We start from the raw sequence: 108,392 nt of genomic DNA, 5'->3' as shown, positions 1-108,392 counted from the left end.
GGAGAAAGAACGTATATAGATAAAATATTTGGCGACATTAAGACCCTCCAGATAAGAGCCAACCCCATCACTTACTTCATGTGTTCAACCTTCATTATACTGATTTTAACATAGATCTGACTTACATACAGTACAGACCAAAGGTTAGGACACACCTTCTCATTCAAAGAGTTTTCTTTATTTTCATGACTATGAATATTGTAGCTTCACACTGAAGGCATCAATACTATAAATTAACACATGTGGAATTATATACTGAACAAAAAAGTGTGAAACAACTGAAAATATGTCTTATATTCTAGGTTCTTCAAAGTAGCCACCTTTTGCTTTGATTACTGCTCCACACACTCTTGGCATTCTGTTGATGAGCTTCAAGAGGTAGTCACCTGAAATGGTTTTCACTTCACAGGTGTGCCCTGTCAGGTTTAATAAGTGGGATTTCAAGCCTTATAAATGGGGTTGGGACCATCAGTTGTGTTGTGCAGGAGGTGGATACAGTACACAGCTGATAGTCCTACTGAATAGACTGTTAGAATTTGTATTATGGCAAGAAAAAAGCAGCTAATGAAAAACGAGTGGCCATCATTACTTTAAGAAATGAAGTAAAGTCAGTCCGAACAATTGGGAAAACTTTGAAAGTGTCCCCAAATGCAGTCGCAAAAACCATCAAGCGCTACAAAGAAACCAGCAAACATGAGGACCACCCCAGGAAAGGAAGACCAAGAGTCACCTCTGCTGCGGACGATAAGTTCATCCGAGTCACCAGCCTCAGAAATCGCAGGTTAACAGCAGCTCAGATTAGAGAACAGGTCAATGCCACACAGAGTTCTAGCAGCAGACACATCTCTAGAACAACTGTTAAGAGGAGACTGTGTGAATCAGGCCTTCATGGTAAAATAGCTGCTAGGAAACCACTGCTGAGGACAGGCAACAAGCAGAAGAGACTTTTTTGGGCTAAAGAACACAAGGAATGGACATTAGACCAGTGGAAATCTGTGCTTTGGTCTGATGAGTCCAAGTTTGAGATTTTTGGTTCCAACCACCGTGTCTTTGTGCAGCGCAGAAGAGGTGAACGGATGGACTCTACATGCCTGGTTCCCACTGTGAAGCATGGAGGAGGAGGTGTGATGGTGTGGGGGTGCTCTGCTGGTGACACTGTTGGGGATTTATTCAAAATTGAAGGCATACTTAACCAGCATGGCTACCACAGCATCTTGCAGCGGCATGCTATTCCATCCGGTTTGTGTTTAGTTAGACCATCATTTCTTTTTCAACAGGACAATGACCCCAAACACACCTCCAGGCTGTGTAAGGGCTATTTGATCAAGAAGGAGAGTGATGGGGTGCTGCCCCAGATGACCTGGCCTCCACAGTCACCGGACCTGAACCCAATCAAGATGGTTTGGGGTGAGCTGGACCGCAGAGTGAAGGCAAAAGGTCCAACAAGTGCTAAGCATCTCTGGGAACTCCTTCAAGACTGTTGGAAAACCATTTCAGGTGACGTCAAAACCAAAAGAGCGAGAGTCGTAACCACAGATTTTTGACATGCGCAAATAAAAGTTTATATTTTGCAAATAACTTTTTTCTCATGGGAAAAAATTAGTCATTTTAATCAAAACGTTTTTTCAAACTGTTTTTTTTTTCTCCCCTAAATAAAATTTTCCATTAAAAAAAAAATATTGTTACAACTCTGAAAGTTTTGATCACAACTTAATATTTTTTGATTGAGATTAGTTTTTTTTATTGAATATTGCAAAAGTTTTGACCACAATTAATTGTTTTGAGATTAGTTGTTTTTTTTTTATTGAGATTAGTTTTGTTTGATTGAATAATATTGAGACAAATTTACCTCCATATAAATAAAGCATAATAGGCAACTGATGTGAAGTGGATTTACAACTTCGAAACAACGACCAAAAGAAAGATTAGACGACAAAACTGTTGCTAGCAAAGAAGTGGTGGCTAAAACTAATACTAGCTGAGGAGAGACAGACATTGCTGCTCTCAATGTGAACTCAAATCAGGGTGAATCAGAAAATATTCAGTCCATGGGAGTACTTTCAAGTGTAATCAGGGAAATTCACGAGTTAAACAAGACTCTTTCAAAGAAAATTGACTAGAATTCAGCACTGCTCCAAACTTCCATCAGTTGAGTGAAGGCTACTTTGGATACTGTGTTGATGAGGATGAGAGAGGCCAAGAATCGATTCAGTGACACAGAGGATAAGTGATAAATGAGCTCAAACATCTGACTAAGCAGCTAAAAAGTGAAAACGAGTTCCTTAAAAGAAAAGTCATCCAGCTCAAAAATCATAGCAGAAGGAATAATATTTGAGTGGTGGGACTAAAAGAAGGCTCTGAGGGAACGGACCCTGTGAAGTTCTTCACAAACTGGATACTGGAGGTGCTGGGAGCCGAAGGCTCAGGTGAAGCAGCTCAGTGGCTGGAGCTGGAAATTGAACGAGCACACAGGACTGTGTCTTTGGAGCCCAGACAAGGTGAACCTCCTCGTATCTCCCCCAGACCTGTTTTGATCCGTCTACTTCGTTCTCAAGATTGGGAGAAAATTTTGGCTTTGGCCAAAAAGAGAGGAACCATCTGCTTCAATAATATGAAAATCAACCAGAATTAGCCAAACGCTTCAAACAGCTTGTCCCCGTGCTGCAAGCGATCAAAGCAAGAAACATGCTGTGCTACCTCATCTATCCTGCACGCCTGAAGGTCCATCTAGTCGCTGGAGGAACTCGCTTTTACAACTCTGCAGAGGAGGCATTTCCTTTCCTTAACAGCCTGACACAGGAGAAGCAGCAGACATCCACGGCCAATAATCACTGACTATTAACACCGAGTCCGGATAAACGAGGGTCTGTTCAGAATGCTTGTGGGATCAATATACCAGCAACTTTTGATGGCGCATACTGGAGAAGAATTGACGATTAAGGTGACAGACAGGATTGTGGTTGCTATTTGCTCAGGACTACGCCTCCAGAGACAGGTGAATTGGATTATCGCTGCTTCCTGGACACCTGGCGTTACCTGATCCATCCCTATATTTCTCCAGTTTCTTCTATTTTATTTTAGTGATGTACTACAGGGTCGGTGAGTACTATTGTTATGTATAAGGGTAAGTCACTGGTTAATAGTTGAACATGTTATTAGTTGAAAATGTTATTGCTTACAGTTTATTGGTTTGCCTATTTTTCACTGCAGTTTATAATCGCCCATACACTGAGCGGCCAAAGAGGATATCACTGGCTAAAATGCCTTTCCCTATGGGGTTTAGAAAGAGTTGGTTTTTACATTTACAAATGTTGTGAGAGCTCGCAGATTCAGTTGATAATTTAGGAATACAGCAGGGCGAGCACCTTTGAGTCAACACTTTCGGTTCATGTTTGGTTGTCAGGATGCTATGCTGGCAACTGAGTAAAGTGGTGTATGTTAAACATTACTGTTTACATTACATTTTTTTAGAGAGACATAAACAAGGAACAAATTTTGTTCATTAGAGCTTTGGTGGGTTACCTAGATAAAAGGGAGAATTGCTTGTTGACTTTTTATTATAGCCAAGGTTAATGATGAGTCCATTGAAATTTGTAATATTTAATGTCAAAGGATTGAATAGTCCTATAAAAAGAAAGTGTCTATACTTACCTAAAAAAATTAATCCCTGATATTGTTTACTTACAAGAAACACATTTATCTGACAGGGAGCATAAAAAATTTAAGAGACTGGGAAGGACAGGTTTTCAACTCATCATTTGGTTCAAAGTCAAAAGGAACAGCAATTTTGCTGCATAAAAACATCCCATTTATTGCTATGAAATCTATATCTAACTCTTCAAGTAGATACATTATGGTACTCTCAGAGAATGGGGTTGTCCTGTTGCTGTTTCCTGTTTGTCACCAGTTCCGCTACCATCCACCAGAGGGCTCCCTGTAGCTGGTTGCTGGGCTCCTCATGCTGTCTCCTGCTGCACCTCTCCACAGGTGCAGCTCATCATGGGCAATCAGCCTTCTCCTTCAGGCAGCATAAAAGAGCTGGAAGCCAGTCACTCAGTACCTGAGTGTTAACAGTCACCGGTAACTCCAAGCCTCCTCCTGCGCCTTGTCTTTTGTGAACCTTTGAACCTACCTGAGTTTATCTGAGCATTTTGATCTCTGTTTCCAACAGTAATCCCTGTGTTTCTGTTCCTTTTTAAAGGTGCCAGTTCCAGTGCTCATTTGTTTCCCTCTCTGTGGAGGATCTCTGTGAAATACCAAGACTTAGTTCATTTCTGGATCAGTTCCCCACGACTGGCTTCCACTCTGAGCCAGGAATGAGCCAGCCTTACAGCAGAGATCTGCACGACCTGTTTGCCCAGCACCACTTTGCTCTCAAAGCCTTCTGGATTCAAACAGTGTGAGACAAACTAATCAAGCCACACGTTAACTGGAAACCACTGTTGGCAACCCCATCAATGACTCACATCTCCTCCCTGGTGGACAACACCAACTCCTCCCTCAAGCATTGATCATCTCATTCATGTCACTCTTTGGAAACCTATCACTTACCAACATCTTTCTTCCAGAGTTCCTGGTTCCCCTTGTTGCTGTACCACCCAGATCAGATTCTCTACTGCACTATTTCATTGTAATCAATAAACATCATTTAACTGACTCATTTTTCTTCTGAGAGTTTATCATGCATGTGGGTCAGAAACCTTAAACCCGCCATGACAGGTACAGGGCAAATGTATTCAGAATCCTGGACATTTATGAACATTTATGCACCTAACTATGACGATACTTTATTTATGGAAATCTTTCTTCAGGTTTCCCAAGGTGGCCGGGGATTTTAATTTCTGTTAAGAAACTGTGTTGATAAATCTTCTGCTAGACTCTGTCTTCTCTCTAAATCTGCCAAAATTACAATTTAATTTTTGAAAGACTTAAATTCAACAGATGGTTGGAGGCAAATGCATCCACTGAATAGAGATTATTCATTTTATTCACATCCCCACAACTCCCATACCCGAATAGATCATTTGTTATTTCTAGCCAGATACTTTGAGTGAAAGACAGTAAATGACTCCCAAGACTACTTAGTAATCACTCTCTATTGGTCCTGTCGGTGTCCATTCCCGACAAGGTGACTTAAGGTACAATTGGACGCTCAGCCTTACACTTTTAAAGCAACCTGAATTCTCTACCTTCATCAGGGAACAGATTAACCTCTTCATTTTAACAAATAGATTGTCTACTCCTAATAATTTTATTTGTTGGGACACATTAAAAGCTTTTCTGTGGGGCCAAATTATATCCTATACTAAGGGATTAAAGAAGAAACACATTGCGGAGCTCAATACTCTGGAAAGACAAATTTATGATCTTGAGAAATCATACCAAAACACCCCAACTAAGGACATTTACAGAGAATTGGTTAATCTGAAATTGAAATATAATACTATGAATACATATCAAACAGGGAGGGCAATAACTAGGTATGAACAATTGTATGAAATTGGGGGAAAGGCACATAAAGTACTAGCATAGCAACTTAAAACTATTTCCTGGGCTTCACCAATTTTTATTGACGCTTTATCAAAGATTTCAGCCGAATTGCAGCATTCCCTCACTAGTTTAACATCTACCAAGGTCGCCTTCGTCTGGATACCGGAGGCCAATGCAGCTTTGTTGCCCATTAAACTCGCACTGGAGGGATGGCGTCACTGGCTGGAGGGTGCGGAGGATCCGGTGCTGGTCTGGACGGATCACAAGAACCTGTCCTACCTCCAGTCGGCCAGGTGGCTTCACTCACATCAGTCCCGCTGGTCAGTGTTCTTCTCCCTCTTCAACCTCAACATCTCTTATCGCCCTGGATCTAAAAATAGTAAACCCGATGCATTGTCCCGCCTGTTTTCTCCAGATGAGACACACACCGAGGCAGCTCCCGTCCTACCACCCAGCTGCAAGGTCGGCTCAATCACTTGGGAGATCGAAGATGTAGTCCACCAGGCGCTACGTTCAGACCCCAGTCTGGGAGGTGGCCCTCCTAATCGGACCTATGTTCCTGTGGCAGTACGTCCCCGCTTGATTCATTGGTTCCACTCGTCAAAGTTCTCAGCCCATCCTGGCTCCTCTTGAACCATTACCCTGATCTCCCGCCAGTTCTGGTGGCCTACCCTCCATAGAGACGTCAAGCAGTATACGGGGGCATGCACGGTCTGTGCACGCAACAAAGCTTTCCATCGCCCGCCAGCAGGGTTACTGCAACCTTTAGCCATACCTAACCGAACCTGGTCGCATGTGGCCCTAGATTTCGTCACTGGACTACCATCCTCCTGGGGCATGACTACAATCCTCAATATAGTGTACAGATTTTCCAAGTCGCCCTTAAGAAGTTGACCTCTGCCTTACAGACTGCACAACTCATGATTAAACACGTCTTCTGTCTCCATAGAATACCACTAGAGATTCTGTCCGATCGGGGCCCTCAATTCACCTCACAGGTATGGAAGCAATTTTACCTAGCACTTAACGCAAAGGTTTCTCTCACTTCAGGATACCACCCCTAGTCCAACGGCCAGACAGAAAGGATGAACCAGAAGTTAGAAGCTATGATTCGGTGCCTCACATCTACCAACCCCTCCGCATGGAGTGAGTACATACCCTGGATAGAATATGCTCATGTTTCTGCTGCCACAGGGTTGTCCTCTTTTGAGGTGTCCCTTGAGTACCAGCCTCTGCTCTTCCCTCTGGACGAAAAGTAGATTTCTGTAACCTCAGTCTGGCATCATATCCACCGTTGGTGGAGGGTCTGGTCCAACACTGTGGCAGCTTTGCAACGGACCGTGGAGCAAAATCGCCTCTATGCAGATCGGCAAAGGATCCCTGCTCCCCAGTACACTCCTGGTCAGAAGGTGTGGCTTTCCTCTCGAGACATCCCTCAGTTTCCAGAAAACTAGCCCCAAGATTTATTGGTCCTTATGTTATTGATGCTGTCATCAGCCCCACCGCTGTTCATCTTCGCCTCCCTCCAGCTATGCGCATGCATCCCACATTTCATGTGTCCCAGATCAAACCCGTCCAGGCCAGCGACTTTTTTTTTTTCAAAGATTTCCCCCTGTTGTCTATTCCATTTGCACAACATGTGAAATTAATTGTCAATCAGTGTTGCTTCCTAAGTGGATAGTTTGATTTACTTGGAGTTATATTGTGTTGTTTAAGTGTTCCCTTTATTTTTTTGAGCAGTGTATACAGGTCCGTCTCAAAATATTAGCATATTGTGATAAAGTTCATTATTTTCCATAATGTCATGATGAAAATTTAACATTCATATATTTTAGATTCATTGCACACTAACTGAAATATTTCAGGTCTTTTATTGTCTTAATACGGATGATTTTGGCATACAGCTCATGAAAACCCAACATTCCTATCTCATAAAATTAGCATATTTCATCCGACCAATAAAAGAAAAGTGTTTTTAATACAAAAAACATCAACCTTCAAATAATCATGTACAGTTATGCACTCAATACTTGGTCGGGAATCCTTTTGCAGAAATGACTGCTTCAATGCGGCATAGCATGGAGGCAATCAGCCTGTGGCACTGCTGAGGTCTTATGGAGGCCCAGGATGCTTCGATAGCGGCCTTTAGCTCATCCAGAGTGTTGGGTCTTGAGTCTCTCAACGTTCTCTTCACAATATCCCACAGATTCTCTATGGGGTTCAGGTCAGGAGAGTTGGCAGGCCAATTGAGCACAGTGATACCATGGTCAGTAAACCATTTACCAGTGGTTTTGGCACTGTGAGCAGGTGCCAGGTCGTGCTGAAAAATGAAATCTTCATCTCCATAAAGCTTTTCAGCAGATGGAAGCATGAAGTGCTCCAAAATCTCCTGATAGCTAGCTGCATTGACCCTGCCCTTGATAAAACACAGTGGACCAACACCAGCAGCTGACACGGCACCCCAGACCATCACTGACTGTGGGTACTTGACACTGGACTTCTGGCATTTTGGCATTTCCTTCTCCCCAGTCTTCCTCCAGAGTCTGGCACCTTGATTTCTGAATGACATGCAGAATTTGCTTTCATCCAAAAAAAGTACTTTGGACCACTGAGCAACAGTCCAGTGCTGCTTCTCTGTAGCCCAGGTCAGGCGCTTCTGCCACTGTTTCTGGTTCAAAAGTGGCTTGACCTGGGGAATGCGGCACCTGTAGCCCATTTCCTCCGCACGCCTGTGCACGGTGGCTCTGGATGTTTCTACTCCAGACTCAGTCCACTGCTTCCGCAGGTCCCCCAAGGTCTGGAATCGGCCCTTCTCCACAATCGTCCTCAGGGTCCGGTCACCTCTTCTCGTTGTGCAGCGTTTTCTGCCACACTTTTTCCTTCCCACAGACTTCTCACAGAGGTGCCTTGATACAGCACTCTGGGAACAGCCTATTCGTTCAGAAATTTCTTTCTGTGTCTTACCCTCTTGCTTGAGGATGTCAATAGTGGCCTTCTGGACAGCAGTCAGTTCGGCAGTCTTACCCATGATTGGGGTTTTGAGTGATGAACCAGGCTGGGAGTTTTAAAGGCCTCAGGAATCTTTTGCAGGTGTTTAGAGTTAACTCGTTGATTCAGATGATTAGGTTCATAGCTCGTTTAGAGACCCTTTTAATGATATGCTAATTTCGTGAGATAGGAATTTTGGGTTTTCATGAGCTGTATGCCAAAATCATCCGTATTAAGACAATAAAAGACCTGAAATATTTCAGTTAGCGTGCAATGAATCTAAAATATATGAATGTTAAATTTTCATCATGACATTATGGAAAATAATGAACTTTATCACAATATGCTAATATTTTGAGAAGGACCTGTATGTTTCACACCAGACCAGCCTGGAGTTTTTATTTCCAAAAATCTTAGTCTCAGCTTTGTAGAGCCTGATCTTCAACAGGTTTGTGTGTAAAAATACACACGGAAACTGGGCTGCGTGGGCAAAGCTGATCAACAAACCAGGTGCAAATGGCATTGTGTGAGTGAAATCAGCAGAACAGAGGTCACAGACGTTTTAGCGTGTTTGCCATCATGAATATGCAAAACATAAGATAATGATCCAAACGTACAAATAAATGGGAGAAGGACATGCACATGGAATCCCTTACTACCTGCAATGTGATTAATCAAACCTGAAACAGATTGTGGGTGCTGTTTTAGCATCTAAATTTAGCACGTATGAAATGCAATTGTTAACTGGCATGTAAAAATGTCTGCTGTTACTGTGGCCAGAAAAAGGAATAGATAGAATGACAAACAATGGAGAGAGAGAATCTTCCACTTTAGACACAGCTCTGCACTCCTGCACAAAGGCCATCATTCTGATTAAAGGAGAAGCCTAGTCTTTGCCTCACTGGGTCCGCCCAGAACACAAACATAAAGTAACTGCTGGCAGAAAGAATCAGAAACTGGATCATTCATAATGATGCAGCGCAACAACCCCTGCATGCTTCAAGCACCACAGCAGAGAGGATCTGTCTGCTGGAGGAGAAACCCTGAGGCTCCAGGATCAGCCCATCCAGAGGCCGCAGGATCAGCGGAACTGAAGAAGGTTTTGCAGGTTTTATGAGTGATATTTTATCTTTTAACTGTATTGTTTTCTTTTTCATAGTCTTATTATTATTATTAAGTTTTTTTATTATTACCTCCAACTTCGAACGTCATCTTTCTTTGACAGTTGCTCTAATCTCCAACACTTTCCATGATGAAACTCCACCCTGCCAAAAGATTGCCAAAAGTTGCATAATTTTAAAGCAAAACAAAAACTCACTCTCAGGAGGAGGCAGGAACAAAACCAACAGGCTAAACAGGACCAGATGACAGAGATAAATGATGTTTCTGCAATGAATAAACAGAGTGGTGGTGTATATATGGAGTGTGGTACAGGTGAAACGAAAAGGACTGATTGCATGATGCAGGTGGACCGAATGAAGTTGATTACTGGTTGACAGATGCAGGGAGTAAAAACGGAACATGACTGGGCCAAAACAGAAATCCAATGATACAAACTAATAAAGAGAAACATAACTTGCAAGACATAAACTAGAAAACAATAAAAAGAAACTAAAGCACAACTAGGAAAATAATAAACAGAAGCAGAGTCCAAAAACACAAACTGGAATAAAGATTAAAGAAAACCCAAACAAAAACCTAAACACCCTCAAATCATGACATGGTTTTGGAGAAGGTGTTTTCCACTTTATTCTGTGCTAAAAATGAAATGTTTTTGCATATCAGTTTCCAGATCCTCATCCAGCAGCTTCTCTCTCAGTGAGTCCTGACAGAGTTCAACACTTCAGCTCTGATTCAATGTCTCTGAGCTGTGAGGGAAAATCTGCTGAATGGAGGGAGATGAGCTTTACAAGAACATATTCACTGTCAGACTGTTCCACCTGGGGGAACATGAGTCAGTCCTCATGTACTGTTTACCCACACCAGTATCATAGTGGAGTGTACTGGTGTGAGTCTGCATCAGGAGAGTCCAGCAATGCCATCAAAAACACTGTAAGGGGTAAGTTATGATTTATGAAGTTTTTCTTTTACATGTGCTTATCTATTGCATGTCATTCATAAACATTACAGACTTTTGATATGTTCCTTATAATTATCCCACATTGAATGTACTTAATGTACTTATGAACTCATGTATTCTAGGTCATTTTTCACTCCAATACCATTTAACTTTTAGTCAAATAAGATTCACAACATAAAATCAAATTAGGATTTTGATGGTTGCACATTAGCTATGTTTCCATTAAATCTGGAGCAAAAAGTAAACATGTACTTCCATCATTGGGGTTCTTTATAAAACTTTACAGGGTGTCCTACTTGGTACTAAATGGTGGTAAAATTCAGTTTTTAAATGCATAAGGACTAATATCAAATGTAAATGTGAGAAAGAAACTTTTTACATGCATGATTATATCATTTTTGAATGTCTGTTTAAATATAATATTCTCTGATTCTTTTTTTACAGATAATTATGATGGTATTATCCTGGTGAGCCCCGTCCATCCTGTGACTGAAGGAAATCCTGTTACTCAGAGCTGCAGAGATAAAGAACAATGTGTTTTTCTATCACAATAACAAACTCCTCCACAATGAAGAGCAGAGAGGAGCTGAACATCTCTGCAGTGTCAAAGTCAGATGAAGGTTTCTACAAGTGTAAACATTCAGGAAAGGAGTCACCACTGAGCTGGATGTCAGTTAGAGGTGAGGAGGATGAAAACATTTGATGCTTTTTATGCAGTAAAACCATTTAGCTGTTAGAGAGGAACAAGGTGAACACTGAGGATGTTTATGTGCTGCAGCTAAATAACATTTGTTCCATTTTAATGTTTCTTATTTCCAGTAACTGTGTCCAGTCCTGTCAGCTCTTCATTTCCTGTCCTGTTGATCTTTGGACCTGTTATTGGAAACGTTCTCATTATTCTCCTGGCACTACAGACGATCTAAAGGGGAGACCTTCTTCTGCTTCCAATCGATAATATTCAGATAAATACTTTATTTGTTCAAATGGTTCAAATTTATGCTGATATTTTAACATGAATTAAAAGTCAAAAAATGTGCACTACAATTGCATTAAATGGTTTCAGAGAGCAGAAATCAAACCTCAGCCACAAACCATGGAGTGACCCAGATTGACAGTCCTGTTTACAGCTCTCTGCTTTATGGTTGGTCTCAGATTAATCATCCTTATGAATAATTGGATATTTGATCACTTCTACATTTCTTTCTTTCTTAATTCGAGTTCATTTTGTAAACAGATTTAAAAAAAATTAACACAAAACAACAGAATAAGTCACATAGCTACATAATACTATTCATATTTGATTTTTGTCTTTCTGACTAAATTGATCCATAATTATAATTTTTCACCAATCTGACATAAATACATTCATAACATTGTTTTGAAATAAACAAAATTCACAATTTTATCTGTGTTTCTATTGCTTTTACAAACTGTCCAAATGCACAAAAAAAAACTAAATTAGCCATTTTTGGATATACCATACCATACCATACCAACTTTATTTATAAAGCACTTTAAACACCCACAGGACCAAAGTGCTATACACAATCATAAAATACAATACAATCATAAAGTAGAGAAGGTGAAATAAAATAATTAAAATATAAACACAATAAAACAAGTCAAACATCTCAGATTGTGCCAAAAGCCACAGAAAAGAGATGGGTCTTAAGAAATGATTTAAAAACAGGAAGTGAAGAGGCCTGTCTTATGGCCAAAGGTGTCATATCCACGGTGGTTGGGTGCAGTCTGTGTTTTGTGCTGTGTTTCTCTCCTCCTACTCGGTGTGACTGACAGGTGCTTCTGCGCAGCTGTTGCTCATCAGGGAGCAATCAACCTGGGCTTTAAGAGGAGTGGAGAACCAGAGGGAGGTGTCAGACAATAAGAGTAGGATTAACTTTAAATAATAAGAATATAAATGTCAATAAAAAACTAAATTTTAATAAGGCAGAATGGACTAAATTTAGATACTTGAGTCAAATAAACTTAGAGAAAGTAGATATGAGAATGGATATAAATGATGTAAATTTAAAAATTTGTAAGGTAATCATGGAAGCAGCAGATAATTCTATAAAGAAAGCAGGGTGTAAAAGTAATAAGAAAATGGTACCATGGTGGACAAATGAATGTAAAGAAGCTATAAAGTTAAGAAATAAAGCATTTAAGGTACTAAAAGGAAATCCAATTTATAAGAATTTAATTGATTATAAAAGAAAGCAAGCAATAGTAAGGAGAACTATTAAGAAGGTAAAAAGAGAATATTGGAGAAATTTCTGTAGCACAATAGGGAAAGAAACAAAAATAAAAAAAAGTTGGAAAATAATTAAAAGAATGAATGGCATAAAGAGAGAGTTTGAATATCCTATATTAAAAAATAAATATAAATATAATAAAGGATGAAGATAAAGTTGAAATATTGGCAAGAATATTTAGTAAAATTAACAGTTCAAATAATATCAGTGAAGAGGGAAGAAAAGGAAGAGAAAATACAAAAATTATATATAAAGATGTATTACAAAATGTTGAAGAAACAAATAATCTGTTAAATGTTGAATTTACAAAAGCTGAATTAAATTATGCACTTAGGAAGACAAAAAATACAGCACCAGGTAAAGATCAAATTTGGTACAGAATGATAAGGCAACTTGGTGGAAAATTGAAAGATATAATATTACAATTATATAATAAAATATGGGAGGAGGGAAAATTACCACTGAGCTGGAAGGAATCAATTATAGTACCAATAGCTAAACCAGGAAAAGATAAATCAAATCCAGGAAATTATAGACCAATAGCTTTAACATCAAATCTATGTAAAATAATGGAAAAAATTATTAATAGTAGACAAGTATATTATTTAAATAATAAAGGATATATGTCAAAGTATCAAAGTGGTTTTAGAAAAGGGAGTAGTACTAATGATCCAATGCTATGCTTAGAGCATGAAATTAGAAGAGCACAGGTAAATAAAGAAAGTGTAGTGGCAGTATTTTTTGATATAGAAAAAGCATATGATAGGATGTGGGTGGAAGAATTATTAATTAAATTACAAATACTGGGCATTAAAGGGAAAATATTTAAATTGATTAAATACTTTTTAACAAATAACAACAAATTTTAAATATTATGAGATGCTTGGCTGGCAGTGACTGGGGAGCAGATAGGAAATCACTAAAACAGATTTATACAGGAATGATAAGATCTAACATAGACTTTGGTTGTATAGTTTACAGTTCAGCAGCTAAAACACATCTGGTTAAATTAGATATTATCCAACATCAGGCATTAAGATTATGTACTGGAGCATTTAAAACTACACCAACAGCAGCAATAGAAATAGAAATGGGAGAAATGCCGTTAGAGTTAAGAAGAATAAAACTAGAAATAAATTATTGGTTAAATTTACAAGGTAATAACTTGGATCATCCAATTTGGGAAATTTTAAATCCATGTTGGGAAAAAGAAAAGAAAGAAATGAAGAGTTTTGGATGGACAATTGAAAATAAAGTAAAAGAATTTAAAATGATTGATTTAGAAATTAGTCAAACATCACCAATATCAATTATACCACCATGGATTCTACCAGAAGCAACAGTAGATATGTCAATAATGGAAAAGAAGCAAGATAAATCTTCCATAGTAGATAGCTATTCAGTACAGATACATTTAAATAATTATTATAGATATATTCAAATATATACAGATGCATCAAAAATAAATGGAAAAGTAGGAATAGCTTTTGTAGTACCAGAATTCAATATAAAAATAGGAAAACGAATTACAGACGGCTTATCAGTATACACAGGAGAAATATTGGCTATATTATTAGCTTTACAATGGGTAGAAGACATAAAACCATTAAAAACAGTCATTTGCTCAGATTCAAGCTCTGCATTATTAAGTTTAAAATATAATCAATCAGATAGTAGGATGGACATTTTATTAGAAATATTTCATACATTATACAGAATACAAAAAATGGGCTTGATAGTTATATTTGTGTGGGTTCCAGCACATATTGGAGTAGAAGGAAACAAGAGGGCAGATAAAATAGCAAAGAGGGTAATTCAAAATCCTATTAATTTTATAGTTAAAACAAGTAAATCTGAGGGAAAGAGTATTGTTCAAGGAAAGCTGATGGAAAAATGGCAAAAAAGGTGGGATGAAGGAAAAACAGGAAGATGGTTTTATAAAATTCAGAAGATAGTAGGAGAAAGAAGAAATGGAAGACAAAATAGAAAGGAGGAAAGAGTGATAACAAGGTTGAGATTTGGGCATACAGGACTTAATTATACACTTTTTAAAATTCAAAAGCATGATACTGGTAAATGTGATTACTGTGGAAAATATGAAACAATAGAACATGTTATATTAGAATATCATAAATATGAAAGAGAAAGAAGATATATGAGAAGAGAGTTTGAAGGTATTAAGGAAAATGTTAATTTATTTCATATTTTGAGGAAGAATTTAGGGAGTAAACATATACAAATAGTGATTCGTTTTTTAAAGAAAACAAAATTATTTCATAGAATTTGATTATAGTAGATACAATTGTGAAAGTATGGAGGATATAGAAGGGTAGAATACAATGTAATGTGTAAGTATGTCTATTTGTATATATACATATAGGTAAGATATATTTATTTATTTAATTTGTAGAATTAAATATATATATATAAATAGATAGACCGACACGAACCACACTCCATACCAGTAAGTGGCGATAATGCTACTAAACGTTTGTTGCCAACCGCCAATAACACCAACAAGAAGAAGAAGAAGAAGGGAGGTGTCAGAATGCACATCATAACGTTATTTGCCAACTGCCAAAAAATAACACAGAAGAAGAAGAAGGGAGGTGTCAGCTCGTTGTCTCACATAGCGTGGTAAACAGCTAGACCTCTGCTGCACTGCAGTTATTTCAACTGATCACTGACTTTTTGTGTTTTCTCCTCTGCCTCTTAGGAAGATGTTTTTTGCCAGAGATTCTGTGGATCCTTTGTGCCTCTGGTTTATTCTTGCCATGTTCTGAGGATCAAGGTAATTCAAGCCTCGATGTCTCAGCTGTGAGCCTCCACTCTGCCTCCTTCCCGGACTCAGGTTTCTAGAGCTTTTGATTCACCTGCTTCTGAGAACCTTCCACCTGCCTGTCCCCCCTCCCATGGGAGGAAAGGATCAAAGAAACACTGAGTCTGAAGAACCTGGAAACCCTTTCCCTTCAGCTGCACCTATCTGCCAATCTCAACCATTGTGGAACAGACTTATTCCTCCCAGGTTTAGCTGAGAGTTCTGCCTTCGTAAGTCAAAATCAAATAAACTGTTTAGTATTTTTGCCATCTAATGCAGGACTTCTCTAAGCCTCTTTTCTCTCTGTGAGACCCCAATCCTGCCGCTGATCCAGACCTGATTCCAGATCACATTTACTCCTGTAAAACCTAATAAATTGTTAAAACGTTGCCTTGGTTCACTCGTGGTTGTTATTCATAGTCTGGTAAAACCCATTATGACAAAAGGAAGGTCATTCCATAGCTTTGGAGCTGCTACAGGAAAAAGCACGGTCCCCTCTGAGCTGGCGCTTTGTCTTTGGCACCCTCAGAGACAACTGGTCAGCTGACCTGAAGGAATGGCATATCTGCCGGAAAATCATTTATAAAGTTTTTGTTGTACTTTGGTGGCCGATAGACCACTGCACACAGCACAGTGTCAGGGCTGCCAAGTTCAAAGAGGCTAAGCTCAAAGCTACTAAACGAGGCTGGAGGCAACTGTTTACAGATAAAACAACCTTCAAAAACAGTCACTATTCCTTCTCAACCCGACATGAAGAAGACACCTTGAAGAATTAAAGTAGAAGTTCATTAAAAATGCTGGACTCACCTAAACCACTTGTCCATGATTCTGTTATGAATAAGAAATCTAAGCCTTGAGAGGAAAAATCCTTAAAGACGAAGGTTTTATTTACCAGAGACCTAGCATTTATCAAACCGATCATGGCAGAGACCGGCGGGTCTACACCATCAGCTGCCATTCAGGACTCCTGGCAAAGAGGCCGCAGGTTGCGAAGATTCACCCTGCGTCTACAGGGACCATGGGGCTGTAGTTTAAACACGACACAGGTAAGCTGGAATGCCCAACAACAGGGTCGAGGTTTTGTTTCTAGTATAATTCCTCGATAGCACATTTGCGGTAGAGGCTCCAATATCTAGCAAGGTTTGGCGATTGTACACAATCAGAGAGTTGACACTTGTAAAAGCAGACAAATACAAAACAGGAGAGTCAGACGGCAAGCCTCAAACACTGGTGCCTTCTTGTATAAATTAATGTTTTATTTTATTCTAGGAAACGTGCTTTACATTGGCTACCCTTAAAGGCAGATGTTCTGTTGTTGGCTGCAAAGACCCATATGTGTCCGTGCACATTCTCCCGCTGTTGGACAACAGAGATTTGTGGATTAATTTTATTTTTGAGGGCAATGTTCCAGTCACTTGGCCAAAGACAGTACTAGTTTGTGCAAATCACTTCACCACGGACTGTTTTGAGAACTTCAGTATACGTCAGGATTTGCAGAAAGACTTAGACCAGGGGTGTCAAACTCCAGTCCTCGAGGGCCAGTGTCCTGCAACTTTAAGATGTGTCTCTGGTCCAACACACCTCAAAAAAGTGGCTGCATTTCTTCCTGAGTATGCAGTCAAGTTCTCCAGAGTCCTGCTAATGACCTAATTATTTGATTCAGTTGTGTTGAAGCAGAGGAACATCTAAAAGCTGCAGGTTACTGGCCCTTGAGCACTAGAGTTTGATACCTGTGACTTAGAATGAAGAAAAAATCAGTCCCTACTGTTTGTGGCAAATCTGCGTATGACAGAAATGTGAGTACTTATTGTCTTATATGTTTTGTACTGCCGTTTGACTTGAAAGCGAAAGCTGAATAAACAGAAAAAACAAAAACAGTCAAGAGTGAGAGCCAAGCGGATGTGTGATGTCTGTCTCTAGGCAACCGTGACAGCATCACACGCGGAGCTGAGGAGGTTCTGCTCAGATTCGTCAACTACACTTTTGCTGGCCTCGATATCTCATGTATTTTTTTGTTTGACATAATCTTAATGTGTGTGACAGAAATGTATATTGGGTATTTTGTATGTTACGGGAAGGGTGGCAGAGATGGTAATAAATAATAACATTTTGAAGTTACCATTCAGAAACTGCTTGCTGCATCATTGATGGTTGTTCAGGAGGCAGAAAGACCCGCAGCCGAGAGTTGAACCTACAACCTTCTTGCTGTAAGGCAACAGTGCTACAAGCTGTGCCACCATGCATCCTTGCCCTGAAACAGCTCATTCTGATAGGAGCTCAAAATAGGGGGAACTGAGGAGGTGAACTCTCGTTGTCTGAGAATGATTTTGTGTCAAAAACAGTACTAACATGTTTTGTAAAGCACATGCCCACAAAAACCCAAATGCTTAAAAGGATGTATAATAAGCCCCTTTTCCACTGGCTCGATTTAGCCCTAGTCAACTCCACCCGGCTCACTATGCGAGCGATTCCATTGTTTTTACCGTACCGTCTCTGCTCCTGAGCAAGTATGACCGGGGCTGAGTCGGGACTACATGTGATGTGAACAGACTGCTGTTCACTGATTGACCGTTGGAGGAGGAGAAATTAGAAGGTTTCTGTTGAGACAGTGCAAGGAATAGTTAATAAAACTCAAGAGCAACTACAATAATTTTAAGGACCACAGTGGCCAGAGCAGGTCAAACAAGTCATTTTAACATTTACGGGTCATAAACCATGCCTGAAGGCTGACAGAAAAGAAAAGGGACAAATCAGCTTTCTGAATTAAATGCAGGCAGAGAGCTGTATTTAATAACATCCTAGATCCTCTGATCACACATAAAATCAGCTGTTCAGAGAAACAAACGTTTCCCACAAAAAACACACAAAACAAAACCACCATGAAACCACTAGTTTGGTTCGGACATTTATTGAAGGTCCTTAAGTGAACCAGCGTCTGTAGGAGGAGGCAGCAGGCAGAGAGCAGCTGCCCGTAATCAGACTGTCTGCATTGGACCAAACAGGAGGATGAGCCCGCTGAATCTGCGGAGCATGAATATGCAATATCCAACCTAATACTAACTTCAAAAGTCAAAAGTCTGCGGTTTTGCACTTTTAAGTCCTTGTCCTCGTTATTGCCATGGATAAGACAAAAACTTCTTCATAAAGCCCAAAATTGTAACTTTATACAAACTTTAGAGCTTCACCATCCAGACAGCAGCGTATCTCCACTCTGCTTCTTTTGTCACACCCCCTCACCTCAGAACCCCTGAGCCTTATTTGATAAGTTCTGGCTGGGCTGTGGTCCAGATAATTATCCTAGTGGATCATTTTAGACATAAAAAGATAAACAAGACATTCTTGCATATGCATTAATACAAACGTTATTTATGTTTTTATTTTCGATTTATTTTTTACCATTTCATGTAGATTACTTTAATGTGACAATGTAACACAGTAACGTTACTTACAGCACAGCTCTACACTCATGGCTGGAGGCGGGGCTTCAGTTGACATAGCTTCAGCCATCGGGGGTCAGTGGAAACACAACAGTTACCGTGCCGAGTAGAGCTAAAGCGAGTGGAGCAGAGCCACGTCAGCTAAAACGAGCCAGTGGAAAAGGGGCAAGGTCACCTTTAAGAGCAGCAGCAAGAAGGCTCCCATGTCCTTTTTCTCTGTAGAGAACCTAAGAAGGTTTTACATAAATATTATCTCCTGAGCACCCAGTTGTGGCCTTTTTGTACAAATCTTAAACAGTGGGTTTACAAAGTCTCTAATTGTTTAATTTGGTTGTTTTAGTAATGCACGTGTTCAGGAAAATCTATCACATGTAACTTCTAAACAGTTCTTTTGCATAAAGCTCCATCAATGTTCAGCTTAGGGAGAGCCCAAAGCATGATGAACCAAAACCAGATACCTGCCAGTTCCTCTATGGAAGACCCTGAAGTGAGTAAAAGAAAAAAAGTAGTCTTTCAGCTTCTGTCAAGATACGTTATTAGTAGTTTTAATGTAGATTAATTTAAATATTAGGTTTTAAACACCAGAGAAGCCCTAAACTCTTACTGACACACGTTTCTAAGAGAGAACAGTCTTTGGTTACGTCAGTTTGGTTGGTAAACTCAGTGAAGAAACAAGTATGTTTCATCATCATCCTCCTGGTTGTGTAACTTTTTTTTTGTAGATTTGTACAATCAGTCCTGCTGCCAAAATAACTTAACAGCCCATCACTGTAATTAATATTAAATATATTCTTTATTCAACCACAACTACCTTCCAAGTTTTCAAGGCTCTTAACATGTTTAGTATTCTTGCTAATACTTTTTTTCTTTTTATTTACCACAGGAGCAGCCTGATCTGAAAACACACTCTTCTTCAACAACTCTTCTCTATGAGCTGAATGGGACTTTTCCTTGAGTCATTCCCCCATTTGTTCAATATTAAGGATACGTACACTGTAAAAAGCCTTTCTAAGGGATGGTTCAGGTGAACAATTTTTGGCAATTATTCCAATTGATTAAGTTATGTATTAGTTATTTTTTCTGAGTTTTCCCTAACTAAAAACTCACAATATTTGTTTAGTGGTGTATTTTCTGTAATAAATTTGAGCTTGTTGCACTTCATAAGAAATCAATTTTAGAAAACGTATTTTACCAGCTTAAATGTGAAACAAACAAGCGGGGCATGCCCAGTTTTACCGATGGCAACAAAATTAGGTTTCACCATTTTCTTCAGCAACCACAGCAGAAAGGACCGTGCATTTATTCCAGATGTTTGTCAGGATAACCTTTTGCTCCAGACTTGTGATAGTGGAAACATTGAAATAGTCCATCCTGTTTGGTATCTGTTTTCCTATATGTGTCCTAAATTAGCTTCTTGTCCATGAAATGTCCAGTTCAGACCAGACCAGATCTACTCTTGCCAGCTCAGGATGCCACACTTGGAGCCACCTGGAATGCAGGGCCTTCCCAATTTAGAGGTTTGCTTACCCAAGAGAAGATCCCTCTCTTCTCTCCAGGATTAGATATCTGATGCTCAAGGACAGTTTTATCTCCATGTCTCCTCTGTATTGTGAATTGCATTCTCATCCTGTGAAGGAACTATAAAAGGCTTTAAGTTCCTGTCTACAGCAGAGCGGGCAGACATCATACTGGTTTCATTGTATTCTCTGTCCGTTCTCAATTCTTGCAAGAATTAATTAAAGTGCCACTTTGATTTTCACCGATCATCTTGTTAACTGAATTTATTGAGGTCAATTTGTATTTTTCCATTTACACTTGCAAGTAACCCTTGTTTTTTATAATAGTGTTATTGTTAACACAGAATCCTCTCATCATTTCTGCTGTATTTTCTATAGCCCCAGCAGGGATGGTCAGACTTGTACAAACAATGAGATCAAAAATATATTATTTGTTAAAATGTAACAAATAATAGTTTGGTTGTTGTTAATGCTTGATCAAAACAGAAACGCATTTTATCCTTTCGTCTCCTGCAACCACTTATTCCCATTTTGTGGTTTCAGTTACATTGTAGAAATGTGGAACAACAAAAACATTGCTCTAAAAATCACACAGAAATGTAATTAAAAAGTCCACACTGCTTATACTACAAAACAATACAATTATATTTATTTTTTATTTCCAAAAGACATAAATGTTAATGCCTTTAGAGCATCATTTGTATTTAATACAGCAAAATGTGCTTTAAATGTATAATATTAGATAGAAAAGGTCCCACATATCAAACTTATTTTTGCTGCATGTTGGATCAGGTACATATAATAATTCATGATACCCATAAGTGTCAAAAGAGATCTTCAAAACGCCTGAACGGTGGAGCAGTTGGTAGCACTGTTGCCTTGCAGCAAGAAGGTCCTGGGTTTGACTCCCCGTTTGCATGTTCTCCCCGTGCATGCGTGGGTTCTCACCAGGTACTCCGGCTTCCTCCCATTGTCCAAAAACATGAATGTTGGGTAAACTGGTCTCTCTAAATTGCCTTTAGATGTGAATGAGTGTTTGCATGGTTGTTTGTCCTGTGTGTTGCCCTACGATGATCAATCGATGACCTGTCCAGGGTCTACCCTGCCTCTCCTCCATAGACTGCTGGAGATAGGCACCAGTTCCCCCGTGACCCACTATGGAAACATGGAAAGCTTATGCCTTGTGCTTAAAGACTATGTTTATCCTACATGAAGCATATAAATTGGATAATTATGTTTTTTATCCAATTAGGATAACAAACACAATAGCTCACTAAATGGTTTCACGATGTAACTCATGTACAATAATATAGACTAAACCTACAAGGCAGATTGGTTATCCAGAGCTGTTCCTGGTTTCATTTCAGAATAAACTGATTCATCTGTCGCTGCAGGGCTCGACTTCACTGTGAATGGAGAGAAGGTTTGTGTGAGACACTTCTATGTTACGTAACCATTATAAATGATAACAAAATCAACAAGCAGGACTTTAATTCATAACACTGTCCACATACGCAGCTTACACCATATATATTATAATAAAGTTTTTAAAAAAAGACTAAATCTACTTATTCAGACATACAACATGCCAAATAGAGGATTAGCGTAGGGGATTATGTTGAAAATGTTTAATAAATGCGAAAAATAATTTAAAATGGATATCGAACATAAGAAATAAAGCTGAATGAAGACTTTGTCTTTACCTTTGTTTTTTTTTCTTGACTTTATTCTCATGTTTGATTTCAGCATACAATGGAGTGAGTTCTGAAACAGAAAACTTATTTAATCATAAACAGACATGGGATTAAAAGGACATAGCACCAGGTGATACTGTTATACAAAATGATGTGTAGTGATGTGATGTTTAGTCCAGACTTATTGAGAATACAGCACATTGCTGTCATATGTAGAATACAACTAGTAAAAACCAAAACTTCCTTAAGCTGCTTTATGCCTGGTTCACACAGCAAGATTTTGAAATTGTCGTTTGATTTTCTAAACCTGAGAGACCCCACACAAGACAATATAAAATAGTCCATATAACAGGTTTGGTCCTACAGTGTGTGGTGTACAGCCACATGGGAAGTACAACACACCGCACAAGAACATTTTTTCACTCACGAACATTCAGATCTCAGACGGTAAATCTCGCAAACCCTCTCGATATCGAACGTGAGTTCAAAGTAATTCTCTTCCATGTTTCCGTCACCTCGCTTTCTGATTGGCTATCCATCGCATTCAACAGGCTGCGTGCTCGTTTTTCCTCGGGGAACATCCCACTCAGTAGGTTATCGGGCCAAGACAATCCAACATGTTGAATATCTCCGATTTGAGGTCTGAGTGGTCCCGACATCCTTCCGAGCAGACTAAATCACTCTTAACACAACCAAAACAGCAGGAATATCTCAAGATTATCTTAAGAGCCATCATGATAATTGGGGGAAGTCAGAAGGGGAAGATCAGGTCATAAATCGGCATACTGCCATGTGAACAAGGCATTAAGGTTGTTGTCTCCATTTTGGGAGCCTCTCTGACTTGTCTCAGTTGTCTCTTTTCATTCACTTTAGAGAATTATGCAGTTTTTGTACTCTCATATATTCTCCAGGTTTTAATGAAAATCTTTACCTTGCCATAGTGTATAAATGGTTTTTTGGATGTTTTTACCCTTCTTCTGACAAGTACCTTTGTTCTTACATAATTTTCTTTTATAATTTTGAACCCTGTTATCTTACTGCAAACTATGGCTTTATCTAACAAATATAATGGTGAGGAATCTGTTACTAGGAGAGCTGAGCCCTTTTCAGGTACAAAAGATGACTGAATGTTGAAATTTAATCAAATGGTGCTTCAATGATAATTTAGTAAACATTGTTCCACATTTAAATCTGTTAAATTTGTTTATCTGGTAAGTCATACAAGATATATCTCACATAAAGCGTGGAAAAAGTTAGGAAGTTCGCAGTGTTTCAATTTTAACATCACACAACATGTTATTTTACCATGGTTCGGACTGACTCCACCTGCAGCTCTTGGTTTCACTTCAGAGTAAATAACCTGCTCTGGTTCACAAGGTCTCCCTGTTGAGATGATTAAATAATCAATAAAACATTGAAATCATTCAGTAATTTTCTTGTGTTGAAGAATGTTTGTGTTCAGAACTCACTATTTTTTCTGAGCTTTTTGATATTTATGATGGAATATGTTATTTCTGTGGGTTCAGCTGCAGTAGAAATATTTTATAATTTTAGGTCAGTTATTTTTTAAATGCTCTAGTTGTTGTGTCTGTAATTATGTTAAATAGATATACTTCACCCGTTCCAGTGGCTGTAGAATGCTCGACTGATGCATAGAGAGCATCACCTACAGTAAAAAAAAAACAAACATTACAGGGTTAATTGTTCATTTTTCCTTTATATTATTTGAACAAGTCTCTAATAATTCATCAGCATCAATGTCATAAGGTTATAAGGTGAAATCATTTAAAACAAAACTATCTTAATGTCGCTGTCTAGGGTTTCAGAGAAAATGGTTTTTGGTATTTAAACTAGATTTCAGATTTTATTCTTAGTAAGTATAATGTGTTCTATTCTAGCTGCTTTTTGTGGTTTTAATTTTATCTTATTCATAAAAATGCAAACATAAAGCATACAGAATAAATGTATAAGTTGATATAAAGATAAAATGATAAAATTTTAATGCATTCTGACAAGACTTTGTTTAAATTCTAACCCTGGAGAGGAGAGCTAGATTCATTAATTTCAGTCTCTGCTTCATGTTTTGTGATGGACCTCTGATTGGTTCTTTCTGATCTAAAACATAAGAAATGCAGAAAAGTTACAGAAAACAGCCACCGAGATCTGTTAGATATAAATGAAAGGAAAGTGATTTACTGACCTGAGAAAGCACAAATCTGTGGAAAAGACATTTACGTTACTTATTCTCTGGTTCAAGCTCTCCTGCTGTTACTTCATAACATAGAACAGATCAGAATAAATGTGTGCATTTAATTAAATAGTTTTATAGGAACAATCTGGACCAGTGGGATCTTACCTTCGGACTGTCTGTAGCGCCACAACAAGAGCAGGAGAATAATGAGAATTATTCCACTAACTGGTCCAATGATCCAGAGCACAGAAAATGAAGAGCTGACAGGACTGGACACAGTTACTTGAAAACATTCAAATGGAAAGAAAAAAATGTGTTTAACTGCAGATGATATGACAGCACATCCACATAAACATCCTCACAGAGGAACAAGGCAAACTCTAAGAACTAAATGGTTTTACTGAATAAAAAGGATCAAATGTTTTCATCCTCCTCACCTCTAACTGACATCCAGCTCTGTAGTGACTCCTTTCCTGAATGTTTACACTTGTAGAAACCTTCATCTGACTTTGACACTGCAGAGATGTTCAGCTCCTCTCTTCTGTCATTGTGGAGGAGTTTGTTATTGTGATAGAAAAACACATTGGAGAGTAGTTTTAGTTTTTTATCTCTGCAGCTCAGAGTAACAGGATCTCCCTCAGTCACAGGATGGACGGGGCTCACCAGGATAGGAGCAGAATAATCATCTGTAAAACAATCAGAATATCAGGTTTTGGTCAGCAATCTGCTGCTGTCAACCTTTAGAAAAAGCTGGTTTATGAAGACATATTAGCAAAGTTGCTTTTTATCACTGCATGTTAAACTAGGTTTATGTATGGATCCCATTTTACTAAAAATACAAAAATCTCTACATTCTCAGAAATTAGATAGTTATTCTGAAATTAGATAGTTATTCTGAAATTAGATAGTTATTCTGAAATTAGATAGTTATTCTGAAATTAGACAGTTATTCTGAAATTAGATAGCTATTCTGAATTGGTATTAAGGAAAAAAGCAGTCTCATAAAAATAAAAATTGCACTTAGTTGTTTATGATAGAAATACATTTATGATTGATTTCTAGAAGTTTTCAGTAATAAAGTTGAGAACTTCTTATCTTTTGACGCAAAAATTTACAGTTTATTAGTCAATCATTTTTAATGTTTAAGAGATTATAAGGGAGGGTCTAATCTTATCTATTTTTATTTTATTGAATTTATTTCTTCCAGACAACATTGATCTTTGCATAACATCGTATCTGATTTTCTTTACTTCCTACTTTGAGACCAAAACCCAAACCATGTTTCAAATCAGCTTTCTTTCAAGTTCCTCGACAAATTACAGTTCAAATATCTCTTACAGCTTTTTCAATTCTGTACCTTGTTTTTTATTTCCAGTGTTTAACTCAGAGCTCTCCATCACTGAAGCTTTTCTGCTCTCATTTACATATTTTACATTACAATTACCTCATACTAATCTGTATTACTATTGTTTCCCTGTGATAGACTGGCGACCTGTCCAGGGTGTACCCTGCCTCTCGCCCGTAGACTGCTGGAGATAGGCACCAGCTTCCTTGCAACTCACTATGGAAGAAGTGGTAGAAAATGACTGACTGCCTCATACTGAGTTCAGGTGCAACTAATAAAAATTTCTTCATAAAACTTGTTGTATTCTCTTCCAGGTTTGCTGTTGAAATAAAATGTGCATTCGCCTGCAAGTTTGGTTCATCATCATTTTTTAAAACAAAACTGAAGGAATTTTATGAAGAAAAGTATAGAAACATAGTAAATGAAATAGAAACGCACATGAGACTCAACCCATGAGGAGATGGGACATGAGAGATGAATGTTAAATGACCTGCACTTGTATAGCGCTTTAACAAGTCCCCAGAGACCCCAAAGCGCTTTTACACTACGATCATTCATCCACCCATTCACAGTGGTAACCTATAACTGGGGAAGACTGACAGAAGATCTTTTTATCTGACTACATTTTATATTTGAAGTTCTCTGTTCTAAAAGCTAACAAGTTATGCGTTTCTTTTATTATATGGAGGACACCGTTTGTAAACACAAGGTAAGCAGAAAAAAAGCCACAGATTAGCGAAAGAACGAAGCGAGACGTGAAACATTTTATATTTACCAATTCATTTTCAAGTTTCTCTTAAGAGCATACAATTTACAGCAAATGGTTATGTTTACAGTAATTGCAATCGCTGAATTATAAATAATGTTTAAAACACAGGAAAAAGTTAAAGAAAACATCATAAATCACAACCTACCCTGTACAGTGATGTTGACAGCGTTGCTGAAATCTCCTGATCCAGACTCACACCAGTACACTCCACTGTGATACCCGAGTTGGTTTATGGTACATGAGGATCCAGACAATGTTCCCCAGTTGGAGCACTGAATGTATGATGGGCTGGCTGTTTCTGTAAACCTCCTCACTCTCCACATGGTATTGTTCCCGCTACAGCTCAGTGTGACAGACTGATCAATAAAATGTTGAACTCTGTCGGGATTCACTGAGAGAGAAGCTGCTGGATGAGAGTCTGACAAACAACAAATAAGAAGAAGAAGAAGAAAAAAGAGGAGAAGAAAATATTTTTGTGCAGCACCTTAAATGAGTAGCATTGAAAAAAAGCATAGCAGAGAAAATAAAAGAGGAAAATAAAATTCAACTATAGTAAATTACAATAAATATCTCAAGATTCCAGGGATTTGGGGCAATAAAAATTAAAAGCTACATCCTTGGGTATCAACACTAGATTACCACTGAATGACCTTAATGATCTGGGTAGAATATACCAGGTAATCACCAAGATGTGAGAGACATGAAGACTTTTAATAAGAAGTAATATCTTAAAAACCATTTCTACAGGAAGCCGGTGGATTGATTTGAGTACCAGAGTACTGGGCTGTCCCCTTGCTGTTTGTTACAATTCTGGCAAAATTCATTGAGCTCTGCCTTAAATTGTTTCCAATAGTATTTAAACAATGTGATTTAAATATCTAAGGTACAATAATTTCATTTGTTTATATGTATTTTTTAAGGTTTTCTCTCAGCTATTTTTTTATATAAATTATTAAAGTCAACACATTCAAATTTCCAAGAGTTTGGAGAAAGATGAGCATGTCAAAAACATTTTTTTAATAGCATTGTTTAACAGAAGTTGAAATTGCACAACTCTACTACATATGGAAATTGTCAACGTTGGTGGGCAGCAAAGTGAGGTTTGTGATTTTTTTTTTGACATCCACAAATAAAACTGTTTCACTTGATTGTTGTGTTGGAAATACGCCAAAATGCTGTCCTGTTGAGTTTTGTCAGAACATTAAAGACTTTGCATACTTGCAATAGTAAATGATAAGTCCTGTTTATTTTGCAAAACCGCAATGGAAACACTGTTTTCGCATCACACGAGAAACGTGATCAACAACTAGATGGTACTACTGGCGAAAAAGAAAAAGAAGAGGACAGGAAGTAGTAGGAAGATGGTGTTTCAGATTCACCAGGAGACAAAGTATTTCTTAAATTTAGTTTCCTAAAGATGCATTACCAGCAAGGGTATTATTTCTGTCCAGGCCTGTTTCATGAGTTTATTTTTTTTAATAATTTTGTTGAATCATGTTTGAAAAGCAATGTCTGACTTTCATTTGTTCATTTTCATAACATTTTTATTCATTATTACCTTTGTCAGATTCAAATAATTTCTGTGACCATTGTGGGTTTTACTTTAACCGAGGGGTATCAACAATTTTGTCCACGTGTGTATTTTTTTTACTCAGTAAACTGTGTGTTGCGGTGTGTTTACCATCATTAATTTAAGAGGAAGGATACAACATATTTTCCAGTTAATGGGGGAATATAGATCTGCTCTTAAAATAAAAATATGGGTTGTAAACACAATGAACAGCATTATAACATTTTCATTTATTATTTTAAATAAAAATCCAAAATGAATGCCCCACTATCCCAGAAAAAAAAGAAAACAAACTGACCTTGAGACCAGACAAACTTTGCTTCACTGTATTCAGTGTAAAACGCTGGTTCTCCTCTTCCTGCTCTGCAAACATATCCAGCTGTGTGAGTCGGTCCATGAACGATGTAGGAGTTCTGTTCAGTCCCGTTGGAGCTACCAGACAGCAGCTCAAAGCTGTAGGAGCTGCTGGATATTTTAGCAATCATTTTATACCAGAAGAACCTCCATCCTGCAGACGGATGCTCCAACCCTCCACAGCTCAGAGTCACTGAGGCTCCAGGACTCAGCCATGATGGAGACACAGAGAGGACAGGCTGAGGTTTATCTGCTGGAGAGAGAACGATGGTCTGAGTAAAAAAACTAGTTGGGACTACCTTATCCCCTAACACAAAATACTACTTTCTTCAAGTACATTTTACATCAAAAATTTAAATAAGTATTTTCATGAATATTAAAAACATAACTTTATATTTTAAACTTGAACATAATATTTAGACTGTCAGTATGAATTCATCTTTCATGTTGTTTTATTATTTTATTAACTTTTATTTTATCCCAGAGGTTTTTTTTTTCTTTTCTTGTCCTAATTTGATTAACACACAGACCATTACCCTCATGTTTAGGACAGGTGAGAAACATGTTGGCTGATCTATCCTAAGAAACAGTTTTCAGTCCGTTTTGGGTCTGACCAATCTTAAAGTATTTTATCAAAACATTGTACAAGACAGTTTTATCAGTACTTGTTTAACTTTTAATATTCATTGATCTTCATTATTTAATTCTAGATAATCAATGTGTCTTCTCTAATTAACATTCTTTACATCAAACAGAAAATCTTTATTGTTACCTATGTTCTGATGTTTTAGTTTCTGTAGATTAAAACAGGATCGAGATATTAAACCACAAATAGGAATCTGAAGGGAATAAAAGTTTTTCTAGAAACACAACAGCAGCGTTACTAATAACAGATCAGTTATCAAAACGTATTTTGAACATTCAGAAATGTCATTGAAAGTCTTACAGTAGGATTCAGCGCGTGATACCCATGAGAAAGTGTTTTTTTTATAGTAATGAGTTTAGAGGCAGATTCTGCTGTTGGAGTAACATTTGATTAAAACTGTGATGAACGACATGTGTCATAATGTTTTCCTGTATGAGGAGAAACTACTCATGTGGAGCTGCTTGTGGTAAAAACAACTAAATATTCAGCTATGGTTTAATTAAAATTAAGTTTCCCAATAATCAGTCATTTGTCTTTCTTCAACATGGAGTTAAAGCAGTTAAGATAAACGTTAGATTTTCACAGAGTTCATGTAAATCTACAGCACAGTCTGTTGTTTCCTGCATATTTATCTGTGACTGGTTGTAATCTGCAGTAAAAGTTAATTCTCAGTTTTTGATATCAGGTTAAATAGCAATTATATTTAGAACTATAAAGGAAAATGTCATAAAAATTGTCTTTGTTATAGTGAAACTGGTGAAAACCCAGTAAAGATTATTTATGCCTGGGTAGAAGACAAGAGACTCACTGGATACAGTTAACCTGAGGACTCCCCACTCTGTTGAAGTAAATATGTCTCCTCTTCCTCTGCAGCGATAGACTCTACTGTCAGCTGTTGTGATCTTGTTTTCATTGGATGTTAGAAGGTTTCTGTTGGTTGGTTTCCATTCATACGTCCACTGAGCTCCTCCACCTCCCTGGATCTCACATCTCAGAGTGACTCTCTCTCCTCTGAATATCTGAGACCAGCTGGGTTGTTGGATCACACTGGGTTTAATAGGAACTGTTAACATAAATAACATCCAAATAAGTTTCTGATAGCTTTCATTATGACTGATAAAACTAGGGAAAATGATCACTGGCAGAGGAAGATAGGAGAAAACATAACAGTAATAAATATTTCACTAAAGCTTCTGCTTCTTAAATAACTGACATGTTGGTATAATGTTGTATTACAAGTATTATTTGTTCACGCATGACAAGACAAATCAAAACATTCTATCAAACAGACAAATGTTGCTGCTGTAAACCCCTTCTAATATTAACATAAAATGTGGAAACGACATGAAAAAATGTTCTGCTTTAAGGCATCATCATAAAATGATGTTACAGATCTATAATCACTGTTAAACTGATGATCTTTGTTCTCATAGGGGCCATAATATGTATTTTTACACCACTGATAAATGGAAGAAATAATTAAAGAGAGTCTGTTGGTTTATTCCACGATAAAGATCTAAACTCACCAGTTTTCTGAATGGAGACTTTATTGCTGGTTTCAGTGTAGAAAACTGGATCTCCTCTTCCTCCTCTGCAGCTGTAAACACCTCCCTCTGAGATGAAGAGGACTCCACCTGGTTCATTGGTTCTTATTGGCTGAGCTGTAGAAGACTCTGACTCCTGTCTGAACCAATCAAACTTCCAGTCAGTAGATCTGAACACAGAGCAGCTCAGAGCTACACTGCCCCCTGCTGGTATGATTGTTTCCTCTGCTGTCATTGAGGCTCTGGGTTTATCTGCTGGTGGGAACAAACAGAAAACAAGACAATCATTGAAATGTTTTGTTTCAGAAAAATATTTGTTGAAATGAGTCAAACTTTAACCTCTGAACGAGTCATTTAGCTTCTGTCACAAAACTGAAAATATTGTAAAAACATACAGTTTCAAAAACAGATTCTTTCTGATTTATCATTAATTAACATGATGAAAAATGTAGATATGAGAAGAATTATTGAAATCTTTGGCACCTAACAGTATATTTACACTCCTGTAAAGTCTTGTGTTGTTTTATTTAGGATGGTGTGAATGAAAACAATAAAAACTAAATATTTTCAGTCTGAATAGAAGACAATCTGACTCACATCTCACTGTCAAGATGAAGACATCACTCCAGTATGTTTTCAGATAATTTCCTCTAGGGATACACCAGTAGTTTCCACTATCAGACTCAGAGACTCTGATGATCCTGAATTCACTGGATGTTGGAGGGTTTCTGTGGGGTGAGCTCCATTCATACATCCACTGAGCTCCTCCACCTCCCTGGATCTCACATCTCAGAGTGATGTTTTCTCCTCTGTATACAACAGGCCCGTTGGGTTGCAGGGTCACAGTCGGCTTGAACACTAGAATGAATAATATTCAGTCAGATGACTGACAGGAACTTATATTAAACAAAAACGGGAATAATTTTAGTTGTTGTGGATTACAGTTAACAGTTTCTCATAAGGATGTGATATGTTAATAAAACCTATTATTTGATTTGTTTTTGATAAAGTAAAATAATAAACATGTATTAAAATACAACAGCAGAAATATCTTACAAAGCTAGAAAACATAAGAAACCAGACAAACAGGCAGTCACATTTAGTACTAAGATTATTAACTATTTTCTAACAGCAAGTCAGCAAATAAACTAACAGCATAATTTAACCACTTCAATATCTGACTGTAAACTGTATGAAGGTTTGAGGTATCATGACCCACAGATTACTTGGACCAGTTATTATGTCTGTCAGGATCTCAGTGCTGTCTAACTTAACATCTGTAATTGTTTGTTTTTCAAAATAAGTTGGAAATGTTGGAATTTAAGTGAAAAACAAAGAGGACTGACACAGGAGCAAGTAGCGTTTTTCTTCCTCCCCAAAATAATTTTTATCAATAAAAAAGATATTCACTACAAACAAACTCCTCATTTAAAATCAGACAAACAGCATCAACTCTGAACTAAAAACAAATCAAAAACATTTTAGTCAATCAGGCAATTGGAAGGTCTAAACCTGAATCTGTCCACAAGACAACTAGAAACAAATATGGTTTAAGGCATAATTAAATGGAGCTACAGCTTATAGTCATGGTTTCACTGATGTTCTTGGTTCTCAGTGGGACTAAAATATTTATTTATGTCACCACTGATAAACAGATTAAGCATTTAAAGATCAGCTGATTTTCCTATTCTAGAATAAAGATCTGAACTCACCAGTCTTATAAACGATGAAGTTCTTGCTGGTTTCGGTGGAGAAAACTGGATCTCCTCTTCTTCCTCTGCAGCTGTAAACACCTTCCTCTGAGATGAAGAGGACTCCACCTGGTTCATTGGTTCTTATTGGCTGAGCTGTAGAAGACTCTGACTCCTGTCTGAACCAATCAAACTTCCAGCCAGTAGATCTGTCCACAGAGCAGGTCAGAGCTACACTGCTCCCTGCTGGTATGGTTGTTCTCTCTGCTGTCAGTGAGGCTCTAGGTTTATCTGCTGTTGAGTTTAAAACAAAAAAAAAGTGAAACAACTAAATCAATAAAATTTGAATTGGTTCAGGTTGTCTTTCTTTTAAAACTTTATCCGTTTTAATGAGTTCTGTGTCATCCAGTAAAAAGTTAAATCTGCTGCTAATGCAGAGGTGTTACTGGGGAAGATTTATCTGCTGTGGGCCAGTAAAATGGGCATATCTCTGTTTACATGTGCGTAAAATCATAATCCTGTGATATATTTATTTTTTTTACTCTGAAAGAATTTCATGACCTCAGCTGAAATCAATAAACTGTCTTCTTCCTGCATGTGTGGGTTGAACCCTGAGGAGGCCTGAAGTGGACAGAAATTGTGTTTAGGGGGAACCATGAGGCATCGCATAGAATGGGCGGCAATAAAAATAATTTCAGCAACTCTAACAATCTGTAGCTGCCCACTTAAAAAAAAAATTACGTTTCTTTCTGAGTTAGAAATACAATACTGTACAAAGATTATACCCTTTACAGTCAGACACATGAAAATAAATGAAACAAACCAATAGCAAAGGACCTGAGTGAGGGATCATCCTTCAGTTGATCATTTACTGTATTCCAGGGTTTGGTTTAGACTTTGGGAATCACTTTGTTGGATTAAGAATCATAATTTTCTCTGTCTCTGTCATTTTGGGTATTGTTTATAGATTTAAATATCTGTAAATGAAAATGAAATCCTGAATTAAGATCTAAATTTCCATCACAACTTCATATGTTGGAGGAGAAGAAACAATTTCCTGCTCACTGCTACATCTACAAAGTCAGGTATAAAGGAAGGGCTTTATCCAGCTTTTCTGGTTATTAAGTGGTTCTAAGATATTTCTTTTATAATTATTTATCCAGAAACCTGCTGCTCCTTGCAGGGTTGCAACCATGCATGCAAGCAATCACACATAGAAGTCTAGTTACCAAGTAATCCAACAGTCATGTTACTGGACTGTTGGATGAAGCCAAAGAACCCAGAGATCCACATGCATGTACAGGGACAAGCACCATAGACCTTCTTGATGCAAGGCACCAGTGCTGCAAGCTGCACTAATCTGCAGCTTGTTTCGTTCTTATAAAGAAAATGAATGAACTACAATAAACTGTGGAAACATCTTGTGTTAAAGAAAATTGTTACAAACGAGCACAAACAAATATAAATAGCTAAGATATCAAACTTATAATATAAATATTACTGCAGAAACTTCATTTTTAAATAATTTCTTTTTTCCTGATCTTCTACCCAGGCATGGCTTTCTGTGTGGCAACATCTCCGTTATACAGGGGGGAGAATAAGTATTTGATACACCGCCAATTTTGCAGATATTTCCACTTGCAAAGCATGTAGAAATCTTTTAATTTTTAGCATAGATACTCTTCAACTGAGTGACAGAATCTAAAACAAAAATTCAGAACATAAATTGTGTGATTTTTAAGTAATTAATTAGCATTTTATTGCATGACATGTATTTGATACATCAGAAAAACAAAACGTAATATTTGGTACAGAAACCTTTGTTTGCAGTTACAGATATCAGACGTTTCCTGTAGTTCTTCATGAGGTTTGCAGACACTGCAGCAGGGGTTTTGGACCAATCCTCCACACAGATCTCCAGATCTTTCAAGTTTCAGGGCTATTGCTGGGCAACACGGACTTTCAGCTCCCTCCAAAGATTCTGGATTGGTTTCAGGTCTGGAGACTGGCTAGGCCACTTCAGGACCTTGAGCTGATTCTTACGGAGCCACTCCTTAGTGGCCCTGGCTGCGTGCTTCGGGTCGTTGTCATGCTGGAAGACCCAGCCACGACCCATCTTCAGTGACCTTACTGAAGGAAAAGGAGGTTGTTGGCTAAGATCTCCTGATAAATGGTCTCATCCATCCTCCCCTCAATACGGTGCAGTCATCCTGTCTCCTTTGCAGAAAAGCATCCTCAAAGAATGATGTTTCCACCTCCAAGCTTCACAGTAGGGATGGTGTTCTTGGGGTAGTTCTCATCCTCCTTCTTCCTCCAAACACAGCAAGTGGAGTTTAGACCTAAAAGATCTATTTTTGTCTGATCAAACCACATGACCTTCTCTCATTCCTCCTCTGGTTCGCCCAGATAGTCATTGGTAAACTTCAGACGGGCCTGGACATGGCTGGCTTGAGCAGGGGGACCTTGATGCGCAGCAGGATATTAATCCATGGCGGCGTAGCGTGTTAATAATGGTCTTCTTTGAGACTGTGGTCCCAGCTCTCTTCAGATCATTGACTAGGTCCGGCCATGTAGTCCTGGGCTGATCCCTCACCTTCCTCATGATCATTGATGCCCCATGAGCTTAGATCTCGTGGAGGCCCAGACCAAGGGAGATTGACCATCATCTTGAACTTCTTCCATTTTCTTATAATTGCTCCAACAGTTGTTGTCTTCTCACCAGGCTGCTTGGTTATTTTCCTGTTGCCCATCCCAGCCTTGTGCAGGTCTACTATTTTATCCCTGATGTCCTTCCACAGCTCTCTAGTCTTGGTCATTGTGGAGAGGTTGGAGTTTGTTTGGTGTGGACAAGTGTCTTTTATACAGATAACGAGTTCAAACAGGTGCAGTTAATACAGGTAATGAGTGGAGAACAGGAGGGCTTCTTGAAGAAGAACTAACAGGTCTGTGAGAGCCGAGATTCTTACTGGTTGTTAGGTGATCAAATACTTATGTCATTCAATAAAATGCAAATTAATTACTTAAAAATCACACAAAGGATTTTCTTGATTTTTGTTTTAGATTCTGTCACTCACAGTTGAAGAGGACCCATTAAAAAAATTGAAGACTTCTACATGCTTTCCAAGTTGGAAAACCTATAAAATCAGCAGTGTCTCAAATACTTCTTCTCCAAACTGTATTATTAAACATTAGATTGCCTGAGGAAAAAACTATTATTCACTAAAAAGACATTTTTTACAGACTTTCTGAGTCTAACAGAATATTTATTGTTCTTTGTGTGGTGTTTCCTCAGTCTGTGGTCATAGATACAAAAAAGTTCTCCTGTTGCTTTTAGATGTTTTATAAGAAAACCTGAGCTTCATAGTCTGAGAACAGTCTGACTCACTTATTACTGTCAGTCTGTAGGCATCACTCCATTCTGTTAGCTGATGGTCTCCTGCTGCCCTACATCTGTATTTTCCACGGTCAGATCCAGAGACATTGTAGATGTAGTATTCACTGGATGATGAAGAGTTCCAGTTGGCTGATTTCATGTCCTCAGTCCATTCATATGTCCACTGAGTTCCTCCACCTTCTTGGACCAGACAGCTGAGACTGATTTTCTCTCCCTTGTACACAACAGGCCCGTAGGGTTGAAAGGTCACAGTCGGTTTAGAAACTGTTGGAAATTTTTAATCAGCAGTCTGTTAGAAGATTTATTTTACACAAAAATAATTGATTTGATTGCATTGATAAAACTAATGTTGCCATGGGATACGCAGGTAAAATATTGTTTCCTTCCAATGAAACCAGAAAGACTAAACTGTCAGAGTAAAGAGACCTCAAGAGAGGACAATAAATACTGAAAAATAAGCTTCATCAAAATGAATTATTGTAACAAACTTTTGTTTTCACTGAACAGCAACATAAGCCCAAGAAAAATGAATTTCAATCACCAACAAAAAGAGACTCCAAGAAGAGAAGAAAAACTATTTAAAAATTTCAAATAAATAAGTTTCATCAAACAAATTAGTAACTAAACTTTTCCAACTAATTACCAGTAAAAACCAATCACACTGCAATGTAAACCAGTTCACTCTCTGAGCTTTTCAACTGGATTAACAACTTTTACTGTATGATTTCTGTAAATCTGTAAATGCCTCTAAATCCTAAGTATGTAAATGTCTTTCTAACCAGCTGACTGAATAAATTGTGTTTTAAACCATCCTTTAACTTTAAATAGAATTAGAATAAAAACTAATAGCTTCACAGTGGTATTTTCCATGTCTTTCTCTAAATAATTCATCTCTAATCAAGATTCTCAAATTTTATTTAAAAGTCAGGTAATAACTCAAGCAAAGACATTGACTCGTCATGCTTTAAATATTTACAGAAACAGTTAAAGGTTTCTAGTTGAACAACCTCTCAATAGGCCACATGCAATATTTTATTTTAAAAATATAACTATTTAAAGAATAAACATTTTTTGAACCTAAATGATTTTTGTACATGATATATTGAAAGTGAGCTCAGCTCTGCTTTAACAGAGTTTCTCACCCTGACATTATTATACGTGGTTCTATTCAGTAGTAAATGAAAGCTGTGCACAAAGAAACTGTGGTCATTAAGCAGAAGTAAGTTGTGTTCTCCTTCAAAGATCTTGGTTACTGATGTGTGTGTGCAGAAGGGGTTCAGTCTATTGCATATCTGTCTCTTGTTGCCAGATATTGATAAAACCTGCAGAATCTACAAAGTCTGAACTCCCAAGGCTGCACCCAATTTCTGTGGCAGCTAGCTGAAACCTGGCTCCCACAAAGGAAGTCAGACAAACGCAAGCTTTCAGTAGAGACGAGCAACAGAATTAAACTTAATATATTCTGTCATATGTAACCTTTCTCCCAGACCACAGTACTGGTAAATATAACAAACAAATCTGCAGAGATGTTAGCAATGATTGTGATCAGTTTTTGACCTGTGTGACCAAATAGATAATAGATTATAAATATGCAAGCAAGATCAGTTGAGAAACCCAAAAAAAACAAAGGATAAAATTTGTCTCTTACCTTCAGCATAGCTACAGCGGAGGATGCAGAACACTGAAAAAAATATTGAAAGTTAATTACAACAAACCAATGTGTTTAAAAAAGGTCAAATGAAAAAACTGCCTACAAACAATAAAGTGTGTTGAATAATTAAATAAGTCACATTAAAAAAATTAAATACTGAAGCCAGGTTCCCACTGACCGATCAGTGGCTCCACCGGGCCCTCTGACCACCATCAACAGGCAAGTGGGGTGAAGTGTCTTGTGCAAGGACACAACAACTGAGACCGACAGAGCGAACCAGGTTCGAACCATCGGTTACAGGACAAACTCCTACCATCTGAACCACAGCCGCCCCAATCTATGGTTGTTCTGTGGGCCAGACTCACCAGGAGAAGATTTTATTTTCCCACGACCAAAACAAATATTAAGCAGGGTCAGAAATTTAAAGAGGAAAGCGTGCAGAGACTGCTAATGTGACCAATGTCTCCATCATGAGTCCATCCACACCTTCCTCAGCCTCCTCTTCGTCTTTTAAAAGTCCAACTCTAATAATAACAAGATTGAAACCAGCAACCAGCTTTCCATTCATTGTTCGACTGTTGTCCATAATAGATCTTTTTGAAGTGATTTTGTTGCTGCAATGAATCATATAGGCTATCAACTGTGAAATGACACCAGTAATAAGATTTGGTCATGTGTTTTTTTCCTATGAAATGTCACAATTTGTGCTAGGATTACTTCATGTTTTCAGGGAAGACATTGAAAACTAACAAAGGTCATAATCTGCTCCATGTAAGATTTTCTCTCATATAAAATCAGAAAGCCAGAATTTTACTTACAGAAGAAGACCAGCCTGCAGAGCAAAGTGTGTCCCATCCTCATCTCCAGACGTGTTCACGGCTAATCAGAAAGGCAGCAATTTGCTGTAGCTACAACGATAAAAAAGGAGAAGTTACATTACACAGCATATAAAACCTTACTATTTCAGACTTCTTCTTCAGAGTGTATTCTGTCTGTTCTGCCAGTTGTTCCTTCCTTCTTTCAAACAACTACTTTTAATTGCAGTTTTCCTTTTTAGTGAACATTTGGTGCTGTGAGCACATATAAGGATGTGTGTTGTATACTCCTGTGCTGCTCTGCAAACAATGTATCAGAGCAATCAGTTATACCTCCATCCTTTCAAGCAAAAGATGATAGATAGATAGATAGATAGATAGATAGATAGATAGATAGATAGATAGATAGATAGATAGATAGATAGATAGATAGATAGATAGATAGATAGATAGATAGATAGATAGATAGATAGATAGATAGATAGATAGATAGATAGATAGATAGATAGATAGATAGATAGATAGATAGATAGATAGATAGATAGATAGATAGATAGATAGATAGATAGATAGATAGATAGATAGATAGATAGATAGATAGATAGATAGATAGATAGATAGATAGATAGATAGATAGATAGATAGATAGATAGATAGATAGATAGATAGATAGATAGATAGATAGATAGATAGATAGATAGATAGATAGATAGATAGATAGATAGATAGATAGATAGATAGATAGATAGATAGATAGATAGATAGATAGATAGATAGATACCCCTCATACCCCCAATCACCGCAGCACACCGACCATGGACAGCCCCCCAACATCCCCCACCCAGAACCCTCAATGTCTACAAGCGACTTAACATTTAGAGGTGATCATAGGCACCAGAGGTGAGCATCAATACAATAAAATAAAATTGGGGTCAAGGCTGCCATGGGACTCTGGTGATGGAAAACCCTCACCACACCCCAATGACGCACCCGTGGCCAAAAGCCCTATATGAGTGGCAGTGTCATGGAGAGGGCAGAGGGACGTGTCCGGGGATGAGGAGGGAATGACTGGAGGGAAAAATGCTCTCCCAGGGTGCCAATAGGCACCACCATTTACCAAGATCCATGAAGGGACATGCACCAGCACAGACCAGCCAGCCCAGCACAACACCTACAAGAATACGGCGAACAAAAGAGGGCGCACAACCAACATGCCCAAGTACCCCGGACCCACGGTGCAGAACCAACAGAGTACGCATTCTTCTTAACTCCCACCCCCCAGCCTGGTAAAGGACCTCAGCCAGAACCAAGCCAGCAAAACAACAAAACACGCCCCACCACCACACCGTGGCCTCACCCAACCCAAAACAGCAGGCCGACACAAATGCAAACCCAGCCAGCACAACTTAGGTGCATGCACCTCTCCATAGTCAAACAAAAATCCCAGCGCCAGCCAGGCCGCCGAGTAGACTCTGCAGCATGCCACCCCGCAAGCCCAGCAAACAGTAGAGCATCACAGAAAGGCCACAGCCTGCACTGCGAAAAGGCCGCCTGCTGTCCCAGATGTGGAACCGCCAACATCCAGGCCAGCCAGGCAGCAACGACAGAGCAAAGCCAAGCAACAGCTCCCCTCAAGTAAAGGCCACATCAATACCACACATCCTTCCATAAATCTGTATGGGCCTGGCTAAAATCACCAGCACCAAGCACACATCACCCACCATGAACCACCAATGAGAAAAGCAAACCCCACAACAGTACAAGGCTGAGAACCCCGATGCCACCACAGAGCCCAGTGACGCCCGCCCTGCTGCATCCACATGCAATGACAAGAGCAGCACCACACGCCAGCGGAGGACAGAATTGTTAGGATTTGCGAAATAGGACCCTAGAATGCAGACGAGCAGGCAGCGTGATGGTAAGTGAAAAGATATTTAATAACAAAAAACTCACTCACAGGAGGTGACGGCAAAAACAGACATGGGCAGGTTGGCAAGACAGGCTTGGCATGATGAACAGGTGACATGAACTGAACAACAAGACATGATCTGAGAAATGTTTCTGCGATGAATGACAGAACAGGTGTGTATTTATGGAGTGTGAACCAGGTGAAGAAAGACATATTAACTAGGTGCAGGTGAACCGAATAAAGTTGATTAACAGAGAACACACCGTGACAGGAGCAAAACATGGCTTGAACAGAACGCAAATCCAAGGAAACAAACTAATAGAACTATAACTAGAAAAACATGTAACAAAAACATAAACAGGAAAATAATAAACAGAAGCATGATTCAAAACTTGAGGTGTGAAGAACATATAAAGAAAAAACCCAAAACCAAAAACCAAACAACCCCAAATCATAACAAGTACCTAAAACAAAAGCTGAGCACAAGGTCGGCACCACGCACATGCGCCCCCACTAGCCTACCAAAAAATACACCCCCCCCCCCCCCCCTCCATGAAAGTGCACCCCCACAAAAAGAAGTCCACAGCATCAACATCCGAGATCACAGGCCCCACATCCATACACCAGCCAGAAGTACCCCGCAAGAAAACCTACACTGAAGCACACAAAAGGCAAAAACTCCACAGAGATAAAAACCCACAAGAAGCCGAAACCACTCCACCCCAAAAACAACTCAGGTCAACCTGCTCGCCCAGACCACACAGACCCCTCTGACCAGAAACGGAATCGAGAATCGTCAGGAACCGGAACAGAAACAAGGAACTGGAATTCGCACCGGAACCACTTAAACCCAAACGATGCCCAGACCCACTTGTTGCCACCACCCCAGCAGAAGAGCTACACCTACCCTAATATTCGGACAACTTTCAGTACACGTAAGACATTAGACACCCAGGCTGACCCCACCCTCCCCCCTAGGCCCACCAATGCATTGTAGTCCCCCGGGCCCGAAACCTCAGCAACATACCCAAGTCCCCCATGCACAGCCAGGACCCCAGCCCAGGGGCTACACAACCCCGGGAACTTACTACTTTCATTATAAAATATAATAGTGGAGTGAAGCTTTTCTAAAAAATTTCACCGGAAAGCTAAATACCCCTAGCATTTTCTACTGTAGTACAATACTGTATTTTAGAAAGTATAACTTAATTTAAAAATGTATCTATGTTAGAATTAAAAGGATCAATATTATTTAAATTCAAAAATTGAGATAAACAACAATTGGGTGCAGAAATGAAAATATATTATGCATTTTCTCTTACTGACATTGTCAAAATTATAGCACATTAAAAGCCCAAATACATAAATACACCTCAACTAGAGTTTGTGTAAATGTCTCTTGCCAAGTTGCAGAGAAACCACACACTTTCTGTGGTCATCAACAAGTCTGTCATAATTCTGGATTGACATTTGACCACAGTTTATGCTGCCAAAACCCAACATTAAACATAATCTACAAATTTTGGTTTTAGGTCAGGGTTCTGGGGAGGTCATTTAGAATGTTTAAGGTGAGATTTCTAAAAGCATTTTTGATGTGTGATTGGTATTATCCATTTTGAATAATTCACTAATTAATTTCCCTTTGTTTTCATCACAACTTGCTCCTAAAACAGCAGCAAAAATAAACCTACTCAGATAGAATAAATAAAGTCTTCAATCAAAGCCTTTAAGACCCTGGAGAAGAGTTAATGTCCCAACTTACTTTCCTATTTATGCATGAAGATACATTTTAGTAAGAACTGAAACCTTCACCACATGCACAGTGTAGCTAAACGTTCAGGAAGTTGATAAGAGTAGATATGAGTTGTCAAACATGGTGAAATATTCAAAGAGACCTTTGTTCAGTTCAACACTTCTTGAAAGATATATTTCTTTAAATGCACCAAGTGTGGCATAACATATCTTTCAATGCTACTTTTTTTATATCTTCAACTTAAATGACTACTTTTGCCATGTTTGCTGCTGGTAAAGTGATAAATCCATAACCAGAAAAGCGGCACATATTTAGCTTCAAGTGTTTCATTTCCTCAGTTTCATGCTGAAAGAAAGCGGAAAAGCTGAGTGATCAAAAATAAACACTGTCATTTATGGTAAAGAGATACTTATTTCTTTAATAATAAGTGATGTGGCTTTACGAGAACCAAGGATGGTAATTAGAACTTACATTTGTGAAACTCCAAACTTTATTTAAATAGTAAATATTAAACAGCTTTCCAAGTACTTTGCAAAAAAGTATAAAATACATAAATAAAGCCAAGCAAATCTGAGAGAATTATTACTATGCACAAAAGGTAGAATTGGTAGATTCATAAAGCAGAAGAACGATGACTTTCACATAACACTTCAAACTGGGCCTGAGTTCAATCCTCTTTGCATCATTTCTAAAAGACCAAGACAGAATAGAGAGTTGAAGTCAACCCACCAGTGTTATAAGCCATCAAGCAAAGTAGTAATGACTACTAAGTTAACTTTGTAGCTTAATGGTGTGATGAATGGATTGCATGGAAAGATGGCTGGAATTTTCAAAGAAATAAGTTAAAAGTAACTATTTGGATAGATCATTCAGGGGGCAACTAAACTGATTTTATCTGCCTTTATTGTTTTAAAAGAAAGGTTTCAGACTGGCAACCTGATCAGGATGCACCTGCCTCTCCTTCAATGACCGCCGGAGATATGATGCAAGGGATAAGCAGCTACAATGACGGATGTATGGATGGATGGATGGATGGATGGATGGATGTAGGGATGGATGGACGGATGGATGGATGGATGTATGGATGGATGGATGTAGGGATGGATGGACGGATAGATGGATGGATGGATGAATGGATGGATGGATGGATAGATGGATGGATGAATGGATGGATGGATGGATGGATGTAGGGATGGATGGACGGATGGATGGATGTAGGGATAGATGGACGGATGGATGGATGGATGGATGGATGGATGGATGGATGAATGGATGGATGGATGGATGGATGGATGGATGGATGGATGGATGGATGTAGGGATGGATGGACGGATGGATGGATGGATGGATGGATGTAGGGATGGATGGACGGATGGATGGATGGATGTATGGATGGACGGATGGATGGATGGATGGATGGATGGATGGATGGATGGATGGATGTAGGGATGGATGGACGGATGGATGGATGGATGGATGGATGTAGGGATGGATGGATGGATGGATGGATGGATGGATGGATGGATGGATGGATGGATGTATGGATGGATGGATGGATGGATGGATGGATGGACTTATTTTATGAAAACTCACATCTGCTTGTTATGTGGTCAACTTAGTTGGTGATCTTTTCAACTAAAGGCAGCTTAAAGAAGGAAACATCTTTGCCGCTTTATGAATAAACTATGCTTAAGAGGACGCTTCAAAGATCATATCTGCTAGGAGACTTGGGACCACTCCAATTTGTCATTGTTATCTCTACTACTAGAGTGGTAAAAAAAAAGTTGTTAAACAAAATCTTCAAAATATAAAAATGATCACCCATACCCAGAAACTAAAATCAGTATCTGTTTCTAAACAATCATTCCCCCTTCAGGAACCTTCTCCAGGTACCAGGTTGACTTTCATGAGCTGCTATTCAACCTCTTGTAACCTGTGACCTCAGTAGTACAGGGTACCAGAAAACATTTGTACATGTGAAGGAAGAGCAGAAAGTACAAGCCGTATGCAATGTTTATGTGATTAAGGAGCAGCAGAGATACACTAACATGCGCTTGCATTAAATCTGGCTGTTTATGTCAAAATTATGTTCAAATAATAATTTTCTCCAAAACTATTTTAAATCAGTGTCGATGGCCAAGCTTTAGTATTTTAAATTTGCACCTAAATTCTTCGTAACTCCCCCAAATTCCTGTTAATTTCCATTAAAAGTCCCCAACTATTGGTGTTGTGGAGCCATCAAGATGTTGTGAACATTTGTTTGAGATTTTGATCCATGTTGACATAATTGTTACATAATCAGTAAAAGTCAGTAAAATCAATGTTTGAACAGCACATTACAATAACCAGGTTTGTGGTCTTCAACTTAAACTGACTCCATAGAAGACAACAAAAAAACTATTGTTGTTAAAAGAGGTTTGGTACATTATCATGCTTCACTCTTTAGTCAAAATAACTTACACAAGCTCATCAGATACAAATGAAACATTTTAACCATGATTGTTTGGTACTATCTCCTAAAGACTGCAAATTTATGTATCACTGCAAAACCACAAACACAAAGCTGACCTGCTGACACTAGGCAAATGTTTGCCCAGAAATAATCCTTCTTTTAATAAAACTTACCTCATTTGTGTTGGAGCATTCCTTGAAATTAACACTTGATTACTAATAGGAGCAATGTGGAGTTGACCAGTAGAGGCAGGCACCTCAACATAGAGAGTACACAGGGTAGTACACGTTTTCTAACAAGGAAGCCATTGGGTTACATGTGAGGGGTCCTACAAAGCAAGAATACACCTTGTAATAAACTGCCCTGTTACTACAATCCATTGTTTCATTATCCTTCTGTTTCAGGCTGTGTAGTATATTCCTGATACTCACATTATTTTATTTACCGTGTCAATCAACACACATACTGCACTGTGCATTGATAATGGACTCTTTAATTTAATATTTTCATGCAGTTTATTTGTCATTTTGCCTACTCACCTATTTTTACTGGAGTTGTTTGTTTTTTGTCAACCTCACAATAAAAAAAAGAATATCGAGGCCTCAAATTATAAGGAATTTGATGACATGCTAAGACTTTAAGCAAGCATATAAAATAACGTGTTGGTTTGTTTCTTTTTACTCACACAATTGACCGTTGTAATGAGGAATCAAGATGGTGCAGTTAGACCCGAGGTATCAGAAGAATCAATCCCATAATGTTTAGAGACGGTTGCAAAAGGCTCAGCGATTAAGCTGAAGGAGAAACATGTGTTAAACCCGTAGGTCAAAGAGTGCTGCTTAGTCAAATCATGCATGAATTTAAACTCTGCATTGACAAAAGTTCCTCTTTTCACTTAACACTTCTGCAAACTGACCTACTTTAACTTTGCTCCATCCTGTCCCTTCCCTTCTGATTGGACAGAAAATATTGCAGCATGCATCCACTGCAGCTGGGTGTATAAATACAGGTCCTTCTCAAAATATTAGCATATTGTGATAAAGTTCATTATTTTCCATAATGTCATGATGAAAATTTTACATTCATATATTTTAGATTCATTGCACACTAACTGAAATATTTCAGGTCTTTTATTGTCTTAATACGGATGATTTTGGCATACAGATCATGAAAACCCAAAATTTCTATCTCACAAAATTAGCATATTTCATCCGACCAATAAAAGAAAAGTATTTTTAATACAAAAAACGTCAACCTTCAAATAATCATGTACAGTTATGCACTCAATACTTGATCGGGAATCCTTTGGCAGAAATGACTGCTTCAATGCGGCGTGGCATGGAGGCAATCAGCCTGTGGCACTGCTGAGGTCTTATGGAGGCCCAGGATGCTTCGATAGCGGCCTTTAGCTCATCCAGAGTGTTGGGTCTTGAGTCTCTCAACGTTCTCTTCACAATATCCCACAGATTCTCTATGGGGTTCAGGTCAGGAGAGTTGGCAGGCCAATTGAGCACAGTGATACCATGGTCAGTAAACCATTTACCAGTGGTTTTGGCACTGTGAGCAGGTGCCAGGTCGTGCTGAAAAATGAAATCTTCATCTCCATAAAGCTTTTCAGCAGATGGAAGCATGAAGTGCTCCAAAATCTCCTGATAGCTAGCTGCATTGACCCTGCCCTTGATAAAACACAGTGGACCAACACCAGCAGCTGACACGGCACCCCAGACCATCACTGACTGTGGGTACTTGACACTGGACTTCTGGCATTTTGGCATTTCCTTCTCCCCAGTCTTCCTCCAGACTCTGGCACCTTGATTTCCGAATGACATGCAGAATTTGCTTTCATCCGAAAAAAGTACTTTGGACCACTGAGCAACAGTCCAGTGCTGCTTCTCTGTAGCCCAGGTCAGGCGCTTCTGCCTCTGTTTCTGGTTCAAAAGTGGCTTGACCTGGGGAATGTGGCACCTGTAGCCCATTTCCTGCACACGCCTGTGCACGGTGGCTCTGGATGTTTCTACTCCGGACTCAGTCCACTGCTTCCGCAGGTCCCCCAAGGTCTGGAATCAGCCCTTCTCCACAATCTTCCTCAGGGTCCGGTCACCTCTTCTCGTTGTGCAGCGTTTTCTGCCACACTTTTTCCTTCCCACAGACTTCCCACTGAGGTGCCTTGATACAGCACTCTGGGAACAGCCTATTCGTTCAGAAATTTCTTTCTGTGTCTTACCCTCTTGCTTGAGGGTGTCAATAGTGGCCTTCTGGACAGCAGTCAGGTCGGCAGTCTTACCCATGATTGGGGTTTTGAGTGATGAACCAGGCTGGGAGTTTTAAAGGCCTCAGGAATCTTTTGCAGGTGTTTAGAGTTAACTCGTTGATTCAGATGATTAGGTTCATAGCTCGTTTAGAGACCCTTTTAATGATATGCTAATTTTGTGAGATAGGAATTTTGGGTTTTCATGAGCTGTATGCCAAAATCATCTGTATTAAGACAATAAAAGACCTGAAATATTTCAGTTAGTGTGCAATGAATCTAAAATATATGAATGTTAAATTTTCATCATTACATTATGGAAAATAATGAACTTTATCACAATATGCTAATATTTTGAGAAGGACCTGTATAGAAATAATAACCAAAACACCACCTAGTGGTTAGCTGTTAGGAGACAGCTGTCCACCAATAACCTGTTTTAATTTCATTGAACACACAAACTTCTAACCAATATGATTGCTTTTAACAACCAAGATGAATCATTTTATCATCACATGTTAGTTCAGTGGTTTTCAATCCTGGTCCTCAGGAAGGGAAACGCTCTATGTCCTGCATGATTTTAGGCGTTTCCCTTCCTGAGGACCAGGATTGAAAACCACTGTGTTACATGTTGTATTTATTTGTGCCTTTGTAAGTTTTACTCCTTAGTACATTCAACATGTTGTCTACTTCTACAGATTGCGTCGTGTTTCTTTGACCTGATGGTGTTTTACAAATGTCCTTATCAGACCTTGATATACCGTCTTTGTGGAACTGGGACTTCAGTTTTTCTGGCCACTCTAGCATGCTGTACACCATGGGACTGGTCCTTCAAACATGTTTTTTTCTGATGCAGAAAAATTGGATAAATCCTTTCAAAATGTTTTCTAACTTTAATGTGTTGTATATCCTCCACAATTCAACAGAAAAACACATAAATCTGTTAGGAGGAAAGCTGAGAAAAATTAATGTTGTTGCAAATACTTTGTTGAGACATCTTTTGTTTAAAGTTTGGTATTCAGCCTTGACTTGGGAGGAGTCTGACGTCCTGTCTCAGCATGGCTTAGCAAAAGTCCATGTCTTAACAAAGTTCTCCAAATCAATTAGCTTGTGAGAACTTCTCTTTTCTACAGATCTCTTTAGGTGACCCCATTAATTTTCTGTTTCTGTTCTGGACTCTGGCAAAGCCATTCGAAAACCTCAATTTCCCTCCTCAAAGTTGTATTTGGTGGATGTGGATGCATGCTTGGATTCACAGTTTGGCGGAAAATTAAATCTCTCTTAATATTCAGCTTTCTAACAGACAGTTTGGTTTCATCAGATCATAGCATATTTTCTTAGGCCAGCCAGGCCTGAATGTTTTCTTTGGAATAAAATGTTTCTGTATAACAACCCTGCTCCTTTGTCACCATGTAGAGAATACAGGAGATTGTTGTCACATGTAGAACACAATAACCAGTACTTGCCAGAAATTCCTGCAGCTCCTTGTCGGGTTTTGGGCATGGCCAGACATAAATTAACCTCTTATCTGTTTATCAAGTTTACTCCAGTTTTACTAATGTCACTGTTATCTAATATTTTCCCTCTTCATTGATGGCTGCTTGCAGCTTTCCATGTGGGTGACTGTGGCTCAGCAGGAAGATCGCAGGTCCTTCTACTGTTGGTTTGACTCCAGCTTCCCAACCACCACATCTCAATGCACCCTTGAGCAATGTGCTTTTAATCATAGGTTGTGTACTGATCTGTATGTGTGTCTAAGTTAAATCATAATTACTATAACTAACAGCAGTGGACACGCTAGGAAGACTTAATGAGAAAATTAAACCAAAAAGGGGTTAAACAAATGTTTTATTTTATGGATGTGCAAATTTATGCAATCAGGTTATTAAACTTTTTATATTTGCATTTTTCAAATGCAGATTTGTTTGTTTTACTTGAATTGTACAGAAGGATGTATATGGTATAGTAAAGATTGGACTTTTATTTATTTATTATTGTCTCATTTTATTACATAGCAAAAACATGGCATATTAACAGGAGCATCCCCTTGTGATCCACTTCTGAAGTTCTCTTTGGAGTCTTTATTGGTTCTCAGTAAATCTGAAGTCACAGAACAAATTTTGTGTGGCCAGATTTTCTCTTCTGCACAAATACAAGGCAGCAGTTGCACATTCTTAAATTGGTTGTTTAAAAATGCACTAATTCTGTTTTAGAAATCATAAGATATTCTATATTTATTAGGAGGAGAAATAGTGACTGTTAGGTTGGCCGCCCTTCAGCAGATGGAGTAAAAGAGTTTTCACTAACTGGCTAAAACCACTGAAACTCTCCCAGGGATGTACCTGTTAATATAAGTACATAAAACTAACTAAAACACTCCATAAACCGTATAAAAATCTAAGCTATATACATAAACCCTAAAACCAACACCAGAGATAAATACTAACCCAATATGATTAAATTGTTTATTTGAATTGACCTAACTTACCTTTTACAGTTCTTGAAATATAAAATGTCTTTCATGAAGTGAAAAATGGCATATTTTATATGTTGGTTGCTGGTCAAACCAAAGGTTTCAACCAGCGAGTCACCAGTTACAAGATGAACCCTTACCACCATCGCCGTCACCAGTATGCTATTACAGTGTTGTTTTCCGACTAAAAGCATATACTTTTATTTTAAAATAAAAACAGTGCCGCGTACTTTGAGCCTTCACAAAACATGAAATTATATGTGTTCCAACTTTTGTGCCAGTCTGGTATCTTTATTCCCGAGCTGCTTACAGCAGTTTCATAAAACATTTGTTAATGCAGCTTCCTGCACAGAAAGATCTCAGAAACACATAAGAATGTGGAATTTTTTATGTAGTAATCATTTCCACCCTAAACCACCAGGCGGCCTACATGCAGCATTGTCATCCAGAGCCATTGTTGATGTGATCTCAGAATAAACTGCTCCATCCGTTTCTGCAGGACTCCACTTTTCTAAAGAAAGAGAAACGTGCGAGAACATCAAAAGTCTTCCTGTTTTGTAATCATTGGTAATAACATAGTTACCCATGAAGATTTTACTGTTGTGCACATTTCCAAAGATTGACACTACTTTAAATAATTTACTGCTCATTACTACGTAGCTGCAAACGTTTACTGTGAATGTGCAAGTCAAATACAAAGAAAAAACACAAATATATACAGGTCCTTCTCAAAATATTAGCATATTGTGATAAAGTTTATTATTTTCCATAATGTCATGATGAAAATTTAACATTCATATATTTTAGATTCATTGCACACTAACTGAAATATTTCAGGTCTTTTATTGTCTTAATATGGATGATTTTGGCATACAGCTCATGAAAACCCAAAATTCCTATCTCACAAAATTAGCATATCATGAAAAGGGTCTCTAAACGAGCTATGAACCTAATCATCTGAATCAACGAGTTAACTCTAAACACCTGCAAAAGATTCCTGAGGCCTTTAAAACTCCCAGCCTGGTTCATCACTCAAAACCCCAATCATGGGTAAGACTGCTGGCCTGACTGCTGTCCAGAAGGCCACTATTGACACCCTCAAGCAAGAGGGTAAGACACAGAAATAAATTTCTGAATGAATAGGCTGTTCCCAGAGTGCTGTATCAAGGCACCTCAGTGGGAAGTCTGTGGGAAGGAAAAAGTGTGGCAGAAAACGCTGCACAACGAGAAGAGGTGACCGGACCCTGAGGAAGATTGTGGAGAAGGGCCGATTCCAGACCTTGGGGGACCTGCGGAACCAGTGGACTGAGTCTGGAGTAGAAACATCCAGAGCCACCGTGCACAGGCGTGTGCAGGAAATGGGCTACAGGTGCCGCATTCCCCAGACCTGGGCTACAGAGAAGCAGCACTGGACTGTTGCTCAGTGGTCCAAAGTACTTTTTTCGGATGAAAGCAAATTCTGCATGTCATTCGGAAATCAAGGTGCCAGAGTCTGGAGGAAGACTGGGGAGAAGGAAATGCCAAAATGCCAGAAGTCCAGTATCAAGTACCCACAGTCAGTGATGGTCTGGGGTGCCGTGTCAGCTGCTGGTGTTGGTCCACTGTGTTTTATCAAGGGCAGGGTCAATGCAGCTAGCTATCAGGAGATTTTGGAGCACTTCATGCTTCCATCTGCTGAAAAGCTTTATGGAGATGAAGATTTCATTTTTCAGCACGACCTGGCACCTGCTCACAGTGCCAAAACCACTGGTAAATGGTTTACTGACCATGGTATCACTGTGCTCAATTGGCCTGCCAACTCTCCTGACCTGAACCCCATAGAGAATCTGTGGGATATTGTGAAGAGAACGTTGAGAGACTCAAGACCCAACACTCTGGATGAGCTAAAGGCCGCTATCGAAGCATCCTGGGCCTCCATAAGACCTCAGCAGTGCCACAGGCTGATTACCTCCATGCCACGCCGCATTGAAGGAGTCATTTCTGCAAAAGGATTCCCGACCAAGTATTGAGTGAATAACTGTACATGATTATTTGAAGGTTGACGTTTTTTGTATTAAAAACACTTTTCTTTTATTGGTCGGATGAAATATGCTAATTTTGTGAGATAGGAATTTTGGGTTTTCATGAGCTGTATGCCAAAATCATCCGTATTAAGACAATAAAAGACCTGAAATATTTCAGTTAGTGTGCAATGAATCTAAAATATATGAATGTTAAATTTTCATCATGACATTATGGAAAATAATGAACTTTATCACAATATGCTAATATTTTGAGAAGGACCTGTACATTTAACAAATTTAATACTTGAAATTATATGAAAGGACATTGAATATTTGCAAAGTACAGAGTTTATAAATTTTTCTGATGGTTTTCTCTTCATTGTGGTGGATTGTTTTAGCATTCAATGGATTCTAAAATAAAAAGCAGGCCTCACTATTTTTTAGAAGACAGCAATCATTTGTAGTAGAAGTAATTTGGGTTTGATGCTGTGATAAAGTGAGATCAGCTGATGATTTCTAAGTTAAAATATTCAGAACAATCACTATGTCTTTTTTGTGCAAACATCACTACACAACATTTCTCTACAAATAAAACAAAATATTAATGCCAATGAAAGTCAAACAGTTAACCAGAACTCTAAAAGTCCTCAGCTGGTTGTCTGATCTGACAGTTTCTGCTGCTGTTTAGTGGAAGCATTTAGATGCTAAAAGGCGCCGATGATGGTCTGAACTTCATGGTGAGTTTTAATTACCTGCAGAGTCTTAGCATGTGGACACATGTCATTGAACACATTGGCAGTTGGAGCTGAATGCACCTACCAGCTGTTTCTGTTTTATATGTTCGTGTAAACAGCATCCTTCTCTGGATCATCAGGGTTTCCTGTTGATATCATAAATCATCAACAATAACAACAGCGTATGTTTAGGGTGAAAAACTCTTAAAACTTATTTTTCTTCATTCTAGCTGTTGGTCTACCACTATGCTGATCCTGGTTTTCACAAGCAAACAAATATTTGTACTACAGGACTACTTTAGGAACACTACAGGAGAAGTATTAATGTCTGAATATATTCATTTATTTGTGTTGTGTATGTGTCATTATGCTGGTGTGTGAGTTGTGTGTCGGTTTGAGGTTGTGAGGTCTCTTCCTTAAGAAGATCTCTGATGGTGGGTGTGGCCAGTGCTGCACACCTGTCTGTGATTTCTCCAAGCTGTCTGCTGGGATATAAGGAGCTGTTGGAACAACCATTCTTCCCCTGATGAACAACCTCTATGGTAGTCAAGAGAAAACTCTATCCTAGAACTCTTGCTAGTTTGATAGTCACTTTGCTTCTAAGATAATCTTTGATGTCTTTTCCCTTACCCAGTCTTCAGCTTACTCCTCGTATTTTTCTGTGCCTTCAGGTTAAAGCTCAGTTTGGTTTTCTCGCCACTCCTGGATTCATTTGACAAATGTCGTCCTTTCCAGACTTTCCTGGGAACCATTACCCACGGTTGTCCACGGCAGCTCCCGGTCTCCAGCCATCACCTGTCTGCCCTCTCTTCAACACTAACCGCCTGGATCCCGAATCACTGTTCACCTTCTCAGGATCGCTAGACCTCACTACAACAGCTCACACTCGGGACTCGACATGATCTTCTTCCTCTCAACTTGATCTTCAGAATCAGAACCAGTAAGCCTCTCCTTATTTGCCCACACACTTTGATTAAATCTAGTTGGATCTACCGCTTCTTCTAGCTGCTTCCCTCTCCCTCCAGAAGCCGCTGAATCTGTACAGAAGCCTCCCTAGTTGTACCGTTAACTCCCTGGTCCTCGTAAATCCTTTATATTGACATTCTCTGGTCTCTGAGTATGATTCTGTGGGTCAGGAAACGTTCTAGGAACATGACACTATGTGTTAAACTCATTAAGTATATGAAATTAATCTGTTAGTGAAAAAAAAATGTTAATTGAATTTTAAAATCTACTGTCTATCTACAGAAATTATCTCTAACAGCTCCAGGAAACATAGTTTACCATTATTAGTGGCTGGTTGAATCGACTCATACTCAGAGGTATCACCTGCAAAACAATAAAAAGGTCAAGATTAGAATTATATAAGAATATGAAACACAGAATATAAAATATTAATTTATGCCCTGTTTTGGGCTAATTTAAGAATTTGTCATTTTTTAGTACCAGGTTATCTGCCACAAATACGACCCAATATTATTTTTACCCTACAAACTTAAATCTTACAATACTACAATGCAGTTCTTTACTATAGTTACTGTGTAAAAGTGAAATACCCCATAAGTAGCAGGACAGCATACTTTATGTAGAGCTGTATTGTTTCCATGTATTGCTGTGTTGGACAGTAGAAGAATCATAATGTTTATTTTTTTTAATTGCCATACATTCTGACTTCACAGTAGAATCAGATGTACATCAAGTTTAACAGTTTTTTTCTGTTTCTTGAAATAACCTCCAATGTGTCTGTTTTAAGCCTTTTGATAAATGCTGCATAAAAATTAAATCACCTCCAAACAAATCCTTTTTGGGGAGCTAATCTAAAGTGTACATGAACAACTTTGTTACTAACCGTGTAGCAGAGAGCTGTAAACTTGACTGTCTCTCTGGTTGACTCCATGATCTCTGGTGGAGCTCTGACTGCTGCTCTCTGAACTAAATTATGTAAAAGTTATATTTTAATAAATTCAAAAGGAGGGTTGATGAATGTTTAGGATCAGACAAAAGTAAAAACCAGTGCACAAACCTGATGCGCCTGATGCATAAATCTGTGGACAGGGAAAAAGGGAAATTTGTTGCAATGTGGTGAAAATTTTCTTGCTCCTCATTTTTGTCAAAACGCTAAATATATTTAAAAAGTATTAAACTTACTCTATAGTCCACTACAGTATGAGAACAAAAAGGTCTCACCCTTAAAGCGTCTGTAGCGCCACAACAAGAGCAGGAGAATAATGAGAATGATTCCACTAACTGGTCCAACAATCAGAGGCACAGGAAATGAAGAGCTGACAGGACTAGACATTGTTACTGGGAATGAGAAACATTAAAATGGAATAAATATCCTCAGTGTTCATCTCAAACAACTGCATAAATGGTTTTACTGAATAAAAAGCATCAAATGTTTTCATCCTCCTCACCTCTAACTGACATCCAGCTCTGTAGTGACTCATTTCCTGAATGTTTACACTTGTAGAAACCTTCATCTGACTTTGACACTGCAGAGATCTTCAGCTCCTCTCTGCTGTCATTGTGGAGGAGTTTGTTATTGTGATAGAAAAACATGTTGGAGAGTAGTTTTAGTTCTTTATCTCTGCAGCTCAGAGTAACAGGATCTCCCTCAGTCACAGGATGGACGGGGCTCACCAGGATAGGAGCAGAATAATCATCTGTAAAACAATCAGAATATCAGGTTTTGGTCAGCAAAACAAAATACTGGTTCATACAGAAATATTTGCAAAGTTGCCACATGTTAAACAGAGTTAATACAAGGACCACCTTTTACTAAAAATCACACAATCCCTTCCCAGAAATTAGATGGTAGTTATTCTGAATTATTAATGACAAAATTAGTTTCATATAAACATAAAATGCACTTAGATGTTTATGGTAGAAATGAATTTGTTATTAGCGGCTGTACCCTGTGAGACCTGTTCTGTTATGCTGACCCAAATAAACAGTGTTGATCGCAAAACTCCTGTCTGGTGCTTGGGTAACTCAGCGGAACGTCACAATATGGAACTCAACAGAATATCTTCTTTCATGAGATTCGGGTTTGTTCTGAAAACATCTGGAGCTTCAGCCCCAGAGGTCCAGGTGACAGGTCTAACAAAGCACCTCGGTACCACTGTATTTAGGAGCTAGTCTACATGGGTGAGCAGCAAATCATCAGCTAAATTAACATTGATTGTTGCTCCTTTTCAAGGGGTTGTTGTTGACCAACAGTAAATAAATTGTTGTCTGTCCGTTTTTTTCAGAGTACAACCACTTTCACCAGCGACTGAATCAAAAGTACAGTGAACAGTGCAGCTTGGTGGAAAAATCTGGTTGGTTGACACCAAGTTTTTGGGAGGAGGGGGTTTATATTACCAGGTGTTTTGTTGGCAAATGAAAATAAAAGAAAATCAACAAGTTATTTATGCAGGATATATTTGGAAATCGGAATGATGTTATTTTATTGGGGGGTAATATTGACTGGATCAGATTTTTTGGGGGGGTCAAAACCCCTCTACAAATTATGCCCTTGATCTTATTGTACTCACCTCATCTGGCTAAATTTAAACTATATTTCAATTTCTCTGTCCTATACTAGGTTTTCCCAGTCACATTACATGTTTACAAAACTGCATCCTTCAACTAAGAAAGGAAAACTGATTTTACAATATTCAAAGAAGGAAGCTGAGCTGCACTGTTTTGAAGGAAGAAAAGACTTGATCATTTCTGCTAGACATGTGAAACGCTTTATTTTTATTGATTCATTTTTCAAGTTTACCTAAAGAGCGTACAATGTACAGGTCCTTCTCAAAATATTAGCATATTGTGATAAAGTTTATTATTTTCCATAATGTCATGATGAAAATTTAACATTCATATATTTTAGATTCATTGCACACTAACTGAAATATTTCAGGTCTTTTATTGTCTTAATACGGATGATTTTGGCATACAGCTCATGAAAACCCAAAATTCCTATCTCACAAAATTAGCATATCATTAAAAGGGTCTCTAAACGAGCTATGAACCTAATCATCTGAATCAACGAGTTAACTCTAAACACCTGCAAAAGATTCCTGAGGCCTTTAAAACTCCCAGCCTGGTTCATCACTCAAAACCCCAATCATGGGTAAGACTGCCGACCTGACTGCTGTCCAGAAGGCCACTATTGACACCCTCAAGCAAGAGGGTAAGACACAGAAAGAAATTTCTGAACGAATAGGCTGTTCCCAGACTGCTGTATCAAGGCACCTCAGTGGGAAGTCTGTGGGAAGGAAAAAGTGTGGCAGAAAACGCTGCACAACGAGAAGAGGTGACCGGACCCTGAGGAAGATTGTGGAGAAGGGCCGATTCCAGACCTTGGGGGACCTGCGGAAGCAGTGGACTGAGTCTGGAGTAGAAACATCCAGAGCCACCGTGCACAGGCGTGTGCAGGAAATGGGCTACAGGTGCCGCATTCCCCAGGTCAAGCCACTTTTGAACCAGAAACAGCGGCAGAAGCGCCTGACCTGGGCTACAGAAAAGCAGCACTGGACTGTTGCTCAGTGGTCCAAAGTACTTTTTTTGGATGAAAGCAAATTCTGCATGTCATTCGGAAATCAAGGTGCCAGAGTCTGGAGGAAGACTGGGGAGAAGGAAATGCCAAAATGCCAGAAGTCCAGTGTCAAGTACCCACAGTCAGTGATGGTCTGGGGTGCCGTGTCAGCTGCTGGTGTTGGTCCACTGTGTTTTATCAAGGGCAGGGTCAATGCAGCTAGCTATCAGGAGATTTTGGAGCACTTCATGCTTCCATCTGCTGAAAAGCTTTATGGAGATGAAGATTTCATTTTTCAGCACGACCTGGCACCTGCTCACAGTGCCAAAACCACTGGTAAATGGTTTACTGACCATGGTATCACTGTGCTCAATTGGCCTGCCAACTCTCCTGACCTGAACCCCATAGAGAATCTGTGGGATATTGTGAAGAGAACGTTGAGAAACTCAAGACCCAACACTCTGGATGAGCTAAAGGCCGCTATCGAAGCATCCTGGGCCTCCATAAGACCTCAGCAGTGCCACAGGCTGATTGCCTCCATGCCACGCCGCATTGAAGCAGTCATTTCTGCCAAAGGATTCCCGACCAAGTATTGAGTGCATAACTGTACATGATTATTTGAAGGTTGACGTTTTTTGTATTAAAAACACTTTTCTTTTATTGGTCGGATGAAATATGCTAATTTTGTGAGATAGGAATTTTGGGTTTTCATGAGCTGTATGCCAAAATCATCCGTATTAAGACAATAAAAGACCTGAAATATTTCAGTTAGTGTGCAATGAATCTAAAATATATGAATGTTAAATTTTCATCATGACATTATGGAAAATAATGAACTTTATCACAATATGCTAATATTTTGAGAAGGACCTGTAGGTGTCACAGAACAACAAAAGGTTATATTTACAGTATCTGCAGATACTCTGAATTATTAATAATGTTTAAAACACAGGAAAAAGTAAAAGAAAACATCATAAATCACAACCTACCCTGTACAGTGATGTTGACAGCGTTGCTGAAATCTCCTGATCCAGACTCACACCAGGACACTCCACTGTGATTCCAGAGTTGGTTTATGGTACATGAGGATCCAGACAATGTTCCCCAGTTGGAGCACTGAATGTATGATGGGCTGGCTGTTTCTGTAAACCTCCTCACTCTCCACATGGTATTGTTCCCGCTACAGCTCAGTGTGACAGACTGATCAATAAAATGTTGAACTCTGTCGGGATTCACTGAGAGAGAAGCTGCTGGATGAGAGTCTGACAAATAATAAGAACACATTTTTGTATAGCACCTTCAAACAATAGTATTGAAAAAACTGAATAAATACTAAAATTGAGCTGTAATATACTGTGACTTTTAAAAGTCAGTCAGTCATTTTTCTATACAGCTTCTTCCATAGTGGGTCACAGGGAAGCTGGTGCCCATCTCCAGCAGTCTATAGGGGGGAGGAGGGGTACAGCCTGGACAGGTCGCCATTCCATCACAGGGCAACACTCAAACAACCACACACACACTCATTCATACACCTAAGGGCAATTTAGAGAGACCAATTAACCTAACAGGCATGTCTTTGGACTGTGGGAGGAAGCCAGAGTACCCAGTGAGAACCCACGCATGCACGGAGAGAACATACAAACTCCATGCAGAAAGACCCCTGGCTGGGAATGGAACCCAAGACCTTCTTGCTGCAAGGCAACAGTGCTACCAACTGTGCCACCATGCAGCCCACCTTTTTAAAAGATAAGTGATTAGAAACAAAAAACACATGGCAGAAATGATAAAAGTGAAAATATAAAAGACCAAAAAAATTCCACTACAGTCAATAATATAATTAAAGTTTCATGGTTCCAGAGCTCTGGACCAATAATTAATAATAAATAGGATAGCAATAATAAACAGGAAGCTGGTGGATTGATCAGCTGACCCAAAATGCTGCAGGAAGAGTTCTGATGAAAATTAAAAAGAGAGATCATATTTCTCCTATTTTAGCTTCCCTTCATTGGCTCCCTGTTAAATCCAGAATATAACTTAAAATTCTCCTCTTCACATATAAAGCCCTTAATGATCTAGCTCCATCATACATCAGAGATCTGATTGTTCCATATGTTCCTAACAGAGCACTTCGTTCTCAGACTGCAGGTTTACTGGTGGTTCCTAGAGTCTCTAGAAGTAGAATGGGAGGCAGATCCTTTAGTTATCAGGCTCCTCTCCTGTGGAACCAGCTCCCAGTTTTAGTCCGTGAGGCAGACACCCTGTCTACTTTTAAGGCTAGGCTTAAAACTGTCCTTTTTGATAAAGCTTATAGTTGGAGTGGCTTAGGTTATCCTGAGCTATCTCTGTAGTTATGCTGCTGATGGGAATTTATATGTACTTTATGTTTGTCTTAGAGTGTTTTGGGTGTGAACAGAACGGTTTCAGTGCTGGCTGTGGAGATGCTTATGCAACAGAGGTGTATAGTTTGCATATGAACACAATTACAATGAAGCTGCCTTGTGGTATAAGTTCCTGGTTCTCTACCTCTGAGTATCAGGGTGGGATGTCTCTGATAAGGATGTGGTAATGATGACCTATGTTATGCAGGCGTTTCTGAAAGAAACAAAGCAGCTGTAGCTGTGGAGGGACATCGAAGCCCAATCCTTCAATGTGCTAGAAACGTCATGTTTGTGGGTGGGCTCAACTGTGTGCATCGTTAACACTGCTATAGGCTTAGACTGCTGGAGGACATAATGACCACTTTCATTTACTCTGCTACAGTCTCTTACTACTCTCCATTTTTGCGTAATTGGCTGTTATTTCAGTTTTTAACTCTGTTCTCTCTCTGTTTTTTATCTTTCTAAAGGTGAAACCACTAAAGAATCTACATCCATTAACATTTACTTTTCCTTCCCATAGAAAGTACTCCTGGATCAGTGCTTCTGTGTTCTTTTTGTGTCTCTGCTCTGTTCTCTCAAACCCCCAGTCGGTCGTGGCAGATGGCCACTCACACTGAGCCTGGTTCTGCTGGAGGTTTCTTCGTGTTAAAAGGGAGTTTTTCCTCTCCACTGTCGCTACATGCATGCTCAGTATGAGGGATTGCTGCAAAGTCAACGGCAGTGACTGTCCACTGTCTCTACATGCTCATCCAGGAGGAGGGAATGCTACAAGTCACTGACTAGATGCAATCTGCTGGGTTTCCTTAGATAGAAAAACCTTTTAACAAATTTGAATAAAAAACAGAATCTGATTGCACTGTTTGATTGTTAGGATCAATTGGAATGTATGAACCTGACCTGAAATCTGTATGATTCGATTCAATTGACTTTGTAAAGTGCCTTGAGACGACGTGTTGTAAATTGGCGCTATATAAATAAAATTTAATTAAATTGATTTGAGTATCAGAGTGCTGTGCTGTCTCCTTACACACAGACATTTTTTTAAATCGCATTGTTTCAGAAGGTGAAAATGCACAACCCTACTTTACAGGTACTTCTCAAAATATTAGCATATTGTGCTAAAGTTCATTATTTTCCATAATGTCATGATGAAAATTTAACATTCATATATTTTAGATTCATTGCACACTAACTGAAATATTTCAGGTCTTTTATTGTCTTAATACGGATGATTTTGGCATACAGCTCATGAAAACCCAAAATTCCTATCTCACAAAATTAGCATATCATTAAAAGGGTCTCTAAACGAGCTATGAACCTAATCATCTGAATCAACGAGTTAACTCTAAACACCTGCAAAAGATTCCTGAGGCCTTTAAAACTCCCAGCTTGGTTCATCACTCAAAACCACAATCATGGGTAAGACTGCCGACCTGACTGCTGTCCAGAAGGCCACTATTGACACCCTCAAGCAAGAGGGTAAGACACAGAAAGAAATTTCTGAACGAATAGGCTGTTCCCAGAGTGCTGTATCAAGGCACCTCAGTGGGAAGTCTGTGGGAAGGAAAAAGTGTGGCAGAGAACGCTGCACAACGAGAAGAGGAGACCGGACCCTGAGGAAGATTGTGGAGAAGAGCCGATTCCAGACCTTGGGGGACCTGCGGAAGCAGTGGACTGAGTCTGGAGTAGAAACATCCAGAGCCACCGTGCACAGGCGTGTGCAGGAAATGGGCTACAGGTGCCGCATTCCCCAGGTCCAGCCACTTTTGAACCAGAAACTGCGGCAGAAGCGCCTGACCTGGGCTACAGAGAAGCAGCACTGGACTGTTGCTCAGTGGTCCAAAGTACTTTTTTCGGATGAAAGCAAATTCTGCATGTCATTCGGAAATCAAGGTGCCAGAGTCTGGAGGAAGACTGGGGAGAAGGAAATGCCAAAATGCCAGAAGTCCAGTGTCAAGTACCCACAGTCAGTGATGGTCTGGGGTGCCGTGTCAGCTGCTGGTGTTGGTCCACTGTGTTTTATCAAGGGCAGGGTCAATGCAGCTAGCTATCAGGAGATTTTGGAGCACTTCATGCTTCTATCTGCTGAAAAGCTTTATGGAGAGGAAGATTTCATTTTTCAGCACGACCTGGCACCTGCTCACAGTGCCAAAACCACTGGTAAATGGTTTACTGACCATGGTATCACTGTGCTCAATTGGCCTGCCAACTCTCCTGACCTGAACCCCATAGAGAATCTGTGGGATATTGTGAAGAGAACGTTTAGAGACTCAAGACCCAACACTCTGGATGAGCTAAAGGCCGCTATCGAAGCATCCTGGGCCTCCATAAGACCTCAGCAGTGCCACAGGCTGATTGCCTCCATGCCACGCCGCATTGAAGCTGTCATTTCTGCAAAAGGATTCCCGACCAAGTATTGAGTGCATAACTGTACATGATTATTTGAAGGTTGATGTTTTTTGTATTAAAAACACTTTTCTTTTATTGGTCGGATGAAATATGCTAATTTTGTGAGATAGGAATTTTGGGTTTTCATGAGCTGTATGCCAAAATCATCCGTATTAAGACAATAAAAGACCTGAAATATTTCAGTTAGTGTGCAATGAATCTAAAATATATGAATGTTAAATTTTCATCATGACATTATGGAAAATAATGAACTTTATCACAATATGCTAATATTTTGAGAAGGACCTGTATATAGAAATTGCCGACATCGATGGGCAGCACAGTGAGATGCAGAGAGGGTTTGTGATTTTTTTTAGAATCCACAAATAAAACTATTTTGCTTGATTGTTTTGAAAATATGCCAAAATTCTGTCCTGCTGAGTTTTGTCGTAACATTGAAGAATAGTGTGATTATAAACAACTCTTATCAGTCTCTGTCACACCTCCTGATGCTGAAGCTGCGCCTCTCTGCTTCCATAGTTGGTTTCAGTTTTAAATCCATGTTGCACAAACATGCTGCAAGCATACTTACAATAGTAAACGATCTGTCTTGTTATCCTCTGAAAGCACATCACCCAGGAAGGGACCAAGGAGCGGGTTGACCTGACAGGGAAAACTGTGCTCATAACTGCCCCGGCTAACGGCTATAGTTATCCCGTAAAGTTGCTTACAATAGCTCTATTCAGTCTTATAATAAACACTGAATAACAACAATCATCCTCAACCAATTCATGTCAGATTTGTGGCTTCAGGAGACCACATTCTGCTCGTTTACATCAGCCGATGTCAGAAAAAATCAAAATAATACTGAAGTCTCAAAAGGATTACCTGACCTACTAACCAAAATTACTTTAAATGACACATGTCAATATGGGTTGCCTGGGTGGTTAGCTGCTCAGTCAGCTCAATCTTCCTGTTATTGTAACAAATACATTCACTGCTGCACCTGATTATGTGCCCAGAGAACTGCATTAACGTCGTCTCTTAATGGCTCCTGGTGTCTCAGAAAGAATCCTTGTGGATTCTTTGCTGTAGTTCTTCTTATCTCTTTAGCAGAAAGCAAGCTGTGTTTACAGCTAGGCGGTATTCCTCTCACCATGCCGCCCCCCATTAGTGACATTAGGCAAGTGCTTGGCTACTTCTAATTCCACGACTTTTCCTTAAAACCAGCACTCGAGGTGACTGTGGCTCAGTAGGAAGAGTAGTCGTCTTGCAATCAGAAGGTTGTGGGTTCAATTCCAGCTTCATCCTGCCATATGTCAATGTGCATCCGGGCAAGGAATATAGTTCTGTTCTTAAGATAATCTCAAGTTGCCTACCTATCGGTGTGTGATTGGGTGAATGTGGATCTAGTGTAAAGTGCTTTGAGTGGTCTGTATGACTGGAAAAGTGTTATATAGGTTCAGTGTGTTTATATAGTGTCAAAATCATATTCTTTGGATAAAAATATACACAACTTTATAAAGTGGTCAGATAAGTCATTTTAGGCTTATGATTGAGAATTTATTCGTCAGTATTTCGTAGCCTAACTCACATTTTATTATTGTTTAGAGTTGTCTCAGCTTTATAGCCATTTCTTAATATTTTTTTACTCAGTAAACTGTGTGTTGCGGTGTGTTTATCATCATTAATTTAAGAGGAAGGATACAACATATTTTCCAGTTAATGGGGGAATATAGATCTGTTCTTAAGATAAAAATATGGGTTGTAAACACAATGGACAGCATTATAACATTTTCATTTATTATTTTAAATAAAAATCCAAAATGAATGCCCCACTATCCCAGAAAAAAAAGAAAACAAACTGACCTTGAGACCAGACAAACTTTGCTTCACTGTATTCAGTGTAAAACGCTGGTTCTCCTCTTCCTGCTCTGCAAACATATCCAGCTGTGTGAGTCGGTCCATGAACAATGTAGGAGTTCTGTTCGGTCCCATTGGAGCTACCAGACAGCAGCTCAAAGCTGTAGGAGCTGCTGGATATTTTAGGAACCATTTTATACCAGAAGAACCTCCATCCTGCAGACGGATGCTCCAACCCTCCACAGCTCAGAGTCACTGAGGCTCCAGGACTCAGCCATGATGGAGACACAGAGAGGACAGGCTGAGGTTTATCTGCTGGAGAGAGAACGATGGTCTGAGTAAAAAAACTAGTTGGGACTACCTTATCCCCTAACACAAAATACTACTTTCTTCAAGTACATTTTACATCAAAAATTTAAATAAGTATTTTCATGAATATTAAAAACATAACTTTATATTTTAAACTTGAACATAATATTTAGACTGTCAGTATGAATTCATCTTTCATGTTGTTTTATTATTTTATTAACTTTTATTTTATCCCAGAGGTTTTTTTTTCTTTTCTTGTCCTAATTTGATTAACACACAGACCATTACCCTCATGTTCAGGACAGGTGAGAAACATGTTGGCTGATCTATCCTAAGAAACAGTTTTCAGTCCGTTTTGGGTCTGACCAATCTTAAAGTATTTTATCAAAACATTGTACAAGACAGTTTTATCAGTACTTGTTTAACTTTTAATATTCATTGATCTTCATTATTTAATTCTAAATAATCAATGTGTCTTCTCTAATTAACATTCTTTACATCAAACAGAAAATCTTTATTATTACCTATGTTCTGTTTTCTTGTACATCATTTTGTTACTGATGTTTTAGTTTCTGTAGATTAAAACAGGATCGAGATATTAAACCACAAATAGGAATCTGAAGGGAATAAAAGTTTTTCTAGAAACACAACAGCAGCGTTACTAATAACAGATCAGTTATCAAAACGTATTTTGAACATTCAGAAATGTCATTGAAAGTCTTACAGTAGGATTCAGCGCGTGATACCCATGAGAAAGTGTTTTTTTTATAGTAATGAGTTTAGAGGCAGATTCTGCTGTTGGAGTAACATTTGATTAAAACTGTGATGAACGACATGTGTCATAATGTTTTCCTGTATGAGGAGAAACTACTCATGTGGAGCTGCTTGTGGTAAAAACAACTAAATATTCAGCTATGGTTTAATTAAAATTAAGTTTCCCAATAATCAGTCATTTGTCTTTCTTCAACATGGAGTTAAAGCAGTTGAGATAAATGTTAGATTTTCACAGAGTTCATGTAAATCTACAGCACAGTCTGTTGTTTCCTGCATATTTATCTGTGACTGGTTGTAATCTGCAGTAAAAGTTAATTCTCAGTTTTTGATATCAGGTTAAATAGCAATTATATTTAGAACTATAAAGGAAAATGTCATAAAAATTGTCTTTGTTATAGTGAAACTGGTGAAAACCCAGTAAACATTATTTATGCCTGGGTAAAAGACAAGAAACTCACTGGATACAGTTAACCTGAGGACTCCCCACTCTGTTGAAGTAAATATGTCTCCTCTTCCTCTGCAGCGATAGACTCTACTGTCAGCTGTTGTGATCTTGTTTTCATTGGATGTTAGAAGGTTTCTGTTGGTTGGTCTCCATTCATACGTCCACTGAACTCCTCCACCTCCCTGGATCTCACATCTCAGAGTGACTCTCTCTCCTCTGAATATCTGAGACCAGCTGGGTTGTTGGATCACACTGGGTTTAATAGGAACTGTTAACATAAATAACATCCAAATAAGTTTCTAATAGCTTTCATTATGACTGATAAAACTAGGGAAAATGATCACTGGCAGAGGAAGATAGGAGAAAACATAACAGTAATAAATATTTCACTAAAGCTTCTGCTTCTTAAATAACTGACATGTTGGTATAATGTTGTATTACAAGTATTATTTGTTCACGCATGACAAGACAAATCAAAACATTCTATCAAACAGACAAATGTTGCTGCTGTAAACCCCTTCTAATATTAACATAAAATGTGGAAACGACATGAAAAAATATTCTGCTTTAAGGCATCATCATAAAATGATGTTACAGATCTATAATCACTGTTAAACTGATGATCTTTGTTCTCATAGGGGCCATAATATGTATTTTTACACCACTGATAAATGGAAGAAATAATTAAAGAGAGTCTGTTGGTTTATTCCACGATAAAGATCTAAACTCACCAGTTTTCTGAATGGAGACTTTATTGCTGGTTTCAGTGTAGAAAACTGGATCTCCTCTTCCTCCTCTGCAGCTGTAAACACCTCCCTCTGAGATGAAGAGGACTCCACCTGGTTCATTGGTTCTTATTGGCTGAGCTGTAGAAGACTCTGACTCCTGTCTGAACCAATCAAACTTCCAGTCAGTAGATCTGTCCACAGAGCAGCTCAGAGCTACACTGCCCCCTGCTGGTATGGTTGTTCTCTCTGCTGTCAGTGAGGCTGTGGCTCCATCAGCTGGTGGGAACAAACAGAAAACAAGACAATCATTGAAATGTTTTGTTTCAGAAAAATATTTGTTGAAATGAGTCAAACTTTAACCTCTGAACGAGTCATTTAGCTTCTGTCACAAAACTGAAAATATTGTAAAAACATACAGTTTCAAAAACAGATTCTTTCTGATTTATCATTAATTAACATGATGAAAAATGTAGATATGAGAAGAATTATTGAAATCTTTGGCACCTAACAGTATATTTACACTCCTGTAAAGTCTTGTGTTGTTTTATTTAGGATGGTGTGAATGAAAACAATAAAAACTAAATATTTTCAGTCTGAATAGAAGACAATCTGACTCACATCTCACTATCAAGATGAAGACATCACTCCAGTATGTTTTCAGATAATTTCCTCTAGGGATACACCAGTAGTTTCCACTATCAGACTCAGAGACTCTGATGATCCTGAATTCACTGGATGTTGGAGGGTTTCTGTGGGTTGAGCTCCATTCATACATCCACTGAGCTCCTCCACCTCCCTGGATCTCACATCTCAGAGTGATGTTTTCTCCTCTGTATACAACAGGCCCGTTGGGTTGCAGGGTCACAGTCGGCTTGAACACTAGAATGAATAATATTCAGTCAGATGACTGACAGGAACTTATATTAAACAAAAACGGGAATAATTTTAGTTGTTGTGGATTACAGTTAACAGTTTCTCATAAGGATGTGATATGTTAATAAAACCTATTATTTGATTTGTTTTTGATAAAGTAAAATAATAAACATGTATTAAAATACAACAGCAGAAATATGTTACAAAGCTAGAAAACATAAGAAACCAGACAAACAGGCAGTCACATTTAGTACTAAGATTATTAACTATTTTCTAACAGCAAGTCAGCAAATAAACTAACAGCATAATTTAACCACTTCAATATCTGACTGTAAACTGTATGAAGGTTTGAGGTATCATGACCCACAGATTACTTGGACCAGTTATTATGTCTGTCAGGATCTCAGTGCTGTCTAACTTAACATCTGTAAATGTTTGTTTTTCAAAATAAGTTGGAAATGTTGGAATTTAAGTGAAAAACAAAGAGGACTGACACAGGAGCAAGTAGCGTTTTTCTTCCTCCCCAAAATAATTTTTATCAATAAAAAAGATATTCACTACAAACAAACTCCTCATTTAAAATCAGACAAACAGCATCAACTCTGAACTAAAAACAAATCAAAAACATTTTAGTCAATCAGGGAACTGGAAGGTCTAAACCTGAATCTGTCCACAAGACAACTAGAAACAAATATGGTTTAAGGCATAATTAAATGGAGCTACAGCTTATAGTCATGGTTTCACTGATGTTCTTGGTTCTCAGTGGGACTAAAATATTTATTTATGTCACCACTGATAAACAGATTAAGCATTTAAAGATCAGCTGATTTTCCTATTCTAGAATAAAGATCTGAACTCACCAGTCTTATAAACGATGAAGTTCTTGCTGGTTTCGGTGGAGAAAACTGGATCTCCTCTTCCTCCTCTGCAGCTGTAAACACCTCCCTCTGAGATGAAGAGGACTCCACCTGGTTCATTGGTTCTTATTAGCTGAGCTGTAGAAGACTCTGACTCCTGTCTGAACCAATCAAACTTCCAGCCAGTAGATCTGTCCACAGAGCAGCTCAGAGCTACACTGCCCCCTGCTGGTATGGTTGTTCTCTCTGCTGTCAGTGAGGCTCTAGGTTTATCTGCTGTTGAGTTTAAAACAAAAAAAAAGTGAAACAACTAAATCAATAAAATTTGAATTGGTTCAGGTTGTCTTTCTTTTAAAACTTTATCCGTTTTAATGAGTTCTGTGTCATCCAGTAAAAAGTTAAATCTGCTGCTAATGCAGAGGTGTTACTGGGGAAGATTTATCTGCTGTGGGCCAGTAAAATGGGCATATCTCTGTTTACATGTGCGTAAAATCATAATCCTGTGATATATTTATTTTTTTTACTCTGAAAGAATTTCATGACCTCAGCTGAAATCAATAAACTGTCTTCTTCCTGCATGTGTGGGTTGAACCCTGAGGAGGCCTGAAGTGGACAGAAATTGTGTTTAGGGGGAACCATGAGGCATCGCATAGAATGGGCGGCAATAAAAATAATTTCAGCAACTCTAACAATCTGTAGCTGCCCACTTAAAAAAAAAATTACGTTTCTTTCTGAGTTAGAAATACAATACTGTACAAAGATTATACCCTTTACAGTCAGACACATGAAAATAAATGAAACAAACCAATAGCAAAGGACCTGAGTGAGGGATCATCCTTCAGTTGATCATTTACTGTATTCCAGGGTTTGGTTTAGACTTTGGGAATCACTTTGTTGGATTAAGAATCATAATTTTCTCTGTCTCTGTCATTTTGGGTATTGTTTATAGATTTAAATATCTGTAAATGAAAATGAAATCCTGAATTAAGATCTAAATTTCCATCACAACTTCATATGTTGGAGGAGAAGAAACAATTTCCTGCTCACTGCTACATCTACAAAGTCAGGTATAAAGGAAGGGCTTTATCCAGCTTTTCTGGTTATTAAGTGGTTCTAAGATATTTCTTTTATAATTATTTATCCAGAAACCTGCTGCTCCTTGCAGGGTTGCAACCATGCATGCAAGCAATCACACATAGAAGTCTAGTTACCAAGTAATCCAACAGTCATGTTACTGGACTGTTGGATGAAGCCAAAGAACCCAGAGATCCACATGCATGTACAGGGACAAGCACCATAGACCTTCTTGATGCAAGGCACCAGTGCTGCAAGCTGCACTAATCTGCAGCTTGTTTCGTTCTTATAAAGAAAATGAATGAACTACAATAAACTGTGGAAACATCTTGTGTTAAAGAAAATTGTTACAAACGAGCACAAACAAATATAAATAGCTAAGATATCAAACTTATAATATAAATATTACTGCAGAAACTTCATTTTTAAATAATTTCTTTTTTCCTGATCTTCTACCCAGGCATGGCTTTCTGTGTGGCAACATCTCCGTTATACAGGGGGGAGAATAAGTATTTGATACACCGCCAATTTTGCAGATATTTCCACTTGCAAAGCGTGTAGAAATCTTTTTAATTTTTAGCATAGATACTCTTCAACTGAGTGACAGAATCTAAAACAAAAATTCAGAACATAAATTGTGTGATTTTTAAGTAATTAATTAGCATTTTATTGCATGACATGTATTTGATACATCAGAAAAACAAAACGTAATATTTGGTACAGAAACCTTTGTTTGCAGTTACAGATATCAGACGTTTCCTGTAGTTCTTCATGAGGTTTGCAGACACTGCAGCAGGGGTTTTGGACCAATCCTCCACACAGATCTCCAGATCTTTCAAGTTTCAGGGCTGTTGCTGGGCAACACGGACTTTCAGCTCCCTCCAAAGATTCTGGATTGGTTTCAGGTCTGGAGACTGGCTAGGCCACTTCAGGACCTTGAGCTGATTCTTACGGAGCCACTCCTTAGTGGCCCTGGCTGCGTGCTTCGGGTCGTTGTCATGCTGGAAGACCCAGCCACGACCCATCTTCAGTGACCTTACTGAAGGAAAAGGAGGTTGTTGGCTAAGATCTCCTGATAAATGGTCTCATCCATCCTCCCCTCAATACGGTGCAGTCATCCTGTCTCCTTTGCAGAAAAGCATCCTCAAAGAATGATGTTTCCACCTCCAAGCTTCACAGTAGGGATGGTGTTCTTGGGGTAGTTCTCATCCTCCTTCTTCCTCCAAACACAGCAAGTGGAGTTTAGACCTAAAAGATCTATTTTTGTCTGATCAAACCACATGACCTTCTCTCATTCCTCCTCTGGTTCGCCCAGATAGTCATTGGTAAACTTCAGACGGGCCTGGACATGGCTGGCTTGAGCAGGGGGACCTTGATGCGCAGCAGGATATTAATCCATGGCGGCGTAGCGTGTTAATAATGGTCTTCTTTGAGACTGTGGTCCCAGCTCTCTTCAGATCATTGACTAGGTCCGGCCATGTAGTCCTGGGCTGATCCCTCACCTTCCTCATGATCATTGATGCCCCATGAGCTTAGATCTCGTGGAGGCCCAGACCAAGGGAGATTGACCATCATCTTGAACTTCTTCCATTTTCTTATAATTGCTCCAACAGTTGTTGTCTTCTCACCAGGCTGCTTGGTTATTTTCCTGTTGCCCATCCCAGCCTTGTGCAGGTCTACTATTTTATCCCTGATGTCCTTCCACAGCTCTCTAGTCTTGGTCATTGTGGAGAGGTTGGAGTTTGTTTGGTGTGGACAAGTGTCTTTTATACAGATAACGAGTTCAAACAGGTGCAGTTAATACAGGTAATGAGTGGAGAACAGGAGGGCTTCTTGAAGAAGAACTAACAGGCCTGTGAGAGCCGAGATTCTTACTGGTTGTTAGGTGATCAAATACTTATGTCATTCAATAAAATGCAAATTAATTACTTAAAAATCACACAAAGGATTTTCTTGATTTTTGTTTTAGATTCTGTCACTCACAGTTGAAGAGGACCCATTAAAAAAAATTGAAGACTTCTACATGCTTTCCAAGTTGGAAAACCTATAAAATCAGCAGTGTCTCAAATACTTCTTCTCCAAACTGTATTATTAAACATTAGATTGCCTGAGGAAAAAACTATTATTCACTAAAAAGACATTTTTTACAGACTTTCTGAGTCTAACAGAATATTTATTGTTCTTTGTGTGGTGTTTCCTCAGTCTGTGGTCATAGATACAAAAAAGTTCTCCTGTTGCTTTTAGATGTTTTATAAGAAAACCTGAGCTTCATAGTCTGAGAACAGTCTGACTCACTTATTACTGTCAGTCTGTAGGCATCACTCCATTCTGTTAGCTGATGGTCTCCTGCTGCCCTACATCTGTATTTTCCACGGTCAGATCCAGAGACATTGTAGATGTAGTATTCACTGGATGATGAAGAGTTCCAGTTGGCTGATTTCATGTCCTCTGTCCATTCATATGTCCACTGAGTTCCTCCACCTTCTTGGACCAGACAGCTGAGACTGATTTTCTCTCCCTTGTACACAACAGGCCCGTAGGGTTGAAAGGTCACAGTCGGTTTAGAAACTGTTGGAAATTTTTAATCAGCAGTCTGTTAGAAGATTTATTTTACACAAAAATAATTGATTTGATTGCATTGATAAAACTAATGTTGCCATGGGATACGCAGGTAAAATATTGTTTCCTTCCAATGAAACCAGAAAGACTAAACTGTCAGAGTAAAGAGACCTCAAGAGAGGACAATAAATACTGAAAAATAAGCTTCATCAAAATGAATTATTGTAACAAACTTTTGTTTTCACTGAACAGCAACATAAGCCCAAGAAAAATGAATTTCAATCACCAACAAAAAGAGACTCCAAGAAGAGAAGAAAAACTATTTAAAAATTTCAAATAAATAAGTTTCATCAAACAAATTAGTAACTAAACTTTTCCAACTAATTACCAGTAAAAACCAATCACACTGCAATGTAAACCAGTTCACTCTCTGAGCTTTTCAACTGGATTAACAACTTTTACTGTATGATTTCTGTAAATCTGTAAATGCCTCTAAATCCTAAGTATGTAAATGTCTTTCTAACCAGCTGACTGAATAAATTGTGTTTTAAACCATCCTTTAACTTTAAATAGAATTAGAATAAAAACTAATAGCTTCACAGTGGTATTTTCCATGTCTTTCTCTAAATAATTCATCTCTAATCAAGATTCTCAAATTTTATTTAAAAGTCAGGTAATAACTCAAGCAAATACATTGACTCGTCATGCTTTAAATATTTACAGAAACAGTTAAAAGTTTCTAGTTGAACAACCTCTCAATAGGCCACATGCAATATTTTATTTTAAAAATATAACTATTTAAAGAATAAACATTTTTTGAACCTAAATGATTTTTGTACATGATATATTGAAAGTGAGCTCAGCTCTGCTTTAACAGAGTTTCTCACCCTGACATTATTATACGTGGTTCTATTCAGTAGTAAATGAAAGCTGTGCACAAAGAAACTGTGGTCATTAAGCAGAAGTAAGTTGTGTTCTCCTTCAAAGATCTTGGTTACTGATGTGTGTGTGCAGAAGGGGTTCAGTCTATTGCATATCTGTCTCTTGTTGCCAGATATTGATAAAACCTGCAGAATCTACAAAGTCTGAACTCCCAAGGCTGCACCCAATTTCTGTGGCAGCTAGCTGAAACCTGGCTCCCACAAAGGAAGTCAGACAAACGCAAGCTTTCAGTAGAGACGAGCAACAGAATTAAACTTAATATATTCTGTCATATGTAACCTTTCTCCCAGACCACAGTACTGGTAAATATAACAAACAAATCTGCAGAGATGTTAGCAATGATTGTGATCAGTTTTTGACCTGTGTGACCAAATAGATAATAGATTATAAATATGCAAGCAAGATCAGTTGAGAAACCCAAAAAAAACAAAGGATAAAATTTGTCTCTTACCTTCAGCATAGCTACAGCGGAGGATGCAGAACACTGAAAAAAATATTGAAAGTTAATTACAACAAACCAATGTGTTTAAAAAAGGTCAAATGAAAAAACTGCCTACAAACAATAAAGTGTGTTGAATAATTAAATAAGTCACATTAAAAAAATTAAATACTGAAGCCAGGTTCCCACTGACCGATCAGTGGCTCCACCGGGCCCTCTGACCACCATCAACAGGCAAGTGGGGTGAAGTGTCTTGTGCAAGGACACAACAACTGAGACCGACAGAGCGAACCAGGTTCGAACCATCGGTTACAGGACAAACTCCTACCATCTGAACCACAGCCGCCCCAATCTATGGTTGTTCTGTGGGCCAGACTCACCAGGAGAAGATTTTATTTTCCCACGACCAAAACAAATATTAAGCAGGGTCAGAAATTTAAAGAGGAAAGCGTGCAGAGACTGCTAATGTGACCAATGTCTCCATCATGAGTCCATCCACACCTTCCTCAGCCTCCTCTTCGTCTTTTAAAAGTCCAACTCTAATAATAACAAGATTGAAACCAGCAACCAGCTTTCCATTCATTGTTCGACTGTTGTCCATAATAGATCTTTTTGAAGTGATTTTGTTGCTGCAATGAATCATATAGGCTATCAACTGTGAAATGACACCAGTAATAAGATTTGGTCATGTGTTTTTTTCCTATGAAATGTCACAATTTGTGCTAGGATTACTTCATGTTTTCAGGGAAGACATTGAAAACTAACAAAGGTCATAATCTGCTCCATGTAAGATTTTCTCTCATATAAAATCAGAAAGCCAGAATTTTACTTACAGAAGAAGACCAGCCTGCAGAGCAAAGTGTGTCCCATCCTCATCTCCAGACGTGTTCACGGCTAATCAGAAAGGCAGCAATTTGCTGTAGCTACAACGATAAAAAAGGAGAAGTTACATTACACAGCATATAAAACCTTACTATTTCAGACTTCTTCTTCAGAGTGTATTCTGTCTGTTCTGCCAGTTGTTCCTTCCTTCTTTCAAACAACTACTTTTAATTGCAGTTTTCCTTTTTAGTGAACATTTGGTGCTGTGAGCACATATAAGGATGTGTGTTGTATACTCCTGTGCTGCTCTGCAAACAATGTATCAGAGCAATCAGTTATACCTCCATCCTTTCAAGCAAAAGATGATAGATAGATAGATAGATAGATAGATAGATAGATAGATAGATAGATAGATAGATAGATAGATAGATAGATAGATAGATAGATAGATAGATAGATAGATAGATAGATAGATAGATAGATAGATAGATAGATAGATAGATAGATAGATAGATAGATAGATAGATAGATAGATAGATAGATAGATAGATAGATAGATAGATAGATAGATAGATAGATAGATAGATAGATAGATAGATAGATAGATAGATAGATAGATAGATAGATAGATAGATAGATAGATAGATAGATAGATAGATAGATAGATAGATAGATAGATAGATAGATAGATAGATAGATAGATAGATAGATAGATAGATAGATAGATAGATAGATAGATAGATAGATAGATAGATAGATAGATAGATAGATAGATAGATAGATAGATAGATAGATAGATAGATAGATAGATAGATAGATAGATAGATAGATAGATAGATAGATAGATAGATAGATAGATAGATAGATAGATAGATAGATAGATAGATAGATAGATAGATAGATAGATAGATAGATAGATAGATAGATAGATAGATAGATAGATAGATAGATAGATAGATAGATAGATAGATAGATAGATAGATAGATAGATAGATAGATAGATAGATAGATAGATAGATAGATAGATAGATAGATAGATAGATAGATAGATAGATAGATAGATAGATAGATAGATAGATAGATAGATAGATAGATAGATAGATAGATAGATAGATAGATAGATAGATAGATAGATAGATAGATAGATAGATAGATAGATAGATAGATAGATAGATAGATAGATAGATAGATAGATAGATAGATAGATACCCCTCATACCCCCAATCACCACAGCACACCGACCATGGACAGCCCCCCAACATCCCCCACCCAGAACCCTCAATGTCTACAAGCGACTTAACATTTAGAGGTGATCATAGGCACCAGAGGTGAGCATCAATACAATAAAATAAAATTGGGGTCAAGGCTGCCATGGGACTCTGGTGATGGAAAACCCTCACCACACCCCAATGACGCACCCGTGGCCAAAAGCCCTATATGAGTGGCAGTGTCATGGAGAGGGCAGAGGGACGTGTCCGGGGATGAGGAGGGAATGACTGGAGGGAAAAATGCTCTCCCAGGGTGCCAATAGGCACCACCATTTACCAAGATCCATGAAGGGACATGCACCAGCACAGACCAGCCAGCCCAGCACAACACCTACAAGAATACGGCGAACAAAAGAGGGCGCACAACCAACATGCCCAAGTACCCCGGACCCACGGTGCAGAACCAACAGAGTACGCATTCTTCTTAACTCCCACCCCCCAGCCTGGTAAAGGACCTCAGCCAGAACCAAGCCAGCAAAACAACAAAACACGCCCCACCACCACACCGTGGCCTCACCCAACCCAAAACAGCAGGCCGACACAAATGCAAACCCAGCCAGCACAACTTAGGTGCATGCACCTCTCCATAGTCAAACAAAAATCCCAGCGCCAGCCAGGCAGCCGAGTAGACTCTGCAGCATGCCACCCCGCAAGCCCAGCAAACAGTAGAGCATCACAGAAAGGCCACAGCCTGCACTGCGAAAAGGCCGCCTGCTGTCCCAGATGTGGAACCGCCAACATCCAGGCCAGCCAGGCAGCAACGACAGAGCAAAGCCAAGCAACAGCTCCCCTCAAGTAAAGGCCACATCAATACCACACATCCTTCCATAAATCTGTATGGGCCTGGCTAAAATCACCAGCACCAAGCACACATCACCCACCATGAACCACCAATGAGAAAAGCAAACCCTACAACAGTACAAGGCTGAGAACCCCGATGCCACCACAAAGCCCAGTGACGCCCGCCCTGCTGCATCCACATGCAATGACCAGAGCAGCACCACACGCCAGCGGAGGACAGAATTGTTAGGATTTGCGAAATAGGACCCTAGAATGCAGACGAGCAGGCAGCGTGATGGTAAGTGAAAAGATATTTAATAACAAAAAACTCACTCACAGGAGGTGACGGCAAAAACAGACATGGGCAGGTTGGCAAGACAGGCTTGGCATGATGAACAGGTGACATGAACTGAACAACAAGACATGATCTGAGAAATGTTTCTGCGATGAATGACAGAACAGGTGTGTATTTATGGAGTGTGAACCAGGTGAAGAAAGACATATTAACTAGGTGCAGGTGAACCGAATAAAGTTGATTAACAGAGAACACACCGTGACAGGAGCAAAACATGGCTTGAACAGAACGCAAATCCAAGAAAACAAACTAATAGAACTATAACTAGAAAAACATGTAACAAAAACATAAACAGGAAAATAATAAACAGAAGCATGATTCAAAACTTGAGGTGTGAAGAACATATAAAGAAAAAACCCAAAACCAAAAACCAAACAACCCCAAATCATAACAAGAATACAACAAAAAGTACCTAAAACAAAAGCTGAGCACAAGGTCGGCACCACGCACATGCGCCCCCACTAGCCTACCAAAAAATAACCCCCCTCCATGAAAGTGCACCCACACAAAAAGAAGTCCACAGCATCAACATCCGAGATCACAGGCCCCACATCCATACACCAGCCAGAAGTACCCCGCAAGAAAACCTACACTGAAGCACACAAAAGGCAAAAACTCCACAGAGATAAAAACCCACAAGAAGCCGAGACCACTCCACCCCAAAAACAACTCAGGTCAACCTGCTCGCCCAGACCACACAGACCCCTCTGACCAGAAACGGAATCGAGAATCGTCAGGAACCGGAACAGAAACAAGGAACTGGAATTCGCACCGGAACCACTTAAACCCAAACGATGCCCAGACCCACTTGTTGCCACCACCCCAGCAGAAGAGCTACACCTACCCTAATATTCGGACAACTTTCAGTACACGTAAGACATTAGACACCCAGGCTGACCCCAGCCTCCCCCCTAGGCCCACCAATGCATTGTAGTCCCCCGGGCCCGAAACCTCAGCAACATACCCAAGTCCCCCATGCACAGCAAGGACCCCAGCCCAGGGGCTACACACCCCCGGGAACTTACTACTTTCATTATAAATATTATAGTGGAGTGAAGCTTTTCTAAAAAATTTCACCGGAAAGCTAAATACCCCTAGCATTTTCTACTGTGGTACAATACTGTATTTTAGAAAGTATAACTTAATTTAAAAATTTATCTATGTTAGAATTAAAAGGATCAATATTATTTAAATTCAAAAATTGAGATAAACAACAATTGGGTGCAGAAATGAAAATATATTATGCATTTTCTCTTACTGACACTGTCAAAATTATAGCACATTAAAAGCCCAAATACATAAATACACCTCAACTAGAGTTTGTGTAAATGTCTCTTGCCAAGTTGCAGAGAAACCACACACTTTCTGTGGTCATCAACAAGTCTGTCATAATTCTGGATTGACATTTGACCACAGTTTATGCTGCCAAAACCCAACATTAAACATAATCTACAAATTTTGGTTTTAGGTCAGGGCTCTGGGGAGGTCATTTAGAATGTTTAAGGTGAGATTTCTAAAAGCATTTTTGACGTGTGATTGGTATTATCCATTTTGAATAATTCACTAATTAATTTCCCTTTGTTTTCATCACAACTTGCTCCTAAAACTGCAGCAAAAATAAACCTACTCAGATAGAATAAATAAAGTCTTCAATCAAAGCCTTTAAGACCCTGGAGAAGAGTTAATGTCCCAACTTACTTTCCTATTTATGCATGAAGATGCATTTTAGTAAGAACTGAAACCTTCACCACATGCACAGTGTAGCTAAACTTTTAGGAAGTTGATAAGAGTAGATATGAGTTGTCAAACATGGTGAAATATTCAAAGAGACCTTTGTTCAGTTCAACACTTCTTGAAAGATATATTTCTTTAAATGCACCAAGTGTGGCATAACATATCTTTCAATGCTACTTTTTTTATATCTTCAACTTAAATGACTACTTTTGCCATGTTTGCTGCTGGTAAAGTGATAAATCCATAACTAGAAAAGCGGCACATATTTAGCTTCAAGTGTTTCATTTCCTCAGTTTCATGCTGAAAGAAAGCGGAAAAGCTGAGTGATCAAAAATAAACACTGTCATTTATGGTAAAGAGATACTTATTTCTTTAATAATAAGTGATGTGGCTTTACGAGAACCAAGGATGGTAATTAGAACTTACATTTGTGAAACTCCAAACTTTATTTAAATAGTAAATATTAAACAGCTTTCCAAGTACTTTGCAAAAAAGTATAAAATACATAAATAAAGCCAAGCAAATCTGAGAGAATTATTACTATGCACAAAAGGTAGAATTGGTAGATTCATAAAGCAGAAGAACGATGACTTTCACATAACACTTCAAACTGGGCCTGAGTTCAATCCTCTTTGCATCATTTCTAAAAGACCAAGACAGAATAGAGAGTTGAAGTCAACCCACCAGTGTTATAAGCCATCAAGCAAAGTAGTAATGACTACTAAGTTAACTTTGTAGCTTAATGGTGTGATGAATGGATTGCATGGAAAGATGGCTGGAATTTTCAAAGAAATAAGTTAAAAGTAACTATTTGGATAGATTATTCAGGGGGCAACTAAACTGATTTTATCTGCCTTTATTGTTTTAAAAGAAAGGTTTCAGACTGGCAACCTGATCAGGATGCACCTGCCTCTCCTTCAATGACCGCCGGAGATATGATGCAAGGGATAAGCAGCTACAATGACGGATGGATGGATGGATGGATGGATGGATGGATGGACGGATGGATGGATAGATGGATGGATGGATGGATGGATGGATGGACGGATGGACGGACGGATGGATGGATGGATGGATGGATGGATGGACGGATGGATGGATAGATGGATGGATGGATGGATGGATGGATGGACGGATGGACGGACGGATGGACTTATTTTATGAAAACTCACATCTGCTCGTTATGTGGTCAACTTAGTTGGTGATCTTTTCAACTAAAGGCAGCTTAAAGAAGGAAACATCTTTGCCGCTTTATGAATAAACTATGCTTAAGAGGACGCTTCAAAGATCATATCTGCTAGGAGACTTGGGACCACTCCAATTTGTCATTGTTATCTCTACTACTAGAGTGGTAAAAAAAAATCTTCAAAATATAAAAATGATCACCCATCCCTAGAAACTAAAATCAGTATCTCTTTCTAAAAAATCATTCCCCCTTCAGGAACCTTCTCCAGGTACCAGGTTGACTTTCATGAGCTGTTATTCAACCTCTTGTAACCTGTGACCTCAGTAGTACAGGGTACCAGAAAACATTTGTACATGTGAAGGAAGAGCAGAAAGTACAAGCCGTATGCAATGTTTATGTGATTAAGGAGTAGCAGAGATACACTAACATGTTGTTAAAACAGGTTTGGTACATTATCATGCTTCACTCTTTAGTCAAAATAACTTACACAAGCTCATCAGATACAAATAAAACATTTAACCCATTATTGTTTGGTACTGTCTCCTGAAGTCTGCAAAAGAAAAATTGTGTATCACTGCAAAACCACAAACACAAAGTTGACCTGCTGACACCAGGCAAATGTTTGGCCAGAAATAATCCTTCTTTTATTAAAATGTAACCCGGGTGTAAATTTTAACTTCCATTTCCTCATTCTCCGATTTTTCACTCTTTATGCCCTTTATCTCTCAAATCTCGCGATACGTTTAATAAAATGTCAGCAATGCTCGCGAGATTACTACACTGCCAATCGCTGTTGAGTATCGGGGTCACATGTACCACCGCAGCCTATCTGCTAGGTATATTAGCTGGAGCGGGGAAGTATGAAAGATTAGGACGCGTTGGGAGGAGCAGAGCCGTAGGAGCCAACTACTGTGAGCCGAGAGGAGAGGAGAGGAGAGGAGAGGAGAGGAGAGGAGAGGAGAGGAGAGGAGAGGAGAGGAGAGGAGAGGAGAGGAGAGGAGAGGAGAAAAACCCGGTTGTGTGAGATATAAACTGAGGAATTGGTGAGTGTTTCTGTGTGTGACTTAGCGTTAGCTCATTGATGTCACTGTTTGTTGATGTAGCTGCTAAACTACTGACTATACTAGATTGAATAACCCATTTGGTGGACAATAAAGTCCTTTAAATAGTTATTGAGCACTTGTTTAGTTGTTTTTTTACATTTCATGTCAACTAATTTATATGGTGCATATTTATTGGATTTGTCTTCATGAATGTAATTTATATTGAACTTTATATTTATTGAATATGCATATTGACTGAAAATGATTGAAATTATTTATAGTGCAAAGAGTGCCATTTATTGAATTTGTGTGTACACTGGAATATTTTGGTTTTCTATATATAATATATATATATATTGGAAAAATTGTCTTATTTTATTATTTAGGCCAGGTTTTGATGGCGAGCTGAAGATCCAGGCCTTGAGCCTAAGAACGATTGCACTTTTGGTGCATGAAGACTTCTGATTCTCCTGCCAGGCTGATAGGAGGCTCCTTGCAGCCAGCGAACAATTTGTCCCCACTCTGATATGACTTATGTAAGTCCATAACCTGCACAGCACCAAGACCTCTATAATCAACTTGTGTGGGACCTCTAACCAACCCCAGCTTGGGTTGGATGAACTGAAGAGTGTGGGTCTATCAATTAAGGAACTGTGGGATTGATTGATTAATTTTGTTTTTCTTTTGCGTATTTTATATGGCCATTTGGATGTTTCATTGATGTTGTAAATATGTAAATAATTTTTCTCACTTTAAATACAAGGCACTTGCAACTGCGAACTTCTAGTTTGTCTGCTCCTTCATGATTCGTATCTATCTTCTGAGGAAAAACTAGCCCATTGACCTTATTGGTCACCATCCATTTACATTGATTTAAAATACAGTATACTGTTATCTTTACAGATATGCTACAAAACCTTACCTCATTTGTGTTGGAGCATTCCTTGAAATTAACACTTGATTACTAATAGGAGCAATGTGGAGTTGACCAGTAGAGGCAGGCACCTCAACATAGAGAGTACACAGGGTAGTACACGTTTTCTAACAAGGAAGCCATTGGGTTACATGTGAGGGGTCCTACAAAGCAAGAATACACCTTGTAATAAACTGCCCAGTTACTACAATCCATTGTTTCATTATCCTTCTTTTTCAGGCAGTGTAGTATATTCCTGATACTCACATTATTTTATTTACCATGTCAATCAACACACATACTGCACTGTGCATTGATAATGGACTCTTTAATTTAATATTTTCATGCAGTTTATTTGTCATTTTGCCTACTCACCTATTTTTACTGGCCTTGTTTGTTTTTTGTCAACCTCACAATAAAAAAAAGAATATCGAGGCCTCAAATTATAAGGAATTTGATGACATGCTAAGACTTTAAGCAAGCATATAAAATAACGTGTTGGTTTGTTTCTTTGTACTCACACAATTGACCGTTGTAATGAGGAATCAAGATGGTGCAGTTAGACCCGAGGTATCAGAAGAATCAATCCCATAATGTTTAGAGACGGTTGCAAAAGGCTCAGCGATTAAGCTGAAGGAGAAACATGTGTTAAACCCGTAGGTCAAAGAGTGCTGCTTAGTCAAATCATGCATGAATTTAAACTCTGCATTGACAAAAGTTCCTCTTTTCACTTAACACTTCTGCAAACTGACCTACTTTAACTTTGCTCCATCCTGTCCCTTCCCTTCTGATTGGACAGAAAATATTGCAGCATGCATCCACTGCAGCTGGGTGTATAAATACAGGTCCTTCTCAAAATATTAGCATATTGTGATAAAGTTCATTATTTTCCATAATGTCATGATGAAAATTTAACATTCATATATTTTAGATTCATTGCACACTAACTGAAATATTTCAGGTCTTTTATTGTCTTAATACGGATGATTTTGGCATACAGCTCATGAAAACCCAAAATTCCTATCTCACAAAATTAGCATATTTCATCCGACCAATGAAAGAAAAGTGTTTTTAATACAAAAAACGTCAACCTTCAAATAATCATGTACAGTTATGCACTCAATACTTGGTCGGGAATCCTTTGGCAGAAATGACTGCTTCAATGCGGCGTGGCATGGAGGCAATCAGCCTGTGGCACTGCTGAGGTCTTATGGAGGCCCAGGATGCTTCGATAGCGGTCTTTAGCTCATCCAGAGTGCTGGGTCTTGAGTCTCTCAACGTTCTCTTCACAATATCCCACAGATTCTCTATGGGGTTCAGGTCAGGAGAGTTGGCAGGCCAATTGAGCACAGTGATACCATGGTCAGTAAACCATTTACCAGTGGTTTTGGCACTGTGAGCAGGTGCCAGATCGTGCTGAAAAATGAAATCTTCATCTCCATAAAGCTTTTCAGCAGATGGAAGCATGAAGTGCTCCAAAATCTCCTGATAGCTAGCTGCATTGACCCTGCCCTTGATAAAACACAGTGGACCAACACCAGCAGCTGACACGGCACCCCAGACCATCACTGACTGTGGGTACTTGACACTGGACCTCTGGCATTTTGGCATTTCCTTCTCCTCAGTCTTCCTCCAGACTCTGGCACCTTGATTTCCGAATGACATGCAGAATTTGCTTTCATCCGAAAAAAGTACTTTGGACCACTGAGCAACAGTCCAGTGCTGCTTCTCTGTAGCCCAGGTCAGGCGCTTCTGCCGCTGTTTCTGGTTCAAAAGTGGCTTGACCTGGGGAATGCGGCACCTGTAGCCCATTTCCTGCACACGCCTGTGCACGGTGGCTCTGGATGTTTCTACTCCAGACTCAGTCCACTGCTTCCGCAGGTCCCCCAAGGTCTGGAATCAGCCCTTCTCCACAATCTTCCTCAGGGTCCGGTCACCTCTTCTTGTTGTGCAGCGTTTTCTGCCACACTTTTTCCTTCCCACAGACTTCCCACTGAGGTGCCTTGATACAGCACTCTGGGAACAGCCTATTCATTCAGAAATTTCTTTCTGTGTCTTACCCTCTTGCTTGAGGGTGTCAATAGTGGCCTTCTGGACAGCAGTCAGGTCGGCAGTCTTACCCATGATTGGGGTTTTGAGTGATGAACCAGGCTGGGAGTTTTAAAGGCCTCAGGAATCTTTTGCAGGTGTTTAGAGTTAACTCGTTGATTCAGATGATTAGGTTCATAGCTCGTTTAGAGACCCTTTTAATGATATGCTAATTTTGTGAGATAGGAATTTTGGGTTTTCATGAGCTGTATGCCACAATCATCCGTATTAAGACAATAAAAGACCTGAAATATTTCAGTTAGTGTGCAATGAATCTAAAATATATGAATGTTAAATTTTCATCATGACATTATGGAAAATAATGAACTTTATCACAATATGCTAATATTTTGAGAAGGACCTGTACATGTTTTAAAACAAACTTTTTTTTTTTTTTTTTTACCAATCACTTAAAAATAACCTGAATAAATACAAACAACAAATTTCAAATGATCACTTAATATTTTTTTATCCAAACCACCCTGGCTGTATGTAAAAAAGTAAATGTTACCCTTGGTCAAATCGTGAACTAACAGGGATTAAATATGTTTGAATCTAAATATGTTTGAATTTAATGAATCTAAAATATATGAATGTTAAATTTTCATCATGACATTATGGAAAATAATGAACTTTATCACAATATGCTAATATTTTGAGAAGGATCTGTATAGAAATAATAACCAAAACACCACCTAGTGGTTAGCTGTTAGGAGACAGCTGTCCACCAATAACCTGTTTTAATTTCATTGAACACACAAACTTCTAACCAATATGATTGCTTTTAACAACCAATATGAATCATTTTATCATCACATGTTAGTTCAGTGGTTTTCAATCCTGGTCCTCAGGACTCTATGTCCTGCATGATTTTAGGCGTTTCCCTTCCTGAGGACCAGGATTGAAAACCACTGTGTTACATGTTGTATTTATTTGTGCCTTTGTAAGTTTTACTCCTTAGTACATTCAACATGTTGTCTACTTCTACAGATTGCGTCGTGTTTCTTTGACCTGATGGTGTTTTACAAATGTCCTCATCAGACCTTGATATACCGTCTTTGTGGGACTGGGACTTCAGTTTTTCTGGCCACTCTAGCAGGCTGTACACCAGGGGTATTCAACTAAAACTTGAAAAGGTCCAGTTAGAGAAAATTTGTTTAAGAAAGGGACCGGAAGATTATATAATTTAACTATTCAATATAATATATATTTAAGTATCCTTGTAGCTGTCTCATCATCTGTATATGATCAATACCTTACACTCAATGCACTTCAACTCATAGAATGTTTTCAGTATTTATTGTTATATTGTGACATATCATGGAACTGAACATATGTATAACTGCCCATATGTGCAATTTTCTTTCATTAGCTAAATAAATTTGAGCTACATTTGCAAATAAGACAATATTAATGACATGATAACTTCATTTTAAGTGTTAAATTCAGAATATGAAAAAAACTAAAACAAAGAGCTGGCATTTTCTCTTTTTGTGTTACATCAACAATCTCAACAGATTTACAGATAAGAAATTTCAACATCTTTAGAAGCTTATTTTCTTCATCTTTTGTGTTGAGTTTCCCACTTTTTTGATCAGTGAGAAAACTGAGCATGAGCTTCCCCTGCTAGAACTTTAAACCTAGGCTTGAATGGAGTCAAAGCCAATCTCATGCACATATGGAGGTGTTCATTAGTGAGTCTTGAACGGCATTTAGTTTTGATAATGTTCATTGCAGAAAAAGCTGCTTCACAGTTGTGTGCGGAGCCAAACATGGTCAGGATGTATATGGCTACTTTCTTTAGACCTGAGAAGGTTGTTTCAGGGACCATTTGAAGCCAGAAAGAGGGAGGGTCAGTTCTTTCAAACTGCTCTTTCAGGGCCACATCTGCTTGGAGATCAATCAACTGCATCTGGAGAGGCCCATGATCTACCCATTTAAGGATCTGTGCCACTTCCTCTGAGAACTTCTTGACATCTGCGATGAGAAATGGGTTCTGAATGAACAAGTTGAGCTGTGGTCCAAAGCTGTGGTCCAAAGCTGTCAAAACGGTTTCTGAAGTTTATAATCAGCTTATCAATAAAATCAACAAAGAAAGACACTTCTCGCTCCCCCTGAACCTGTTCTTGTAGTGCTGGGAAGTGGGCACACTCTCCCTGCAGGTCTTCCTGAAACACCTCAAGCTTAGGTGTGCCACCCTTCAGCGGGTGGAGTAAAAGAGGTGCAAAAGTAGAAAGACATAGACAGGAAGTGGTGCAACAGTCTTGTAGATTGGTGAATCGTCTTGTATTATTTATACGAGCGGTTATTTGTTCTAGCTGTGTGGCCAAGGTCTTGCTGAGGATTTTAAAACCTTCATTTATAAGTGATATTGGCCAGTAGCTATAGTAGGGGGAGAAAGTATTTTATACACTGCAGATTTTGCAGGTTTTCCCACTTGCAAACCATGTAGAAGTCTTCAATTTTTATCATAGGTACTCTTCAACTGTGAGTGACAGAATCTAAAACAAAAATCCAGAAAATCATATTGTGTGATTTTTAAGTAATTTATTTGCATTTTATTCATGATATTAGTATTTGATCACCTAACAATCAGTAAGAATCCCGGCTCTCACAGGCCTGTTGGTTCTTCTTTAAGAAGCCCTCCTGTTCTCCACTCATTACCTGTGTAAGTGCACCTGTTTGAACTCGTTATCTGTCTAAAAGACACCTGTCCACACACTTAATCGATCAAATTCCAACCTCTCCACAATGACCATAGTAAAAACATTTAAAAGAAAAAAAAAAAGAGAGAAGTAAAACATTAAGGGTAGTATATCCTTTAGTGCCTTCATTTAGGAGAGAAAGAAGGCTAAGCATGAACTCTGAGCCATTTTTAAAGTCTATATTATGGAAGAGATCATTTACAATTAGTCACAATAAAAGCTCAGCCAGTAGCTGTATCTAGGAGAGAGACCATGTTAAACACTGAAAGATAGAGGTGCTGGTCATAAAATTAGAATATCATGAAAAAATATATTTCAGTAATTCCATTCAAAAAGTGAAACTTGTATATTATATGCATTCTTTACACACAGACTGATATATTTCAAATGTTAATTCTTTAAATTTTGATGATTATAACTGACAACTAAAACCCCAAATTCAGTATCTCAAAAAATTAGAATATTACTTAAGACAAAACAAAAATAAGATTTTTAGAAATGTCAACTGAAAGTATGAACATGAAAAGTATGAGCATGTACAGCACTCAATACTTAGTTGGGGCTCCTTGCCTGGATTACTGCAGCAATGCAGCGTGGCATGGAGTCAATCAGTCTGTGGCACTGCTCAGGTGTTATGAGAGCCCAGGTTGCTCTGATAGTGGCCTTCAGCTCTTCCGAATTGTTGGATCTGGCGTATTGCATCTTCCTCTTCACAATGCCCATAGATTTTCTATGGGGTTAAGGTCAGGCGAGTTTGCTGGCCAATTAAGAACAGAGATACCATGGTCCTTTAACCTGGTTCTGGTAGCTTTGGCACTGTGTGCAGGTGCCAAGTCCTGTTGGAAAACGAAATCTGCATCTCCATAAAGTTAGTTGAAAGTAGGACGCATGAAGTGCTCTAAAACTTTACGCTGCGTTGACCTTGGACCTCAAAAACTCACAGTGGACCAACACCAGCAGATGACTTGGCACCCCAAACCATCACTGAATGTGGAAACTTTACACTGGACCTCGAGCAATGGGGATTCTGTGCCTCTCTTCTCTTCCTCCAGACTCTGGGACCTTGATTTCCAAAGGAAATGAAACATTTACTTTCATCAAAGGACATAAGTTTGGACCACTCAACAGCAGCCCAGTCTTTTTTGTCTTTGGCCCAGGCAAGACGCTTCTGACGCTGTCTCTTATTCAAGAGTGGCTTGACACAAGTAATGTGACACCTGAAACCCATGTCTTGCATACGTCTGTGTGTGGTGGATCTGGAAACACTGACTCTAGCTGCAGACCACTATTTGTAAATCTCCCCCACATTTTTGAACGGGTTTTGTTTCACAATCCTCTCCAGGGTGCGGTTATCTGTATTTCTTGTACACTTTTTTTCTTCCACATCTTTTCCTTCCCTTCGCCTCTCTATTAATGTGCTTGTAGCTCTGTGAACAGCCAGCCTCCTTAGCAATGACCTTTTGTATCCTGCCCTCCTTGTGCAAGGTGTCGATGGTCGTCTTTTGGACAACTGTCAAGTCAGCAGTCTTCCCCATGATTGTGTCCCCTACAGAACTAGACTGAGAGACCATTTAAAGTTCTTTGCAGGTGTTTTGAGTTAATTAGCTGAGTGTGGCACCAGGTGACTTCAATATTGAATCTTTTCACAATATTCAAATTTTCTGAGATACTGAATTTGGGATTTTCATTAGTTGTCAGTTATAATCATCGAAATTAAAAGAAATAAACATTTAAATATAGTCTGTGTGTAATGAATGAATATAATATACAAGTTTCACTTTTTGAATGGAATTACTCAAATAAATCAATTTTTTCTTGATATTCTAATTTAATGACCAGCACCTGTAGGGCCAAGTTTATCATCTGTTGAAGGAGAACATTGTTGAACAGAACAGAAGTTGTTGGCAGCAGCATCTTGGCCGATGCCCCCCTACAGCAAGGTGTCACGGCTAAACACAGAGCCGGGCCAGATGTAGCTTCTAGGAAGAGTGAAAACAGAGACAGAACATCAAGTTTAAAGCTGAAATAACAACAAACTAGAAACCTGCAAGCAGCTTTGAAGGCCCTCGCACCCCTCAGCGCAACTCGGGCTGTTGAGCGACCGCGGGAGCCTGGCATCTTCTCATACATGCCACCGACGATGACACTGCTTTACTTCAACACGTCGTCACTAAGTGGTACTGTGAGCAACATGTCCTATGATCTTCGGTCATGCAGAGTTTTGGTCTGGCAAAAACCATTCAAAATTTCGAGTAAATCGGACCTTCCAGAAGGACGCTGCAGTGGCTTGTTTGTTTGTGGGAGGGGCTAAAACAACATCATCAATCGACTGTGTCAAAATGTCCATCATTAACTCATGATCATGTATACTACATTTCAAGTGGATCCGATGATGAATGAGGGAGATATAGCCCTTGAAGTGTCCTAGGGGGCGCTGTTGATCCAGATTTAAATGTAGTCCAATAGAGCTGTTTGGGGGCTGACAAAGATCAAGCATATTCAGTTTGGAGTGATTCGGACCATGCATGTGTAATTTAGAGCCAAACGTATGGCCGTGGAGTGACATCATAATACGCCACGCCATCATAGCCCCACTCTCCAGCTAAAGCAGTAAGTACTGTCGACTGTCTAAGAGCATCATGTTATCTGTTACTTGGGACAGCTTCACATTGATTAGGTGAAGAACATCAAACATTGACTCTGTAAAGGAAAACGTGCTACTTCCTGTTCTCAGGGGGCGGGGCTTCGATGATGTCAGCATCTGATCAGTGAATATTTTTGAGGCCTAGAGGCAGATCAATCCCAGAAGGTTTCATTTGTCTGTGACTTTCCTTGTAGGAGCTATATCAATTTAGTGTTTTATGGCTAGAAGTCATATTTTGAAGCGTGACCACGCCCACACGCTTTCATGTATCAAAAAGCTTTTGATAACTTTTAATCCCCAATCCCTTAAGAGTATACTGAGTGATTTTGAAGTCTGTAAGTCAAAAGCTGTAGGAGGAGTTCGCTCAGATATGTGGGTTAGAAGTGGCCAAAACAGGGTCAAAATGGCAACTTCAATCCAAAATGGCCGACTTCCTGTGGTGTTTGGACCAATGCTCCAATAGAGTTTTTTGTAGGTCCTGCGAAGTTACATATGTGTACCAAATTTCAGAATCCTCGGTCAAAGCATGGCTTGGGGCTGATTTTTTTGGCTAAGTTGTTTGGCCACGCCCACTGATGACGATATTAAGGATCAAGAATTTTCGTTAGGCGACAATTTTGGGTGAAGTTTGGTGACTTTTGGGGTATGGCAAAGTCCCCGTATTGCCCCGCAATGACCAAACGGAATAAAGAAAGAATAAGAATTCGAGCGATTACAATAGGCCCTTGCAGTTTTCCTGCTTGGGCCTAATAATGCAAAATTGGGAGTAGTATGAGAATGTAGCTGCGTGAGGGAAAGTGGTCATTATGTTCTCAAGCAGCCTAAGCCTATAGCCGCATATCCGTAGAGATAGTTCAGGATAATCTAGGGCACTCTCATTTTAAGCTTTATCAAAAAGGAAAGTTTTAAGCCTAGCCTTAAAAGTAGACATGGTGTCTGCCTCACGGACTAAAACAGGGACTAAAACTGGAAGATCATCCTCCAATTCTACTTTTAGAGACTCTAGGAATAACCAGTAAACCTGCAGTCTGAGAACGAAGTGCTCTGTTAGGAATATATGGAACAATTAGATCTCTGATGTATGATGGAGCTAGATCATTAAGGGCTTTATATGTGAAGAGGATAATTTTAAATTCTATTCTGGATTTAACAGGGAGCCAATGAAGGGAAGCTAAAATAGGAGAATATGATCTCTCTTTTTAATTTTCATCAGAACTCTTGCTGCAGCATTTTGAATCAGCTGAAGGCTTTTAACTGCATTTTGTGGACATCCTGATAGTAAAGAATTACAATAGTCCAGCCTTGCAGTAACAAATGCACGGATTAGTTTTTCAGCGTCACTCCTGGGTAAATGACATGTCCTGGTCAAAAATAACACCAAGGTTTTTTACTTTATTCCCGGAGGTCAATTTAATGCCGTCCACATTAATTTATTGACTGAGCAGTTTCTTTTTCAAAAACTCCGGTCCAAAGACTACAACTTCTGTCTTGTCTGAATTAAGAAGCAAAACATGTAATGTAAGGTAAGGTTAGTTTATTTATATAGCACTATTCAGTAACAAGACATTCAGGTTTTTATGTGTTCAAGACATGCCTGCAGTCTGTCTAACTGGTTGGACTCATCAGGATTTATGGATAAATAAAGTTGAGTATCATCAGCATAATAGTGGAAATGTATCCCATGCTAATGATAAAATGATTTATCATTTTCATGAACAAACTGGCATCTGTCAAACAGGATTTAAACTAGTCTAGTGCTGTTCCCCTAATCCCTACAGCATGTTCCAGCTGTTCTAAGAGAAAATTGTGATCAGCTGAGTTAAATGCAGCACTGAGTTCTAAGAGGACAAGTACACACACAAGTCCGCTATCTAAGGCTAGGAGAATATCATTAGTGACTTTCAGCAGTGCTGTTTCAGTGCTATGAAACCTAACTGAAACTCTTCAAACAGGTCATTGCTGTGTAAATGCTCACACACTTGATTAGCAACTATTTTCTCAACAATTTTAGATAAAAACGGAAGATTGGATATAGTTCTATAATGTCATAAGTCATCTTGATCAAGCAAAGGTTTCTTAAGTAAAGGTTTAATAAAGCTACCTTAAAAGCCTGTGGTACGTATCTGTTTACTAATGGATATGTGCCAGAGATTTCATTAGATTAGATACCTAATTGTATCTGTGGTACATTTTAGATATGATTAGATTAATCATATCTAAAATGGGCAAAATAATCAAAGGGAACACTTTCTTAAATAATTTGGTTGGGACTGAGTCTAACATAAAAGTTAAAGGATTAGATGAAGCTAATATTTTTGATAACTCAGGAAGCTCCACTGGATCTAAACAGTCCAAACACAGATCAGCTTCTACAGTTATTTCCAATGTTGTCTCACTTGCTGAGGATGAGGTAATCATGTTTGGGAGTATGTCAATAATTTTATTTTTAACATAATCATTTTTATTTAAAAATAATCCCATAAAGTCATTACTGGTGAGGACTAAGAGGATGGATGGCTCAACAGAGCTATGACTCTGTGTAAGTTTAGCAACTGTACTAAAAAGAAATCTATAATTATTCATAATTCTCTTCTCATAAAGATGTGAAATAAGCTGTTCTAGCTTGGCTAAGTGTCTTTTTATACAACAGTAGGCTATTTTGCCAGATGAAGCAGGAATCCTCTAGGTGTGTAGAGCGCCATTTTCTCTCCAATTTTCTAACATTGTGTTTTAAAGTACGCATATCTAAAATAAACCAAGGTGCCCGCCTCCTATGAATTATTACCTTCTTTTTCAAGGGGGGCTGCATTTTCTAATGCATCACGCAATGATGAAGTATCACTATGAACAAGAGAATCAATTTGTGAAGGGGAAGAAACAAAATTATTGCCCTCCACTGTTTTTCTGTAATAATGAGGAAATAAAAAATGGAACAGATTTTTTTAAAGGTTGTAACAGCATTGTCTGATAATGATCCATTATAGTGAAATTTTCAGGTGTGGAGTACTCAGTTAAATTGAACTCAAAGGTCATTAAAATGGTCAGACATAATACTGTTTTTTTTTTTTTTTTACAATCAATGCCATGTCAGCATAAGGTAAAGAGAATGAAGACAAAAGTGGGTAGGTTTGCTAATGTTTTGAGCAAAGCCAAATGAGTCTAAGATAGCATTAAAAGTTATATTTAGGCTATCACTTTTAGTGTCAATGTAAATGTTAAGATCCCCCATTATAATGACCTTATCTGTATTTAACACTAAATCAGATAAAAAGTCTGAAAACTCATGTACAAATTGAGAATGGGGGCCTGGTAGACATTATAATACAACAAGCAGAAGTGGTTTTAGTGCTTTGCAATTTGTATGAGGAAAACTAAGGATTAAATATTTAAATAAGTTGTAGCTATTAATTGGTCTGGGACTGATCAATAAATCAGACTGAAAGATTTTTGTTATTCCTCCTCCTCGCCCAGTATTTCAAGGTATGTGAAAATTTAAATAATTAGTAGGAGTTGACTCATTTATAGTAACATAATCCTCTTGCTCCAGCCAGGTTTCTGTGACACAAAATAAATTAAATCAATCTGATTGTCACAAATCAAGTCATTAACTAACAAAGTCTTTGCAGAGAGAGATCTTATGTTCAATAAGCCATATTTAATTGTTTTCATTTTCTTTTTAGTCTAAGTTGTGTTCATTTTTAAAAGATTTTTATGCTTTGCTCCTTTTAGATTATGTTTTATCCATTTAATTTTGGTCGTGGGCGAGACATGTCTTAATAGGGTAATAGGTGGGTAGCAGTACTGAATCTGCAGAGATGAGTGTTAAACTACAACCCTGCTTCCTGGTCTGTACCCTGGGTGGTCAGAGATTTGGAGAACTAAGTCGGCCAGATTTCTAGAAAGAAGAGCTGCTCCATTCAAAGTGGGATTGATTCCACCTCTCCAGATCAGACCAGGTCTTCCCCAAAATGTTTGCCAATTATCAATGTAACCCACATGATTATCAGGACACCACATAGACCAGTGTTTTTCAATCCTGGCCCTTAAGTTACACTGTCCAGCATGTTTCAGATGTTTCCCTGCTTTAACACACCTGATTCAGATGATTACAGTTCAGCAAAAAACAGTTAATCAGCCATCAACTGAAATCAGGTGTGCTGAAGCAGAGAAACATCTAAAACATTCTTGTCAGTGTGCCTTGAAGACCAGAGTTGAGAAACACTGACCTAGACAAGTAGTGCTTGAATGATAGCATGTGGCTAAACATGTTGCCACTGGTCAGATCGGGGAGGGGACCAGAGAACATTACGGAGTCCGATATTGTTTTGGCAAACTTACACACCGAAGCAACAGTAACTTTGTTGACCTCCAACTGGCGTAACCGGGAGTCACAACTACCAGCGTGAAAAACATTCTCACTGTATTTACGCTTATCCTTAGCCAGCAGTTTCAGGTATGATTTGATGTCGCTTGTTCTGGCCCCTGGTAGACGTTTGATTATAGTCGCTGGTGTCTCTAATGCCATGTTTTTGACTATGGAGCTGCCAATTACCAGAGTTGGATTTTCAGCATGTGTAAGCGGGGAAAATCTGTTAGAAACCCGGGTTGGTGGTGACCCGCGGGCTGGGATCTAGAACTATGTTTTCTACGTAACGTCACCCAGCTGGCCTGAAGTCACACCTGCGTGGGCTCTGCTGAAGGACTGCTACGGGGACCTACCCTTGGTGGAACAGAGCAGAGCCAAGCCTCCAATTCCAACACCCTTGTCTCTAAAGCTACATAAATGCTACATTTTTTACACATACCATTATTACCATAAGCTATCTCAAAGTGTGTAAACGTCCTATATTTTCTTGTCCCTCCCTCCAGATCCCTTAACCTGAAATGTTGATGTTGGAAGCACTTCACTTCCTCCTCATGACCTTGGTTTTGTTTCCACACCTGACTCTTACCTCCTGTTCCTCATTTTAGATCCTCCCCATGTCCTCAACGCTCCTCCAAATGACTCCCAAGGAAAAGTCAGCTTGAGCTCGTCATCTTCCTGGAGAACACTCACCTGCCAGTTCACCCTCAACCTGCCTCTCATTCCCACCAGGAAATCCTACCAACAGACACACTGCTCCAATCCTTTCACTTCTGCCAATCTCAGATCCGGCCAGGTATTAGACACCATCTCCCCCTGGACTAAGTCCCACCCTGAAACTAAGTAAGCGCAAACTAGACTTCATTATTTATCATCTCAAGAATAATCTACCTTCATTGCTATCCACTAATCCACACCTCTCCCTTCCAGTCCTCCTGAGAACCATCAACAGATGCAGAGGAACATTTGGTATGTTGTATACAGTAAACCTTCTAAGCTGTTTATTCTGTGTCCATAGTTTTCTCTGCGCCAGAGTCTGACTGTTGTGGCATTTAATTATGTATCCAGTCACTATAAGGCTCAATAATTAATCTGTTAGTAACCCCACTAATATAACAATTCAGTCAGTCAGTCAGTCATTTTCTATACCGTTTCTTCCATACTGGGTCGCAGGGAGGTTTGTGCCTATCTCCAGCAGTCTATGGGTGAGAGGCGGGGTACACCTTGGACAGGTCGCCAGTCCACCGCAGGGCAACACACAAACAACCATGCACACAGGCATGTATAGGACTGTGAGAGAAAGCCGGAGTTCCCGGTGAGAACCCACGCATGCAGTGGGAGAACATGCAAACTCCATGCAGAAAGACCCCTGGCTGGGAGTCAAACCCAGGACCTTTTTGCTGCAAGGCAACAGTGCTACCTACAGCACCACCCATAACGACTGCGCAGCCCATAACGAATCATTTACATGAAATAAACGAACATTAAGTGAAATGTAGCAACTTAACTATTACTTTACTATCACATATAATTTTAAGGTAAATTCAATTTAACATTGTATAACCAACAGTATGTAATTTTTGCCATAGTAATCATTAAAACCAGTAATCATTTCATCCCTAATCCTATACTGGAACCGTGGATGAGTGTGGGGGCTCTTTTGCGTTGTAGAACTCTCAGACAGGATGACAAAACCCAGCAGTTAGGAGGAGGACCATAAGATGAAAAAAAGGCAACAACAGGCTTCATCAGTTTTCCAGAGCTCTGTGTTTTTTAATTTCTTTAATAAAAAATCAGCTCACCAGTGCAGATTCTGGTACATGTCTCTTGCATAACAGGTCAGGCAGAAAAATAACTTTGGCACAACCCATCTCAACAAAGAAAACAAAAAAACAACCACTCCTACTCTGCAATCCTGCTTAAATATATAGGGATGCTATCACTCTTCAAATTCAAGGGGGATTTCCCTTAAGCAAAACAGCTACATAAGCTATCAGAATTGCTCAAAAGTCATTTTAAACACATACACGCACACTTGACCAACCACTTATTTAAATATACAAGTCAACAAAAAAAGAGCAAATCAAAACAAAGCTTCAGTCCATTTCAACCCTCAGCTTCACCCAGTGGTCTGCCCCAATGAGATGGATGATAAGGGAAGTGCCTCCAGGTGAAATCATTAGACTGCCATCATGTGTGCACTCCATGAAGCTAGCCCTCAGGAAGTGGACCTCAAAGAAAAAGAAGTTAATCATCAAAATCAAACATAACAATACCAACTTGCTATTAGTGTTTATGTGTGCTTCACTTAGTGAGGGGGATGCTTCCCAGCACCCTCACAACACGAAATCTTCTTATCTGCGACTTATTGTTTCATTCGAGCAGGAGTTAACAACCAAATTTAACTATCTTGTGTGGTGGTATATGGCACTGTCAACTGGAGGAATATCATGTATGTGTATTTTGTTTTTTTGTCAACTTGTGGAAAAAGTTAAATCTTGGTTTTAATTTCAGGATGCTGCTTCTACTTTAGGGTACAGATTTTTCAAAGGTCTAACAGAGAAAGTTTTCTCCTAAATTAAACCATTCTCACAAACTAATTGTTTTTGTCATAAAAGCTCTAACCTTGAAAGATACTCAAGCTCTTAAACTGGTCACATAATATACATCTGTAAGACTAGTCACAGACAATTAAGTTTTTTATATTATATTAACATACTTTTACAGTATCAAACATTTATTTCAAGATTTTGTGGTTTGAAATACAAAATTCCTGTGCATTTTATCAGATAACGACTTCAGTATCGTAAGCAAAGACAATGAATATATATATATATATATATATATATATATATATATATATATATATATATATATATATATATATATATATATATATATATAGGAACAAATACCAGACTATAAGTTTCAAACGTTTGAAAAATAATAGATTTAATACCAACACAAGTTGTTCTCAGGATGATAAAAAAGATTTTACCAACGCCACATTTCAGTGCATTTTGCAGTATTACAGAGCAGCGTGCTTGCCTTATGAGCAGTCACATTTAACAAGGAAAAATTTACAAAATTATTCACAAAGATATCTGTAGTCATTAAACAGGATTTATACAGAATTGGTAAAATAAATGTAGTCATCGCAATGTTTGTGCAAACAAATTTTTATTTAGATTATTCTGTCTAGAATGATTTCATTGCAATTTATTGATGGAAACTGCACTCATCCAAAGAAATATTCACATCTAAAATTTGGTAAGAAGTTGTGTTAACTAATTATCTAAAAAGCAAACAATGAATAACCAAAAACTTGGGATGATAGGTACATAGACAGCTCAAAACATGGGACACTGATTGTTTTGGAAAGCTGCTTGCCACAACCACTGGAAAATAAATTAGGTTGGTATTGGCTTTGAATTCAATACATTTGGTGCCATATCACAATAAATGTCGTCTCAAGACACTTTACAAGAAAAACAGGTCCAGTATATATCCAATCCAATTGGTTCACATAGAGCATTTTTGCCAGATCCGCAACTGGTCCCAAAAAAAGATTCTAAAACAAAGCAGCTGGCCAGGGAAGCTGGGTCCTGACTGTCCTGACCGCAACTGGTCCCAAAAAAAGATTCTAAAACAAAGAAGCCGCCGGGCAGCTTGGTGTAACTCCTCATCTCCTGCTTGCAGCAGTGTGTTGGGGTGAATTGCCTCAAACATTTTCACAGTTCTGTTAAAGCTGTTGAATCTTAGGGACAGTTGCTGGATGATAATATCAAGACAGGCATTGAAAACATACACCCGAACGTTGTTCTCTGCGTCAGTGAAGCGGCTGTCTTCAGAAAGTTCATCAAAGTGACGGTTAACCTTTCTGGCCCTAGTTGCTTCAAACTGTGTTTGACTTCCCCATTTTGTAGCTAGAGCAAGAGTGGCAGACTTAGCCTCAGCAAACTGCTCCCTAAACACCATGAAAACGCTGATGGCGTTTTGCAGAAGAGTAGATGCTTTCAGAATATCCGCCTTCTTAGCTTGCAGTAACTGTGAGGCACTGTTTATACACTCAAGAATCTTGGTTTGCATGTTGACCAAAAATATGAAAGAAAATTTGCTTATGATATTCTTGAGCGCAATTGCTTCACTGCGCGCCTCTTTTTTGTCACTGGTCAGGGATATTTTGACGAGGCCTTTTATAATGTCTCCATATCTGTGCCTTAACAGCAAAAAGCGCATCATGTCGAGATGACCAGCAAGTGGGAAAGAGGCGTTTTATTGTGACAGTTCTGCTCTCTGGCGTCATTAATTCACTGAGGAGCACCCATCGTTTGATACTGTGTCCAAAAAAGTTGTACAGGTTCTCTACAGTGTCATAGAACTGCTTCACTCCAGGGACATTTTTAACAGAGTCATTGAGAGCAAGGTTGAGGTTATGAGCAGCGCAATGAACATAACCAGCAAGGGGCTCCTTCTCTGTTATTCTTGCCTGTACGTCTGAATACACACCACTCATATTCGCGCCCCATCACAGCCCTGTCTGCGGCATTTAGACAGATCTAATCCATTTTTCTCTATAGAGCCCAGGATTTGGTTTTCAGGCTCAGACGCTGATGAGCCCACAGTTGCTTCAAAACCCAAAAACACTTCATTGATCTGTATATCTGTTGGAATATTCGCGTCATTCTTAACAACAGTTATGTAATGGTACACCAGGCTCAGCCGGTCTATCTTTGACACATCTTGCATTGTGTCCATGATAATGGAATAAAACGGGGCTTGGTTTATTTAATTAATTATGACATCTTTCACACGTTGAGACAGGATGTAAATAATCTCATCTTGAATCTGGTGACTTTTCACTGACCCTTCTGGTTGGTTAATTAGCTCTTTCAAAACAGGGTCGTAGCGAGCTAATAACTCGATTATTGACAAAAAGTTGCCAGCATTTCCCTGACCTACAACTTCCCTGTGGCTCCTGAATGCCAAGTTGCATGAAGCCAGAGTAAGAGTGACATTTACAATGCGCTCCAGGTCCTGTCTCCAAAACAAGGCTGCATTACGCACATTCCTCTCCATTTCAGCGTCTGTTGTGCTGTTGAGTTTCCACTGCTCATAGACCATGCAGCAAGATGTATTTGTGTGGATTCATGCTTCTCAACTTTGGCAGAAAGATGTTTCCAGTCTCTTATTCCGTTTACCCGTGCATTGTTGTAATACGCGGCATTTTGGTTGGCAAAATGCCAGCAAGGCTCACAGTAACACCAGTCTAATTTGGGGGAATAGCACATCCAGCTGCGGGGAAGTTTCATCCCAACTTACTGGTAGAGGTGTAATAACTTTCCGAAAAACACTGATTGTCTTTCTCAGTAGCAAATGGACCTTTGGGTCTGCATGGGCCCATCTTAAGGGTATATCTTTTAATGTTGGCGTCCTGGATGTTTTCAGCAAAATTGGCCCGATCATTCGGAAAACATTTCAGATGAGGGTTGTCACCTGTAGCGGGAGCAGACCTGCTGCTGCTTTCATTGTCAGTGTCCAGCGTCGGTGAGGAGGGGGGCTGCTGGTCAGGCACCAGGTCTGGCTCCACCCTGGAGCAGCTAGAAACTGATGCTTGAAATGCTTGAAGTTAAGCCACTGCTCTTCCCCTTGAAAATGAGTCAGTAGAGGTGGTTCAAGCATCTGCTCAGTACTCATCCAGGGTATCGGCCTTAGGAGGTTTCGTTGGGGAAGAGCCCAGGGCACACACCCATAACTCACTGGATTGGACCATAAATTCCTTCACCTTGAGATCCTCCAGAATAACGTGGAAAGTGTCTCTGGAGATAGGGATGTGTGGGTTTCCCTTCTAGATCTTTTACCCATGCTATCAATCTCAGATGAGCAGAACAAAATAGATAAATAGACTTCATCTGGTGTTCACTTACTGCTTTAGGTTTTTAGGCCTCTTACATTCACATTTGTCCTCTTGGTGGTGCTATAAGTTCAGATTTCTTTGGCATCTGCAGCATACTGTACACCGTTTCGGTTTGTGTGAGGCTCTGTTCCTTATTTACATCGACAGACACAAAGGTCAAAGTTTTTTGTGACTCCCTATCTTCTAATGCATCGTTTCCCCTGTCACTTTTGACACAAGTGTCAGCCTTTCTTGGGAAGCTATAAACAGTATCTGTCCTCTCACTCTCACTCAGGATTTGCTCCATTTCTTGGGATGGTATTCTCTTGGGACTGGGTAGTTTCCACATTCTCGTAAGAAGGCTCGGGTTCACTGGAAGATGTAGAGACTCTGGACTCAGACAGTCGCTGTGTCTCTAGCGGTCCGCTTTGTATTGACTGAACAGCAGATGTTGTTTCCTGGAATAAAAGTAGAAGGAAAGGATATTTTCTTTAAAACATAAGAGAGAACATGAATAAAAATAAGCTCTCTAATGTCCCAAAATAATAAATAATTTGAATAAAATATATATTATTTCCTATGGATTACCTTTTTTTGACTGAATAGCCGAAATTGTATGGCTAAACCAGCACATCCACTGAGAAGTATTACACTAGCAATAATTATGAGGATTATAGTAACTATATTATAATCTGGTTGTAATTCCTTTTTATGTTCCGGATTAGATGTTACAAAACCTGTAAAAAAAAGAAAAACAAGTTAATCTAGTAATTCTTAATTAGATAAAAAAAAAAAAAAGGTCTAGATTCCTTTAAATTACTTTAACTCACATTAACTGCTTTAATCATGAGCTAGCTTTAATCTAGTTTCAGAAAATTTTTTTCTACTTACACAGTGGAATACGTTTTGAGATGTTATTTCTGCTGACATAGTTGCTGCCACTGCAGACAACAGTTGTGTTGTCAGTGATGATGGTGATGTTGAGTTTATTGAAGGACCCCTGAAATGTTCTGCAGCCATCTTTACTACATTTAGACCACAGCCAATCATCCTGGATGGAGCAGTTTACTGTCAAATTACACAGCCCTGCTGAAAGATTGTAATGCTCCACTGGCATCACAGTCATCACAGGGTTGGGAACCATTTCTGAAATACCCAAAACAAGCAGATTAATAAATGTCACCCTCTGCTGGTTACTTCTGTACACACCACTGAAAAACTGACATTAGTGTCTCAATTCAAGCTACAGAAAGAGAAATAATTGAGAGTTTGAGAGTAAATACATAAAACAATGCAACTTTCAAAAGTAACAGCAAAGATTTATGTACAAACTTAAGACAAAGTTCAGATACCTTGTACAATGATGTGGTGTGACTCTGATATTTTGTTGTAGTCATTCCCAACGTAAGATGCCTCATAGATGCCTGTGTCATTTTCGGTCAGCTTGTTTATACACAAGGTCAGGTTTTCATAAATAAAAGACACTCTCTCTTTATATACTGCGTTGATAGCGTCCTTATTAGCAATGAATGTTTTGTCAAATACCCATTCACCACTTTTATGCGAAGGTTGGTTTTTTGCACGTAGACACACAGAGCTGTTCTTTAGTTGATAATGCCTCTCTGATGAGTCTGTTGCTGTAATTCCTAAAAGAAAGATATAGGTAAAAACCAAATTTTAAACAAGTTGTGATGGTCTTAAAGACGTAGTGGAGAATTTGACATATTGAAATACTGTATGTATAAATTTGAATGAATACACAGATAAATATGTATGTACAGCATGAGTGGACATGAAATTGATTTCATTTGCTTTATTTGTATTTTGCTTTTTATTTTCTCTTTGCAGTACCTTTAAAACAAGAAACAAAAAAATTGTTTCTTTAAACACAAAAAATATTTGGTGCCTTGTAAATATATTCTCATCCCTTTTACATTTTTATTGAAGTTTTAGCAGCATTGTCAACTCTCATGCAGCTGGCATCTCATGCTTTTCCTCTGTTTCTCACTCTCTCCGAAAAAATCTCACTGCAAATAAGGAAAGTGTTTGTGGAACGCATCAACCGTATAATGTTTTCCACAGGACTGTCTTTCAAATGATGTATGCACAAATAAATACTGTTGACTGTCCCTCCCATTTGATGCCCACATTTCCCCACCAGTAGGATCTTTGGATCTGTCGGAAAGCAACTGATAAAAGGACTATGGAATAAGGGAAAGGTAAAAATCACATGACATTTTGCATTATTTGACACGTAAAATATGCCTTGTTTGTCCATAAACAGGTAGTTTGCATGTATTACACCGTGAGTAAAATATCAAAGGATTTCCAAATCATTGTATTCTGCTTTTCTTTATATTTTAACAATATTGCAACCTTTTTGGAATTGGGGTTGAGGAATCTTAGATGCTTTTGATGGGATTTGGAGATATTTTAAATCAATCATTAGCATATTTAGTGAACATCCTATGCTTGCCGGAGCCGGAGATTTTACCAAGGCCAGTAGGGAAACACAATCCCTCCAGCTTGTCCTGGGCCATTCCCTGGGCCTCCTCGTGATGGGACATGCCTAAAATACTTATTGATGGAGGTGTGCAAGAGGCACTGAAGTAAATGCTCAGGTCAACTTAGCTGACTCCTCTTGATGTGGTGGACCAGCTGCTTGTATCTGGGATCTCATTCTTTCAGTCATTACCCAGAGTTCATGACCATAGTTGAGGGAGGCACGTAGAACAATCGGTAAACTGAGAGCTTCGTCATTCGACTCAGCTATCTTTTCACCATAACGACACAGCGTTCACAGTACTGTGGCAGCCACACTGATCTGTCGATCTCTTGCTCCATTGACCAAGACCCGATATACATAAACTCCTCCACTTGGACCTGTAGAGGTCGAGCCACCCTTTTTGGGTTGAGAACCATGGCCTCGGACTTAGAAGATCTGATTCTTAACCCCACCGCTTCGCACTGGGCTGCTACCAGCCCTAGTGCATTCTGTAGGTCTAGGCTTGAGGCAGCAGAACCATGTTACCCGCAAAAATCAGAGACAAAATCTATTTGTCCTCAAACTGGAACCACTGCAGCCATTGGCTGCGCCTAGAAATCCTGTCCATGAATGTTAAGAACAGGACCGGTGACAAAGGGCAGCCCTGCTAGTCTCCAACTTGCACCGGGAACAGGTCTGACTTAACACTGGCAATGCAAACTAGACTCCTGCTCTGCATGTACAGAGACTGATTGACCCCTAAGGGCCTCAGACTCCGTACTCCTGGAGCAACCCCACAGGGCAGAATGAGGTACACAGTCAAATCCCTTCTCCAAGTCCACAAATCACTTGTGGACCAGTTGGGCAAGTTCCCATAACTTAAAAAATGGTACTCGTACTCGTCGTCTTCCGCTTATCCGGGACCGGGTCGCGGGGGCAGCAGACTCAACAGAGACGCCCAGACGTCCCTCTCTCCAGACACCTCCTCCAGTTCCTCCAGGGGGAGCCCAAGGCGTTCCCAGGCCAGCCGAGAGACATAGTCCCTCCAGCGTGTCCTGGGCAGTCCCCTGGGCCTCCTCCCGGTGGGACGTGCCTGGAACACCTCCCGAGGAAGGCGTCCAGGAGGCATCCGGTATAGATGCCCGAGCCACCTCAACTGGCTCCTCTCGATGTGGAGGAGCAGCGGCTCTACTCCGAGCCCCTCCCGGATGGCCGAGCTCCTCACCCTATCTCTAAGGGAGTGCCCGGCCACCCTACGGAGGAAACTCATTTCAGCCGCTTGTATCCGGGATCTCGTTCTTTCGGTCATGACCCAAAGTTCATGGCCATAGGTGAGGGTAGGAACGTAGACCGACCAGTAAATTGAGAGCTTTGTTTTTCGGCTCAGCTCTCTCTTCACCACAACAGACCGGCACAGCGCCCCCATTACTGTGGCAGCCGCACCGATCCGTCTGTCGATCTCCCGCTCCATTCTTCCCTCACTCGTGAACAAGACCCCGAGATACTTAAACTCCTCCACTTGAGGCAGGAACTCCAAGTCACCCTTTTCCGGTCAAGTACCATGGCCTCGGTCTTGGAGGAGCTGATCCTCATCCCAGCCGCTTCACACTCGGCTGCGAACCGCCACAGCGCATGCTGTAGGTCTTGGCTAGAGGGGGCCAGCAGGACCACGTCATCTGCAAAAAGAAGAGATGAAATCCACTGGTCCCCAAACCCGACCCCCTCCGGCCCTTGGCTGCGTCTAGAAATCCTGTCCATAAAAGTTATGAACAGGACCAGTGACAAAGGGCAGCCCTGCCGGAGTCCAACATGCACTGGGAACAGGTCCGACTTAGTGCCGGCAATGCGGACCAAACTCCTGCTCCGCTCGTACAGGGACCGGATGGCCCCTAGTAAAGAGCTCCCGATTCCATACTCCTGGAGCACCCCCCACAGGGCATCACGAGGGACACAGTCGAATGCCTTCTCCAGGTCCACAAAACACATGTGAACCGGTTGGGCAAACTCCCATGAACCCTCGAGCACCCTGTAGAGGGTATAGAGCTGGTCCAGTGTTCCACGGCCGGGACGAAAACCACACTGCTCCTCCTGAAGCCGAGGTTCGACTATCGGACGGACTCTCCTCTCCAATACCCTGGTGTAGGCCTTACCAGGGAGGCTGAGGAGTGTGATACCCCTGTAGTTGGAACACACCCTCCGGTCCCCCTTCTTATGAAGGGGGACCACCACCCCAGTCTGCCAGTCCAGAGGTACTGTCCCCGACCGCCACGCAATGTTGAAGAGACGTGTCAACCATGACAGCCCTACAACATCCAGAGACTTGAGGTACTCAGGGTGGATCTCATCCACCCCCGAAGCCCTGCCACCGCAAACCACCTCGGTGACTTCAGCCGGGGTGATGAAAGAGTTCAACCCCGAGTCCCCAGCCTCTGTTTCCACCACGGAATGCGTGATGGCAGATCCTCGAAGTACTCCTTCCACCGCCTGATAATGTCCTCAGTCGAGGTCAGCAGTCTCCCGCCCCCACTATAAACAGTGTTGGCGAAGCACTGCTTCCCCCTCCTGAGGCGACGGACGGTTTGCCAGAATCGCTTCGAGGCCAACCGGTAGTCCTTCTCCATGGCCTCACCGAACTCCTCCCAAGTCCGAGTTTTTGCCTCTGCCACAGCCCGGGCCGCAGCACACTTGGCCTCACGGTACCCGTCAGCCGCCTCAGGAGTCCCACAAGCCAACCACAGCCGATAGGACTCCTTCTTCAGCTTAACAGCATCCCTTACTGCCGGTGTCCACCACCGGGTTCTGGGATTGCCGCCACGACAGGCACCGCAGACCTTACGGCCACAGCTACGGGCAGCAGCATCGACAATAGATGCGGAGAACATGGTCCACTCGCACTCTATGTCTCCAACATCCCCCGGGATCTGGTCGAAGCTCTCCCGGAGGTGGGAGTTGAATACATCCCTGGCCGAGGGCTCTGCCAGGCGTTCCCAGCAGACCCTCACTATGCGCTTGGGCCTGCCAAGTCTGTCTGACTTTCTCCTCCTCCAGCGGATCCAACTCACCACCAGGTGATGATCAGTGGACAGCTCAGCCCCTCTCTTCACCCGAGTGTCCAAAACATGCGGCCGAAGGTCTGATGATACGTCAACAAAGTCGATCATCGACCTCCTGCCTAGGGTGTCCTGGTGCCAAGTCCACTGATGGGCACCCTTATGTTTGAACATGGTGTTCGTTATGGACAATCCGTGACTAGCACAGAAGTCCAATAACAAAACACCACTCGGATTCAGATCGGGGAGGCCATTCCTCCCGATCACGCCTCTCCAGGTGTCACTGTCGTTCCCCACGTGGGCGTTGAAGTTCCCCAGCAGAATAATGGAGTCCCCTGGAGGGGCACTATCCAGCACCCCCGATAGGGACGCCAAGAAGGCCGGGTACTCTGCACTGCCACTCAGCCCGTAGGCTGAAATGATAGTCAGAGGCCTCTCCCCAACCTGAAGGCGCAGGGATATGACCCTCTCATCCACTGGGGTAAACCCCAACACGAGACGGCTGAGCTGGGGGGCAACAAGCAAATCCACACCAGCCCGCCGCCTCTCCCCGTGGGCCACTCCAGAGTAGAACAGAGTCCAACCCCTCTCAAGGAGATGGGTTCCAGAGCCCACGCTGTGCGTGGAGGCGAGCCCGACTATTTCTAGTCAATATCTCTCGACCTCCCGCACAAGCTCAGGCTCCTTCCCCCCCAGCGAGGTGACATTCCACGTCCCTAGAGCCAGCCTAAGCATCCGGGGATCAGGCCGCTGAGGTCTCCACCTTCGTCCGCCACCCAATCCTCTTTGCACTGGTCCCTCACGGTTCCCCCTGCAGGTGGTGGGTCCACTGGGGGATGGCCTTGCGTCTCTCGTTCGGGCTTACCCCGGCCGGGTCCCGCGAGGAGCAGCCCGGTCACCAGGCGCTCTCCGACGAGTCCCGACCCCAGGCCTGGCTCCAGGGTGGGACCCCGGCTCCGCCGTACCGGGCGACATCACGTGCCTCGATATTTTATTCTTCATGAGGGATTCTTGAACCATTCTTTGTCTGACCCATCACCTAGAGCCTGTTTGCCATGGGAGACCCTACCAGGGGCATTTAGGCCCCAGACAACATAGCCTCTAGGATCATTTGAGCACTCAAACCCCTCCACCACGTTAAGGTGGTGTTTCAAGGAGTGCCATTAAAAAATGGTGAGAAAAACAAATGTGTTTGTTCTATCTGAAAAACGTTAGGTTTGGATATGTATTTTATGTAAGAATAATATCCGGCAAATGGTGGGCTTTCCAATTTGAAGCTTTCACCATTGACCCCTTAACTTGGCCCTAAAAGATTTACATCTCAGCTTGAATTAATAATTATGCTGCCTTTTGTTTCATGTGGCAGCGTCATGTTTTGGTGATTCTATGAGAGGGAGACTAGTTGATAGGATGATGGATGGAACTAAACACAAAGTTATTCTGGAAGAAAACCAGTTAGAGGCTGCAAAAGATTTGAAACAGTGGCTGAGATTAAACATCCAGCAGGACAGAAACCATAGATGTTAACTGTGTCTCTATTATTAGGCAAATGAGAAAATGCGATTATATTACTCTTAAAATTGATAAGATGTTGAAGTGGGATCATAGAGACATCAAAGATATTGCTGCAAATAATCTAATCGGTCACACAAATGATGTTGAGAAACAAATATATGAAATTTACTGTAAAAGATTTAAGAAGAATCCAACATGAAGCTAAAATGAATCCATTGTCCTCCAGTGCTGTCATATTCAAAACCTAACTGGAGTTCCCAGAAGTACAGAAATATCTGAGGACAGATTTTTCAAATGTTTCATGTACGGATGAGATAAAAGGGAATATTCACCAGATGGATAGGCCCAAGGCTGGTCTTTTTAGGAAGAATATTAGTTTTTGGAGGACAATACAGCCACGTACTCCACTATATGGCTAGCAAATAAAGGCCTTAAAGATGAAAGAGTGATAACATGTACCTGACTTAAACCCTATTAAAAACTTGTGGACCTTGTTAAACTGATACTTTATGGTGAAGGAAAGCAGTCCACTTCTCTGAACAGTGTCTGGGAGACAGTGGTTGCTGCTGCACCAAAGGTTGATCGCCAACAGATCGTAAAACTAGCAGCAGAGTCCACAAAGGAAAGGATTTGTGGCTGTTGAACAGAAGGATGACAATACTGTGCTTTTTTATTGTCAAAAATATTTCTTCATAAATTTTAACCAATAACATGCTAGCAATAAGCAGCTAAAACAGTAAATTATTTTATTTTTCAATTAGTGGTATAATAATTCAGGACGCCAATAGTAGCTCTCACATGGAAATTCTCCCCAAAGAACCAAAATCTTACTTTTACTTTCTAAAATATTCAGGTTTGTGGTTTATTAGCATTTTGGATTGACTAAGAGCGCTGTAGACGTATTATAATAATAAGGTAAATTTTTTTTTTAAAAAGCAAAATTATTGCGCACGCAAATTCACACAGCCTCCAATGGAATGGTTTAGATCATGGCATAATCTTGCTTCATTATGGCTCATATAGTCAAAGTTCAGACATAAATTCAACTGACAATTTGTAATAAATATTGCCATGCTTTCATGGTTTCAACTCAACAATTAAGCACTACCTTATGTTGGTCTATCACGTGAAGTGGGAATAAATTAAGGTGAAATTTGAAGTTGTAATGAGACAAAATGTTCTAAAAATCAGTTCAATTCAATTGCGTTTTATTTATATAGCACCAATTCACAACACATTTCACCTCAAGGCACTTTACAAAGTCAGTTCAATCGAATCAGACAGATTTGAAGTCAGGTTCATACATTCCAAGTAATCCTAACTAGCAAACAGTGCCGTCAGATTCAGTTTATTATTTAAATTGGTTGAAAAGTTTTCAATCTAAGGAAACCCAGCAGATTGCATTGAGTCAGTGACTTGCAGCATTCACTCCCCCTGGAAGAATATTTATCGACAATGGACAGTCGCTTCCATTGACTTTGCAGTAGAAATAAATTTGCAAGGCATTGTATTTAGTATTCTTCACCGACTTTTCAGAACTTAAGAAGATCTTTGTAAAATATTTTGTTTGTTGATATAGCTACGAAATTAAGATTTTATCACTGATTCACTCAAACAATGTTTTAAAAAAAATTGTTTTAAAAATCATTTCAACTCACCAGTAAAGGTCCAACAACTCAGAAAAAAAATTAATTTTAAGACAGCCATAGTTGCTTTTTTGGCAAAGTAAGGAGCAGAAGAAATGTGAGGTTGTTCAAAGTTGTAGCATACCACGACTGACGCAAATTACAGAGCCGCTGCTGTTGATCAAAGTTCAGGAAATGAAACTATCATCTGCTTGAATGAAAACCAGTACAATTCTTTACTTGCTTTTGAAAGAAGTACCTACACTTTTCCTTATATATTGTTCAATCTAAAAAATAAACACACTAGATCAAAGCTAAAATAATTATTTGGTTTCCTTGAACTGGATCTGGAGTGTTTAATTTACTGAATGATGTTGCCTAAAAAAACAATAGAATTAAAAAATCTTAACTACCAAATAATAAAATCACATTAATTGAGGCATTAATAGTTTCTCCTAATATTGTTCTGTTCAGTCATGCAAGGTACAAAGACATAGTGGGTGGGTCAGCTTTTTGTCCCAGTCCCAACAATAAATTAAAAAAAGTTGCTGTAATGGAGTAGTGGCCAGGGTGCCCCCCTCCTCTTGCCTAATCCCATTGTATGCTGGTCATAGGCACCAGCCCCCATCCCCTTTCAATGTTTTTGAATTTTCCACAAACGTTGTTGTTTTATTGTTGTGTCTGCTATCTACAAATGAAATCAGATATTTACATACATAGTCTTAAAGGACACAAAGTTTTTTGTCTCATTGTCTGGCAATAAATCATTATTACTCATTGTCCATTCGGATAATGCATTTGCACCATCTTGAGATGATGTTTACATATTTCCATATAATGTTTTCTAGTCCAGAATCCATCTTGTGAAGTGCACCAGTCCTTCCTGCAGCAAAACACCCCCACAACATGATGCTGCCCCCATCATATTTCTCAGTTGGGATGTGTTCTCAGTCTTGCCGGATTCATCCTTTTTTCTCTAAATGTGACACTGGTGATGGCCAAAAGAAGCTTTATAAAACTTTTTTTTCTCTGAACTTACGGACTTTCTAAACCAGGCAAGTGCAATCTCATCATCTACCTTCTGCTTGGTGACTTTAATTTTCATATTGACGATTATAATTCCAAACCTACCACCGAATTGTTGGATCTTCTCAACTGTTTCAACATCACTTAACCAGTCAACTTCCCCACTCACACTCAAGGTAATTATTTGGACCTGGTCTGCTCCAGCGGTCTCACAATCCATAACCTCTGTAGCCCCTACTAAAACCAACATTGTCTCTATTGCTCACACTGCCCCATGGTACACCCCAGAGCTTCATAAAATTAAATCCTGCAAGTGCCAGCTTGAGAGACTGTACAAGAATCTTGTTTAACTGTACATCTCCAATTCAACACAGACTACATACAGAAATGCAAAGATGCACTCAATGGCGCCCATTGAAATTACTTCTCTAATCTTCTCCATTCTGGTTCCGATAACCCAAAATCTCTTTTTATTCTCTTTTTTAACTAAGAGACCCACTTTATGAATTACTTTGTTTTTTCTCATCATACAAGTTGATCAATTTAGAAAGCATGCTCTGTGAATTCAGAACCCAATGTGCTCGCAACATTCACCTGATCATTGTCTAAAACTAAGGGCTGAGTTTAGGTTGCAATCATCGAGGCTTTTCAAATTCTTTCACTGCTTTAAATACAAGTAGAGATGTTGTGCACCATCCTCAGCCTATTACCATTTATATCAGATTATGCTCAGCAACATCCTTCTCAGATCAGACAAAATAAAGAAATGCGATGCCTCTGCTCTTTCCTTTAATGGTAAATGGACTCAAGCAAACAACAAAACAGTTGGCAATGACAGAACAAACAGGAAGTAAATAGAAGACATGCCTCAAGAAAATACAGGTTTAAAAAAAAACATGAACTCAGACCTACAGAGAAAAAACGA

The 108,392-nt window shown here is 39.4% G+C and overlaps 3 protein-coding genes and 2 long non-coding RNA genes across 7 annotated transcripts; 2 read left to right on the top strand and 3 right to left on the bottom strand.

The window, feature by feature from the left end:
- Nucleotides 1–2,197: 2,197 nt before the first annotated feature.
- LOC124880428 lies at nucleotides 2,198–4,656 on the top strand. 2 transcript variants are annotated; one of them, XR_007041330.1, is made up of 3 exons: nucleotides 2,198–3,099; nucleotides 3,908–4,080; nucleotides 4,202–4,656. It is a non-coding gene; the product is annotated as an uncharacterized LOC124880428 (long non-coding RNA). The 2 variants fall into 2 exon arrangements; XR_007041331.1 differs by having other exon boundaries at nucleotides 3,096–3,124.
- Nucleotides 4,657–15,162: 10,506 nt separating this feature from the next.
- On the top strand, nucleotides 15,163–20,805 carry LOC124880431. Of its 2 annotated transcripts, none has more exons than XR_007041335.1 (3): nucleotides 15,163–15,447; nucleotides 15,527–16,674; nucleotides 19,949–20,805. It is a non-coding gene; the product is annotated as an uncharacterized LOC124880431 (long non-coding RNA). The 2 variants fall into 2 exon arrangements; XR_007041336.1 differs by having other exon boundaries at nucleotides 15,163–16,674; nucleotides 19,949–20,089; nucleotides 20,499–20,805.
- Nucleotides 20,806–21,622: 817 nt separating this feature from the next.
- On the bottom strand, nucleotides 21,623–45,224 carry LOC124880331 (hemicentin-2-like). Its single transcript, XM_047385376.1, has 19 exons — nucleotides 45,046–45,224; nucleotides 38,250–38,339; nucleotides 37,429–37,461; nucleotides 35,772–36,044; nucleotides 32,408–32,680; nucleotides 31,293–31,553; nucleotides 30,678–30,950; nucleotides 29,960–30,214; nucleotides 28,450–28,758; nucleotides 26,727–26,999; nucleotides 24,905–25,153; nucleotides 24,633–24,749; nucleotides 24,477–24,492; nucleotides 24,312–24,391; nucleotides 23,895–23,942; nucleotides 23,746–23,802; nucleotides 23,582–23,659; nucleotides 22,286–22,346; nucleotides 21,623–21,988 (listed from the first exon to the last, which is right to left on the bottom strand). Exons 2-19 carry the CDS (start codon nucleotides 38,290–38,292, stop codon nucleotides 21,961–21,963), a joined length of 2,727 nt encoding a protein of 908 aa, XP_047241332.1. The 5' UTR covers nucleotides 38,293–38,339; nucleotides 45,046–45,224; the 3' UTR covers nucleotides 21,623–21,960.
- A 3,367-nt stretch (nucleotides 45,225–48,591) lies between these two features.
- On the bottom strand, nucleotides 48,592–80,771 carry LOC124880330 (hemicentin-2-like). Its single transcript, XM_047385374.1, has 17 exons — nucleotides 80,592–80,771; nucleotides 72,803–72,892; nucleotides 71,982–72,014; nucleotides 70,325–70,597; nucleotides 66,959–67,231; nucleotides 65,844–66,104; nucleotides 65,229–65,501; nucleotides 64,511–64,765; nucleotides 62,976–63,284; nucleotides 57,330–57,602; nucleotides 54,233–54,481; nucleotides 54,006–54,122; nucleotides 53,842–53,863; nucleotides 53,668–53,750; nucleotides 53,103–53,147; nucleotides 51,904–51,964; nucleotides 48,592–49,592 (listed from the first exon to the last, which is right to left on the bottom strand). Exons 2-16 carry the CDS (start codon nucleotides 72,843–72,845, stop codon nucleotides 51,918–51,920), a joined length of 2,556 nt encoding a protein of 851 aa, XP_047241330.1. The 5' UTR covers nucleotides 72,846–72,892; nucleotides 80,592–80,771; the 3' UTR covers nucleotides 48,592–49,592; nucleotides 51,904–51,917.
- A 15,579-nt stretch (nucleotides 80,772–96,350) lies between these two features.
- Nucleotides 96,351–108,107, bottom strand: si:ch1073-220m6.1 (SLAM family member 9). The gene is made up of 5 exons (XM_047386002.1): nucleotides 106,475–108,107; nucleotides 99,119–99,412; nucleotides 98,658–98,912; nucleotides 98,355–98,503; nucleotides 96,351–98,224 (listed from the first exon to the last, which is right to left on the bottom strand). The coding sequence occupies exons 1-5, from the start codon at nucleotides 106,521–106,523 to the stop codon at nucleotides 98,054–98,056; spliced, it is 918 nt and encodes a 305-aa protein (XP_047241958.1). The 5' UTR covers nucleotides 106,524–108,107; the 3' UTR covers nucleotides 96,351–98,053.
- Nucleotides 108,108–108,392: the final 285 nt, after the last annotated feature.

This window comes from Girardinichthys multiradiatus, chromosome 14, assembly GCF_021462225.1.
Source record: "Girardinichthys multiradiatus isolate DD_20200921_A chromosome 14, DD_fGirMul_XY1, whole genome shotgun sequence".
NCBI classification, from domain to species: domain Eukaryota; kingdom Metazoa; phylum Chordata; class Actinopteri; order Cyprinodontiformes; family Goodeidae; genus Girardinichthys; species Girardinichthys multiradiatus.
This window is presented reverse-complemented; position numbering and strand designations above follow the sequence as displayed.

What these genes read in the sequence shown, in the direction of transcription:
- LOC124880330 (XM_047385374.1), bottom strand. Translation starts at nt 72,845, where the DNA reads ATGAGGATGGGACACACTTTGCTCTGCAGGCTGGTCTTCTTCT. An exon ending in CTTCATCTTGATAGTGAGAT is followed by an intron (nt 65,502 to 65,843) that starts GTGAGTCAGATT and finishes TGTTCCCACCAG; the next exon opens with CTGATGGAGCCACAGCCTCA. An exon ending in AGTCTCCATTCAGAAAACTG is followed by an intron (nt 64,766 to 65,228) that starts GTGAGTTTAGAT and finishes TTATGTTAACAG; the next exon opens with TTCCTATTAAACCCAGTGTG.
- si:ch1073-220m6.1 (XM_047386002.1), bottom strand. Translation starts at nt 106,523, where the DNA reads ATGGCTGTCTTAAAATTAATTTTTTTTCTGAGTTGTTGGACCTTTACT. An exon ending in ACACCACATCATTGTACAAG is followed by an intron (nt 98,913 to 99,118) that starts GTATCTGAACTT and finishes TGGGTATTTCAG; the next exon opens with AAATGGTTCCCAACCCTGTG. An exon ending in GGCTATTCAGTCAAAAAAAG is followed by an intron (nt 98,225 to 98,354) that starts GTAATCCATAGG and finishes CTTTTATTCCAG; the next exon opens with GAAACAACATCTGCTGTTCA.
- LOC124880331 (XM_047385376.1), bottom strand. Translation starts at nt 38,292, where the DNA reads ATGAGGATGGGACACACTTTGCTCTGCAGGCTGGTCTTCTTCT. An exon ending in CTTCATCGTTTATAAGACTG is followed by an intron (nt 31,554 to 32,407) that starts GTGAGTTCAGAT and finishes TATTCATTCTAG; the next exon opens with TGTTCAAGCCGACTGTGACC. An exon ending in TTCTACAGCCACTGGAACGG is followed by an intron (nt 23,803 to 23,894) that starts GTGAAGTATATC and finishes TTTCTACTGCAG; the next exon opens with CTGAACCCACAGAAATAACA.